General features: G+C 40.1%; 4 protein-coding genes across 14 annotated transcripts in view; 2 read left to right on the forward strand and 2 right to left on the reverse strand.

Annotated features, from left to right (window-relative positions):
* Positions 1–595: 595 nt before the first annotated feature.
* Positions 596–29,596, forward strand: LOC131251162 (uncharacterized). Its single transcript, XM_058251700.1, has 6 exons — positions 596–750; positions 948–998; positions 14,026–14,077; positions 14,210–14,268; positions 26,775–26,820; positions 29,211–29,596. The coding sequence occupies exons 1-6, from the start codon at positions 685–687 to the stop codon at positions 29,333–29,335; spliced, it is 399 nt and encodes a 132-aa protein (XP_058107683.1). The 5' UTR covers positions 596–684; the 3' UTR covers positions 29,336–29,596.
* Positions 29,597–52,604: 23,008 nt separating this feature from the next.
* LOC131251163 (glucosidase 2 subunit beta-like) lies at positions 52,605–95,241 on the forward strand. 4 transcript variants are annotated; one of them, XR_009173633.1, is made up of 18 exons: positions 52,605–52,864; positions 52,950–53,063; positions 53,850–53,945; positions 58,335–58,574; positions 66,375–66,550; positions 66,685–66,750; positions 72,700–72,802; positions 73,186–73,274; positions 74,295–74,631; positions 89,976–90,080; positions 90,172–90,273; positions 90,843–90,900; positions 91,270–91,338; positions 93,433–93,520; positions 93,604–93,665; positions 94,176–94,227; positions 94,329–94,707; positions 94,865–95,241. XR_009173633.1 is itself a non-coding variant. In XM_058251701.1 (17 exons), the coding sequence occupies exons 1-17, from the start codon at positions 52,750–52,752 to the stop codon at positions 94,389–94,391; spliced, it is 1,935 nt and encodes a 644-aa protein (XP_058107684.1). In that variant the 5' UTR covers positions 52,605–52,749; the 3' UTR covers positions 94,392–94,840. The 4 variants fall into 4 exon arrangements, 3 of the variants coding, with proteins under 3 accessions (XP_058107684.1, XP_058107685.1, XP_058107686.1); XM_058251701.1 differs by lacking the exon at positions 94,865–95,241 and having other exon boundaries at positions 94,329–94,840; XM_058251702.1 differs by lacking the exon at positions 94,865–95,241 and having other exon boundaries at positions 72,700–72,792; positions 73,179–73,274; positions 94,329–94,840.
* Positions 95,242–100,896: 5,655 nt separating this feature from the next.
* LOC131251164 (E3 ubiquitin-protein ligase SIRP1-like) lies at positions 100,897–103,211 on the reverse strand. Of its 4 annotated transcripts, none has more exons than XM_058251706.1 (2): positions 103,045–103,211; positions 100,897–102,148 (listed from the first exon to the last, which is right to left on the reverse strand). In XM_058251706.1, exon 2 carries the CDS (start codon positions 102,134–102,136, stop codon positions 101,108–101,110), a length of 1,029 nt encoding a protein of 342 aa, XP_058107689.1. In that variant the 5' UTR covers positions 102,137–102,148; positions 103,045–103,211; the 3' UTR covers positions 100,897–101,107. The 4 variants fall into 4 exon arrangements, with proteins under 4 accessions (XP_058107689.1, XP_058107690.1, XP_058107688.1 ...); XM_058251707.1 differs by having other exon boundaries at positions 102,939–103,194; XM_058251705.1 differs by lacking the exon at positions 103,045–103,211 and adding an exon at positions 102,934–102,958.
* A 27,146-nt stretch (positions 103,212–130,357) lies between these two features.
* Positions 130,358–144,179, reverse strand: part of LOC131251166 (probable complex I intermediate-associated protein 30) — a 23,071-nt gene continuing 9,249 nt past the window's right edge. For 2 of the 5 annotated variants that reach the window (XM_058251709.1, XM_058251708.1), the window contains 2 exons: positions 138,555–138,739; positions 130,358–130,799 (listed from right to left, as the gene is read on the reverse strand). In XM_058251709.1, the coding sequence (XP_058107692.1) occupies positions 130,667–130,799; positions 138,555–138,739 (318 nt within the window). In that variant the 3' untranslated portion in view covers positions 130,358–130,666. Of the gene's footprint in view, positions 130,800–134,658; positions 134,681–135,550; positions 135,881–138,554; positions 138,740–144,179 lie in introns of those variants that run through there. The other 3 variants (XM_058251710.1, XM_058251712.1, XM_058251713.1) reach the window with 3 other exon arrangements.

A 144,179-nucleotide genomic window follows, 5' to 3' on the forward strand; every position in this document is an offset into this window, starting at 1 on the left:
GTGCTGGGTCCACTGGAGCTTTGGATTTAACGGAATCTTTGGATCTTGACATAAAATGCTCTCTCTAAATGGACGGACAGCGTGGATACAAAGCATACATCATGGTGGGCCCACGGAACTTGGTGACGTCACTTCAAGTCAAGTCCCGCCACTCAACGTGTCAGTAGCTAATCCGCGCCCGTGTCAGAATACGCGGCCGCCTACTGTCAACACAATTCCTTCTGGAAAGAGGGGTGAAAATGAGAGAAAACTTTGATACTCTGGCAGTGTGATGCATGATACGCAGGTGCTTAGAAATTGTACATTAAACGGTCCAAATCATGACACATCGTGTATATATATTAAAAATTTGAAAAAATAAATGTATCTTTTTATCTGACTACCGATTGGTTGAAATTCATTGGACAGTTAAAAATGAAAAAAAATCCAACGGTCCTATTTCCACAAATAAGTATCCACGAATCAGAAGTTAGGATTATTCAACCAATCTGATATTGAGAATTTGACTTGGCTACATTACGATGCACAATCTAATCGGTTTATTTGAGTTAATATATGCTACGTGTACTATTTCTGGGGGGCTGCTTATCAAGCGTCGTAAAAGCCAGAGTATCATATAACTCTACCTGCTGAGAAGCCTGACAGAGAAGAAGAAGAGAGGGATTTTGAGGTTTTTGGGAAGCAATGGAGGATTCGAATCCTCCTTGTTTGAGATGCCCTCACTGCGCTGGCCCTCTTTCCAAGGATTTGGTACCTTTCTCTCCAAACCCAAATCCCCTCTTTTCCATTCTCTTTGAAAACGACCGCATTTTTCTCTCTCCTTTTCTCATTCTGTAATCCATTTTTCTCTGTTTTCTGCCCTTTTTTCAATACATTTCTTCAAAAGATTGCTTAAGAACTTTTATTATTCTGTTTTTCGAGTTTCTAATGCTCTCTTTGAATTTCAGGAAACAAGCAGTTGGACTGTCGCTCCCTTCATAAGAGACAGCTTCTCCATGGTAAGTTTCTTCTCCTTTTGGAGTTTTTGGAATGTTTTTAGTGAATTTGAATTGGGTTTTGTTAATTAGACCATTTTATGTTGTTGATGTTGCATCGTTGAATTGAGTTTTCTTTAATAATTGATTTTGAATTGGGTTTTTGAGATTTGTGAAGTAAATCGCAATAAAGCTGCTATTTTTATTCGGGCTTTTGAGATTAGACTCTCTTTGTTGTTATTGAGTTAATTTCCTTCTCTCTCCCCCCTGTTTTGCTTCGACTTGAATTGGCTATCCGATATTCGGGAAAATAAATGAACTGATGCTACTGTTTTTGTTTGCGGTTTCATGATTATGCTCTCTTAGGGGTTGTTTGGATGCCTGTAAATGGTGTAAATGATTTACAGGTGCCTGTCCTGTTTGGCTTTAAGCTGTAAATGATTTGCAGGTGAATGATTGTCTATGTTTGGATAGCCGGTAAATTGTTTATATCCTGTAATTGGGTATTCACACCCGACATAGCTTAGAGAAGTAAATCCTTAAGGGGTCGTTTGGATGTCTGTAACATTCCTAAAATGTAACAAAGTTACAGGTGAGTTTGTTGCAGTTGGTGTTTGGGGGAGGAAAGTCACAGGTAACTTTCTCTCAACCTGTGACTTTCTTACAGGCGAAAGAGACAAAAATCATATAAGCACTTGAGTTGTTTTTCAAGTTACCTGTATATTCAATATAGGCAACGGTTGGAATTTTTGAAATCAAAATTTCTGGGAAGAATTGCAGCTTGCATTGAAGAGGCCTACCTACATTCGGGCGGAGTGAAGGCTGAGCGGCCATTGTAAGGTATAAGTAGCCATTGAAGGCTACCAGGCTGCCATTGGAGAGAGTCGCTGCTGTATTGAAGCCAGTTGGTGGCCCTTTTGCTTATAAACAGCTTCACCCCCTCCAACATCTCCATCTCCCTCTCTCACCGAGCTCCAACAAGGTTGCCCTAAGAAAAACCCCTTGTTTTTTTTTTGGGTATGTTTTTCCTCCTTTTTGTGTGTGTCGGGGTTGACGGACGTTGTTTGGCTAGGAGGCATGGGTAATGGTTGGTGGTCTGTGGGGCCCACCATCTTGTATATGTTTTATCCATGCCGTCCATCCATTCTTTCGGATCATTTTAGGGCTTGATTCCAGAAATGAGGCATATTTAAATCTCAGGTGGATCACACCACAGGAAAACTGTAATGATAGAAAGTTCACCATTAAAAACCACGTAGGGCCCACTGTAATGTTTGTCTGACATCCAACCTATTGATTAGGTCATAGACCTGTATGAAGGGAAAAAACAAATATCAATTTGATCCAAAACATTGGTGGCCCACTAGAAGTTTTTAGTGGTGGGTGTTCAATCAACACTATTTCCAGTGATTGTCCACTTGAGATTTGGATGTACCTCAATTTTGTGCTCATGCCTTAAAATAATATGGAATAATGGATGGATGGCGTGGATGAAATACATACATCATGGTGGGGCCCACATAACACATGCAGCCAAACCACATTAGTAAGCTAAAAGTGACTGCTACTGATGGCGCTAGTGGGCCCCACCATGATTTATGTGTTATATCTATGTTGTCTATCCATTTCTGATTATTATTTTAGGGGAACATTCAGCTCTCATGCGGACCACACCACATCACATCCACATTACAAGCATTTCGAAAATGTGGATCCACTTTTATGGCCCACTTGTTGATTAGTTTAGCCTAAGAATTGGCCAAACTATTCATTTATATGGGCTCAATAAAATGATATACTTTTATCCAAGCTTTTTTATGCGTCAATCCGATTTTTCAATAATTCCTTATTTTAAGCTCTAGTTGGTGTGAATATACAATTTATTACCTGTAAGTAAGTTATACGTTATCCAAATACAAAAACTAAATTACCTATAAGTAAGTTACAACTTAACTTCAAACGGGATTACCTGTAACTTTCTTTAACCTGTAAGTAAGTTACCTATACCTTACAACTTAGAAAGCTTATAGGCATCCAAACAAGCCCTAAGAAATATTCAAATGACATATAAGAGTGGATTTTAAGATGGATCATTGGGTTGAGCCCATCTCAATAAACCTTAGCGTCGATCCTCACATTAAACCAAACATTAGGTGAGTCATAGAAGTTATGAGGACAAACAATGGAATATAAACAATCAACCATAAACACATTAGGAAAAACACAATTAATCATGTCTTCATTAATAACAACATTTAGAATAAATCTTTCACCAAATGGTCCTCTTCAGCCATTCATGCTTAAGCTCAGGGTCAATTCCTAAAAAAAGCTAGGCTAAATTTGGTCACCTTGCAACATAGTTGGCCGCCTTCCACATCATATACATATTATCTTTTTGTCTATTTACTGCACAATTATTGAAGGGTTGTGCTCTCCACTAGATGATTGTGAAGTGGGTGGGATGCCATTTCAGGCAATAGAAAACAATAAAGCTAACCCACCCAAACAAATTTTCAAGTGAGTAAAAACAAGTTCTCTCCCAAAGAGAACCATTTTGACCATATGGTTTGACCCTAAAGCATTAGTGTGGCATGAGGCTCATGGTTCCATAATCCAGACCGTTGCACTATTATTTACAACACACCATAACCAGTGGGACCATGTGCAATCCAATTTATTATGTATCAGTCGTAGACGATCAATTTTCAAGCAAGAACGGTCTTGCCATCCATTTTGTAAGCTCCATACTAGAATGACTCAAATCATCAATCCAAGGTGACAGTGGGACCATGTGCAATCTAATTTATTATGTATCTACTACCCTTCCATTTAGGGGTCCACCATGGCCATAAGTGGGCCACTTGTATTAAAGCATAGCTAAAAACAACAGGTCGGCCCCAATATTATCCCATCATCACTCTTAACCACTTAAATCATCTTCAATCTCATCATCCATCAACCATTAAAAAAAGAAAAAAGATAAGGGTAGAAAAAATAAAATTAAACACAAAATTCTTTTAAAGATGTGGGCCGCAAAGATAAATTTGGGTCAAATTAGGATGTGGGCCCGACAAATATAAAATCTAGTCCAGTTAGCTTGTAGGCCCCCCAAAAGGGTCAAATCAGGATGTGGGCCCACCAAGATGTATGGATTTTATCATAGGAAAAAATGGAAAAATTCAGATTTATTTTTTTGGGGTTGTGGGCCCCACCATGATGTATGTGTTTTATCCACGCTGTCCATCCATTTTTGCCAGATCATTTTAGGGCATGAACCCAAAATTAGGCAAATCCAAATCTTTGGCGGTGGATCACACCACAGGAAATAGTGGCGTATGAACGCGCACCATTAAAAACTTCTTGGTGGCCATGAAAGCATTGGATTAAGATGGTATTTGTGTTTTCCCTTCATCCAAGCCTATGTAATCTATTCAATAGGTTGGATGGCAAAAAGCATTATATTGGGCCCTAGGAAGTTTTAAATGGTGGGTGTTCAATCACCACTGTTTCTTGTGGCGTGGTCCACCTAAGATTTGGATCTCCCTCAATCTTTGGGCGCATGCCCTAAATTGACTTGGCAAAAGGGATGGATAAGACACATACATCATGGTGGGGCTTATGGAGCTTTTTCAGCACCGACTGCTTTCGTCCTGGGTACAAGGTTAGTATCGAAGCTGCCTGCACCTACTCCGTTGTGTAGGGGCTGGCCTGGCGAAGAAAAAAAAAGGAACAATACTTGTGCAGTAGGAAGCTCGCTAGTGGAGAGAGATTGCTAGAAGGATGGTACGAACTTCACTGGAAAGATGGTATGAACCTTGCTGGAAAGGGGGCTGGTACGGAGGATAGCTATCGTTGGAGGGAGGGAGGGAGCTCTCCTTTCATAGCCAATCTTCTTAAAAGGCTGTTGGGAAATCCCAGCCTACAAATGAGGAGCCTGCAAATGAAATCCCAACTTTTTGCTGGGAAATGAGAAGGGGGTAAATGCTGTAAATCATTTACAGCTGGTATGATTTACAGGCAAAAAAGATCATCCAAACAGTGTAAATGATTTGATTTCCCTGTAAATCATTTACAACTAGGGTCATTTACAGGAATCCAAATGATCCCTCATTTGTCCGTTGTTTTCTTTAAACCTTTTTATTTTTTTGAATTGGGTGTTGAAGATTAGTTTTGGTGTTCCTGAACTCATGTTTTGTAGGCTGGAAAACAAACTAAACTCTTACCAACTGAAACACATTGATCATATGTGTTATTGTGATAGGATCCAAGAATAAAGTACAGCATAAATATAAATATAAAATTCCAGCTGGATAGGGATCAACAGGGTGGGGATTAAATTAGATTGGGTGATATTTGTATTTGTGCTTTCTCTGGGATATCCAAATCTTGGATAGTTTCTATCTTTGGGATATCCAAAATCTTGGATAGATCATAGGTTTGTCTATATATTTAGTTGTTATCAAATAATAAAGAAGAGATTTGACTCCCATAAACCATCAAGGGTCTTGTGCACTGGAGGTAGATCCTCCTCAAAGAGGATCAAGCACTCGTCCCTACTCCTAGAGCAAGGACCATACCAAACCAATAATATGGAGATAACATGAAAAACAAGTATCACCATATTTTTGGCCATCCAACATGACTACATGGGAGAGGTGTTGGCACATGTGGCAATATGACCCTATTTAGGTTTCCATTCGGTCTAAATTCTAGAACTATTTTTTTCTAATTGCCTGTTTGGTTACCCAAAAAGTTCCATCCTTTTATTTATTTATTTATTTGAGCAGGCAACAATGTTCACTGAAATAGCTAAAGGGAAAGAAATTCCCAGTACAAAGAGCCGGTCGGCTAGAACCTTCTAATGTAAGAGCTTCAGCTTCCAAGCCCTAGTTTCATTAAAGATAAAACGAAGCCCCCTAGGTTCAGCTTTGGACTTTGTCACTTTGCCCAATGAGAATGTTTGTTCAATGATCTTCTACATGATCGACATCAAAGGATGCACAGATCCGATGTGAAGGGCTTCTCTCAGATATGTGGCAGCCACCTAGATGGATGAGCAAGGGTTATTCGGGCTAGAACACAGTAGGAGCATATGCTTTGCAACGCCCCCTAAACTTCCTCAAACAACTGCAACAGCCTGCACTCCTGCTGACATCCAATCAAAGTTCATCTTCCATGCTTATTCTGGGTTTTTGGAAGGTAATCAGCAGAAAGCGGTTCGATTCTATGCTAATATCTGATGCTGACCAGTCGGTGAACTGGTTGAACAGAAAGCCCAATTGATAACTGCTCCTTTGATTTTATCATGGAGCATTCATATTCATACTTGATCACCCCTAAAGATCCAGTTGTTTCTCTCTTTCCATCTCCCAACACATAGCAGAAGGGAGAAGATTCCACAAAACTCTTCTCTTTATTGAAAGATCCACCACCCCAGCTTGTGAATTAATCACCAATCGACGTCCTCTTTACCAATTGATGCTAGAAGAAGCAAAAAACTGATTCCAAAAAGTGGTGGCTATCGAGCAGTCAAGAAAAAAAATGTGATTTCTACTCTACTCTTCAGATTTGCACATAATACATCTGTTTGGTGTTGCCAACTTCCCATACCTCTACACTTTAGTTGATCCACAATTAGGACTTTGTTTAGGATTACATGTTAAAAGAAAGTCACAACCAAACCCCACGAGGATTCAACAAACAAAGCAAAGCCCGATGTGGGCAAGTTGCCGAAAAATGACTTTTTTTTGTGAAATCCAGATGGCTTCCACTCAGTGTTTTAAATATTGACGATATCGGCTGATATATCCCACGATATATCTTGTATCCCACCAGTGCCATACGAAACGTACAAGTAGTGCGATATATCCCACATGTTCGATTTGGTGAGCAATTTTGAATTTCAATCATTTTATTTTCTGTAAATCATGTTAAATTAGTGTCAAATTGTTACAAATCCATGATTTTTCATATTTTGCATGAAAAATCATGGATTGGGAACTTTGATTTCGAGATTTGGAGGAGACGGGCTGAGTTGCGGAAAATTAAAAAAAATTCAAAAATTCCCAATTTCTCCTAAATCGTTAGCAATCTGTGTCCAAACATCAAATCAAACATGTATGCAACCTAATCTAGTGATTCTTCTTTTGCCTTTGAATGCATCACTTGTGTTTCCACACGTCTTCTTACATTTATAAATTATATGAATAGACATTGAATATACTTGCATCAATTCAGTTAAACAACGCATAGATTAGGACCCCATACAAAGAAAGCCTATTATATGTACTTGTTTTTTGTAATGTTTTGATTTATAAGTGTGTATTGATGTCTTTTTTTAACAATCACCGAAGTTTCATTGAAAAATTCAACCAATTTCCTAATGTTACCCCATGTTTTCAACAACAACGATACATTACATGATACAACCGATATATCCCATGCGATAACCGATTCATATCCATATCCCAAGAATGCGATATGTAACGCGATACCGATATTTCGAACGCTGCTCCCACTTCCAAATTCTCACATCCTCTTCATTTGGATTGAGATGCACCTCTAAGTGGGAAGCAACTGCTTGAAGTCTTCAATCTCCACATCCTTTAGGTTCCTCTAAGGATGTCATTCCACACCAATTTGCCCCCATGATTGGTGCAACCCAGTCTCGACATCCGAATCACAAAGAAATGAAAACATATACTCTCACAAGGAATATTAGAGTAGAGAGGGAGAAATAGCTTTATTGATATTCAAATTTCTTCTCTTCCAATACTTAAGAAAACTCACAACTCAAAGAAATGCACAATGCCTACCTCCTACACCATCCCTCTTTTATAGACTCTAAAGACAATCCTTATGAATCTTAAATGAAATCCCCCAACTATTAGATTGATTTCAAATCAATCAATAATTTATTTAAGCTAACAAAAACCCACCAACAAAGATTTGGCCTGAAATAGCAAAAGCAAGTCTATTAAATACTCCCAATATCTTCAATCATATCTTCCACGTCAGCTCCCTTATCTTCCACAAATGGAAAATGTGATCTCTAACATTTATGCCCCAAATTTTGTAATAAACAACCCAAAATCAACACATTTTTGGCCCTTTATCATTTTTCAGGGGTTGGAAAGAACCTAACTATGGCAAGTTGAACGTTTCATACAATTATTAGAAGTCCAGATCCAGTCTTTTCAATTCATCGCCCATGATCCTTATGCATTCAAAATAGCACTTCTTCTTCCATTTCACTAAGTATTGTTGGTATGGTCCCTTCGAGTGTCAGTAGTTTTCATGTGCAACACTTGTTTAATGTTGTCTTTCTTTTTCTTCGGAAGTTGTTTATCCATATCGACAATAACTTCATCCTGCACGTCAAACACCTCGCCATTGTATTTGAACAAATCCACCATATTGAAAGTCAGTGAGATATTTAAGTCATCTAGCAACTTGATCGCATAGCCATTGTCACCCAACTTCCTCTTGATTCCACATGGATTAATCTTCTTAGACTTGTGCTTGTTGTAAGCTCTCCTCGGAAACCTTTCTTTGTGCAAATAAACATAACCAAGTCTCTGTCTTTATATATATATATATATATATATATATATATATATATATATATATATATATATATATATATATATATATATATATATCTCCTCTTAATGTTCAGTCGCTACTTTTCATTACTTGATGCTCTCTTCAATCATCATCGTCATATGAGCTTGCTAGTGTTGGATGCGTTTGGCAAAAGCATCTACATCTTCTCTCACTTGATCTTGCACCAATAATGGTACTAAGCTAAGTACATAATGTGGACTTCTCTCATTTACGATTTCAAATGGTGGTATAATTTACTAAGCTATTGTAAGCAAACTTGGCTTGGAGTAGAGCCAAATCTCAATGAGATACTTTGTATGGCTCACGTTGACTACTTTGGTTTGGTTGTTTGTTTGAGGATGATATGCACTAGAGAATTGAAGTTTAGTTTCCTACGACCTCCATAAAGTCGTGGGCCTCAAATTCATGGGTTTCGCCTTACACGAGCCATCCGCCTCACATGAGCCCCAAATCCATGGGTTCCGCAGGCCACCCACCTCAAGTGTGCCCCTGCATCCCACAGGCCACCCCACTCGAGCTAGTTGTGAATATGTCCCTGCATTAATCGCCCCAAGTGAGGAGTCTCGAACACGAGACCTCCCGCTCTGATACCAATTTGATGCAGGACAATTCACCACTTGTTCTAAAAGCTTGAACTGATAGAGCATACCGAATCAATTCTTTTATCTCATAGCCCAGGCCCCAAATCCATGGGTTAGGTCCTTAGCCGAACCCTCCTCGTTTGCCCTAAATCCATGGGTTCTGTAGGCCGCCCACCCTGAGTGTGCCCTTGCATCCCACAAGCCACCCCACTCGAGCCCGGTGTGAAAATGTCCCCACATTATAAAGTCTGCTAGAAGTGCCCCACAAACTTTGAATCGCAGTTTGAAGTTTCTATGTTCATTACCCTGTGAAGTTGCATAATCTTTGCAAAGAATATGTTTGCGATATGCTTAGCGTCCCTTGTCTTTTTGGATGGAATGAAGTGGGCTATCTTCAAAAAACGGTCCACTACAATGAAAATTGAATATGTTTCCCATTGAGTCTTATAAATTCATAGAATAAAGTCCATAAAAATGTCCACCCATGGTGCAACTGGAGCGGGAGGTGGTATATAGGCCAGTGTTTTACACATGACCTTAGGAAACTTGGCACTGGTGACATCATTCCATGAATTGTTCAATGTCACAGTGCATTCGAGGCCAATAGTATTTTTCTTCCACCATGGCCAATGTTTTATTTTTTCCAGAGTGCCTGCCCAGTACTCCATGCAGCTTAGATAAGATCTTCTTTTGTAACAATCTTTCGGAAATGCATAATTGAGAATTCTTGAATAAATATCCATCATGCAAAATAAATTCACACTTTAGATATCTATCATCCACACATTTGTTGAGCACCTTGCTAAAAAATGGAATCTTTATATTGTTTTTTTTAATGCCTCAAATCCCATGACTTCCATGGCGAGTGTTCCTAATAGAACCACCCTCCTATTTAAAGCGCCTACAACTCTTTTCCGACTTCTAGTTTTGTGACGCAAAAAGAAAGTATGTTCTTATAGAAAAAGCTATTCACTTCGCATTACGAGCTCTTAGCTTCTTCTGGGAGTTAACCTATCTCAACGCCTCATGGCTCGAGTATATAATACCTCCAATGTCGTAGCAACTGGACCACTGCATAGAACTTGAGATCATACGTGGGTAGTTTTTTCATGAATCATTAAGCTTCTTGCCAAAAAAAGCAACCGGCTTTCCTTCCCAACTCATCACTAAGCTAATGGCAACATTTGAAGCATCCCTTTCCACTTCAATGATTTTATTGAAGTCCAAAAGTGTAAGAACCTCTATCATCAATGACTTCATTGAAGTTTGGAAGTACAAGGACTACAAACAAGAATACCATCAAAATAAATAACTAAGAACTTTCATGACTGAGTGTAATGCCTTTGTCATCAACCTCATGAAAGTACTTGGCTCATTTGAAGGGCCGAATGGCATCACAAGCCACTCTTACAACCCATCTCAAGTCTTAAACGTGGTCTTCTACTCGTCTCTGAGCCGGATACAAACATGATGATATCCACTCCTAAGTTCGATCTTTAAAAAGATCTTTACTTTGTACAACATGTCCAACATACCGTCCAATCATAGAATGGGAGACTAGTGCTTGATAGTAATCCGGTTGATCACTTGTTTGCCCATACACGTTCTCCAAGAGCTATCTTTTTAGGGATTATAATGCAAGAATAATACATGGTGACATGCTTTCTCGAAGTAAACCCTATTGTAGTAACCTGTCAGTGGAGCTCGGCATGTTCGACTAGACTCATTAGGCAGTATGCAAGATTCTGTAGGCTTGAACTCGACACTAAATTAATGTGGTGTTGAATGCTTCTCATATGAGGAATTCCAAGTGGGAGTTCTTTAGGCATCAAGTCTTCATGTTCATGAAGGAGCTCCACTGAGTGATTTTTGACTCCCGCCTTTATTAGATTTGGGTATTGGAAGATGTTTCATTGGGTGTAATGTGATATCAACACCATCCTTGATGAAGGAATATGTGTCAGCCTGAGTCAAATGCACCATATCTTGGCCCCACAACTATGGTCTCCCTAGCAAAGTGTGATATGCATCTCTATGAAAACCATGTCAAACCACACATTGTACTTAGATTCAATGGAGAAGGAAACTAAGCACCTAGAGTTAACAAAAACTTATCCTCCTTTCTTGAACCAACGAATCTGGTATGAACATGGATACTTGTGTTTTTTGAGTTTTAATTTATCCACCATTTCTTGTGGAACAATGTTCTCATTGCTCCATTTACCATCGTGCATATCTTCCCACCAGAAGTGCAAGTGGGGTGGAAGATATTGTGTCTCAACCATCGCTCCTCATCAAGGTGTTCTAAAACGATAATGGTGGCCATAACGGCCACCATCGTTACTGTTATGATACGGGCTGTAATGGCCCTCATATCGGCCATTACTGCCCTTTTTTATTTTTTGAAAAAACTGTTACAGGACTGTTATGGGGCCACTTTCAACATTCAGCCTTCAACATTAAGTGAAGGGAGGGCAGCTGAAAAAAGACGCATATTTTCAGTGAAAATTAATTTAGGCACTTAATAATCTCGTTTTGCCAAACGATCTGAATTGTATAACTGCTGAAAGTTAGTGATAAGTGCTGAAAATGGGTTTTATCAGACAGCACCTTAGTCCCAAACAGAACAACAAAGACTATGACTTCCTAGAGAATCCTTAAAATGAAAACAACTTCCAATTAAGATTTGAACCTTCTAGAAAACAGTTTGACTGACTTGCTGGTGTAGTAGAGTTATGGGCCCAATTTATGGGTCTTTTGGACAATCATGGGCCTTCTAGGGCGATAAGTCTTAAAGCTTATGAGCCTGTCTTCGTCAATGGGGTCCACATCATTCTCATTTATTTTCTTTTTCCTGCTGTAAACGTTGGTATTGAATTGCATTTTTGGTGGGATATAAATTCTATCCGGCATTTGGAATCGATGGGAAGGATTGGATTAATCCAGGTATTTGACCTTTCAGTTCCAACAGGAGATACAACATGATTTCTGGTGGATTTCGAGATCCACTACACCTGTGAGCCCCATGTTGGTGCATGTGTTTTATCCACCCCATCCATCCGTATGCGCCGTTTAAACGTGACACGAGTTGCATATGAATATGGGTGACCAGCATTAGTTGTGCAATATGGTCCATTGATTACATTTCCAGCGTCCACCAAATGCTGGTTTCATGTAAAACAGTGTTTTTCCCAAAGGAAGAATTGATCCCAAACGTGGGATTGGATGGTCAAAATACCATGGTATTTCCAGACATGTAATCATTGTGTAATAATGGTGTTAATTCCATCTAATGCAATGCAATGCATCTTTCCAAATAGGGGCTGATCCCTATCATATCCCTAAGCAATTTTCTAAAGATTTGCAATCCCGACATAACTATATCAGAAAGAACAAAATATCCAACCTTTGAGGGTCGTTTTTACTTGATATGATTAGGGAAATCTGAATGTCAAGGCTCTTAGAAGGCTACAAATAGAATCTCTTTGTGAGGTACAATGCCAACAAAAAGGAGAAACCTTCTCTTAGCCTCGTTCATCAACAAAACCATTTACACATCAGCGATGGAGTGCCCCCTGAGTAATTCTTCGAAATCTGGAAATTCACATTGACTCGCCACAAAAGCTGATAAATGAATTGGAATTCCCTAGCAAAGATAAAGAGATACAGCTAGAGAGAAATTGTACTCACAACAAAGCATAGCAAAAACCCTCTCACCTATCCTTATAACAATGAAAAAAAAAAACTTGGGAATCAACCATCACCTCTCTCCTCTTTGCATCCAAGTTGACCTTAGAGAAACCCCTCTCACTTTTCCTTTCCGACTTACAAACTGTCTTAAGAGGAAACCATTCCACTTCTCTTTCACCTTGAAACATGAGAAGAAACTCCATAATAGAAAGCCTTTCAATCTCATCTCCACCTTGCTAGCACATGGAAAACTCCCAAAACGCTCCTTTGCATTCCAAAGGGAGAAGCCCTCTCAGGCCTTTTATATTTTGCACCAACTTGGAGATAATGATACCTTAGGTCAAAAGTCCTTTTTGCCCTGAGAAAATTCCCCTCACCTAATGCCAAGGTGATGGGTCACCACACCCAACGGAATAGGCTTTATTATGTTGTCTTTGCATCTTGATTTGGAATATGATTTCAAGATCTAAAAATGTAGTTGTTGTTCATATTTATTACTTCATCCTAGACTGTGTTTTCACTAATCAACGCTCTTATGCTGTCATTGCCTCAAATTTATTTATTTATTTATTTCTTCTTCTTTGGCATCACTTCAATTGGGTTTTGAAGATTTGAAAGGGGGAAATCCAAATTTACTATTCTTACTCCCTTACATTTTTTCTTTTTCTTTTTTGAGTTGGTCTTTTGTTTTTAGACTAAATTTATATTTTTCTTGCTTTTTTCTTTTCTTTTCTTTTTTAGATATGTAAGGTGGGGTTGAACCTGAGATCTCAATGTTGAAACAAACCCTAGTCTTCCATTGAGTTATGGGCTCAAACCCACAGATAGTCTTGTTGTATAGACGGCTCCACCGTGGAGTGGCCTATATATAGCTTGATTTTGAACTAGCATCTTGCTATCAAAAAAGAAATAAACTCTAAGTTGCTCCTTTATTTCCTTTGGTTAATTTTGAGTTGGGAGAAAAATCTAAGTTGCTCCTTTCTTTCCTTCAGTTAACTTTGAGTTGGGTTTTCATTGAACTTTTTTTCTTCTGTCACAGCAACCAAATCTAGTTGTTTTTGCTTGATATGACTTGGGATTTTGAGATCTTTTTCTTAGTCTAAAATATTTGTTTTGCTTTTATTTTTCTTCTTTCTCTCTTTGCTGTCAATTAGATTGGTTCTGCTGTTGGTGGGACGGCGAGTGCATTCTATGGATTTAACCTTGGTATGTTAATGGTTATTTAAATTCAGTTCATATTTTCCTTATGAAGATTGTAGAACTGAAGATTCATGCAGTTTTTAATTTGCTATGCTGTGTATGTATGTTTTGTTTTTTTGTTTTTTTTGTTTTTTGCAGCAATGCCTATTGTGCAAGGCCGGATAAAGGGGCCCATGTGGTTGCACTTCCTCATTGGTGTGAGTGTTTTAATTCTTTTTTATTTTGCCATGCTCGATTATTCTAATAGACATAAAATAATTCTTGTGTGTAAATTACTGGTTCTTAATAAAACATGAAGCTCTTTTGAACTTCGAAAGTTCTTTTGCATCTAATACATTTCTGACAAACTCTATTGCATGTGATTTGATCCCACGACACACAAAATGCATGTGTATCCATGTCTTGCACTCCATATCCATGAAAAAAGAAGAAGCATGATTTAGAAAATCATTCGATACTGAGTCAATTCATCTGAGTTTGCACAGTTTGCAGAAAATCATCTGATTAGTCGGAACAAGTCATACTGGTTTCAGTCACTAGGTGAGCCGCCTTCTGAAACTGAGTTTTGATTCCTTATGCCGAGCACATGCTCCACCCAGGTTACATTGTTCATATTCAAATTAGTTGCAGCTTACAGGCAATGTTTTAAATAGCTTTCACTACATAGCATGTAGCTTACGATACATAGCATAGCTTAGCCTTCATGCTAAGTAGTGATGCAGGACATGAAAATTAACTATGATATGCAAGATCTCAGGCTTTAGATCAAACTAATTCAGAACACATTCACATAAATTTTCCACATCCCACACAAAAGTTCAAACATTCAAGCAAGGAGAATCTGTGCGGATCTAGGCATACACATGTTAAGGCTGGATCAATAAAAATTATGAGTCAAACGATACTCAAAGGAAAGTAAAACTCATCCACACATGTACAACAATCAGTCCCTAATCCAAGGGATTCACCAATTCCAATTCAGAGAACCCTAGGGTAAGAAAGGGGGGCAAATAAACTGAAAGTAATGCAATCTAGGGTTAAGGTTAGGGAAAATATGTATGAAAGGAGTAAAATAGGCAGAAATCTGAACCTGGAGATAGTTCCCGCACGCAGACAGTGGGCTTGGCCGTTCACACGTGCGCAGGAATCTGGACGCACGTGCGAGGGGGCGTCGAACGCGGAAAGCGACTCCTTGGCTTTGGTCAACCAGGGGAGGGCTTCAAAACCCCCAAATTTTGGGTCGATCGGACGCGCGGTCTGTGCGTGGAAGTTTCAGCCCTCCTGTAGGGCCAGAATCTGAAATTCTGCTGTAAATAGGAAAACTGTTGCAATAAAGGACAGATTTGAGGTGTGGAGGGTGGTAGGAAATGAGAAATAGAGATGGTAGAGGATGGGGGCGAATCGAGATAGACGTGGTTTCGCACCACGGTAGTTAGCCCTTGGATAAAGGGAGGGCTTTACACCCAATTGGATTTCCACAACTAGAGAACTCAGAGGAGTAGAAAAATGCAAAATTTTTATTAATCTTCCATCAGAAAAAAAAACCTACAAGGGGTGCCTATTTATAGGAAAACCCTATACCCCAAAACTCGCGCCATATGCGCAACCTATTACTTGGCGATGAAGTAAACAAAAATAAAAACTAATCAAAGAAATCTAAACCGTCCATGATACTCTAAATAACATTAATAAGCAAAACCTAAAATATGAGATTAATCAGACTGGTGGGTCACGATCATGAGATCTCATGATGGGCTTTACTTGACTCTCAGGCCCAATCCAACGAACCAAAACTCCGTCTTCTAACTAGGAGGCCCTCCTTGGACGTCGTCATCGATCTAAATCGACGATGGGGCTCTCCTTCTCCTGACGTACGTGCGAAGAGGAGGGGTGGCGTGCGTGTGCGCGTGCACGTGATGTCCCCATCAACTAGCCCAAATCGCATAGGTCACCCACCCCGAGTGTGCCCATGCATCCCATAGGCGATCCCACTTGAGCCTAGTGTGAAAATGCCCCTGCATTAATCACCCCCGGTGAGGAGTCTTGAACACGAGACCTCCCGCTCTGATACCAATTTGATGCAAAACAATTAACCACTTGCTCTAAAAGCTCGAACTATTAGAACATGGCAAATTAATCCCTTTATCTCATAGCCCAGGCCCCACATCTCATGGGTTATGACCTCGGCCGAACCCCCCTCGTGGGCCCCAAATCACATGGGTACCGCCTCACACGAGCTACCCGCCCTGAGTGTGTCCCCGCATCCCACGGGCTACCCCACTCGAGCCCGGTGTGAAATGCGCATTAATCACCCCTGGTAAGGAGTCTCGAACACGAGACCTCCCTGTGGGCCCCAAATCGCATGGGTCACCCACCCCGAGTGTACCCCTGCATCCCACAGGCGACCTCACTCGAGCCCAGTGTGAAAATGCCCCTGCATTAAGTAGTTTATGAAAATAGCTTCAGTCACGTGTAACCTCTGCTACAAGCTAATTTGCATATGCTACTTGTTAAGTCACCTACGTTACATGCTACTAGGGCTATGGCATGTGTGTTGCACATGGAGAGAGAAAGTAGGTGGCTAGGGAATAATGCAAGAAGAAAGTAGGTGTTGGAGACCTTTTTGCAATGACGAAAATAACCTCGATTGATGACACACATTTTTTATGCCCACATACGCTGACCTATATTGGAAATCCCTCCTACGTCTTAAGTCAAGGACTCCTAAAAAAACTAATTGCAGGGGCAAAATCATCCAAAACTGTTGCTGTTATATATAGACATGTAACTTACACAACAAGTTATTTTTCACCAAACATTAAAATTAGTTTATGTTTTCAATGATTTGTTACATTGGTTTTATTTTCAATAAGAACTAGTTAATGTTTTCAATGATTTTAGTAAAGTAATATGTGTAATAATATTAGATCTTGCTAAGTTTTCCCTGCTATTATAGGATGTGTTTGGTTGATATTTGGTGCAACCAAGTGCAAATCCTAATTAAAAATCTTCATGCTACATGCTATGTAGTATGCTTCACGCTTCAAAGGGGTGAATGTTACGCACACTAGATTCTGTTTGCTATTAAAAACATCGGTTGCAGGATTCTTCTAACTAGGTGTTGCTCCCGCTTTGAATTGTGCTTCGGACTCTCGCTCCCACTCCTGCTTCCTACCCATTTATACTTGTTTACATTTTCAAACAAATGCTTCCCAACTCCTGCACCTAAATCTGTTGCCGCTTCCCTTCCTGCTTCGTGCAACTATATATCAAATTAATGTGATATAGCATGAATTGTTACTAGTTAGACGCCTTTGCTGGCCTTTGCTGGTTGGGATTTTTTTTTTTTTTTTCTAGAAACGAAATTCTCGTTATAAAAGTGGATGGTGGTAACATTTGAAATTTTGTACATGAAAACAAGTAGAAGTAAAAGGAGCCATCTTCATGTTTCAAAACCAGTAATATGTATCACTGTTTACAAAGGAATATAGTTTTCTCTAATAAACTTGTGTTTCATTAATTTGAAAGAGTTGGATATTGAGAAAGCCTATGATCATGTTAACTGGGATTTTCTAAATTATATGCTTCACAAGATGGGATGTGGACATAGTTGGAGGAAGTGGATCGCAGCTTGCGTGCAATCTGCGTCTTTTCTCTATCTTGGTGAACGGGTCGCCTAAAGGTTTCTTTAAAGCTTCCAGAGGCTTGAGGCAAGGGGATCCTATTTCCCCTTGTTTGTGGTTATTGTTGAGGCTTTTAGCATATGATGCTCCGAAGGGGTGAGAAGAATGGGCTTTTCAGTGGATTTTAGGCTACACATTGAGCGAGGCTAGTATTAGTCACTTACAATTAGCGGATGATTCGCTGCTTTTTAGTGATTTGAAGGCGGAATCAATGGATAATCTTTGGAAGATTATAGTTTGTTCCGAAGCAGCATCGGAATTGATTCGCCGGGAGTGCACGTTGGGGATGAAGACCTTACCCGATTTGCTAACATTTTCAGATGTAAGGCTAGTTCCTTTCCATTGACATATCTTGGGTTGCCTCTTTGCATTGGGAAGTCCATGAAGTACATTTGGGATAGGGTTATTGAAAGGATCGAGAGGAAATTAGCATCTTGGAAGTGTCGGAATCTCTTGTTGGGAGGGCGTCTCACAAGTATGGCGCTCAGGATAGTGGTTGGTTTGTGAGGAGCTCTTCTTTGTACAGAACTTCTAATGCTTGGAAAGCTATTACAACCAGTCATAATTTGTTAAACAGGGGCATTTCATTTCAGCTTGGCAATGGGACCCGGATACACTTTTGGATACATGTTTGGTTTGGCAATACTGTGCTTCAAGAGTTGTTTCTGAGGATTGCTTGTCTAGCTTTTGATCGTTTTGTCCATCTTGCGAATTGTTTCTCTATTTGCTCTACTCTTATCATTTCCGAGAAGCCTTATCATTTGGGCTCATGCCCTCCTTTCCATCATTGGTTTTACGGAGCCCCTATTTGTGTGGTGGCCGTTGGTTGGTTGGTGGGGTAGAAGAGAATTTTCATGACTGACAATTTACAGAGGAGATCGCTTATTCTTCCCAATATCTGTCTCATGTGCGTAGCTAATGAGGAGTCGATTGATCATCTTTTCATTCATTACCCGTTTGCTAGTAGAGTGTGAACACATTTCCCTTGTTTCACACCGATTTGGACTTAAATAGCCTGATTTGCGCAACTCTGCGAAATAGATCCAGTCAGACCGAACATAACCTTTGATTAGACCGAATCGAACTGACTGGATTTTCAATTGAACCGAGAAACGACCAAAACATTATAGTGAGCAACCTAAGAATTCTCCATTTTTCGATCGAACCTAAAATGGCTTTGGTGGAACCGAACCTGAACTTCTCTGTACAGCAGATTTGCAAAATCCAAGGCATCCTGCATAACAAATCCCCATTGTGTGGTCCACCTGAAATTTGGATTTTCATTTGAACCATGCCCTAAAATGAGTTGGCAAAAAGGATGGACAACATGGATACAACAAATGTGTCAAGGTGGGCCTCACATTCAAGGCATCACTTATTATGGTCCATGAGATTTAGGTTGGCTCGATTTTTGGGACCATGCCTTAATTGAGTTGGCAAAACAGATTAATGGCATGGATATAAAAATACATTGAGGTGGGCCCCACATTTAGGGCCTCATCCACTAGTGGTCCACCTAATATCTAGATTTGCCTCATTTTTGGACCATGCCATAAAATGAGTAGGTAAAATGGATGGACAACATGGATAATACAATACATACATCGAGGTGGGCCCCATGTACATGGCCTTAAAATATTGTGCATGAGGTGTATATTAACTCGAAATTAATTAATTACATTATGGGACCGTTGTTACTATATTAACTCAAAATTAATTAATTACATTATGAGACCATTGTTACCAAGTCACAGTCTAAAAATTAAATTGTTTGAACGATTTTCACCTTTAATTTGCAGACACTTGTTTTTTGAAATATGACCATTTGATATTTTTTCATTCACAGTCCAGTAAATGTCCACCAATTCATTTGTGAGATAAGTGGCAATAGATTGCATGAATTTAAGGCTAATTTGGGACATCGAATGGTTTGCTAAATCAGCCCTAAATCGACTATTCACCTGAATCTATTTCCATTTTTTTCCTTAAGATCCATTGGGAGAAATGATATCAAATTGTTAGGTATGTGAATTACATAATAGGACACAAAAGTCCATAGTCTCTGTATGTTGAAATAAAATGTGCACGAATATTTAGACTTGCAAATATGAGATGTTTTGGTATTACATTCATTCAAATAAATTCATATCGATATTATATAGTTAAATAATTAAATATAAAAGATTTTGCAATTAATTCCAAGTTGTCAGGTTCATAAATTCATCAGACAGCGTGATAAAACATTCTCACCAAAGACTGGACCGTTACAATACCATAAACATGTTCAAAATTATTAATGAATGCATATTTTGAATATTCACAGTTTTTTTTTTAAAAAAATAGATTTTTCTGAATTTATTTAGCAATTTTTTTTATGTCTAATACAGTGTGTATCAGTCATTACACCCCTTGTATCAGCTGTCACACCAATTCAGTGTATCCGTAACGGTGGGCACCGTTATAGCTACGGGACACCTTGGTCATGCTGAAGACAGTGGAGAAGTTGCTTTAAAAATAAAAAATAAAAATTAACACACGTACACACACCCCACACACTCACGCTAGTGGAATTTCACCACCTATGGGTACTCGAACCCTTGACTGGGAGTTGAAACTCCTGAGAGTCTACCACCTGAGCAAGAGTAAGGACCCAGAAGAGACAGTGGAGAAGTTGCTTTGGGCTTGGCATGGAGGCAAAGTGGGCAAATACGGTAGAGTTACATGGAGATTGTTAATCATGGCAGTGTTTTGGGTCATTTGGGGGGCCAAGAATGGTTGTCACTTTAGAAATGAGCAGGCGGGTGAGACAGAGGCCATATATAGAGTCAGGGTCTTGTCTCAAGATGGGCAGTGTATGAAAACTGAAAAGGTAGCTTCGGCTGGCCAGAGCTTTGGGCCTTGTTAACTTCCTGTTTTGGGTTGTATTCTTTTCTAGCATTTTTGGGAGTTTGTTAATAAAACTTTTGTTACCTCTCAAAAGAAAAACGTAAAAAAGAAAAGAAAAAAGAAAGCGCATAACCAACATTGTTGTTAAGCGTGATCACATATGCGCATATGTGATCACACTTAACACCGTGGATTAAATCACATATGCCATCATATGTGATCACACTTAACACTGTGGATTAAATTGCATATGCCATCATGGCATATGCGATCCTGACAAGTATGCCATGGCATACTGTGGATTAAATCACATATGCCATCATGGCATATGCGATACTGACAGGTAAGCCATGTCATACTTTTATATGCGACCAATATGCAATTGCATACTACATATGCAATCACATATTTCCCAATGGTCAGAAATATGACTATTAGGAGCAATTTATTTTTTATTTTTTCAATTCGGGGCACTTTCACTTGTAAATAGGGCACTCATACCCTCTCCATTTTCACTATTCTTTACTCCAAAGCTCTAAATCTCTCATTCTCTCTCTTACACCTCTTTCTGTCTTACTTTAATCTCTCTACAGCTATTTCAAGTATGTTTATATATATATATATATATATATATATATATTGCAAGTTGTGCTTTTTTTTTTTTTGTCAATTTTATTTATAAATTAAGTTGTAACTTGTTTCTAGTTATACATTTATCAATAAATTTCTATGTTCGATGTTTTTAATAATTAACTCTCAATTAATGTATAGCTCGTTGATTGTTTTGTTAAAATTTATGTAAATATAATATAAGTTATTAAATATATAACTTAATGATACATTCAAACTACAATGAAACAAGTAAAATAACCCAATCCAATCATGTGTATTAATTAGGCAAGTTTTTCCATTCTTTTTTTTCAATTTTTTCCCCTTTTTCAATTTTTTTTTTCTAAGAAATATGCAAACAGCTTATGCTGATTGCATGCGATCGCATATGCAATTTGACAACATTGATACCCAGCAATGTAACCGGAAAAGATGTCCAATGTTAGAAGAAATCGGATCCAGCAATTTCACATAGTAGCCGGTTCCAATGGGTGATAAATTCCATTTAGTAAATGGCATCACCCCTGATACTGGCAAGATTGAGGATGTCATGATCAATCCAGACTGAGCAACTGGATAATTGATGATCCGCCTCACGGATTGGCCAGTGGTAGAGAGAATTTGGCAGCGAACAGATTGTAACCATTCAACTTTAGACTCTTTTTCTGGATCATTTCTTCCTACTTTTCTTGGCTGTACACAAAAGGGTGATGGATCAAATAGTTATGAACCTCCAACTAGTGGGATTTTTGGGTCATGGCTCATCGCATAGATGGTCCACTGATGGGTGGTCATGGTCCATCATCAAATTGCACCAATCAATGGTTTGTGGGGTTGATACCATTTACTAAATGGTGTTAGACACTATTTGGATCCTAAATATTCCCCACAATATACCACCCGAGCTCTTAAGACTGTCTTATAGAGGTGAACCTCAACAAGCTACAGAATGCCTTCCCCCCCAGCAACCCAAAATAAACAAAGAAACGAAAAAAAAAACTAGCACGATCCTTTTTTTTTTTTTTGGAAAGATATGTCATAATTGAATTTGCAAGTTGCAACCTTTCTAATGTACACACTTTCTACCTTCTTCTTCAAGAATATTGAAGAGGATTTAGAGTGCATTTCCTCTCTCATGCAAATATTTTTCACTACAGATTTCCCGTCTCCCCTTCAACATCAATTCCAACATAGCTAGAAGTCACAATTAAGCTTTTTCAAATCACCTAAAAGCCTTCATGAAAGCTGGCTCCAACAATAAAACTGATATTTTGTGTTATTTTAGAATGTGTCGGATGCATCCGGCATCCCGGATCAAAAGCAGAGTGGATGTTTTGGTGGGACATACATTTATTACTCTTTGCATTTGTGGTTGAGTGTATATTGGGAGCTGCAGCGAATGGGATGCACTTTTTTTTTTCTGCTTTTCCCACCTCAGGTCAATGCCTAAAATATTCAGGATATGGATTAGGGGCAGAAAAGCAAGAAAAACCTGATCCCTTGTGATGTGGCTCACGAAATCTGCACCACCCACATCACAAAGCAGAATGGATAACCATACATTCTACAGAAATGTCCATTCTTGTGATTTGTGTTACATCCAAACATACTTGCAGGTCTTGAAAATACTTTTCTGAGTCCATAGTATTTCTAGGTAAATCAGAACTGGAAAACACCTTGGCAACAGCTATCTCATCTGCAATTCTTGGAAATCACTGATAAGAAAAGGAAATATTTCCATAAGATCTACGTTCCAGAAACAACAAAATCCTCTCTGATATAGTACAAACCAATATCTTGACAATGGTCTTGAAAATACTTTTCTGAGTCCATAGTATTTCTAGGTAAATCAGAACTGGAAAACACCTTGGCAACAGCTATCTCATCTGCAATTCTTGGAAATCACTGATAAGAAAAGGAAATATTTCCATAAGATCTATGTTCCAGAAACAACAAAATCCTCTCTGATATAGTACAAACCAATATCTTGACAATGGTTGTGCTTCAATCAGGGACCCTTATGTGAGGGTGTGAAACACGTGTTTTTGTTCCTGGCCATTCATCAGGTGGGTTACACTGTGAACATGCCATAGGCCAAAATAGTGTTGGTCCACTGATCAGGTAGGTCAAACTTGTATGCAGAAATGGCCTGCCAGAAAAAAAGTAGTCCAAGTTCAAATCCAATCTACATGTGGCTCACTTGATGAGTGTGCTCCCCAATTTTTGTTATATGCATGTTCGCTCAGTACCGGATAAATGGCCTGGATCTATGGCGTTTGTGTCCACCCAGATTTCCAGCACATGTTTCGCCCCTTCACATGAGTTGCTCATTGAATCACAATCCTCTCAACAATACTCTTTTGCAACTATGCACGAAAGATGGATTTGTAAGATACCGTAACGATCCTTTGTACTTAAATATTTGTGAGAATGTTGGTAACTCTAAATTTAGAAGTATCACTTGCACGTGTGCGCGCATGTGCTCGTGTGTGTAAATGATGTTCAGTTGGTTTTCATTTGGATAATGAATATTGATAGAGGATCTTTGGTGTTAAGTAGTTAACAAGGCATTTTCAGGAAGAGATCCCATGGTGTATGTTGTTTGCAGATGACATAGTTTTGATTGACAAGACGAGGGAGAGCGTAAACGCAAGGCTAGATTTATGGAGGGATGCTTTAGAATCCAAAAGATTATTTATTTATTTATTTTTTTTGTCTTTTTAGAATTACTGGGAAAATTCTATTGAAAAAAACAAGCAGGAAAACAGAAAGGTGCTGAGATAGCACCCCAATTCAATACCCAGAAAATAAAAAATACAATCCCTAAGCATAGAAACACAAGAGGTCCATTCAATAACAAGCAGCCTAGCACTTTGCAAAAACCCCTCTACCGCCTTGCTTTAATCCCTAAAGCATCTCGTGTTTCTTTCTTCCCAAACAGCCCTCCACACAGGTAGCAGGGCCATTCTCCTCATTGCCTTCTTATGTTTCCACCCCATGCCAAGCCAACAAAAGGTCTCCCACCGAAGCCAGGAAAGACCAAGCTACTTGAAAGCGTGAAAGGATATAAACCCAAATCCTCCCCACAAAAGGGGCAATGCACGAATAGGTTGTCAGACGTCTCCTCTTTCTCCTTGCACATGACATGATACAAATATTGAGGAGAACCGTTGCTCATTTTTGGAGATTATTAATAGTTAGAACTTCTTACCACAAACCACCAAAAGGTGGGCTATCTTCGGAGGAATGTCATAATGCCACCCAAACTTGGCTTGACCCATCCCTTGTAGGCTATGATGATCGCGAGAAAGATATAGAAGGACCGAACCAAAAAGAGCCTCAATTTATCTACCCTCCACACCATCTTATCCAGATTGGACCTAGCCGGGTGACATAGATAGATGCAGTCAAGGAGCGACACGTATTCTTCAACCTCTTTGTCACGAAGGAATCTTCTGCACAGGGGCTCTCACACCTCCTCTTCCCCATTATAGGAGAAGCAGTTGGCCACCCACATGGATGTTGTGGGGCCAATCTATATTTGTTCTTGGAAAGGCCGACTTCAAAGGAGCATCACTGACCCAAAAGTCCTCCCAAAACTGAATCTTCTCCTCATTCCCTTAAGGAGAAGCTCACTTCCTTCTCAACTATCAGTTTCGAGGTAATAACCCCCTTCCACAATGCCGATGCTTGCTAGTTTGAAGACTCCCTCGTCCACCATCCATCTGAACACCTTTACTTGTTTCTAATAACTTCCTTCCAAAGAGCACCATCCTCCTCCCCAAGTCTCCATAGCCATTTCCCAAGTAATGCAACATCCATGGACTTAAGGTCTCAATTGCCTACTCCCTCCTCATAAGACTTGCACACTTCCTTCCACCCCACCAAGTGAATGTTTTTCTTCTCCTCTGCTCCTTGTCACAAGAAATCCCTCCTGACTAAAACAAAGTATATGGAGTCACTTTTAGTAACAATAGGAATGAAAACAAGGAATTAGTAAAGATTGTTGACCAAGAAGTTTCTAGAAATGACCACTTTCAATACCTTGGGTCTATAATTCACGATAGTGGAGAGATTGAGAAGAATGTTGCCCATAGAATTCAAGTTGGGTGGAAGAAATGGAGACGTACTTCTAGAGTTAAATATGATCATCGTGTACCACTCAAATTGAAAGGGAAATTTTATGGGATCGTTGTAAGACCAGTCATCCTTTATGGGACAAAATGTTGGGCAGTTGAGGAACAACGTGTTCATAGGATGGTCTATAATTCACGATAGTGGAGAGATTGAGAAGAATGTTGCCCATAGAATTCAAGTTGGGTGGAAGAAATGGAGACGTACTTCTAGAGTTAAATATGTTCATCGTGTAACACTCAAATTGAAAGGGAAATTTTATGGGATCGTTGTAAGACCAGTCATCCTTTATGGGACAAAATGTTGGGCAGTTGAGAAACAACATGTTCATAGGATGAGTTTAGCTGAAATGAGGATGTTGAGATGGATGAGTGGCAAGGTGAGGAAGGATAGAATTAGAAATGAAACAATGGAACTTAAGCAAGATATTCAGTAATGGTAACAATGATCACAACAGCTATCATCATTACCTTTTCTGGAAAGGCCATAACAGCCAATTTAAAATAATAAAAATAATAATAATAAAATCCCTGAAACAAATAGAAAAAAGAAATTGTAACAGCCCTGTAACGGGCTGTTATGGGCTATTTTTCCTTAATGGTCATTGCGACCCAGTAACGCGTAATAGGACCCACCATTACTGTTACACAACGGCCATTACATAACTGTTTTTGGATTCCTTAAAACGTAGGTGCAGCACCAATAGGTAATGAAATGAGGGAAAGTAGACTTAGGTGGTTTGGTCATGTGCAACAGAGACAAAGAACAATGTCGGTTAGGAGTGAGTTGGTACAAGTTGAAGACTCTTAAGAGGGCAAGGGGAAGGCCCAAAGGGATGATGATGGAGGTGGTAAGAATGAACTTGATGACCTATGGTCTAACTGAAGGTTTGGCCCTTGATAGAATGGAATAACAGAAAAGGATTCATGTAGCTGACCTCAATTAATTGGGATAAGGCTTAGATGATGATGATGATGACGACGACGAAGACGCCATGACAGAAGATCCTTGTTTTTAGTCAAGTATCTGTCTTTGATCATATTGCTTTACCATCTATGACTGCTTTAGGATGTGTGGAAGTACCATCGAATTGAACTGCAAATCTTTGTTTGATAAAGTAGGAATAACCAAATTGTATTTTTCCTTGGTGTTCATATCGAGAGTGCAGGCTACAAATTGCAATTACATTTTCAAGTAGCACTTGAAAAAAAATGTAAGTGCAATTTGAGGGCCACCTCCTCATTATCAATAGTATTAAACATCATTACTTCCTCTTGAATCCTGATGAAACTGAACTTCTCACAATTCAAATCACTTGTTCATCCAAACAGGCATTACACAAACCAAAATTCCAAACTAATTCTCTGTTCTCTCTCCAATTATGGATGCAGGCTCCACCTGTTATAGTCTTCTCTTCGGCTTGTGCTGGATTGGCAGGTGAGATATTTTTCTTTCCACATGTTTCCTTGATGGTTTTCGCTAATTAGACAGCATTAGGTTCCACCTTCTGGGTTCGCGATCCCACCAAAATCCGTATTGAGCCTAAATCCTGATTTTATTTTTATTTTTTATTTTTTATTTTTTATTTTTTTGTGGCAATGAAAATTGATTAAGGGTGCATGTGGTTGCACCAATTATCATGAGATTAATCATGAAATATCATGATATTTGGTGCAACCAAACACACCCTAAAAGAGAAGGAAAACAAAAGCAAAGAAACGAACCGAACTCCACAAAGGAGGAGCCAACAGAAAAGGAATCCAGGTCCAAACAAAAACCCACAGCAACGCCCAACCCAACCCTCACCAAAGCAATTTAATGCCCATCAAAGAAATTCAAACCAATGTAAAGATCAACCTCCTTGTTTCCCACTCTGGATAAGAGCAAAGGAGATGGAGCGATGATTGCATCAGCCCCTGACCTCCTCAATAAGATCTGCAATCCTCCATGAAAATCGACTGCCCTTGGCCCCCGCAATCACAATTTTTTAATCACCTTCTTCCACAGCAGGACAAAGGTCGAATCGATGACAATCTTGATCAACAACCGTTGGAGTTCTATTTTACAACCCCTTGGGGATGAGGCAGCCATGGAGAGACTGCTTGCCAATTGTTGAAAACCCAATCCGTTGAGAATCCCCTGAATTTGGAATCTAAAAGGGCCCAGCTCCCGACCAATTTGCATATCTTCTTGGCAAAACTTCACACCAGGATGATTTTTTCCTGAAAAAAAATAAAAATTCTATCATTTCTTTCCAGCCATGTGGACCATGAGGCTGCAAAGATCACCTTCTTCCAAAGGACTGCCTAAAGAGCCCCATGCATTTGACAGCCAACGAACTCCATCACGAGAACAGATATCTAACCAATCCCAAATTTTGAAATAAGTTGAGACCGATACATCTGGAAAATGAACAATGAATCAACGGAGATGCACTCCAGTGGTACCGGTACCACCATAAGCTTATTGTGGTACCTGGCAGATTCGGGGCCCAAGTGATGTATTCAGACCATTCAACCTGTCTATCAGATACATTGTCTCAGAATAACCTCCGGGACCCAAATCTCAGACCGATCAAAAACTAAGGTGGGCTATAGCAGAGGGAATGTATTGAGAGGAAACGCCCACCGTAGATTAATATGGGGGCCCCACCATGTTGTGTGTGTGTGTGTATCATCAAAGCTGTTCAGACCCTTCATCCAGTCTAGATGAAGGTTCAGGCCAAAATTTAGGCTTTTTGCAATTCAGGTAGGCCCCTATGAAATTCAAGGTTGGGTGTTTACTACTAGCTCGTTCCTACCTTAGTTTTGGATTGGGCTAAATTTTGGGACCTAGGGGTTTTCTAAGGTGGCACACCAGATGGAATATATTACTTGGGCCCCAAATCTGCCCGGTACCACTGGAGCATGCCCGATCAACAGATGGAGGATGTTCCCCTTGTTTGCACAGGAAAGAGTGTCTGGTAGGTATTTCCCATGGTTCCAATCAACCGTCAATAACTTCTCACGGCTTGCAGACCACACGAATGCACAGATGTACATGGAGACTGGAGCAGCCCAAATCTTCTTAAAAATGGACAAGCTTCTAACATCCAGCTCCTGCACAAGAGATTTGACTGTGAAAATCTCATTAGATTTCCAGTGTCCCCACTCTCTTGTTCACCCCTACCATTGGGACATACACCTTATCCAATATCTCAAGAAGCTACACCAAGAGAGGAATCTCTACATCCTTCGGGTTTCTTCTAAACAAGGGGCACCAGATATGTGTGGTTTAATGTCTTGGATTGCCAGGGCAACAATGAATGGCCCCGTCCAATCATCGAGTTCGACATGGTTATACAAAAGAATTCGCAGTTTAAAGATACTTCTGACTGGTTCCCATTCAATGTACATGTTTAGTTTAAAGGCACTCTTGGATTCAGGGTCATGGTTCGATGATCAAAACCATTTATATGGTGGGACTTGCCATGGATGGGGGAATATCCCCATTAAAATTCTTAGATTAGACCGTTTTGAACCGTTGATCATTTCACTCTTTTCCATATTGGACCGACCCTGGCCCTAGGGCCCTTTTGGGTCAATTAGGGCCAGGGCTTAGGGAACTAGGGTGGCCCAGCCATTGCCACCCCTACGCACTAGTCCTGACTGAGCAGGGTGTGAATCAGACAATTCGGCAGTCCATGACAAGGGCCCAACAGATCAATGGAATGGATCAACGAACCATGGGTCCCACTTGAACAAACTGTGTGTCATTGCAAGGGATCATGTAATAATCTATTAAAGACTTTCCCATCTCAATTTATACAATATTCTTGGTGTCTGCAGGAGGTGCTGTACCAGCTCTAGCGCAACTGGCCTCCTCAGCATATCATGCAGCCATCTCTTCTTCATCACTGCCACCTGCTCAGGATGATAAGATGCACAAATCAAGAAGTTCTTCTCCTCTGTGATTTACCAATGGTTGGTACCGGGGCATTAGAAAATCCAACTTATATCAGGCCTTGCTATGGAGGTGGGGAGCACCATAGATGGCTTTCTATCCTGCCAAGTGCTGTTTCAGCACCGTCCTGGGCACTCTCAGGGCTTCATAAAGGCCACCACATGTTCATATTAAAATGTTGTAGTTTCTTTCTTTACTCAGTCATGCCTAGTTGTGAACAATATGATTTTATTACTTTGCCTAATAAAAATCGGTCCTAACTGTTCTTTTCTCTTACTTGGCCTAACAAAATTGTACATGCCAACCCACTTCTCAGCATGGTTTGAAAACACAGGCAAGGTTTTAAAACACATCATGGTGGGGGCCATGGAGCACTGTCCAATAGCCACCTTGCTACTAGCAAGGTTAGTAGGCAATCCACCCATCAAAGCAGCTCCTAAGGGTTTGAGTTTGGATTGTTCAACATTGGGCCTTAAGGGAATCCGATTCATTTAAGTGAGGTCTTAGTTGGGTTTGGTTTAATTTCTAGTTTTCTATTTGTTATAGACTTCCTGTTAAGTAGTTGGTAGTTGATTGCCTTAATTGTCTTTAATTAGGGCCTTAAAAGGGTCGGTTTTTAGATCAGGTATGGGATAGAATCATGTTTTGTGCCGTCCATATCTTATCTATTTAAAAGTTGGGCCTAGGCAAGCAGGATTGGGTTTTGAGAGGTTTTAGACCATAGTTCAAAAACTATATTCAGTATCTGGTCTGAGTTGGGTTGGGTCAGGTCGGGCCAACTCAAAGACTTGAATGTGTCTTTAAGTTTTTAAGTCGGCTTGACAAGTCTTGTCGAGTCCCACCCCGAGTCAAGCTTGCCGGTCTCATCAAGTTGAGTTGACTCAGCTGAGTTTTAAAACTATGTTCTAGACCTGACCCAGTAGATAATTGAAGGTCTTTCTGGACCCAAATTTCGTACAGGGGGTCTAGTTTCTTAGATGGACTTGTTTTTTACAAGTGGGAAACTATTTGCACCCGTGGAACACATGACATTGTGTGGAAATCTTCTCTAGAAACTAGCACAGAGAGTATAGAATCCCAAAACACAGGCACCTACATGTTTGCTCAGATAGGATATAGAGTCCTTACAACAAATATAAGGCAGCTATTAGATGGGCTACTAGTTGGCTCAAAAGTCCGGTCAGTCACAGGTGTGTGAATGGATTGGGTGCACCAGTGGGTACCCAAGCTCGGCCCGACATGGCCGGGTATGGGTGTAGCTAAATGAGTGAGGGTGTGGGTTTGTTTGTTTGTTTTTTTTTGGATGTCTTAAATCTGTAAACATGGTCTGTCAATGCCATCAGCAGACCACTCGATGCCATCGGAAAAATCCGAAAAATTCATGTTTTGTTACTGGAATGTTTTGGTGTTTTACACAATGCCATTGAAGGTGTTCGATGCCATTGACAAATCGTCGATGCCATCGAAGTCCCATTGAAGGTACCATCGAGCGTGCGCGCAGAACTGCGTAAGTGCGGGATTTCTTTTCTATTCTGATTGCGATACTATGAGATACTATATATATCGGGTGTAATTAGGATTTGGGAAGGAGGAAAGGTGTTCTAGGCTTTCTAATTCGTTCCTAAGGGTCTTAAGGGCATAGCTTGGGCTTTTATGGTAGATTCGAGGCTTGTTCGAATTAGTAACCCTTCATCTCTTGCATTTATGTTTTCATAGTGCATTACTTGTTGCTTTGTACCATGGTTTTTTCCCATAAGGATTTTTCCACATAAAATTTGGATTGTTTGTGTTTGGAGAGGACCCGATGCATGATCAATAATGTTGAGTTAGACAAGTAATTATGGATTGATGCCGTTAACACGGCTTGTTACTTGGTGAATCGGTCCGCTTCTACGGCTATTGAATATAAAATTTCAGAGGAAGAGTAGAGTGATCAGCAGGTAGACTACTCGGGACTACGTGTATTTGGTCGCGATGTTTACTCTCATGTTCCGTTAGTTAAGAGAGATAAGCTAGATCAAATGGCTAAGAAATACATCTTTATCGGTTATGGTGGTGGTGTAAAGAGGTACAGGTGGTATGACCGAGTCATACGAAAAATCATCCTTAGTCATGACATCAAATTAGATGAAGGATCCTTGTTCCGTAAGGATGAACACAATGAAATAAAAAAGTTGATTGTAGACGTTGAGGTAGACAGAGATAAGACAGGCTGATAAAGAGATACAGGCAGAGGTACAGGAGCAGGTGGGGCAGCCACTCGTGAGAAGGAATTCATCACGGGATAGCAGGCTGCTGACGAGATACACCGATGACTCAAATGTCGCATTTGCAATTATTACGGATGAGGGGGATCCATCTACATCTCAGGAGACTCTTAATGAGCCAGATGCCGAAAAGTGAAAAACAGCGATAGATGATGAGATGAACTCCATGTACAAAAATGAGATGTGGGAGATGGTGGAGTTTCCTGTCGGCCGTAAAGCAATCGGGTGAAAGTGGATCTTTAAGAAGAAATAAGATAGGTACAAGACAATGTTGGTAACGAAGGGATATGTTTAAAGAAAATGTGTCGACTTCACTGAGATATCCACGTCAGTTGTAAAACAAGTATTTATCAGATTCATATTGGCATTGGTTGCCCAATAAAATCTCGAGTTGGAGTAGATGGATGTGAAGACTACCTTCCTGCATGAGGAATTGGAAGAGCAGATTTACATGAAGCATAAAAAAGATTACAAAATACAAGGGGCATAAAACAAGCTTTGCATATTGAAGAGGTCGTTGTACGACCTGAAACAGTCACCTAGGCGGTGGTATAAATTTTTTGATTCTTTCATGGTAAGTCAAAAGTTTACTATGAGTAAATATGATCATTTTGTCTATCATTATCTTGGTATTGTATGTTGATGACATGCTTATCATCAATCATAACATGTCTGAGATCGACATATCGAAGATTCAACTATCAAGGACATTCGAGATGAAAGATCCGGGGGCTGCAAAGAGGGTTTTCAACATTGATATATATATAAAGACAGGAATGGGAGCAGGCTATAGTTATCTCAGGATGTATAACTTAAGAATGTATTGATTAAGTATGGGATAGACAAGGCAAAGTCGATCAGCATTCCCCACGCAACTCACTTCAAGCTATCTTCAGAGCATTGTCTAAAAACAGATGAAGAAAAGCAGGACATGTCTCGTGTGCCTTATTTGAGCGTAGTTGGCAACTTGATGTATGTCATGTTTGTACTAAACCAGATATTTCACATGTAGTGGGTGTTGTTACCAGATACATGTTTTACGCCGGCATGCAAAACTGGGAGGCAGTGAAATGACTACTTTGATATATTTGAAGTACGCAGGACTACGTCTTATCATTTGAGAAATCAAGGGACAAGCTAGTAGACTATGGATTCTGATTACACAGGCAGTGTATTAAAAATTCACACATGGTGTAATGGGATTACCACGGCTGCGTGTGCAAAAGCTATGTGGGGCTACGAAATCAAGGGTATGTCATATAGGAGGGTGATTAGGACCAAATAAAATTTATCTTTTAAACCATGATTGCCTACTCAAGCTAATATACAAATTAAGCTAAGTAAGGAAATTAATTCTAAGGTTTCCAAACCAATAGAGGGTCCAATCACATAGACTAAAAATGATATGCCAATGAATTAACTAGTCTATAAACGTGATAGTGTACATGTGTATGTGGGATGTGCTAACTATCAATTCCTAGCATTCATCTAATCATACATGCATATAATTGAACATTTACCATATAAGCATAATTAAATAAATGCTCAAAGACATTTCCAAACACAAGCATGTATAGTGGTTCGGTTTTCCTACTCCACTCTTGGCAAACGCACTCAACCCATGAGTGTATCAGATTTCACTATCGGAGGCTTTAAATCAGGTTAACCTCTAACCTTTATAATCCTATATTAGGAAGAGCTCTCGCAAGAGACTTTATGTGGTTTTCCATAGGCTCACCATAAACATCAGTCCTACACAAGAACTTACTAATGCACACTCCCGTCGAAGGCTCCCGCAAGAGACTTTAGTTTGTTTTCCTTAAGCTAACCAACAACATTGGTCCTAGTTCAATGACTTACGTTTACTCCCGCCGAAGGCTCCCACGGGGACTAACACATACTAGGGCTGAAAGTTGGGCGGGTTCAACCCAACCGACCCGTGATCGACCTGACATTAGGTTGGGCTTGGGCAGGATGTATCAGGTTTGGTCTCGGGCTTGGGCCATACGAACATCAACTCGATAAAACTTAGGTTGGGCTAGGATTGAGGTCTCAAGTTGAGTCGGGCAACTCGAACCGATCAATATATAAGTTCCTTATAAATTAATTATAATTGAGTGCAGATCGTCTGCGTTGAAGGCACAAGAAATTCAAATGTCGTTAGGTTTCATTGGTCCACGTCATTTCTGATGACTCAAGCTAACAAGATACACTAGATTTCTCTCTCCTAAATAGATTGCTTGATACATAATACGACTTTTAAAGGAGTAGTCCTATATTTTTGCTTGTTTGTTTAGAAAAAATGAACTTTACAATAAATAACTACATATATAATTATTAAAATTATACGTACAAAAAATAAGACGTGTATTGAAAATATAATAGACTAATGTAATAATAAAAATATTAACATATATCTATCCGACTGAGCCCGCTTAAGTTGGGCTTAGGTTGAGAATTCCCAACTAGGTTGGGTTAGGGTTGAGGTATAGGAACCTTGGGTTGGGCTAAGGTTGAGCACTAACTCGACCTAACCTACCCAACTTTCAGCCCTAACACATGCACCCATGTCTGGTGGCCTACACAAGGACTTGATTTAAGCCATACACAAGAGTCATTGTCATACACAAGAACCTAGGTTACAGCCCTACGTAATAGCCAAGATCCTGCACAAGAATATGGATTTAGGCCACGCACAAGAGCCAAGGTCCTACACAAGAACCTGGATTTAGGCCCAAAAGAGCTAAAGTCTAATACAAGAACCTGAATTTAGGCCCTACACAAGATCCAATGTCCTACACAAGAACTTAGTTGAGTTTGGGTCACAAACTCTTACCATCAATCCTACACAAGGAAAGAGAGTATACAAACCCTTAGACTTAACAACTTGTCGGATTAAGCCCCTTTTGTAACGTTGTCTTAGGTTGCTTGATCGATGCTCTCATGTGATTCAATCAGCTCCCATTTGCTACCTCGGTCATGATGCCGATGCTTTGTCAAGGCTTCAACTCCAAGATTAAACACATTGCATGTAGTGCTCATTTGAGGTGACCAAGATGATGAGAGGTTAGTTAAATCTCCTACAACTAATGTGAAATTGTAATTCCTAAGGGATTCACCTAGATGAGCCTTCTAGAGGATTTAGACAATGGTATGCCTATAGAGGTTGAGTCTAATCTCTAAAAAATAGAGTTCAAGTATATCTTTAAGGTAGAGGTTGGAATTCTCGTTAGAGTGTTAATCTCAATGAAGATGACTAAGAACTCATCGGTTTATACGTTTAGGATGAGAGATATGATTATGGAATCACCTAAGCTTCTATTGCACAAAAAATCTATCCTAACGCCCAAGAACCAAATGCCCTTTATAAAAAGTTCAAGTTCTAATGGTCAAAAAACGGATAGATGATGACTCCATCGTTGCCATCGATGTGACCTTCGATGTCATCGAATGGTACCTTGATGCTATCGAGAAAATCAGATAATATGATTTGTTCTTACTGGACATATCTGAGTTACTTGTTTGATGACATCGAGTGGTGTTTGATGTCAACGAATGAAACATCAATGCCATTAAGAAAATCAAATAAAATGATCAATTCTTATTGGACATATCTGACTTCCTGTTCGATGCCATCGATGGGATCTTGGATGACGTATGCTCAATAGGATCGAGCATCACTTGAAATCTGTTGTTTGGGGCGTATGTTTTCACAGCAGCTTCGCACATCTTTTAACCTTACTTATCATGTTTCAATTAGGTTCCTAAAGCTGATGAATAATCAACAAGGTTTACCTATTAAGCTAATATCAGGTTCAAGGGTTATTTTAGGTCAATAGTTAGGGTCACCAAGGCACCTCATTAACTTGTTCTTTGCTCCTTGATGCTCTTATACTCTTGTATCTTTAGTCTTCAGCTTTCAAAGGCCCAACCAACTACATAACACAAGGACTCACGTGATTAACAAACGAGATGTACAAATCAATGTTTTAACAATGTGGACAATAGAAGGTCGACTTCTGGTTACTCGCTTATGCTGGCGGGTGGAGTGATCAGTTAGATGTTGAAGCTTTAGTTTGTGGTGGATCTTTCCACAACCGAAGCTGAATATATGGCAATGACAAAAGCATTCAAGGAAGGTGTTTAGTTGAGAAGGATGATAAATCAGTTGGGGCTTCAACAAGATATTGTACAAGTCAATTGTGACAGCGAGAGCGCGATTAATTTTGTTAAAAATTTTGTTTATTACTCACGTACTAAACATATTGATGTGCATCACAATTTTATCTGATAGATGCTTGAGGAAGGAGTCGTGACTCTAGAGAAAATTCATACGAGCGTGAATCTGACTAACATGCTTACAAAGGTAGTTCCCATAGAGAAGTTCAAGTTCTGTGCAACTTCTCTACGCTTGGCGAATGCGTAGATGGAAGACGGAACGTGCACAAGAAGCGATGGTGGAACTATGATGCAATGTGGAATTAGAGATGAAGATATGAAGCTATGAAGAATGAAGATTGCAAACATGGTGGATATTGTTGCTAATATCTTAAATCCATAACAATAGGGTCTGTCGTTGCCATCCACAGACCACTCGATGCCATCGACAAACGTTCAATTCCATTGAAAAAATTTGAAAAATCCATATTTTGTTGATGAACATTTTGGTGTTTTATTGGATGCAAGCGACAGATCATCAATGCCATCGAAGTCCCATCAAAGGTGCCATCGAGTGCGCGCACAAAATTGCGTAAGTGCAAGATTTGTTTCTTATTATGATTATGATATTATAAGATACTGTATGTATCAAGTGTAATCGGGATTTGGGAATGATGAGAGGTGTTGTAGGCTTTTTAATTTGTTCCCAAGGGTTTTAAGAGCATAGCTTGGGCTTGTAAGGTAGATTCGAGGCTTGTTTGAATCGGTAACTCTCTCTCTCTTATATTTCTGTTTTCATAGTGTATTACTCGTCGCTTTGTGCCATAGTTTTTTTCTCATAAAGGCTTTTCCACATAAAATTTAGATTGTTTGTGTTTGGACTTGGTTGTGCGATTGGTAATACTTTGCTTGATTCAACTTTGCGCACTTCCGCGATTCCCCGACATTTTTAGCCTGATAAATAAATGGGCCAAGTGTGAGTATACCTCAACCATACTCAACCCCAACTGAACCTGGTTATATATAAATGGATAAATAATGTAGAATGGCCTGTGAAGTGTAAAATGGCCCATGGGTGTAGCTAAATGAGTGTGGGTGTGGATTTGGGTATTTTTTTAGCCTCATAATAAATGGGTTGAGCGTGGGTAAACCTTGACCATACTGGAACCCCAACTAAACCCAACTAAACCCGATTATATATAAATGACTAAATAATAAATAATGTAGAATGGCCCGTGAGGTGTAAAATGGCCCGTGGGTGTAGTAGCTAAATGAGTGTGGGTGTAGGTTTGAGTATTTTTTTAGCTTGATAAATAAATGGGCCGAGTGGGGATATATCTTGACCATACTCGGACCCCAAATAAACCCGATAATATATAAATGAATAAATAATAAATAATGTAGAATGGCCAGTGGGTGCAGCTAAATGAGTGTGGGTGTGGGTTTGGGTATTTTTTTAGCCTGATAAATAAATGGGCTGGGTGTGGATATATCTAGACCATACTCAAACCCCAACTAAACTTGATTATATATAAATGAATAAATAATAAATAATGTAGAATAGCGCGCAAAATGGCCCGTGGGCATAGCTAAATGAGTGTGGTGTAGGTTTGGGGGTTTTTTTAAGCCTGATAAATAAATGGGTCAAGGGTATGTATACCTCGACCATACTCGAACCCTAATTGAATCTCATTATATATAAATGAATAAATAATAAATAATGTAGAATGGCCCGTGAGGTGTAAAATGGCACATAGCACAACTAAACCACAACTCTCTATTTTGACATAGACATGACCCACATGAGTTGTAAAATGGCCCATGGCACAAGTGCAAAGAATTTATATACCCAATCTACAATCTGTGTAGATTTTTCTCTTTTCAGTACTAATCTTCATCTAGAATTTATATATCAAACTAAGAGTCGATTTTATAAATCAAATTAAGAGCCATAATAAAAAGGAAAGTTATTTCATACACAGGTTCTAAGAATTGCACACATGGCACAATATATCAAATTAAACTGAGTGAACGGTGGAAATCGCTGCCGCTAGTAAGAGTCCCACCTGCATATTGGTCGAACAATCCTAACCTCTGATTTGGAGACACTTATTTGTTGAAATAGAACCAACTGATGCTTTTCACTTGTAACAATTCAAAATAGGTATGCCAATCTTCTTCTTCTTATTATTAGTATTTTGTTATGCACTCACACCCTTCACACACTCACGTAATCGCACCACAATGGATGCTTGAGCCCATGTCCTTGTCTTGAAACTCTTGTGAGTCTACCACTTAGGTATGACAACATTAAAAGACAATCAAACAAGTTAAACTTCTTACTCATTTTGTCCCACAATTTAAATGTTTTATATTTTAATTACTTGTACCTGAAATTCTACATCTTTTTAGTCACTAATATGGGTTAGGGCTGGGCCAAGTTCTTTTTAAGCATGGCCCACATCTTTCAACTTAAGTTCAAATCTGGCATGGCCATCACGGCCCAATAATTCTCAACCCAAGCTCAGCCTAGAATTTTTATACAGAGCTGGCCGGCCCTGCGCAAAAGAAATTTTGAAAAAAAGAAAAAAAGATTCACATCCTTTTCTTTTTATTTTTTTTTCAAAGAGGACCACCTTAATGTGTATATGAGATCTATTATGATGCTTAGATGTATAGTTTCAGGTTTGGTGAAGGGGCAAAAAATAGGCTTAGTTGTGATTCAGGTGGACCACACCAAAAAAACAGTTGGGAGAGATGTTCACACCAATATTTAGGCATGGGACCCAAAAATCCAGTTTATATGTGATTCATATGAGGCACACCAAGGGAAACAATTAGGAAGGTGAGCCTTGCCTTGTATACTGTTTCGAATCTTTTGGCCCACTTAAAGTAAGAATGAGGTTGCATTTTGGGCTGTACACATAACATGAAGTGACGCACTTGATGGACGAGGTAGATTTTACATCAACACCACCATGGAGCCCATCGAAGCCATTTATAAAATAAGAAATAACTCATTCTCCTTGTTATGTGTGAGATGGATAACTTTCCTTGAATGCTACGGCCACATTGATGTGCAATTGAGATATACTTTGACCATTAGATGTGTAATACTATGTTAGACCCTAAAAATCAGGCTGACTTGTGATTCAAGTAGACCATCCTAAGAAAAATAATTGAAAAAGACAAACACCCATGATATTTATGCAGAGCCCGCTGTATTTATCGTGAAGAACCTACTTCAACTATTAGATACCATACTCAAACTTAGGTGTGAGGCACAAACATCAGCCTCATCCACTATTCCAATGAGCCATATGAAAGAAAACGTTTTGGACGGTGAAAATGATCTTGTATACTGTTTCCAATCATGTGGCCCACTTGAAACTTGGGTTTTTCTGATTTTTGGTTACTAAATCTAACATGGCTGACTGTGAATTTCACGTAAACACTATAGTGGGACCCACCCGAGCTACCACCACGTAGTTTGGCTAGTGATGCCGCACAATGCTATGTAGACCCCACCATGATGTATGTGTTTTATCCACGCCATCCATACATTTTGAAAGATAATTTTAGAGCTTGATTCCAATAAATAGGTAGATATAAATCTTAGGTGGACCACACTATGGGAAAACAATAGTGATTGAATGTCTACCATTAAAAACCTCCTACGGCCCACTGTAATGGCTATTTGACATATAACCTGTTGATTAGGTTATAAAGACTTGGATGAAGAGAAAAAATATATATATGAGATTGATCCAAAACTTTTATGACCCCCGAGAAGTTTTTAATGGTGGGTGTTTGACTTGAGATTTGTATCAACCTCATTTTTGGGCTCGTACAATAAAAATGATATAGAAGAATGGGGGGACATCATGGATGAAATACATACATCATGATGTTGGGCTCAAAGAGGGCCCTCTTGTCTACCCCCCAAAAAAAAAAAAAAAAAACTAATTGTCAGTGCTCTGTGAGCCCAACAATGATGTATGTGTTTCATCCATACCATTCATATATTTTTATAGATAATTTTATGGTATGAGACAAAAAATGAGGTATATCTCAATCTCAAGTGGACCACATTACAGGAAACAGTGTTGAATGAATGTTGACCATTCAAAACTTTTTGGGGGCCATAAAAGTTTTGGATCTAGCTGATATTTGTTTTTTTTCCATTCATGTGGATCTGTATGCCCTAATCAACGGATTGGATGTCAAATAAACAGTATAGTGGGCCTTAGAAGGATTTTAATGGTAGATATCCAATCACTATTGTTTTCCTGTGGTGTGGTCCACCTGATATTTATATCCCTCTCATTTTTGGGATCAAGCCCTAAAATGATCAGTAAAACACTGGATGAAACATCCCAAAAATGATTTGTAAAAATGGATGAAACATATACATAATTGTGTGGCCCACGGAGCACCGACCACCAGCCACCGGGCGGTGGCATGGGGAGTAGTAAATCCGATCTCCTTTCCACCGACCACTTCCGTCCTTTCCATTGAATTGCTTAACGCCTCGAGAGTCTAACCAATCCATGGAATGGGGATGGGCGACGCGGAAGCGGATTGCGTACGCCGGTCAGACAATAAGCCATCCGACGAGAGCTCTTGTGTAGTCCACTTTGATGTATCCGTTTATCAACACCGTCCATTCATTTTTTTAAGATCATTTTTAACTTAATCCATAAAATGAAGCAGATACAATGCTTAAGTAGAGCACACCATGTATTACTCTTGCATTTAATACTTTGTGCATTAATGCAACCAAGCTCATTATTTCGTGTGGTACACTCGAGCGTTGGATCTGTTTCATTTTTTTAGTCATACTTAAAATGATACGAGAAAATGGATAAACAGGGAGGATACATAGATACATCAAGGTGGATCAACAGGAGCTCTGGTTGGACGGGTTATGGTCCGACATGCGTTCGGACGCAATCAATTCCGGTTAAGCCGGACGAAATCGGAATGCGTACTGAGTTACTCAGTACGGTCATATCCTACTGAGTAAACTCATTTGGGCCCACCTTGAATGTATGTGGTCAATCCACACCGTCCATACGTTTTTCCATCTAATTTAAGGGGTTGAGCCCAAAATTTAAGCATATCCAAAAATCATTTGGATCATAACATAGGAAACAGTGGGGATAATGATTTACACTGTCGAAACCTCACTAGGCCCTACAATGATGTTACTCGTCATCCAACCTGTTAATAAGATTATACAGATGTGGATGAAGGGAAAACACAAATATAAGCTTAATCCAAAACTAATGTGGCCCCTAAGAAGTTTTCAATGGTAGACATTCAATTCACACTATTTCTTGTGGTGTGGTCCATTTGAAAATTGGATATGCTTCAATTTTGAGCTCAAGCCCTAAAATTATCCGGTAAAATGTATGGATAGAGGAGATAAAATACAAAAATTATGGTGGAACTCACTGAGTTTACTCAGTAAGCCAAGCGTAGTGAGTTAGTACGCAATCCACCGACGGAGATTTCCTCCCGAAGCCTTTTTCGCACAAGAGGAAGTTCCGGGGCACGTGATGTTTGTGATTAATCCAACCTGTTGATCCAATTTTTTAGATCAGTTTTAGATACAGGTCCAAAAAAGAGCCGATCCAATACTCAAGTGGATCGAAAACATGATGATTGAACTACTTACACAACTGAAACATTTGGAGGGACAGACGTTTTGAGTCGGTAATATTTGTATTCTCAATTAGTAATGACGTTATGAGCAGCATGGATGGAATTTAAACATTACTTTCAACGGTAGGAATTTCCCTGCCCACCTTTCCCTTTAGTTCAGCCGACTTGAGTCTTTGATCCAACCCAATTTTGTATCAAGTCTTAAAATGATCTAACAAAATATATGAACAGTTTGGATCATTTTAGTGAATTAAAGCAAAAGTTGGGTGGGGTAAATAGGAAAAAGAGTTTCATATTGTTGGAATCTTCCCAGGATCTACCTTAATGTTTATATTAGGGGTAGAGGTGGGCATCGAGCCGAGTCGAGTCGAGGTGGGCCAAGCTTGGCTTGGCTTGTCCATGATGTACTCGAGTTCGAGCTCGAGCTCGAGCTTGGCCTCGAGCTCAACATTGAAGCTTGGCTTGTTTCCCAAAGCTGTCGAGTCGAGTTCGAGTCGAGCTAGTGGTTCGAGTCGAGTCGAGTTTACCTCGAGCTCGAGCTCGAGCTTATTGGGTGAGAGAGTAATGGATTCTATTCTTGATCCTCGTCCATTGATGAAAAATTCAAAAATCTTAAGAGAATTAAAGCAAAACCCAATGAAAAAACCAAACAAAGCTTCGAATTGGATGAGGAAACCTGTAAGAACCGATCTGTTCATAATCTTCTTCCACTAGCAGAAATCCAAGTACTAGAAAAGAAATAAAGCAGAACACAGATCAGAAATCCAAGTAAAGAGCTCTAGCCAATTAGATCATTGGATTTTCTTGAAGCTCTAACAAATCTGAGAAGAACCCATCTCGAATTTCTTGGGTTTCTCACCTAAGAAGTAGATCTCAAGAGATTGAAATCATACTATTGTGGAGCTGAAATGAAAACTGGTGGTGGTGGTCGGGGCGGGCATGCGGCTGACAGTGGGTAGAGAAAGAGAAGAAAGGGAAGGGGAAGGGGGTGCGTGCGGTCAGGTAGAGACTCTAAGGTTTATTTTTTATTTTTTTATTTTTAAGTTTAAACTTAAAACTTATATTAATATAATATATATATGTGTGTGTGTGTGTCTGTGTATAATATAATATTTAATATATATATTAATCGAGCCGAGTCGAGCTCGAGTTCGAGCTTCGAGTTGAGTCGAGTTCGAGTCGAGTCGAGTTGAAATGCCCCCTGGTCGAACTTGGCTTGAACTCAACTCGAGCTTCAAATAATTAGCTTGGCTCGGCTCGAATCGGTCATTCAAGCCGAGTCAATCCGAGCTGACTCGAGCGAGCTTTTCGAGCTAGCTTGACTCGTGAACGGCCCTAATTAGGGGTGTATACGAACCGAGCTAGCTCGGTTAGCATGCTGGACTTGACTTGAAAAAGCTCAATTCGACTCAGTTTAAAGCTGAGTTCGAGCTGATTTTTTAAGCTTGAAAACAAATTCGAGCCGAGTCGAGCTAATTTTTTGAGCTCGAAAATGAGTTCAAGCCGAGTTCAAGCTGCCCCTAGTCTACTTGACTCGGATCAAAGCCAACTTGAATCAAACTCGGATCTAATCAGTTCGGTGAGTCAGTTACTTTGCTATTGATGTTGCTCACCAAGTGTTTGATGAAATGACACAACGAAGTGTAGCTGGTGGCAAGGAAGGTATGTACATGAAACAAATACTTTTTTTTTTCTTAATTTTTATGTTGCTTAGAAGGTGTTTGATAAAATACATGTAAAACCATTGCTTCTGTTTTACAATAAGTGGGATTTTGAAAGCACAGTCTAAGTGTTTGTGGAAATGCTGCAATGGCGAACTCGGCTCGATCTCGGTTCGAACTCGGCTCAAACTCGCCCGAGTTGATGATTGAACTGATCTGAGCTGGCCAGTCAGGCTCGAGGACCGAACCAAGCCGAGTTTGAGCTGACGTCACCTAGTGGCCGAGGTGAGGCCAACTCGACTTAGTTCGACTCGATGTACACCCCTAGTTTATATGCCATCCAAACCGTTTATGAGATCATTTCCACTGGGATGAAATGCAAATAATAAAAACTTAAGTCTAATATGAAACTTTGTGGCTATACGATTGTTTCAGACGGTTGTCATTGAATCCCCACTGTTTCCTTTCATTTGGATCATTTGAGTGTTGGATCCACCTAATTCTGGTCGCATGACCTAAAATGAGCTCTCAAAATGATTGGATGGTGTAGATTTATTACAAAAGTCACGGTTGCCCTACCTAGCATCCCCGCCCAGGAAATTTATGGGAAAGGCTTTAAGTAAGAAATCCTCCCTAATGGAGATCGGTCCATGTAGGAGCTTTGTAGGTCCAGGTGATGTTTAGGTTCTATCCAGGCCGTTCATCCATTTTTTAAAGATCATTTTAGGATATGATCCAAAAAATGAGGAAGATCCAAAGGCTTAAGTGGACCACACAGTGGGAATTTAAATGTCCACCACTAAAAACTTCATGGGGCTACATAAGTGTTGGATGAAGGTGAAAATTTTATTTTCCCTGGTCCATGTGACCTTATTAAGATGGCAAATAAACATCACGGTGGAAACTATGAAGGTTTCAACAGTCAGTGATAACTTATGGTGTGGGGTGTGTGTGCGTGTGTATTAAAAAAAAAAAACCTTATGGTCTGGTCCACGTAGCCTTACATCTTTCTCAATTTGGAGTTTGTAGCTTAAAATGATACGGAATAACGGAAGAGCGTGGATAAAACCCACACATCACAGTGAGCCCGACAGAGCTCCTGCCTGGGCCAATTTGCGTCCGCTGGTCAAAACGCAATCCGCTTCCATAGGGTGAGGCCATGATGGTGGGGCCCACCTCGATGTACGTGATACATATCCATACCGTCCATCTGTTTTTCCAGCTCATTTCAGTACACGCTCCCAAAATGAGGTAGATCCAAATCTCAAGTGAATCCCAACGAGCCAACCCAACCTATAGAAACCGCTAGTGGCATGCAGCCCCATTTTTCCTTTCAAAGGTTCTGTTTTCTGCATGACTCTGCTTGCCTTCCAAAGCCTATCGGTGGACCTTCCTGTGAAAGGAAGCTAAGTAGGGCCCATTGTGATGTTGGTAGGAAATTCACCCCATCCATCCATTTTGCCAAATGATGTTAGGACATGGATAAAATCTGAGGCAGATCCAAAACTAAAGTTGTTTATTTAATAGTCCCTAGTCATGGCTCAATAAGTAGAGGTGGGCATTGAGTTGAGTCGGACCAGATTGGGTCGAACTCGGCTACATCTGAAATTTTCAATGCATTGATCCGTACTTGATCCAATCCGGGACCGAGTCCGGGTCCTCCGACTCGATCTGATCCATTGCACTGCTGGCCTGACATAAACCGAGTCCGACTCGTTAAGGAAACCGAGTCGGATCGAGTTGGGTACGGTTCGGATCAATCTTCTATTTTAATTTTTTTTGAAAAATTATATATATATATATGTGTGTGTGTGTGCTTTTCACCGTTAAAAAATTCGTAGGGCCCACCATAACGTTTATTTTCCATCCAATTTGTTAATAAGGTCACAACTACATGGACGAAGAGGAAAAACAAATTTCATATTGATCCGAAACTTCTGTGACCCCTAAAAGAGTTTCAATGGTAGACATTCAACCCCCACTGCTTTTTGCTGTGTGGTCCACTTGATCTTTAAATCTGTCTTTTTTTCGGCTCAAGCCTTTAGACGAGCCCGCCAAATGGATGGATGGTTTGGATATAACACATACCTTATGATGGGACCCACAGAACTCGTGCATGGATACACCTGCCTTTATAACACATACCCACTGGCATCAATACACCTACTTTTTGTCAGAGCTTGGTGCTCGATGCACCTTGAGCCATGAGCTCTGACTGAGAGGACGGATTGGCTACTCCCCTTGCCACCACCAATGGCTGGTGGTCGGTGCTCTGTGGACCCTACCATGATGTATTTATTTCATCCATGCCGTCCATCTATTTTTCTAGATCATTTTATGGTATTAAACAAAAAATGAGGTATATCTCAATCTCAAGTGGACAACATTACAGGAAACATTGTTGAATGAACATTGTGCGGATCGGTCCGGATTGGCCACTGATCTGAACTCGACCGATGTACGGTCAGATCTAAGTGGGCCTACTCAATCCGACCCGATCCTGGCCTTCGGTTCGGATCGGATTGGATCGGGTTGGATTCTGCCCAGCTCTACTCAATAGTAGGCCCAATGAGTTTTAACAATAAGGTCATGGGTTCGAGTATCCATTGTGGTGTGAGCATGTGTAAAAACAAGAAGAAGAAGAAGAAGAAGCGGTTCATGCGATGCGATATGAAATAGAAGTTTTGCATCAAATTAATACTTTTGTGTTTTCATTTCATCCTAATAGGAATTGTTGATTAATGTCTTAAATCTGTAAATAGACATGTCTGTTGATGATAATTTGATGCCATCTAGCATACTTCGATGCCCCCAACATAAATGACTTTTCGAATGGTATGTACGGCATATAAATATCACCTTGGAGCGAGGGAAGGCGAGGGAAGTTTCAAGGGTAGGGCATTTCCTTGCCCACTTTTTCCTATTGTCTAGCTCACTTGAGTTTTTGATCTACCTCATTTTTTGGCCCATATCCTACATCATCGTCAGCCCCACTTAGCTTCCTGTCCTGGGAAGTTTTCTGCGGAAGGTTTTTGCAGGCAATCCACAATCCCTTGTGGAGGAGATTAGGACTATTTGTAGGCCTAAAAAATGATGAACTTTGCTACTCATTGTCCATCCAAACTGGAGCAGAACATTTTAACGGTTTAGATTACAATACCCACTTTGTCTAAAATGAAATCCCATGTACTCTATCAATGATGCATGTGGCCTACCATGTAATTTTATCTATGGTTAATAACCCAACTTACCTATTTTTCCATCAAATGGTCACTTATATAGGACATCTAAGGGTGCAAATGGGTTAGGAAAGGATCCCAAACCTGACTCATTGCCCTCTTCTTATTTTTTTGTTTGTTTGTTTGTTTACGGTAAATTAAAGATGGAGAGTTGTGGGGGCTCATGTGGTATGTGTCTAACATTCAATTAAGCCAACATATACGCACCAACATTATTATTATGCGAACCAAAAATATGATGAACCCAATCATAAGGCAGGTCAATCCATAAAAAAATAACATACATCATTTAAAATATACTAATTCTAGTGTAGCTCATCTGATCATTTGATCAGCTTAGTGTTTTCTTCGCATTATCACCATGGCGGTTAGTTGGACCGTTTGGATGCTATACACATACCATGTGGGTTTTATAAATCTTGACTTTCATTGCTTTTGAAAGAAAATATTTATACGTGGGTATTTTTGTTTCATCCTTCAAAAAGTACCTCCATATAATTTCTAAGAGGGTGTTTGGATCATAAGTTACTTTGGATATGCTCATAAATATGTTGGGTAAACAACATACTTATTGGCCAAAAAATAGAAAAGCATGTTTGGTTTCCAATATCATGTGGTCCCCCTCACATCTACCGTCCATCACGTGGGGACAACCTTTGATGTGGATTGTTCATTGTGTGAGCCCCACCTTTGATGTGAGCCATCCATCGTGCAGGGCCCACCTTGGATGTGGACCATTCATCATTAGGGGCTGACCTTTAATGTGCACCAATCATTATGTAAGGCCCACCTTTGGTGTTGGTCATCCATCAAGTGGGGCCCACATCATTGTTATTATCCATCATATGTGGCCCACCTTCAATATCTACCGTCTATCACGGGAGCCCACCTTTGATGTGGACCGTCCATCATGTAGGCCCCACCTCTGATGTGGGTCATCCATCATGCGGGGCCCACCTTGGATATGGCCCACTCATCATTAGGGCAGACCTTTGATGTGGACTGTCCATCATGTGGGGCCTACCATGATTAACTGCCCATCATGCGGAGCTCGCCTTTTGTAGACTATCGATCATGTGGGTCCCACCTCAATGTGACTTTTCCATCTCGACGGGCTCATCTTGGAAGTGGGTTATTCATCATTAGTGGCTGACCTTTGTGGGCCACCTCAAAGGGAACTGGACTTGGTGAGGGTAGGAAAACATAGAGTTCAGTAAGGCCTTGCTATGTCAAGATTTGATTGGGCTATGCTCTACCATAAAAGATAGAGCCACATAAAGCATTATTTATTCGAGTATGCTAAAAATCAATCAATGTCACGGCTTGGTGTGTTGTTCCATCAAATCCTGCCACGTCATATTAGATAATACCTAATCCACATACTTGTTTTTCAAGCCAATTGTTCTTCGGGTGTGGATTGGGTATTACCCCTACCATGAACTAGCTAGAGATGGACAATCCTGGTAGGTGCTCTATGGGGCTTATTGTTTACACCCATTCTTGACACACCCTTGTGGACCAATAAGATCCCACTACGTGTCAGCACCATGCGCCTAATAGTTGTAAAATCATACTCGCGCCAGAGGATATCTTTTGTCCCTTATCTTTTGACGACACGTCACTTGCCAAAAGCGAAGTGGCACTGGATCGTACGCATGCCTCAAGAGGAGATGAAGCGATGAATGACATGTAGCCCTAATTCTTGTAGCACTTGACCAAGGTTACATGATCGACAGGTCTATAAAAGACCCACCGAGGCAATGATCTTATCACATATTCGGATATGTTTGGTAAGGCTATCTCTTACAATCATTTTAAAATGGGAAATCCTCCCAAAGATGTTCGGAGCTCTCATAAAAATTACAAATATTCGAACATTGCACAAACATCCAAGCGGATGGGAACTAATGGATTGGGTCCCGATTTGGATCCAATGAGGTTGGTCCCATTAGGTCTACAGTACCTCATGGTCATGATATGGAAAAATCTGGAAAAAGCTTGGATTGTGACCCAACGGATGAGACAAAGCTCTAAAGATCTACGGATCTCTTCGGCCACGCTAGCAAGCGATATAAAAAAAGTTTCTGATATGCACAATCTCTTGGGCATGAAGGAATGATCAAAGAACAACTGAGTCATAACTGTGAAGGATCCTAAACTGTAAAAGAAACCTAACAAGGGCTTTGCCGCTTCCAAAGCTATAAAATGAGAATGTAATGAATAACTCCTGTCCCATGCCAAACACAGTCTACCTTCACAATCTCTATCTGTTATCTTAACTTAGTCTTAGCTCCTCTACTTATGTCCATTCATGTTGTGGAATGTTTTGTAAGTGCGTCAGTTTGTCAACGACGCACATTAGGGAGTCTTGAGTCGGTTGAGCCCCCCATTGGAGGATTGAAGACTAGAAGACTCAAAATATAAAGGCTTGAAGACACAGGTAAAATTGAATCCTAGCCTTAGACCCCTTTAGTTGAAAAACAACCTACTTATATGAATTGTTTCATATAGAAAAAGCCTTTAGTCATCAGGTTTGTATCGACTAGATCATATGTAAAGTACTTGAAAAGAAAGAAAACTAAAATGCACAAGTTCAATTGATCTTCGATCTAATCGTGTAACCTTCGATTGGTCTCAATCGATCAAATGTGTACAAAAACGTCCAACAACATTTTGTCTCAAAATAGAAGTTTGATCAATCGATCGATACTACCCATTATAGATCCGTTGGAGAATTTTCTCTGTAAATATAACATCCGAATTTTTATGTAAATGATGGATTTTGGTGAATTAGAAGCCCTGATATATTCCACTCTTTCCCATTACTCATAGGCTCTATACCAAATAGATTTATTTCAAGTCTAGTGAACATTACAAGCTCAATTTTAAGAAAAATATGCAATTTTGCATTCTTTAGAAATTAGACACTAAACTCATATGTAAATCCTTTGTTTATTAAGCTCTAGAATGCCCATGAAAGTGAATCCCCAGTTGGAACCAATTATCCCATAGTGGGTCCTTACTCTTGCTCGGGTGGTAGACTCTCAGGAGTTTCAACTCCTGGTAAGGGTTCGAGTGCCTATAAGTGGTGAAATTCCACTAGCGTGAGTGTGCGGGGTGTGTGTGTGTGTGTAAAAATAAAAATAAAAAATCCCATAGTTATAGGATATTCAACCTCTCTCCTATTACCTTGGCATCTCAACAAGAAGATCGTTGTCCCGATTCAAGGAAGCAGAAGAATATCGACTTTAAAGATTGAAGGCACAAAAGAAGTAGATTCAAGAATGAAAAAACATCTTTACAAAGGTGTAACAATAGGGCTCAATCCAACCAAGTAAGGGTTATTATTTAGAGTATGTTGTGTACTCTTTTTCTGTATGGAATTGAGTATAAAACTTGTGACTAAATTCGAATTCACCGGACACGAGTGTGTATGTGTTAGTCTCTATAAGAGCCTCTGACTGGAGTGTATGAAGTTCCTTGGATGAGGACCATTGGGGGTTATTGGAAAACCGATAAAAACTTATTTAAGTCTTCGAGGGAGCCAACGACACGGGTGGAAGTGTGGTCCACCAACATGGGTGTGTACGTGCTCCACCAACACGGGTGCGTACGTACATATTCTTGTATAGGATCAAAGGTTTACGGTGAACCTATTAAAAATCATTGTAAAGGTTAGTGATAAACCTACTGAAAACCATTGAGATAATGAAATCCGGTACACTCGAGTTTGATTGCATAAATTGGGAGTGGAGTATGTACTTAACCGAATCTCTATACATCATTATATTTGCAATTGTTTATATGGATGCATTTCTATTCTTGCTTTAATTGATTTTGTTTAATTCATATGAATGCATGATTAGAGTGTATGTTATGCACTTGATTTGTAGCACACAATCGATATTTCATCACATCTCGCCCATATAAACTATTGCACTTATTTATATATCTCTCAGAGTCTATGTGTTGTGATTCAATTAGATTAATTGATAAATAATTTTAAGTGGTCCTATTCACCCCCCTCGAGGACTTAGCTATAATTTTAAGCTCAACATGCTTCCATGTGTCGTGGCATCATATTAAATAATCCATGCAATTTCATGTTTGAGGTTAGATTAGGGTAGATCCCTGCTATCCAACACCATCGTTACAGTATGCTAGGTGTGGGATAAATATCTTCAACCTTCGTTATTAAATCCTGATAAACTAAGTCCCTACTTGGAAGATAAAAAATTTCAGTCACATCGTACTAACCATTCGCCTAGATCATTTATCCATACGGATAATTCAGATATTTATCTAGTTTATTTGATTCCCTTATTAATTGCATTGAGCATTTTTTTAAAAAAAAAAAATCAATGGAGATCGTCATTGTTTTACCTCTTTTATTTTAATATGTTTATCTTCGTTTTGTTGAGAAATACATTGACTGTGATTACCGGTGGATAAACAAATTCTTAAGGTACAAGGTAAAAAGAATCCATCAAGAAGGGCCAACCCCTATCCTTTTGCAAATCACCTAATTATTGTTACAACCAGTGGTTGAGAGGGTGTTTAAGTCCTATAATTCGGTCTTAAATGATTCCTCTCAATGCGGGGGCCATCGTTTAATCAAGCATTAAGTCAAGTATGACTTTCACACGTCATGTTTGATTAAATTGCACAAATACCAACCTTAATATATTTGCAAGTCCATACATTTTGACAATCAATCCTCCATGTTAGGGCTTTGTGTGCCATTCAATCAAATTATATGACATTATGTCAAGTAATACCAAATTCACATCTCTATTTTTCAAGCGGGCTTGTTCTTTGGTCACAGGTTGGGTGCTACTCCCATCATGACCTACCTAGAGATCGATAGTCTTAGTAGGTTCTCTATAAGACCTACATTGTTGCAGGTGTTTTATCCATCCTATTCATCCGTTTTGATAGATAATTATAAGGCATGAACCCAACAAAGTAGATGGAAGACTTGAGTGGAACACGCCACAGGTAGTGGTAGTAACAATCACACCCACATTTGAAACCCTTTTAGGCCCACTATGATATTTATTTGCCAACCAACCTCTCTTAAGGTCACATATGCTTGGATGAAGTAAAAAATATAAATATTAGCTTGATCCAAGACTTATGTGGCCCGGGAGATTTTCATTGGTATGCATTTAATCCCCAATATTTCCTATGGTGTGGGTCCACTTGAGCTTTATATCTGTATTCTTTTTGGGCACATGTCAAAAAAATGATCCATCAAAATAGATAAACAGTGTGGATAAAACACATACATCAAGGTGGGCTGACACAGAGCTCCTATTAGGACTGTCCATCTCTAGCTAGGTCCTAGTAGGGTAGTTCTTCCCAAGACGGAGTTCACTTCTTGTATGATCAGATGTCCTACGCGAATGATACGTTCGGACTACGAGCGGGAAGCAGAATGGCTGGTGCACCATACACCAACTATATAGCTGGTGGTGTAGATGCGTGTTGTTCGAAGATGAGGCATGAGTTATTTTATTTATTTATTTTCCATGCACCCCCACGCACGCACGCCATAGTGGGATTTCACCGCACATGGGTACTCGAACCCTTGACCACCCAGGTAAGAGTAATGACCTCACCCAAGTAAGAGCAATGACCAAACCGAGGCTCCAGCTCCGAGTTGTAAGAACAGATTAAAGGAGATCAAAGTTACATGGCCCTATAATGATTTATATCCACACCGTTCATTCATTTTTCAAGATAATTTTAGAGCATTAGACAAAACATTAATCATATACAAAGCTCAAATGGACCACACCAAAAATAGCATTACTGATAATGATTTTCACCGATAAAAAATTCGTAGGACTCACCATAATGTTTATTTTCCATCCAATCTGTTAATAAGGTCACAAAATAGATAGATGAAGTGGAAAAACAAATTTTGTATTGATTCGAAACTTCTGTGACCCAAAAGGGTTTCAATGGTAGACATTCAATCCCCCACTGCTTTTTACAGTGTGGTGCATTTGATACTTAGATCTGTCTTATTTTCCATCAAGAGCCTTAAGACGATCTGGCCAAATGGATGGACGGTTTGGATATAACACATACCTTATGATTGGACCCACAGAACTTGATGACGTCAATACACCAGCTATATAGCTGGTGTTTGGTACATCAGCCAATCCGCTTCCAAGGCTGCACGCTAAGTTTTCGTACAGTCGGCTGTAGATGGTCAGACCCTTTGATTTATTTGATTGGAGGACTCTTTTAAGTTAACAATCTTCCGCCTCCCATCTCACGTGCCATTCGGAGTTTACACTGGAAGTGTCACGTGACACCATCATGCAGTCTTTCTCTCTGTCCCTCCAACTCTTCTAATCGATTTTCCATTCCAACTCTTCCATTCGCATTTCTCGATTATCTGTCGTTAGATCTCACCAGAGGATGAAATCCCACCGTCGATTCTCCCTCCTACTCGCATCCTTTTGCTTGATTTCAATCGCAACTACAGCTTCTGCTGCTCTCTCCAAAGACTCCTTATTGGGAGTAGCTCCTGAAGGTATTCTCAATCCGTCTTTCCTTTTTCTTTTGAAAGAGAGAAGAAAATCCGTGTAATCTTTGATTTTTTCTGTTGATTGAATCAGATGAGAAATACTACCAGTCCGATGTAATTAGATGCAAAGACGGGTCGAAGAAATTCAAGAAAGATCAGCTCAATGACGAGTTCTGCGATTGCCCTGACGGGACTGACGAACCTGGTTCGACGCTTTCGCATACTTCTGTTTGAATTTCTACCATTTTCTTTGGTATTTGAACCTTTTTTTTTTGGTTTGTTTGGTAACACCCTTTTTTCCAAACTGGGAATTGAAATAGCACATGCTGTCTACTATAATTGAAGCTTTTGTACTATTCTTCTTTGCGAAAATGGAAATGGGTGTATGTAAATAAGCATAGGGAAGGTGTAAATAGTGGCTTCCTTTTTTCAAAAGGGTTTTGAATTTATGCTATTTTTCTCAAGAGCATTGGTGTTTACACCTGTCCTTTTTGTTTGGGTCACATCCATTATTCAATTTGGGAATTGAAATAGTACACCCATTTTCCATTTTGGGAAGTGGAGTAAAGTATTTTCACTTTTTAGTCCAAAAATGGAAATGGGTGTGGTGTTCGTAAATCAAAAGGGTGGGTGTAAATAGTTGATCCCTTTCTTCAAAGGGTTATTTGTGGAAGAGAAAGGAAAAAAGGAATAAAAAAAGAATACCAAGTTTAGTTCTATGATTGCCTATGTATGCCATTTTTGTTTTTGGGTGAATTTAGAGATTGTATTGCATTTTTCTTTTCTTTTCTTGTGATTGGGATTTTTTAATTTTTCTATTGTTAAAATAGTTCTTAGTGGGATGGGGTTTGATTGAACTATTAGGTGTGAATTTAGAGAGAAATCTAATGCATTTTTTCATTAGGACTTGATGAACAAAAACCCTAAACAGAACCCATATATATATATATATTTTTAAATTCCAGCAAATGGGTTGTTTATGTTTGTGCAGGAACATCGGCATGCCCAGAGGGAAAATTCTATTGTCGCAATGCAGGTCACTCTCCCATTACTCTGTTCTCCTCGAGAGTGAATGATGGTTTCTGTGGTAAGAATCCTTGACAGCTTGCTTTTTGCTTTTATAATGTTTTGTACATTCCATGATTTTCCAAGTAGAGTTAATTGATGAATTATGGGTTCTTTTTCAATAAAATAAAAGGCAATTATGGGTACACGGATTGGTTCTCAATGATGTTGCTCTTGCCATTATTGGAAGATTTATGTATTTTCTTTTATAGGCCATGTTGTTTTAATGGGAGTGAGAAAAGGGTGTTGTGAGCTGTTTACTTTGGTTGTTGACGTCTCTTACATATTGAAACTAGGCATGGAGTTTTCCTCATCTCTTCTTGTCAGAGCTGAGTCATACAAAAGGATGTGTCTTATGACAAAAGTTCTTCAATATTAGAACAACTTGTATCATCATCCCTATCATCATAGCCTTAATTTGACTATTTGGGGTTGGCTTTAGGAATATAGTTTCGCCAGTCATGTCTATCAATGACTTTATCTACGACTGGCAAGTGAGCAAGAATTCTTATTCAAGTCCTCGGGGCTCATTTGGATGCACTCTCTGGAAGGGCATTTCAGGCCTAACTGCTGTTTTGATCCAACCACCAATGGACCCTGTGCATTTGGATGCACTTGGTAGACCTCCATCTCATCTCCCACTTGAAAAAATAGGTGCTAAAATGCTGGATTTGTTTTTGCCGATTCAACAAAAAAAGCATGGTTGTTAGGTTGAGACCTACTTTTTTGGAAACCCCCCTTTTAAGTGAGTGTGTTCAACCAGGTTGGCGCAGCTGGCTGATGGGACGATCTGCCCAAGTGTAGGCACCTCTAAGCTAAGCACGAGAACCACACAAAATAGAAAGAAATTATCTAGAAATTTTCTTTCAATTGAAAGGTGCCTTGATACTGTTTGTACCCTCTTCGGCCAAGTTTTGTTTTCAGCCAATCAGAGTTGATTACGTGTGATCTGTACGGAATGCGTGCAAAGGTTGCAGGATCTTCTGTAGATATGTACGGTTGCATCTCGAGAAATGGAGCCACAACGTATCAATTGGATTAAAGTGGCCGAGATGTATGTGACCGGGTTCAGATGACCAGGTAATGGATGACTAATGGTCGAATTCTCACGACTGTCGAATAGGTGGTTGAAGAATGATTCAAAGAAGCAGAACGTGGGAAGTGTCTTGAAACTAGTAATGGAGAAACGGTTACAATAATCTTCAGAACGTGGGAAGAATCCAAAATAGCTGGATTAAGGCTTATAAATAGAAGAAGATTGTAGAAGATAACTCGTCTCATACCAAACCAATCAAACCAAATCGACATTCCTTTGTGTAATCATTTACCTTTTCCGTCCGGCAAATTACTTTCTAGCGTAACAATTTATCTTCAGCACTCGTTGTTTACATTCTATAGTGTAATTCGTAGTGATAATCCAGTAGCTGATAATTGTAGTTGTAATTGGAGTTTAAGCTCATGCGCTGAATGTCATTCGATCATTGGAGAAGCATCCTTCAGAAGCCAATAGCGGTCGACTGTAAGGCATTTTCTCTCATTTCACTTTATTTGAACTGAAAAGTCCTTTTGTACGGAAGGCAAAAGAGTGACCCATCGTCAGAGGACGAACCCCACCCTTTGACTATCGCCTGATTTGTTTACACATTGAGCGAGTGGCTGAATAGGCGACTGATCTTCTCAGACTCAGTCATACCTTGTGTCTGCCTACTTTGGCGCTTGGGTTCATAGTTGTTCGGTTTGAATTTGAGCCGCAATCCTAATTCTGGTATGCCCGCACTCCACCCGTGTTGGGAAAAAACGAGCGAACAATTTTTCTGGCACGTTTGGTGGGACCCTGTTTGATTAAATATTGGATTGATTTGTGCCAAAAATGAGAAGAATGACACGTGCTTTTGGTACCGAACCTGCAACACTGACTGCACTACCTCCTAGCGATGATGTGCAAGTCCAGGTGCCCCCATAGACATCTAATTTGAACATAAACCCGACTGGAAGTCAGGTTGGACTGTCTATGTCTCAAGCCGTGCTCCCGGACGAGGTATCTATGGTGCTTCGGGATGTCCAAATGAGCTTCCAAATGGTGCAAGAATACGGAAGGGCTTAGGCTAACTAATTCCGTATTCAAGCCAAAGGTACCAATCGTTTCATGGCCAGTCAAACTGAGGCCATGCAACGGTTGCTGGCCGTAATAACAGAACGGACGCAACCGTTACTCCAACATAACTGAAACGTACTTTGTTTTCATAAGCAAGGAAGCTTTATTTAAGAAGGGCAGAAGAGATGCAAGCACCCATTGAGGCCATGGATAAGAGATGCGCGTGAAGAGATTTAGCTGTGAAGCCTGTGATACTCCTTTGACAACAGTTCAGCCACCTTATTTGTCACTCTAGATACATGAGAAAAAGAAACCAATAAGTCTAATCACAATACCTCTAATTTCGTTCACAATAAAAGAAACTCCATGGCTCCAACCTCAAAATGAACACCCAAAGAGATTTTTTTTTTTTTTTAAAATAATCAGAAAAGGAATCTTGGGAAGAGCTTTAGGACCCCTTATTTTCCATTTTGTTTGAATAATTGAATCCTGGCAACCCAAAAAAAAGACCAGTTTATTCTCACATTTATTTACTTTTAATGATGACTGGTTTGCCCAAAAAAAAAAAAAAAAAACAAGCTGCAAAGCTGACTAAGGGAAGAGGTTGCTACCTCACATTGCTTGGAATGCAGAGAACTGAAAAACAGTAAGAACAAGCCAAGGCACTTGATGCCAGAAACCCAAACAAAAATCACCGGAATACAATAGACTCCAATCCCTCTGCAATGATAAAATAGAGGTCCCAGTGAAGACAGGCAGTGCAAAGGTCAAGGATGCAATGGACCAAATGAGGGAATCAAGGGAAGGCACTTTGCCATCAAAGATTCTAGAATTCATCTCTCCAAATACGCCACAGAATGGTAAAAGTGAACAGCGTCCATACATTATATATATATATATATATATATATATATATATATTTGAGGAATGATAATTTATTAAAAAGACAAAAGGCAAAAACAACAACAGAGCAAAGAAAGAACAAAAATACAAAGGCTGCAGTCATCCAAAACCCAAAAATCAGGAGACCCACTTCCCGTTGAGAAAGTAAACTTTTCTGACAATACTATCAGGAGGCAGATTACAGTTTATAAAACATCTCCGGTTACTTTCCATCCATATTGACGACAAAACCGCAAGCAGCGCCAACCTCCAATTTCTCTTGCAGTGAACAGCTTCCAGATATGGTTCTCAAGTGCAGAAAAAAGGATCAGCTGACCAACCTGCAATGACATAAAAAAACAGATCTCCAACAGCCCACCGAACTCTAAACAGCTGCCAAAAATAATCCCAAACTGCCTGCGCTGACTGGCAATGCAGAAACAGATGATCCACTGACTCAGCTTTTCTGCACATAAAGCACACATTCAGAAGTGCCATATTCCTCTTATTTAAATTGTCAACAGTTATGATTTCACTGTAGTGATCAACAAAAAGGCGGAACTCTAGTAGGGATGGGGGCTTTCCACACACAGGCATATGGGTGGCTATAATTACCAATGCTGCACATCCCGTAATGCACCACCAACTCCTGAGTCTCTCAGGTTAGGTGTGGAGCTTCATCTGCATTTAGTTTCCAAGCTCAAATCAGAGGCTTTGCTCACTTGTCACCATGCTTAGACTTTTGATCTTCCTATCGTATCGACTACTGAATATCAATCTCTTTCCAGTTCCACCTCCAAAATGCCAAGGAATTTCTTGGGGGATAAAGCTCAGCTCCTCCAAATCTAAAGAGTATGAAAAGTGCTATGAACAGGGTCAACTCCTTGCAACTCCCTTTTATAATAACAGCCACATTCCTTTGGAGGATCACCAACTTCCTCCCAGAAATTATTAATCTAGTGGAAGGATTTCGTGAAGTTAAACCAGTACTTGCTCTGAGGGTTGCAAATTGGTTGCCTGGTAGTTTGTTGACAGGGGCGATGAGCAGCCTATTTCGGTATATTGAACTTGACCCCAGCTTGGGTTCTGGGAGCACTTGTCCACATTTCCCATTTGATTGCATCAATGTCCGATTTATCAAGAAAAAAAAAAAAATCACCCATGCCATTATATGCTTTAGAATGGCAATTATTCTTCCTCATTTTTCCTCTGCATGTTCTATTGCTGATATGAATGAAACCCACATCAAGAGTGAACCTGTTTTATGCCCTGTAGCTGGGCTTGGCATGGCCATATGCATTATTATGACTATTGACGGATTTTTTCCTCTGATTTCAAGATCTTGTTGTGTCTTGGAAGATGTAAAATTTTTCATCTTCTCTGAATGAATGCATACCTCAGTTTCTTTATTTCTGCTTTGGCTAAAATGAGCAGATTGTTGTGATGGGAGTGATGAATATGATGGTAAGGTGAAATGTCTAAATACATGCTGGGAGGCTGGTCAAGTGGCCAGAGATAGATTAAAGAAAAAGATCACGACATATCAGGAAGGAGTCATTATACGGAGGAAGGAAGTAGAGCAAGCAAAACAGGCTCTTGCTAAGGATGAAGCAGAGTTGTCAAAGTTGAAAAATGAGGAGAAGATACTCAAAGGGCTGGTTCAAACGCTAAAAGGTGCTGCCTTGTCAATACTCATGCAAATTTTGTAGATTACTTTTTTTATAAAAAAATAAATAAATTTGGGATTACAACCTTTCTTCTTAACTGTTCACATTATTACTATCATCTACTACATTATCTATTAAATTATCATCACAACTCCTTGGTGTCGTTGAGTAGTCTTTTGATGAGCTAATGATGAAAACAGTAGTCAACGGACAATCGCTACCGAATCATTGTAATCATCATGGCCTTGTCCTAGCTTTTTGGTGACGAGTATATTCCCCACCTTTAAAAATAAAAATAAAATCCCAACTGAGTTTTCAAGGAAAAATTCTTTTAACACTACTGAAATCACATCAAAATGAACAAGAACATGTAAACAACATTAGCAAGTCGACAATGCCATCAATCAATTTGCACTCACAAAGATTGCAATATCATGATTGATAGAGAATAAAAAAATACTCGTGGAGAAAAATGATTGATGGGGATGAATACACAAATGTGGATTTAAGAAAATGACACAATATTTGTGAGTTAAATGGTTCCTTTTTGCATATGAATCTGCATGGATTGTGGGATTTACACTTATATGCATGAGTGTTGTTGTATGCATTCCAGACAACTATACTATTTTGTAACTAAAAGTAGAAAAAGATGGGTACGTTTCCCAGCCAGAGTGGTCATATGCAGTGGCTCCCTGAAAACAAAGGCATATATGTGTGTGGGTGGGTGCGTGCGTGTGTCTAAGCGTGTACATGTACATACATACATGCAAACATTTATAGGGTTTTGCTAACATCCCCACCTTCATGCAGATGTTAGCAACGTCCTGAAACCTTTTAAATGGCTCGAAAATTGATCTATCGTCGATTTGAACCATTCATTCATTCATATAACTAGGAGCAGTCCATAGTGCATGAATCGTGCCGATTGGATGATCCTAACCCTTTGAATGGGGCCAGCTTGCTACAACTATCCATTGATTACAAGCCACAAATCACATGGTTAGAATCATCAAATCGAAGTGTTACTTTAGAATCATAAGAAATACAAGGTGGGATCTATCTACTAGGTGTTTCAAGATGATGATTGGACCTGTTTGGTTTCCCCAGTCAATCTTGATTGGCCATTTTCATGCTATTGATCAGAAGCTTAGGAACACCCGATTGGCATGGTTTTTGAACCATGGCTTCCTCTTAGATGTATGAATGAATGAATGGTTCAGAGCGACAATAAGTCACCTCGTATGCCATTTAAAAGGTTTGGGAACGTTGCTAATGTCTGCATGAAGGTATATATATATATATATATATATATATATATATATAGCCAATGCTCGGGCCAGGTCCAATTGCATTTCCTCTGTCGTTGTTATGGGTTGAGTTGTGGACAAAGACTATTAATTTGGGTATTGCACCATTTGCAGATAACCTTGATTTTAATCTCCCTCTCCCGCGGAGGCAGAGGCCTTGGAAGGTCCTCTCAATTTGGAAAAAAATTAAGGGGGCCATGTGGGACTTTGGTAGGGGCAAAGTCTAGGACCCAGATGGTTTTCCGATTGCTTTCTTTCAAGTTGTTTGGGAGTTGGTTAAGTCTGATCTCCTTGATTTCATTTCTAAATTCTTCGACTCGGGTCGTATTGCCTTTGAACTTGGATGCTCCTTGGCTCTTTTCCCCAAGCTGGAAGGTGCGAATGACCTTGAGAATTTTAAACCAATTAGTCTGATTGGGAGCCTAATGGAGGACAACTAACCACTTGCTCTAAAAGCTCGAATTGATAGGGTTTGCGAATTAATCCCTTTATCTCATAGCCTAGGCCCCACATCTCATGGGTTAGGACCTCGGCCAAACCTTCCTTGTGGGCCCCATTTTACATGGGTTCCGCTTCACATGAGCCACCCGCCTCACACGGGTGGGCCCCGCCTTACACGAGCCACCCGCCTCACATAGGCCCCCTGCCTCGAGTGTGCCCCTGCATCCCACAGGCCATCTCACTCGAGCTCGTTGTGAAAATACCCTTACATTAATCACCCCCGGTGAGGAGTCTCGAACACGAGACCTCTTGCTTTGATACCAATTTGATGCAGGATAACTAACCACTTGCTCTAAAAGCTCGAACTGATAGAGCATGATGAATTAATCCCTTTATCTCATAGCCCAGGCCTTACATCTCATGGGTTAGGACCTCGGCCAAACCCCCCTTATGGGCCCCACTTCACATGGGTTCTGCTTCACACGAGCCACCCGCCTCACATGAGCCACTTGCCTCACACGGGCCACCCACCCCGAGTCTGCCTCTGCATCCCACAGGCCACCCTACTCGAGTCCGGTGTGAAAATGCCCTTGCATTAGAGCCCCTATAAAATTTTAGTAAAGATTCTTAGTTAAAGGCTCAGGTTGGTGTTATATAAGGTTATCTTGCCATTCCAGAGTGTGTTTATAGCTAGTAGATAGATCCTTGACAGTGCTGTAATTGTGCATGAATGCTTAGATTCTTTCCTTAGAGGAGGAACGGGTGGTATAGTTTGTAAATTGGATTTGGAAAAGGCCTATGATCACGTTAATTGGACATTCCTTGACTATATGTTGGACTGGTTGGAGTTCGGTTTTAAGTGGAGAGGCTGGGTTATGTCATGTTTTTTTTTTCAGCCAAGTTCTCTATGTTGATTAATGGATCCCCCTTTGGATTTTTCAAATTCTCTAGGGGCCTTCAGCAAAGAGATTCCCTCTCCTTCTCTGTTTATTGTGGTGGTTGAAGCTTTTAGCAGGACGTTATCCAGAGGTCAAATGGTTAGTCTTTTTGAAGGTTTTAATGTCGCTAATTTTTTGCAGGAGATTAACCATGTTTAGTTGACAGATGATACGCTTCTATTCTGTTTGGCATTTGAGGCCATGCTATCCAATTTGCATATCACTATTCTTGGTTTTAGGTGATATCTGGTATGAAAATTAATGTCGATAAAAGTGAAATTCTGGGCTTTGATATTTCTCGAGAGGAGGTAGACCTCCTTCCTAACTTCTTTGGTTGTTGATCTGGGTCTTTACTTTCTTCCCATTTGGGCCTCCCCTTGTGTTTGGGAAAGCCTGCCTTGCACCTTTCAGATAGGCTTGTTGAGAGATAGGAGAGAAAGCTCTCCTTAGAAAAGTCAATTGGTATCCATGGGTGGCTCATCAAAGCTTCTTTGTCCAATCTCCCAATTTATTCTCTTTTCCAATGTCCAAAGTCGGTGTTGGCTAGGATTAACAGATTTAGGGGGGGATTTTCTTTGGCAGGATGGGTCACTGATGCAGGACCGATGCATGAACTAACTAACATATGAGATCAAATAACCGAATTAAGATATTTAACAAAAAAAACACAAACGCCGCTATATTCATCACAAATATCATGAAAATCAAAAGAAAATCATGCATAATCCTGACCTAAACTACCAACATTGTAACACAAGATCATTAAATAAAAAAAGAAATTAGGATCTAATGGATGTAGGGACATCCAATTAGCATAGGGTATAGTATATTTCAAAATAGGAAACCTAATACAACCTAGGGTGAAAATTAGGGTTTGGGTAATTTGGGAAAGTAGGAAAATTATGAAATTTAGGTTTAGGTTAGGGTTTTTGGAATGGAAGAAATGAGTTTTGATAATGATGGTATGAAGCCAAAAGGGGCAGGTGGGATTCACACGTATGGCCGTACGGTCACATGTGTAGTGTGGGAGGATGGGTTTAGGTCGTTTATGATATAGATTGTGGATGGGTATGAGAAAGTTGGATTTGAGAGAATATGAAGATCTGGGATGTGAGAATTAAGAGCCTGAAGAAAATACCTGGATGGGGGAGAAAAGAGAAGATGGTGTGGGGATAAATGGAGACTTCGCACCTCCATTGATGAAGATTAGCCTCACACCGATCTTCCTTCCAAATCGTATGGAAGTATCTTCAAATCACATGAAGATGGGAGAAGAAAGCAAGAGCTTTCTCTCTCTCTCTCTCTCTCTCTCTCTCTCTCTTTTAATCACAAAATCCAATGGGAGAGAGGTTACACGCCCCCCTCTTTTTATAGATCCAAGAAGGTTCAAAAATTACAAAAATCCCCATCTTGTGAATTTTAATGAAAATAGCTCTAGTCTAAATAAAATCAACTAAAACACTCATAATGTGTCAAAATATAAAATAATCAAAAACTAAATCCTAAAATATGATAAAGTATAAAACTGATGTGGACAATCAATGATCAATGGCCCAATCATGTGATCCATGCGATCCAATGGCCCGATTGTCGCCTCCCTCCGATCCAATGGTCTGGACCACTCCATAAAGCAGCTCATGTGCATCTTCCCAGTGTGGGGTCTTCTAGATGCTCGCACATGCACACGGGGTCTTTAGCACGATCACGGGTACTCGCCTAACCACAGGGAAATCAGTGCGGCCCGCCTCCTCTGATATGTATGCAAGGGTGTACATGATGTGATGTCCTCATCAGTCATCCTTTATGAAGTTTCACCCGCTTAATTGGGATGAAGTTTGTCATCTTACTGAGGAAGGTGGAGCCAGGATCAAGCCCCTTGATGTGGTAAATTCTGCCCTTTTGGGTAAATGGGTGTCGTGTTTTGGAGTTGAAAGAAAAGGGCCTTTGGAGGAGAATTAGCGTTGCCGAATATGGCTCATCTCCCAATGGTTGGTGCACCAATGATTCGTTTTTGTACAGGGCCTCTTTCCTCCGGAAATCGATGGCTCAGGTCGCCCTGGCTCTTGCTGATGGTCTAGGTTTCGCCATCGAGAAAGGATCTAGGGTTAGGTTTTGGGACGACGTTTGGTATGGTGATTTCCCCTTCGTGAGTCTTATCCTGCCCTTGCCTGACTTTGTCTGATAATGGACATCTCGGTCGCCAACTGTTTTTTAGATCAGGAATCCAGTGGGGCGTGGATCCCTCCTTGTCGATGTAATTTGAACGAGTCTGAATTTCTTGATCTAGCGAGTATGTCATCTCGTCTGCAAGGGTTTTCTCCTACTTCGAGTGTTGCGAACTCGTTGGTTTGGAGATTCAACAAGTCGGCTTTGTTTTCGGTGCAGTTGTTGTATGTTTAGCTGTCGCATTTCGTGTCTTCATGCTGTCGGTGCCACACCTCCTTCCTTTGGTCTTATGGGGCACCTCTAAAAGTGGCGGCGTTTGCTTGGCTAGCATGCAAAAACAAGATCCTTATGATTGATAACCTATGTAAAAGATCCTTGGTGCTGCCCATTGTGTGCCCTCTCTTTTTGAATGCTGAGAAATTTAATACGACCTCTTTATCCATTGTTCGGTCTTTTGGTTGTTTGGTTTGGCATCGTTAGATTTGTGAATATGTGCTGGGTCATGCCGAGTTCTCTAGAAAGCCTCTTCCATTCTTGGCATTCTAGGGGTGGTGCCGTGGTTCCCTCGGGACGACTAGATGGAGGCTAGCTCTACTCGCCCTTCTGTGGTTTGTTGGCTCGAGTGCAACAACCATTGCTTCCAATCTCAAGGGTTCTGAATTAGGGGTTTATAGGCGGGTTAGTTCGTTTGTAAAGGAGTGGGCTTCCTAGTCTCCTCAGTTGGGTTGGTCGGGTTGCGCCCCTTGTATCTTCTTTTAGTCGTAGGTTTTTTTCCTTGTTTTGTATAGTTTTAGTTTTTTCTTTTCTTTTCCTTTTCCTTTTCTTCTGTTTTTTCCCCCCTAATAAATTGCATCATCTTTCAATACACGTAGACACGCGTGTGTGCATGAAAACTCTCAAGTCCAACCAGCTTAGAAATTAGCTATTAATTGATGCTAAATAATGCTAATAAATGAGGGAGAGAAGGAAAAGGGGTTGCTTGCTTGGGTTGGCCCCACCATAGTGTTTATGTGAAATCCACCTCGACCATCGGGGGAGTCACCTATGTTAGGCCAGGGCCAAAAACTCAGCCCCATCTGTGATTCAAGTGGACCACATGATTAGAAACAGTATACAGGGCAATGCTTGCCCTCCAAGTTGTTTCCCTTGGTGTGGCCCACCTGAATCACAGGTCTACTTGATTTTTTTTGGTTATGGGCCTAACATGAGATTACACATCTAATTGTCATATTGACATGGAAGGTTAGAAGTTATATACAGGTTAGACCATAAACTATAGTCCAGTGCGTTGGACTTTTTTTTTTTTTTTTGAAAGGCGAGAAACACACACACACACACACACACACTACCACCCCACACACGCATGGGTTCTCGAACCCTTGGCCTTAGAGATGACACACAGTGCGTTGGACTTGAGACCACTTTAAGAAAAACGTTTTACCTGTACGCCAACCATTCATTTTTTTATGGGGCCTACGGTGACATGTATGTGAGATCCACTCCAACCATCAGATGTGTGATCCCATATTAGGCTTAGAGCAAAAAAAAAAAAAAAAATTAGAAAAAAAAAAATCAGGCCGACCTCTGATGTAGGTGGGCTACACCAAGGGAAATATTTGGGAGTGGAGTCTACCCTAGATTTTTATAGGGCCCACCGTGATGATTATATGCAATCCACTATAACCATTAGATGACACACTAAAACTTAGGCTTTGGGCTTAAAAATCAGGCCCATTCGTGATTTAGGTGGGCCACACCAAGGGAAACATTTTGGAGGGCGAGTGTTGCCCTGCATACTGTTTCTAATCATTGGTCCACCTGAATCATGGATGGGGCTGAGTTTTTGGCCCTGGGCCAAACGTGGGGAGACTCAAGTGATGGTTGGGGTGGTGGATTTCACATAAAGACTACGGCAGGCCCACCCGAGTGGGCAACTCCTTTTCCTTCTCTCCCTTGTATTTATTAGCATTAATTAATCATTAATAAATAGCCAATTTCTAAGCTGGTTAGATGTGTGCACACACACCCACACCCACACACCCACCTACTCTCAACCGATTGGACTTGAGTGGACTCTATATTATAGAGCAGGTCACAAGTCCAACCAGTTGGACCACAAGTTACGGCCCACCCAATGGATAACTTCCTACCTGTTAAGTGCATGTGACATCCAACCCATCCAATAGCTTGGCCCCACCATGAGAATCACCTTATGCAAAATCAGCCCCTATCCACTCATCAAATGGGCTACGGCATAGAAAACATTGTCTAGCCATTGATAAATAGAAAAATACAAGTGTAGTCTACTCGATGAGAGGATATGAATGATTTTTTCTCTAGGTGATCCTTGTGGTTTGGGCAAGCTATTGGATTGGTTGGATGTCGCATGCACTTGACAGGTGGGAAGTTATCAGCTGGGTGGACCGTAACTTGATCACTGAATACCAATGTGGGTGCTGGTACTGAAGATTCTCCCACTCTAATAGAGTCCACTACCTGGTATTGATCAAATCTGTTTATCTCATCTTTGTGGTTTTTTTTTCTTTTCTTTTTCTTTTTCTATGGTAGAGTTTATGCCTCATCATCATCATCACCAAAGTCTTATCCCAGTCAATTGGGGTTGACTACATGAATTTTGTTCTGTTTGGATTCATGATGGAAATAATGACATCAGTTTGACGCCGGCTGCTACCCGATGCAACTGTCCTTTATCTGGGCTTGGGACCAACAATGAGAGACCAAAGCTTCCATAGGTGCAGTGTAAATGACTATTACATAGGTTGACCACAATCAAGCGCTATCTGTTAGTCTAGTACATAGGTCGATTACAATCAACGAGTTTGGTAGAGTTTATGCATCAACAAAATTTATTTTTTCAATCATGTCTATTTAAGAATGATGGGCTCCAGCTCAGTGTCTTGTTACCAAGTATTTGGTTGACCTCCCATGTAGAGCGCAAGGAACAAGTAGAAAAGGCAGAGGAGCAAGAACGCCTAGAGAAAGAACAGGAAGAGAAAAAGCAAAGAGAAGCTGAAAAGAATAGCATTGAGCAAGAAAAGAAGCCCACAGAAACTCCGCATGACGAGACAAAGGACACTGTGGGTGAACTTACAGAGACATTGGACCAGGTTAGTCTCATGTCCCCATTCATTAGTCTAGATGCATGCTACTAAGTACTAACTCGTATGAACTTATCAAGTAGTGTTATCTTATGCCATTGGAACTTTGTTTCATGTGCTGCTTGGACCATGACAATAAAAAGGCTGAAGAGACTCCACGTGATGACATGCAGGATAATGTGGGCAAACTGCCGGAGACATTAGATCAGGTTAGTCCCCTGATCTAATCATGATTCAACCATCTTTATATCATTCAAGCTCTTCAATCAAGATCATGGTCTTTTGTGTTTCTATGGGGCCACTGTTCCTCATTGCTAGTTATTTAGTCAAATTACTGATTCCTTTTAAGCTTAATTTTGTCTTATTTGGTGCTTTTATTATCACTAGCCTTATCAGAAAATTAAGGATGCCAAACTAGTGTGTAAAAATCTTGCTTTATTCCTCTGCATATGAATGTCTGTCTTTTGATTTTTTTACTTGATGTTAGTGGTCCAAATCTTTTTCATGTTATATGGATGCCACTGGACTATCAGTCATGGGAATAAGAACTTGAAAAATTGATTATGTATTTGAGACTAGATCTGGAGATGTATTATAGGGTCCTGATGCATTCAAAAGGGTATAATGTTTTGATCCAACCGGGCCATAAGAGTTGTGACAATGGTCTGATGGGCCCCTCCATCTATAGGTGATGCACCAAAAAGATCCCAGGTTGGAAGAGCTGGCCTATACAATATTATTCTTTTCTTATGGTCAATGATGTATTTTGTCATAGCTGTCCATTTGTTGGCCACCGATTGAAGGGTTAGAATCTTCAATCTGGGAGATGGGGGCATCCCCCATCCACAGTGGGGTCCATTGAATCTATAGGCTGGATCACGGGACAAAACTCCACATGCAGAAGTTTTTAGATCACCCAGTCCACGTCTGGGGGAAATTTTAAGTTATGGGACATGTGTTGACCTATGTGGAAGACTCTTCGATAATTCTCTCCCTCGAAGTGATGTTGACAATGCTTACTCTAGTGTGTTATGCTCAGCACTCCGAGCATCCTCCTCCGTGCTAGAGAGTTCAGATGCAGAGAGCATAGATCTATCTACCATGGAAAAGGTACCTCAGTGCATCAGTCCAGTGCAAGATTAATGATATTAAAAAATGGTTGCATGACGACTATTACATAACAGTAAAGGTGGGATCTATTACAAAATACATGCTGTAACACCCATTCTGAAAAGCAATGACCCGTAACGGGCATGTAACGGCCATAATGGCTGTTACGGGCCCATGATGGGCTGATACAGGGGGATTTCTGTTTGATACAAGCCCATAACGTTCCAATACGGGGTTGATACATTACGGTTTCTTCCTCAAATTTTTTTACGGGGTTGTAACAGCCACAAGGCTGGTTGTTATAACCATGTCTATTGTTATTGAATACCTTGGTAGTAATTCAGTGTTCGAAGTATTGGTATCACTACAAGTTTCGCTCGCTGGGGATACGGAAACAATATCGATATCGCTGATAATTGGAAATCCGAGGAAACATGGGAAAAATGGTGGAAATTTTTAGTGAAACTTTAGGAGATACTACAATACACATATTAGGAATAAAACATTGCAAAAAGAATGCATACACAATAAGTTTCCATTTAATGGGGGCTTGAGCCTTCTCAATAGCGCCTTGCCTAGTCTCCCTAATCCCTCTTAGGGATTTCTCCCTCTTCTAGGTACGTCCCCCATGTCTCCATCTTCGTGCAAGGGCTCCGTTGATGGTCTAAGCATCGACGATTCCAACCATGCTCTTGTGGAAGTTTGGGACAAGTTCTTCGAAGCAGAGGAAGCCTTCCAAGCAGCAAAAGAGGTAGTCTGTGTGGATTTTTTTGATGATGCTCTTGATGTCACGCCACTGCAAGCTGCTAGACAAATTCCTAAGGGTAACGTTGATTACCCAGCTTGCGCGGAGGACTTTGGTTCTCCTAGAGGTCTCAAGCAAATGTCGGAAGGCGAGATTAGCTGGTTCAGAGACATTGTCGATAGAGTGGGGATGTCAGTAGGGTTGACTTTTGGGGTAGAGGAGGATGATGTCCACGAATTCATGAACTTTGTTAGAGAAAGATGTCACAGGAAATTCTGCGGAGCAATGTAGCAGAAGGCTAAGTAGAAGATGCCTAAGGGATGGAGAGAATTGATGAGCCTGGAAAGTTCTGTCAATTATGATGCAGGTAGTTGCAGCTCAGGAAGGAAGGGGAGGGGATTTTGCATCAGTTTTTAATGAAGATTCTTTGTTGGAATATTAGGGGGCTGGGAAGCCGGGATAAGAAAGCTCAGGTGAAAGAAGTTTGCAAGAAATACAAAGTTGAGATCGTTGCCATTTTGGAAACCAGACTAGAGGCTTTTGATGATGAAATCCTATTGTCAATTTGGGGAATTAATAATAAAGGCTGGTTGCTTTGAACGTTGAGGGCTTGTCAAGGGGCATAGTGACAGCTTGGAACAAGGAAAGATGGTGCTTGGAGGCTTCACATGTGGGATCTTTCACGGTGTCGATAGTTCTTGGGGATACGGTGTCCTGATTCAAATGGTTATTCACATTTGTATATGACCCTTGCATCCCATCCAGTGTTTTAAATATCGACGATATCTGCCGATATATCCCACAATATTTCTTGTATCCCACCTGTGCGATACGAAACGCACAAGTAGTGGGATATATCCCACATGCTCGATCTTGTGAGCATTTTTTATTTTCAGTCTTTTTTTTTTTTTGTAAATCATGTTAAATCAGTGTTAAATTGTTACAAATCCATGATTTTTCATGTTTTGCATGAAAAATCATGGATTGGGAGCTTCGATTTTGAGATTTGGAGAAGAAGGACCAAGTAGCGGAAAATTGAAAAAAACTAAAATTTTCCCAATTTCTTGCAAATTGGTTGCAATCTTTGTGTCCAAACATAAAATCAAACGTGTATGTAACTTGATTTAGTGATCCTTCTTTTGCTTTTGAATGTATTGCTTGTGTTTCCACACGTCTTCTTACATTTATAAATTATATGAATAAACTTTGAATATACTTGCATCAATTCAGTTGGACAACGCATAGATTAGGACCCCATACAAGGAAAACCTATTTTGTGCACTTGTTTTTTGTAATGTTTTGATTTGTAAGTGTGTATTGATGTCTTTTTTAACAATCACTAAAATTTCTTTGAAAATGATCAATTTCCAATGTTTCGCCATGTTTCCAACATCAGCGATACATTACGCTATACAACCAATATATCCCACGCGATAACCGATACGTATCCATATCCCAAGGGTGTGATACGTAACGCAATACCGATATTTCGAACACTGATCCCATCTAGGAGACACCTGTTGTGGGCTGAATTGAATCTGATTAGATCTCTTTATGGCATGCCATGGTGCTTTTGGGAGGGGGGGCTGTTGTGTGTTTGAGGAGTGGGTTAGATAGGAATAAATGGTAGACATTTTGATGGGGGGTGCCAAGTTCATGTGGACTAATGGAAGGGAATCGCTGCTTCTAGCTCGTCTCGACGGATTTTTTCTCTCAGTAGATTGGGTGGAGAAATTCCCTCGGGTATGATCAAGAGGTTTACCAAGAACATGCTTAGATCATTGCCCTATTTTACTAAAAGTAGAGACAGAAAGCTGGGGCCCCAAACCTTTCCGATTTTAATGTTAAGGGCTTCGAGGAGTGGGTTAGACAGAAAGAAATGGTAGACATTCTGATGGGGGGTGCCAGGGAATTGCCGCTTCTAGCTCGTCCCGACAGATTTTTGCTCTCAGCAGATTGGGTGGAGAAATTCCCTCAGGTATGATCAAGAGGCTTACCAAGAACATGCTTAGATCATCGCCTTATTTTACTAAAAGTAGAGACAGAAAGCTGGGGCCCCAAACCTTTCCGTTTTTGAGTTGGCATGGCTAGAGGTGGACAGCTTCAAGGAAATGATCAAGGATTGGTGATTGTCCTTGGGTACAACCAGTGTTCGAAGTATCAGTATTTCTACAAGTTTCATTGGTCAGGGATATGGAAACAATATCGATATTGCCAATAATATGGTTGATAACCGGAAATGCAGGGAAACATGGGAAAAACGATGGAATTTTCAGCGAAACTTTAGGACATGTTAAAACGTATATATTTGCATATTTAGAAATAAAAAAATTGTAGAAAGAATGCATATATGATAAGTTTCCATTTAATGGGGCCTTAAAAGCATCCAACCTATTTAACCATCCAACATTCCATCCAAACATCCATCGATATTGCAAAATATCAACAACACATGATATTTCACTAAGAAACCATCAACAATTGTAAATGAAACAAAAGATTATGGTGTCAATATCGCGCGTGTTGCGATATCGATAATATCGAGATATTATCAATATTATCAATGACAAATTGAACACTACATACAAGCATTTGCCCATGATATTTTTTTTAAAAAAATTATTTTTAATAAACAAAATTTTGCTGATATCAATACGTTGGCGATATTATTGAAATATCGTCGATACATTTATGATACAAGCATTACCTAGAATTTACATAGTCAAAAATATTGGCGATACATTAGCGACATTGATGCATTGGCAATACGTGTGACGCCTAGAATTTACATAGTTGAAAATATTGGTGATTACATTAGTGATATTGATATGTTGGCGATATTTAGCGATACATTGCTAATACTTGAAATTTCTTATACTACAAGCGTTAGCGGTATCACTACCAGTGTTATCGGTATCATTGAGCCGGAGATAAAGATAATATCGGAGATATTTTGATAATATTGGAGATAATTCAAACACTTGTTTGAGGGAGTTCCATCTATATATTCTTATTCATTTTAGTCTTATGTGTAATTTCGAGGCACAAAATCTCTGTTTGTCTTGCTCTTTCAATAAATTGTGTCACCTTTTTATGCGGTGGGTATGTGTCAAATCCACGTCATGATTGACACTGATCAAGGACTGAATCTGTCAAGCAACTACAACGTAAAAGAACAGAATCCTCCAAGATGGCGATCCACGAGTGACTCAAGGGACAATCAGATCCAATCTAAAGAACAAGAGAAGGGAATCCACCCTTTCTTCCTCCTTTTCTTAAAGAGAGAAAAATTATTTCTTTAATTCACCAAAACTGAAAATTACAAAGGCGGAAAGACCCTCAGCTTAACTTTATTAATTCATCACAGACTAATAGAATATAAAAATACCAAAATACCCCTAACCTTAAGCAAGTAACTAAAGCAACAAACCGGGTTTTGGGCCCGTGCATCCCACAATCAAGTGCACATGTTTTCCACCCCGATTGAATGCATAGACCAGACCCTCATGCAAAGAGTCAGAATTTAGTGCCTCCAAGGCCCTGATTATCAGCTTTTCTATGGTCATGGATAAAATGGACTTTGGTCCCATTTTGCACTGCATCACCTTTCTATATACCTATCTACTATGTCGTCATCATCATCATCATCATCATCATCATCATCATCTACGTGTTATCCCAACCAATTGGGGTCAGCTATGTGAATCCTGTTCTGCCATCCCTCTCTATCAAGGTCCAAATCCTCAGCTCTCTCTCTCTCTCTCTCTCTCTCTCTCTCTCTCTCTCTCTCTCAGTGTGTGCGTGCGTGTGTGTCTGTCCGTCCGTCCGTCTATCTATCCCTGTATGCGCACGCGCGTTTGTGTGTGGTCCTCCTTTTTTTCTTTGTTACGAAGATATTTGTCTCTTCATACTTTCTCGTCTTGTCTAAATGCTTGTCATTTGAGTTCACTAGTTCTCCTCCCATTTTCCTATCCTTTTTTCTTTGACAAGTATCCTTTTTGCAAAATAATAAAAAGGTCAAGAAGATTGGCTGGTTCTTAAAAGAAGTTTATGTTTAGTATGTATCTGATCACAAAACTTTTGCCAATCTTCCAGTTAAAACCCAATCTCAATTTGCTGGGAGAATGGCTAGGATGATGATGATGATGATGAATTGATGATGTCTGAAAAGATGAAGGCAAATGCTAGGATGATGATGATGACTGAAAAGATAAAGAAAGGCCATGGGCCTTATTGCAAGTAGTTTTTTTTTTTTTTTTTTCTTTTTTTCTTTCTAATTGTTGATTTTCTACCTTGATAATAGCATGCGGCAGAAGACAATGGTGATGCTGTCGATGAAGCTCAGATGAGTGATAATGCTGAAAGTGAAGCATCTCCCATCCATGCAGCAAAAGAGGTTCTGGAAAGTTCTTCTGCCTGTGGTCCTCATTCTGCTAACACATTTTATTGATCACAACAGTGGTTTAATGTTCTTTTCCTTTTACAATTGCGAAGGTGCACCTGGATGCTCCAATGAACTGAACTTCAATCCATTCAATTGGAAACCCCAGAGTGGCATGTCACTATTTTGTATTGCTGATGATAACCCAACCCATACTGCCATTACACGCCAATCATGTTGGACTTGGAATGGCAGTAATTACAGTTTGGGGGCTACTACCTCATTATGAATGAAGTGTGGTTTTCTCCATTTGGGTTATTTCACTCTTTATTGAATTGACTGATTAAACTTCAATCCAAGTGGAGCCTAATTGTTCGGATATTTTTGTACTCTTTCTATAGCAGGCAGTAGAAAAAGACAACACTCTTGTCAAAGATGAAACTGGTCATGATGCTGGAACTGGAAGTGGGGCATCTTCCAATCATGCAGCAGACAAGGCAATGGGTTTTTTTTTTTTCCATTCTACTCTTGATTCAGTTTATCAACATTGTTATAAGAGGATGGTGGATTTGTTACTAGGAATGCATTTGCTCTCATTGTTCGAGCATCTAATTTCACACATATTTACCAAGAAAAGAGTTTGTGGCATTGAGTAGCATGCTGGTGTTTGGTTTATTCCAAATTCGAGTAGATGATTGTGTGAGAAATCATACTATCCCTTTGGCTGAGGCGCATTGATATAAACGATGTTTGATAGGAACCCAAGGGATGCACCTCCATCTATGTAGCAGGGATAGTCAATATTTTAACTTCTAAAAAATTACTGTCAGAATAGACCTGCTAGAAACAATGTTAGGCACATCCAAAACTGCAAGTCCATTAAAAACCAGAGCTACATATTACAAATAAAAGCCTGATTTTCATGTTCTTTCCATTTCTTGTGTTCTTTTATAAATTTTGGATGGAGGAAGGAGATGATCCTTTTAAAAGAAAAAAAAGAAGAAGAATAAGAGAGGAAGGAGATGATCCTCAACCAAAGAATGTGCATAGTGTCCTTGAGCTTTTAGTTTGTACAGACAGGTTCCATGGTTAATGATCCATACTGTGTAGTTGATGAAACCCACCACAGATTGGTGCTGCCCAAAAATCTATCCATCCAGTTCAGGTCCTTTCACCTTTTTCTTTTCCAGATTGATGTGGACCAATGTTTTATTATTCTTAACCATCCATTTGCAGGCCAGCCATCGAAGGGCTAGGGTTGTTCTGATGGGGAGACAATTGGGACATGGTCCATCAACTTGGGTGATGGGGCCCATCATATCAACATTTTGGATCATTGAACCAAGGCCCTACTTGGGAAAGAAAGGACCAAGGCTATTGTATTTATCCACGGCCTGAGGAACATATGATTCCTTAATACAGTTGCATGGTAGCACTGGAGTAATGTAGTTTGAACATGTTCTTCAACGGAAAGCTAACTTTCTAAATGCAAGTGAATTTCTTATGTGCATTTGCAGGAGGAAGATAAACCTGAAAATACTGAAGGGTTATCTAGAGAAGAGCTTGGCCGTCTTGTAGCTTCTCGCTGGACAGGAGAAAATGCTGGTCAGAAAACTAATGAATTTGGTGATGCAAAAGAGGAAGAACATGAAGGCAGTTCGCAGATCCCAGATGATACACAGGATGAAGACTATGATCGCTACACTTCAGAGGACGAAGATGACCGAAAGAATGCTTATGATGAAACGGAAGACAACGACGTGGATGATGAGGATGAAGAAGGAGAGCACGAAGATCCTCACCCCTCATATGACACTGACGTGGAAGACAGAAGTCACAGAACTGACTTTTCAGGTATGTGAACTTGTTTCTCTTTGAAGCTCTTGTTGGTGCATCTGTACACAAGTAATGTCCTGATGCACCTCTTCTGTGCAAGTGGGCCCTATGTTTCATTGATCCAGACCATTGATCTAAAAGGCCCCAGCGTAGTTGTATGACTCTTCTATCAAGGTGGTTATCCTGCTTTAGCTTCATTCTTTAGACTCATGCTCTTGCTCTCACTCCCAAGGCCTACACTGGTTAACATTGTGAAGCAGATGCTTCCTTGCTCTGGCATGTGGATCCGCTCCCGCTTCCCCTTATGCTTTGTGCATCCAAGGGCCCTCAAAACTATCCCAGATCATGTGATCCTAACCTTTAATCGGTGGAGTCCGATAACTAGATAAGAGAAATACAACAACGGTCCGAAAAAAGGTGAAGTATTAGATGGCTAGGATCTTCATATCTGGAAGATCTTTTGGGCTTGTCTTGTAGACATTTTTCTTTAAAACAAATAACTGAAGGTTTCATGAAAAAGAATTGCAAAAAGCTAATAGAAGAACGAACAAGATGTTAATGACTGTGGATGTGGGCTGTACCACTATATGACCCACCTGGATGAACGAAATAAGGGGCCATACTGTGGTATGACCCACTTAATCTTGAGTTTAGTTCCTGTTTCTCTTTATTTAGTCAATTAGGCACACTTGATATTAAAATGTCATATTGCAAGTGAGGGGTAGTTCTGGGATTTTTATTTTTGAACTTAATATAAAAGAGCCACGTAGCCTAAGAACATCGATTGAACACAGCATGACCCAAGAGTCACCCAAGAGGCGGAGGATACCAGTGGATGTGGGCTGTTTCTCTCTCTCTCTCTCTCTGAACTTAATATAAAAGAGAAAGCGGGGGCACACAACCCTTATTCTATTCTCTCTCCATTCTCCTTTTCTCTCCTCTATTCCTTTTCACTTTTATATAATTCTACATGGTGTCAAAGCACATTCTACTCTGTTTTGCACCATTTTCTTCTCTTCTATCTTTTCTATTTCATGAATTCTTCTTTTTCTTATCTCTCTTGTGCGGAAAGTTCTCTAAGAAACCTAGGGTTTCTTCTTCTTCTTCTTCTCTTGTTGTTGTGTTGGGCCTTTGTAATGGTCTGCGTGTAAGAGGGTGGATGCTGATCATTGCTCCTCTCATGTTTGGTTGCAACGGATAGGTTGACTGTTTTGTCAAGCATGGTGTGTACCTCATATGAAGCGTGCAATTGAACATTCTTATATCTGGAAGAGTCAGCCCTTATTCGTGTAAGCACTGTGAGAATAATTTCTTCTTCCATTGGAGATGACGGGTGATCAAAGATCTGGGTTCCTGAATCCATTTGATTTTGTAGGAATTCAAATAACCTTTATGAAACTAAGGGGGTGTTTGGCGCAGGGTATTAGATGGGATTAGGTGGGATAGAATTGCATTTGGTCCCGTGCAATTCCATCCAGCATTTGGAGAGGATGGGAAAGGTTGGGATTAGGTGGGATGGAATTGCATTTAGTCCCATGGAATTGCATTTGGACCCATGCAGGATTTCCATGGATTTTGAAATCCACTACACATGTGGGCCCCACATTGATGCATGCGTTTATCCATGACGTCCATCCATATACACCATTTACACGTGACATTCTGGTTATATATGTGTACAAGTGAACGACATCCATTGTGAATTTGGTCCATTGATTACAATTCCATGGTCCACCAAACATGATTTTGCTTAATCCGGTGTTTTCCCATATCAAAAATTTTATCCCAAACATGGGATTAGATGACTACAATGCCATGGTATTTCCAGACATGAAATCATTGTGCAATAATGATATTAATCCCATCTAATACAATTCAATACCATTCAATTCCATGGACCAAACACGCCCTAAATGGAGGAGACTATCTCCAGTGGTCTAAATTGATTCAAGTGCTGCCAATGATGATGCTCCGTCCACTATATCTTTATCTAAGCTTGTTGATCCAATCACTCCACCTACATCTCCTAATATATCTGATATCCCTATTGCTCTATGAAGCATTTGCCGACCACCCTAGCTCCAAATTGTTTCTTTTCAGTGTTTGTCGTCCACTTTCTGTAGATTTACCCTATCTTTATTATTTCATTTTGTTCCCAAGTCATAACAAGAAGCCATGTCACATAAGGAGTGGAAGAAGGCTATGGAAGAAGAAATGATTGCACTTTTATTAGAATAACACTTGGAGGCTTACTATTCTTTCCATCGGTAAACATACTATTGTCATCGGTGTGTGTATACCATTAAATTTCAGCCATATGGCTTCCTTGAATGATTGAATGTTGCATAGTTGGGATAGACTCTCAGCATCGACTATACTGAAACATTCTCTCTAGTTGCAAAGCTTAATTCCATTCACGTCATTCTGTCTATTGTTGTTAATCATGGATGGCCCCTCTTTTAGTTTGATGTTAAAAATGCCCTTCTTCACAGTGATCTCACATAGGAGGTCTATATGAAGCAACCACTTGGATTTGTGGCTTAGGGAGAGTCAGACAAGGTTTGCAAACTAAGGAAGGCGATTTAAGGATTGAAGTAGTTTCTGCGTGAATGGTTTGATAAATTCAGTAAGGTTGTGTTGGCCTACGGTTTCGTTTAAAAGTCATGCTGATCATTGTCTTCATACTGAGAGGCGCATAAGGTCTGATTGTATTAATTGTATATGTAAATTACATTGTGGTTACAAGAAGTGATAGTAGAAGAATTGAGGATCTTAGAAAGTATCTTCAATGTTACTTCCTAATGAAAGATTTGGGTATCTTTGATATTTCCTTGGGTTAGAAGTTGTGAGATCAAAGAAAGGAAATATGTTTTGGATTTGCTCAAAAAAATATTCCTGCTTAGTACTAAGCCATATGATATACAAATGGATCAAAATCATAAGCTGTTAGTAATAAAAAAGATGTGGTCAAAGACCTAAAAGGTATAGAACAGTGGTCGGAAAACTTATCTACCTAACAATCACTAGCCCAAACATATCTGATGTTGTGACTTGTGAGTGTGGTAAGTTAGTTTACGAGTTTTCCTAGGGTGCCTCACATGGATGTGGTTGTTCAGATTTTGTAATATCTTAAGAGGAGCAACATGCCAGGAATTTTTATATAGAAGAAATAATAATCATCTTCAAGTTATGGGATATTTTGATGCAGATTGAGTAGGCTCCTTGACTGGTAGGCAGTCTAATATGTTTGTGGGAAGAAATTTGGTTACATGGAAGAGTAAAAAAGCAGAGTGTTGTTGCCCGATCATGCGTTTATGAATAATATAGGGCGATGGCTCATACCACTTTGCAAGCTCATGTGGATTAAGAAACTATTGCAAGATATGGGTTTTGCAGTGAGCCTACGAATGTAGTTATTTTGTGATAATCAAGCAGCCTCGCATATCGCAAACAATCTAGTTTATCACGAGAGAACCAAGCATATTAATTCTACTGTCACTTCATATGTGAGAAGGTTTTTAGTAGGTTGTATGTTTGGTCTCAAGATCAACTTGCTAATGTGTTCACCAAAGCTTATGACTGCAATTATTTTGCACGTATTTATTCCAAGCTAAGCATTGACGATATCTATACTCCAACTCGAGGGAGAGTATTAATGACTATGGATGTGGGCTGTACAATTGTACGACCTACCTAAATGAATGAAATAAGGTGTCGTATAGTGGTACGGCCTACCTAGTCTTGAGTTTTAGTCCTTGATTCTCTTTATTTAGTTAATTAGGTACATTTAATAATAAAATGTCATATTGTAATGGGTAGTTTCGAAATTTGTTGCTTTTTTAATATAAAAGAGAGTAGGCGCATGTAACCCTAATTCTATTCTCCTTCTCCATCTCTTTTCTTTCCTTTTTTCTATTTCTTTTCACTTCTACATAATTTTACACAGAAAAACACTAAGATAGGAACCCATGCCAATTACTTAATCAAATAGAGAAACACAGAGGGAAACTGCTCGGCTGCTCCCAACTGTTACATCTCTCCTTCCAAAGAATAGGCCCTGGATTGCTGCTGAAATTTGATGCCAAAATAGCCCATAGCCTTTGATTTTGTCGATGAGAGCAGCAGTGGAAATTTGCCTGTCCTTGAATAGTCTGTCGTTCCTTTCTTTCCAAACCTCCCAACAGATGGCATATGAAGTCAAGTTCCATAAAGCCTTTCAATTACCGCTGATTGGGGATCTTCTTCAATTAAAAACTCCTCCAGGGATGCACTTCTAGCCCAAGACGTCCCAAACTCCGTGAGGAAGAAATGTCATATCTTTGACACAAATGGACAATGAAGAAGCAAACGAGCCTTATTCTCTATGTTGCTTTTGCACATAATGCACCTATTGGGTTGGCCATACTCCAACTAATAGGCTTATCCACTGTCAAGATTTTATGATGGATCAGTAACCACATGAAAGCAACCACTCTCGGTGGAGTTGGAGACTTCCTCCAACTCTAAAGGATCTTCCTGCCTAACTAAGAGGCAACTTTATCATCTATTCGCAGGGGTAGATATTTGACCGTGAATTTACTTGACTACTCCCACCCCCAAATTCTTTCATCTGTGACGAGAGGCAATAACCTGCTAGTCTAAAGGATAGTAACAAAGATTGCAAGTTTCTCATTCTTCCTCTTTCAAGTTTCTTCATAGTAGGATGTTCCATGATAAGCTGTCCCTTCTAATTTCTGCAAATCCTTGATCAAAATATCTCTCCTTCACCAATCTATATAGCGAAGGGAAACTGGATGCTAGAGGACGGCTACCTAACTAGACATCTCCCCCTAGTAGGATAGATTCTCTGTTATTCACTGTGAATCTAAATCCTTCCATGAATTTCTACCCTCATGGCTTGGATTTCCACGAATGTCGTCCCTCACAACTTGGATTAATCTCCCATTTCAACGATGTCTTTCCAAATTCTGGACGCAGGCATCCTATTTTGGTATGACTAGATCCCAACCTTATTTGTTGCCTTGTACTTCTCAACAATTACCTCATGCCATGGCACCTCTCTTTCCTTTCTGAAGTGCCACCACCATTTACTAAGCAATCTTCCATTCCTTTCCTGGACCTTGCTAATACGTAGGCCCCTGCTTCCTTCACTTTTTGGACTATCTCCCATTTCACTAAGTGGAAATTCTTCTTGGCTGTGGTAGACCCCCCATAAGAATTGTCTTTTGAATTTTTTCAATTCTATCTACCACAAATGCTGGGAACTTCTTATGGAGCTCTTAGATTTGTCACCCATCAGAGCTTCTTCGAACCTTAGTAACCTGTCGGTAGAGCTGTACACGAGTCGAGTATCGCCCTACTTGTACTCGGCTGTTAACGCTCAAGTCCTGCTTGTACTCGGCTCTACTCGGCCAACGAGCATGGACTCCCTGCTCGTACTCTACTCGCCCGAGTACGAGTAGAAAACGAGTCGAGTCGAGTCCGAATTTGAGCCTAATTCGAGCATGGTTTTCGAGCAACGAGTTCGAGCTTTGAGCCGAGTTCGAGTTATAAATTAAGATTCATTTGAATTTCAATTGGAATTCGAAGTTAAATGAAACAATAAAATATATAAAATGCACATAATTTATGATTTAAAAACTTCGATAATTACATTAACATATTTACATTACATTTTCAAAATGACAATTTATAACCAATAACCTCCATAAGAGGAGTGCCTTCCTGTATTGTCATCTGATCCATCGGAACTGCTATCTATTTTTTCATATACAAATTGGTTCACTTCCTCTGAGTTAGAAGGCGAAGAGATATTTCCTTCATGTTCTTTTACACTTTGAACTAGATTTTTCAAATTTGCTTTACGTGAAGAATTGTATGTAGTACCCAATGCCTTATAAAATTCACCAAGACGGGTCAGGAATTTGAATTTGTTACTCTTTTTCTTCTTCTTGTTTGTCGCACTCGAGTAACTCGACCCTGCTTCAACATCGTGTTGTCTTTGACTCGAATATCGCTGAAGTCTAGAAACATCTTCCATACTGCGTTTTAAGGCGAGTTGGAATTGTTCTTCCTCCAAAGCTTTTATTCTGGCTTCCTCTGCATCTTTTGTAGATGTCATTCGTGTACTAGATCCAGAAGCAGAAGGTTTGGATGGAGTGAAAGGTTTTCTATTCGAATCTAACAGGACTTGAAAAAGAATTTGGATATCCTTAGGGGCATTGGGGCATGGTTTTGCATCACCACCTCGACATGACAAGTGTAAGCGAAAGCGATTAGTCTTGTTCACAAACTTTGCGCCACACAAACCATACTTAATCTTTGTTTTTCCAAACCTTGGTGGTGATTCAACCAGGGAAGCGTAGTCCCAGATGTTTGTCGATGGGTCTGATGATGACATATCTACACTCAATTTTTAATATAAAAAAATCAGAATATTGATAAATAATTTGAACTTGATATAGGAACAAAAGAAAGCAATATAAATGTATCAAAATTAAAAAAAAAAAGCAAATGAACAGGCATATTTAAATAAATATCAAAGATTCAAAGTCTTCCAAACCACATTCCAAAAGGACCAACACTTTCATGTTTGCAGTTGTAGTGAAATAATATTACAGATCATTCAACTTTCAACCAAAAAGAATTGAAAAATCGAAAATAGTTACTGATCTGCAGGTAGAGACTCGTCACGAATCTCAATCTCCTCTTCTTCATCATCATCATTCATATCTCCTCCCCATATCGGGCGCAACCAATCTTGCGTACAAATCAACGCTTCAACTGTATTTGGCGAAAGTGAGCTTCGATACTTGCTCGCAACCCTGCTCCCTGTGCTGAATGTGGATTCTGATGCCACTGTTGAAATTGGTATTGATAATATCTCGTGCCATCACAGATAATGTAGGGTATTTTGATTCACTAACCCTCATCTTCCACCATTCCAACACATCAAATTCAGATCGCATTACGATTGGCTCCTTGAGGTACATTTCTAGCTCTAATTTCTTAGTATCAACTCTCATTCGTGCTTGTGCCAAGTATGATATATATTCATTTACCACATCCGGATTACCAGGTACAAAAATATCCGCATCTCTACTTTCTTCAACACCCGCTGCAGGTAAAGTATTAACATACGATTTGTACAAATCTCCAAGGGCTTGACGAACCTTAGACGTTTCTGCTGCCGCTCTTTCAGTAGGATAAAGCTTCATGAAAATAAAGCTAACCAACCCCATATTACAACGAGGATTAAGAACAACTGTCAAGGACATCAACAGATGACATTCGTCCCAGTATTTATCAAACTTCGTCTTCATACCAACTGTCATTTGGCGTATGAAGTCTGGACCCGCACTGGCATTTTTCTGTAGAGCATCCTTAATCTTCCAAAGAGACGGAAGAAACAGATTCGCGGTTGGATACTGATTCCCAGAAAAAATCTTCGTGCACTCGTAGAAAACTTTGAGAAATGTGTGAACTTGTTGTGCTTTGGCCCAATCATCTGTGCTCGCCAACTAAGAATACGTTCTGTCATGCGCCGCGTATTCAGGAAATGCAAGCTATAATTCCATTGCCGTATCTAACATTTCATAGGTCGAGTTCCGACGTGTACATACATCCAACTTCAACGCTTTTTTAGATGGGACATTGAAACATTGGATGATGTCATTCCATACACTCAGTCTCGATGGCGACCCCCTTATATATTTCACACTTTCTCTTATGTTCTCTATAGTGTTGTCAATTTCTTTCAGCCTTTCTTGTACAATCAAATTTACAATATGGGCACAACATCTGACCTGGAATATTTTTCCTTCAAAAAATAAATTTCCTGTAGCCCTGAACTGGTTACGTAAGCATGGAACGACACTGTCATTTCCTGAAGCATTGTCTAAAGTTATTGCTGAAATTTTCTTCTCAATGCCCCAACCTTTTAGACAACTGTAGATACAATCTGAAATACGTAAACCAGTATGTGGAGGAGGAAGGCTGCGGAAGTTCAAAATTCTCTTGCATAGTTTCCAATCCTTTTCGACATAGTGAGCGGTTAATGAAATGTATCCTTTTCTTTGATTGGACGTCGTCCATAAATTAGACGTCAAAGCTATTCTGGACACTGAAGCCAAAACTTCTTTCAGTTTCATCTTCTCCTTTGCGTACATCTTCATGCACACTCTCTGTACTGTGACGCGGGAGACATTCTCGGCCCGAGGGTTAAAGAATCGACAGGAAGCCCTAAACCCTTTACTTTCTATCATTCTGAAAGGTTTTTCTTCCAGAATCAATAATCTAGCATACCACTCATTCAGCTTCACTTTGTGAAACTTATGAGTGGACACTACGCCTTAGGAGTCGGCACCTTCTGACTTCGTAAATGACAGCAACTGTTGGCCGGGAGGAGGGAGTCTTGATCTCTTAGGACACGTCTTCAAATGTCTAATTAGATGTGTCGTAGATCCTCCTGCAATCTTGCTGAATAACCCTTTGCAGTGATTACACTTTATCTTCTGTACACCGTTAACTGTCACATCTTCGAAATCATCCCACACTGCTAATCTCTTCTTCTTCCCTTTGCATGCAGTTGACGTGTCTGTGTCTCCCTCTACGATTAGAGGAGATGTGGCGGATGCACCCATTTCAGGGGTATTTGGGCTTTCGTCTTGACTAGTTAGCTATAAAATAAAGTTCTCGATATCTTATACGGCTATACCTAGAGGGCTAGACGCCTAGACCGCTAGATGGGCATACTTAACTATCTAAATCAGTCACCCATTCAAGGTTGGATAGATTGTAATGCCTTCATTTTCCAATTTAAATGCTACGCCGAAATTCCGGCAGCATCTCCTCTTATCTCTCCAGAATATATTAATCTTATATTTAATTCTCATGTCAATCATTAACACAAAGTGTGGACATGTAACGACAGAAATAAATACATGAAATATATCCAGAGAAAAAGGAGAGACAAAACCAGAATAGGCATATGCATTTAAATTGGAATAGATGAAGACATTACAATCTATCTAACCCTGAACTGTCCAAAAAAGGACAATTTGAGAATTTCTATGCATCCAAGAACACACTGAATCTATGTCTGGCAACATAGAAATCCTCAAATGGGCAACTGATTATCTTATACTACAACTAGAAGAATAAAAATAATAATAAAACCTAACAATCAAACAATAAATGAATTGAAAGTGCAATCTGAAAGATGAATGCTAAGTGTAGCAACTTGATATATAGTACATGCTGTACAATATGATATAATGTACTGTGTATGATATAAAATATGATTGCATGCATGCCACACAATCTGATTCATCTGTTTGTTAGGGCCCGTCACGGATTGCATATGATTCCAAAGAATCACTTTTGTTTGGCAATCATAACTATCCATTCATGGCTTGGAAAAGGGATGGCTACAGAAAATAAGGCTAAATCAAGAATGGATTGGATCATCTAATCAGTGAAATTTTTGTGTGGTGACCGGTGATCCCTGAAATGTGTTTCAAGTATAATAGACAGTTCAGATCGATCAGTGGCCTGTCCAAGTGAACAAATGCAACTAGGAGCACTATAACTTACAGTGCACTGAAAAAGCATTGAAGCATTTCTCTTTAAAATAAAGGATAAAACTAGCTGATTAGCTCCCAAGCATGTCATGCCTGTCTAGCATTTGGGCCATGCCAAACAAAGGTGGGCCTATCATGGGGATCACCTTTTATAAAAATCAGGCTAGTCCACACTTAAGGTGGGCCACATGTACACCGAATCAGACCACCTGGGTGTCCAATTTAAACCGTCCGTTCTCTCAATAGTGTAAAACTGCAACTCCCTCCATTTAAAAAAAATTACATTCTCATACATTCAACTGATTGAAAGCCTTTATTAATCAAACCACCTTACTCTTTCTTCCCACTTCCAACCATCAGACTCATACATGATCATCATCTTTCCTTAAGTTAGAAAATGACTATTAGATGAAGCCCATGATTTAAACCTCAGGAAAAAAAAAAGGTACAGTTTGCATGCTATTATTTGCATCATATTGCATAAATCAACATCATATTATTTGCATGCTATTGCATAAATCAAGGTACAGTTTTCTACCTTAAACAGGCCAGGGACGAGCTGCAGCAGGGATAGGGGCACCGGGCAGGGCTGTAGGGCAGGGACGGGTTGCGGATAGGGTATGGAAGTGACGAGCTGCGGACAGGGCAATGTGAGTGCCTGAGAGAGAGAGAGGGAAGAAGAAGGGTAAGGGAGAAGGCGACCGGGCAGGGTACGGATTCCCGGACGGTCGCTGTGGCCGTGCAGGTTAGGGTTTTTGGGTTTTTTTTTTTTAATGGGAACGTCGGAACGACCGAACAAGAGAGAGACTACCACCGGACAGGGGCACCGGGCAGGCAGGGACAAGCGTCAGGGACTAGCTCCGCCCAACAGGTGAGTGAGGGAGAGGGAGAGAGAGGGAAGAAGAGGGATTGGCCGGACGGCGGACAACACTGGGCAGGGTCACAGCCTCACAGTCACAGGGGAACGAGAGGAGAGAGAGGGAGAGTATTTTCGAACGGGCGCTGGGAGGGAAGGAATTTGGGTTTTTCGAACGGGCGGGCTGCGCTGTGAAAACGACGGGCGAAAAGGGGGGTGTAGGGTTTTTTGTTTTTTGAGATGGATATATATACACCCGAGTACGAGTCGAGTACCGAGTCGAGTACGAGTCAAGTACCGCCCAACTCGTACTCTACTCGAAAGCACAATGAGTATACAAAAGGTGCTCATGCTCCGCTCAAACTCACGATGAGTCGAGTCGAGTCTAGTTATTCCGAGTCGAGTCGAGCGAGTACCTGAGTATAATCTGCTCGTGTACAGCTCTACCTGTCGGATCCCTCTGCTCGGTGTCCTCTCCCTGTCATCTATGCAAGCCTGTGTGGAGGGTTTAGTGGAGGCCATTCAAAAGAAGAGGTGGGTGAAGGATGTTATGCACCATACGTGGAAGCTTGTAGGAGTGGTTTTTGGTAACCAAGATGAAGATTACATCGTGATGTTTAAGCTGGTGGCCGAAAGAGGCATTAGGATCCTGGGTGTTGGTCCCTCTGTTTGTTCTCTAAGGTCAATTAAGGGGTGCAGGGCCTTGGATTAGATCCTGATGTTTAGTTGGATGTTATTCCTCATAGCTAGAGGAAGGGTAGAGGGATTAGGTTGTTTCCCTAATGAAGATCATTCCCTGGAACGTCAGGGCTTGGGTTGCCCCCTTGAGTAATCTCAAGTTAAAGAAATTTGAAAGAGATCAAAAGTTGGCCTCATTGCTATCTAGGAGACTAAGCTTCCTCGTGTTGATGAGAATATGGTTCAGTCTATTTGGAGTTGTCATGATGCGAATTAGGTGTCCCTGGATACCATTGGTTCTGCAAGGGGTGTCTTGGTTTTGTGGGATGCCTTGCGCTAGTGCAAAGGGGACAATTGGGTGGGTCTATTCTCAGTCAATGCAGTCCTCTAGGAAATCTCCGCAGGTTTTAAGTGGTCTTTTTTTAGAGTTTATGGCCATGACTGACCATCGCTCTAGGGTGGTTTTTGGGATGAATTGTCTTTAGTTTGGGGACTTTAACATCATTCATTTTTTTGTTCGAAAAGTGCTTGGGGGGTCGGGTTTCCTCCAGCATATGTTCCTGAGGGGGTTGGGAAACACAATCTCGTGGATCTTTCCATGGGGGGTGATTAAATACACTTGGTCAAATGGTCGTTCCCCTCCAACCATGTGCTTGTTGGATAGATTCTTGGTCTCTCCGGGTTGGGTTCAACATTTCCCTTTTGCTCATTAGTCTGGTCTCCCCAAGCCAGTCTTGAATCACTTCCCTGCCCTATTGGAAGTTGATGAGCTAAATTAGGATCCTAAACCGTTTAGATTCTAGCCAGCTTGGGTCAAAATGGAGGGTTTCCATGCCATGGTTTATAATTGGTGATCTTCTTTTGTGGTGAATGGTAGGCATGGTTTTAAAATTTTTAAAACGTTGCAAATGCTGAAAATTAAACTCAGGGAGTGGCATTGGGAGATCTTCGGGCTCAGAGAGGAGATGGCTTCCTTGCTAAGCGAAATCTAAATGCTAGATATCAAAGGGGAATGAGGCCCTCTTTCAGAAGCCGAATTGTCTCAGATAGACAAATTATCTTCTGACTATTTCAACCATCTTCAGGAAGAGGAAATAAAATGGAGATAGTGGTCCCATGCAGTCTAGTTAAAAGATGGAGTTAAAAATACTAGAGTTTTCCACGGAATAGCTAGTGCCAGGGCACTAATGCAGGAACATTTTCACATCGGGCTCGAGTGGGGTCACTTGTGGGATGCAGGGGCATACTCGGCGTGGGTGAGGCCCATGGGGGAGGTCTCGTTTTTGAGACTCCTCGCCGGGGGTGATTAATGCACATTTCACACCAGGTTCGAGTGGGGTAGCCTGTGGGATGCAGGGACACAATCAGGGTGGGCGGCCCGTGTGAGGTACCTATGTGATTTGGGGCCCACGAGGGGGGTTCGGCCGAGGTCCTAACCCATGAGATGTGGGGCTTGGGCTATGAGATAAAATGATTAATTTGCCATACTCTAACAGTTCGAGCTTTTAGATCAAGTGGTTAATTGTCCTGCATCAAATTGGTATCAAAGTAGGAGGTCTCGTGTTCGAGACTCCTCACCGGGGGTGATTAATGTGCATTTCACGCCGAGTTCAAGTGGGGTAGCCTGTGGGATGCGGGGACACTCGGGGTGGGCAGCCCGTGTGAGGCAGTACCCATGTGATTTAGGGCTCACGAGGGGGGTTCGGCCGAAATCCTAACCCATGAGATGTGGGGCCTGTGCTATGAGATAAAGGGATTAATTCGTCATACTCTAACAATTCGAGCTTTTAGAGCAAGTGGTTAATTGTCTTGCATTAGGCGCGCTCTAATTCTATTTCCTCTCTAATGGTAGATGGGTGAGGGTCTCTAATAAAGATAGTATTACTGCTTTGATGGTGGATTTCTATTCTTGTCTTCTTTCGGATGATGGAATCAAGAGGCCAAAAGTAAAAGATCTTCTATTTGATAGCATTTCCTAGGAAGAAGCGGATTCACTTGAGAGCCCCTTTCTTCTTGATGAAATCAAAGCCACAGTTTCTAATATAGAAAGGGACAAATCGCCAGGGCCTAATGGGTTTCCTTTGGCCTTTTTCCAGTATTTTTGGGATCTGGTCAAATTGGATCTCCTTGGTTTTATCGAGGACTTATTCCAGACTGATTATATGCCTTTAGAGTTAGGCTGCTCTTTCATTGTTCAACCCCCCCCCCAAAAAAAAAAAAAAAAGAGGGAGCGGATAACCTGAAAGATTTTCGCCCTATTAGCTTGATAGGGAGCTCATATAAGATCTTAGCTGAACTGCTTAGCCTTAGATTAAGAAAGGTCTTCCTGAGGGTTATCTCCCCATTCTGAAGTGCCTTTATTTTTGGGAGATAGATTCTAGATGGTGTGCTGATTAACCAGGAATGTACTGATTCCTACCATAGGGTTGGGAGGTCGGGAGTGCTATGTCAGTTCGATTTTGAGAAGGCCTGCGATCATGAGGATTGGGCTTCTTGGACTACATGTTGCTTTGCATGGGCTTTCGTCCCAAGTGGAGAATTTGGATCCAGAATTGTATCTCTTAGGCCAGATTTTTAGTTTTAATTAATGGTTCTCCCTTCGGATTTTTCAAGTCCTCTTGGGGGCTTTGTCAAGGTGATCCATTGCCACTACTCGTATTTGTTTTGGTCTCAGATGCCTTGAGCAGAATGCTCTCTAGAGGTCGGAGGTAGGTTTGTTTTAGGGCTTTATGGTGGGAAACTTTCTTCTCCGCATTAATCATTTACAGTTTGTTGATGACACCTTACTGTTTTGTGAGGCCAAAGAAGAGATGGTAGATTTCCTGGGCATGTCTATTTGTTGGTTTGAAGTTGTGTTTGGCCTGAAGGTAAATAATTCTAAATAATTTATGTGTCACGTACTCACGTGACGTTTGCTCTAGGCTTGCTGTTTCCTTTGGTTGTAAGGTAGGCACTTTTCCCTTTTCTTATATTGTATTTCCTTTGTGTGTGAGGAAACCTGCTTTGCATCTTTGGGATAGCGTCATTGAGTCATTGGGAGGATAGAAAGGAAGCTATCCCCCAGGAAGAGTGAACTCCTCTCTCTGGGAGGCAGTATCACTCACATCAAAAATTCCCGCTCAAACATGCCCTTGTATTTCATGTCCCTTTTTATATGTCCTAGGTCTGTTATCCTTCTTATCGATAAACTGAGACGGGGCTTTCTTTGGCAAGGGGGTTCCCAATGCAGGGAGTTTCCCTTAGCTGGAATGAGGTCTTCTCCCCTTATGTTGAAGGGGGTGTGGGGATTAATCGTTTGGATCTGGTTAATGTTGTTAGGGAAGTGGGCTTGGTGTTTTGGTGTTGAAAACTCAAGTCTATGGAGATCTATTTTAGCTGCCAAATATGGGGTTTCTCTTTATTGTTCCTGCTACGTCTGGAATCCTGAATAGAGATAATTAATAGACAAGAAGGTTGGCTAGGATCGATTAAATAAGCATTATTCTTCCGCCAAAAGGTAGATATCCTCACTTCCATGCTACCAATCTCTTTTCAATCCTTTCAATAACCAGATCCCAAATGCTCAAAGAAGATCCTTTCACCCCTAGAAGGAGGCCAAGATATGTTTTTGGGAAGCCACTAGTACTGCAACCTAACTGATTCACAAGCTTAGGCGATGATCACTAATAGCACCCCCAGACGTCAAACTCTTACTCAAATTGATTTTAAGACGCATAACTGCCTTGAAGCATCTAAGGATGACGTTCGCTTTGCCTATGTCCGTGGAGGATGCTTTGTAAAAACTATTGTATTGTCTGCAAATTGAAGTTGTGTGCTCGACAAGTTTCTTACCTAGAAGCCTTCTGTCATACCCGACTTTTGCCTTTCTCAAATAACCTGCTCATTCCCTCTGCTACCAGCAAGAATGGAAAGGGGGAGAGGTTGTCTCCCTGTCAAATACCATTAGAGCTCTTAAATTAGCCACAAGGAACAAAGGTCTAAATTTCCAGACCATTGGTCCTGTCAACATTGGGGCCATTGTAACAAGGGTCTGGAATCTGGATTTCCAGATCAGGGGCCCCATTTGTACGGATTGATCAGGAACCCATTCACATCCTGATGTGTCATGACCTGATAATTCATAAATCTTCCAATTCTATGATCATGTTATGATTTCTTTTCAGTTTCTAACTATCCTGAGATGTTCCTTAATATATTTGATGGTATTGCTATAGAGACTGATGACTCGTACTCATTTGTATGTTCAGAAAATTTGACCCCGAGTAGCCCATCTTGGTTGGATAAGATACAACAAACTGTCCGAAACATTTTACAGGCAGTTAACTTGTTTAAGACTCCTGTTGATAAATCAGGTATGGCCTTACAGGATCTAACATTTAGGGTTCTCTATGAGACCATAAAAAAGAACTCTTAAATACACTATCTTGTGTCTTGATTTTACAGAAGCTGCTCAAATTCGGAAGGAATACGAAGATTCTAGCCAGAAGTTGTCCAAAATACAATCAAGAATATCAAGCCTAACTGAAAAGCTGAAAAATGATTATGGTAAGTCCATCTAAGCAAGATAGTGGTGTGATTATTTGTGTATGTGTTGCTTGTGTGTGTGTGTGTGTGTGTGCGCGCGCGCGCACGCATTTGCTCATGCAGTCTGTGAGGGTTTATTCTGTTTGTGTTAATCGATGTGCATGTGTGGCACTGGTATCAAACACATGAGCAATCATATTCGTCTAATGAACTCACTTGTGTCCCACATGGATCTGTCCTATGGAATGCTGTGGTCATGGGTTAAACCTTGACCTTACCCACAATAGCTGAGGATACTTGTGATGTGTGTGGGCATGCACATGCATCTGTATTCCGATATGATCGTGTATATTTGCTAATGAGTTCATGAGTGTGCATGCCCATCAGGTGACTATAGATTGCATTGTGGGTGTCTTCTAGCTTGCTCCTGTTTTCATGTATAAACAATTGGGAAGACAGCTGGCATCTGTGTACATTTACACTACATTATTTTTCTCCGCATGCGTTTACAAAAAAACATATGTTGATTCTCTGATGCATGTATCAATGGACTTCCAATCACTTGCTGAACAGTTATATTTTCATGCTAGGGTTGGAGAAGGAATTCTATTCATTCTACGATCGTTGCTTTGAGAACAAGCAGAACAAGTAACACAAATTCCTCTACTCATTTTTTGAGTGCTTTGCTATAGTGCTGTCATGGACCTTGCCAGCTCTATTGGGCTTCCAGCTGTGATTTGTTCTCATATTTAGGCCAATAGGTCGAGCCCAGGCATGAACCTAAACCAGTTTTGGCAACATTTTGTATCGAGCCCAGTGTCCACCCGAACCCTGGCCTTTTTATGGATTTTATGGGGTGGACCCTTGGCCTGGAATTGGTGTAAAATGTCAGGCCTGAAAAACAGAGACGACCCAGTCCAATCCCGGCTCTTTGACAGCTCTAATTATTGTCCAAAACTGTGGTAATTCTAACATTTACCTCACTCTTTTGCCTTTTAATATTTTTCTTGGTTGCAGATATGTCTACAAGGTGTGTCCATTTAAACAAGCATCCCAGGTGGAAGGCCACAGTACTACCAAATTGGGGTTAGTTCTCATTGCTCACATTTGTATCATGCCATTGTTGACAAAATTATGAGAATTGGAAAGCTACTTCTTATTTCAAGATATTCAAGTTTTATGACACCAATAATCATACTTTGATGACCACTTATGCAAGTAGGACTGAAATCCTACTTGAAGGCACGTGTGAGATCCAGGTTGTTCATCAGACAGCTCCAGTTATGCATGTTCTCTGGCCCAAAATCAGGGCAGTCCACTCATCAGACCTCCACATTTGTTGAATGTCGATCATTGGTCCTATTTTCTATGCTAGTGACCCACCTGATTTGTGGGCCAATCTGTCTTTTTGGCCAAGGTACATGCTCGGTGGGTGTTCTTGATGAACATTCTTAAATCTGAAACATGTAACATGATCACGCATGTGCTTTCAAGTGGACAATATTTATGCTTCTTGTGCAAGTTCCGGCGCGATTGAAGGGCTTTCCATTGTTCCAGTATCTCGCCGCTCATTTGGTCTCTGTTCAAATGGCAGAAATTCAATGGGAAAGATCCCATGGCATTTGTATTTGCAGTTGTCACTTGCTACATTAGGCTGTTTCATTGCTTTCTATTGACTACTCGAGGGTACTACCCATCAGGATTTTTGAGTCGTGTACTGAAGGGTATATTATTGAAATGAAGAAAATGACTGATATATCTCATGTATAACAAGGGCACTGCTGCATGTTGACACTTGCTTGGAACTCCTAGACACATCTCATGTAGAAGTTTTTATTTTTTATTTTTTATTTGCTTTTCATTTGTTTTTATCTTTTACTTTCAGGATATTTTTAGATATAATTATTTTTTGGTTGATTATTATTGTAATAGAGGATAAAATGTTATACACTTTTAGGTCTTTTACATACAAATAACCACAATGTACTATTAAAATATAATGTTTTATTATTTTAAATTTGTACAGACATGATAGCGAATATCAGTCTTTTGGAAGGGTCCCACCCCATGTCCACCTCCGACACATGGATTCATGTTCAAGTTGGATAGTGTATCGCCATGTTTATGGAGATGACCAAACTTTCCAGTTGAGCTTTGAGAAAAGCAGATTCCAATATTACTAGTCTATGACTCTTATGTCCTTCCAAGTTTTGCACATGATAGGCAGAGTACCAAGCCACTCCTATGGGCAGCTGTTTTTTAGCTGCAATTTTCCCCTTCCTCTATTGTGGTCTTTGCATTGTAGAACCTGTCTTCTGACCTGGCTATCCAATTTAGTGGTGGGTATTTGAGTGAGATCCTAAGTTAGGCGATTAAATATTTTCCTTTTGTCTGCCAAAATGATTGGTATTTTAGGTTGACTGCTAGTTCTTTAAAATTATGTTGGAAAAAGGGGAAGATTGGTTTGACCGGTTAGGTTGTTCAAAAGATCTATAGTTCACATTTCGTAGCCTCCTACTGGCTGCTGAAATGGTAGGCCTACAATGAGCATGAGGAGTCACTTTTCAGGAGAGGTCCCATGCGTTCCCAGCATCACCGGACAAAAGTTGCCGAGATTTTGAAAATCTCACAGTATTTTTACAATAAATAAATTAAATGATATTATTGCGATAATATCATTAGATTTTAAAAGTCTTGGATTTTTTTCGTGATTTAATCGTGAAATTCTTGCAATATTAATGCAAATTTATTTAAAATGTCAAATTATGCACCATAAACATACAATGTAATTAAAACTATTTGTTACTTAATAATAAATATTTTTTAATTATTTTATTTTCATCGAGATTTTCCAGATAATATCCTAAGAAAAACCAAAAATTTTGAAAATCTCCTGAGAAATTCTCCTGCTGAGAACAATATTTGCCACTATGGTCAAGGCAATGACTTTCGTTCTTGTGGACTACTAATCCTTTTCCCCAGAAAACACAAGTTTTCTGTGTCCAGGCTGAAGTAAATTCGTTCTTTGCTGCAAATGTGTTTTAATCAAGTTCAAGGGTACTATTGCATTTCAATCTAACATGTAACGAATTCATATTTTATGCTCTACGAGGTGAAGTATCTTCTAAATTGAACATATAGAAACTCTTTTCTAATTCCTCCATTTTCTGAAACTGTCAGGCGCTGGGAGAAATTTGACGATTCTTACAGAGTCATGCAATTTTCCAATGGTGATAAATGCTGGAATGGGCCTGACAGAAGTATAAATGTACTGTATCTTTTGTAAATCATCTAGCTGTGGCCTTGCCTTCTAGAAATATTATGATTCTCATTGAGCATGCTTCCGTACAGGTGAGGCTTAGGTGTGGATTGAATAATGAACTTACTGACGTTGACGAACCGAGCCGTTGCGAGTAAGAATCTCTCCTCCGCAACAAGTTCATTTCACTTACAAAAAATTGCTAGATGCATTTACAACTGTTCATTGATGTTGCTATTAGGGAAATTGATGTTTTATCATTTCTTGTTCACAAGTATTGATTATGAGGTCTTATATGATGCTCAAATCAAAGAAACAATCCTTTTGTTCACCTGAAACTGATATGCACGAGGCCCACGTTTTGGTGATATAGACTGTTGATCTGGTGGGATCTTCATGAGATGGTCCATGCTTCATTATCTCCCCTATCAGAGATCCTAGCAATCTAGTGGAGATAGACAAGTACAATAATTGTCCACATTTTAAAGGGGGCTCAATTGGATGGTTAGTGTCATCCACATGGTGCTCCATATTAACAACTTGGACCACCAAAAGGTGGGCTCTACATGTACATTCTGTTGGGTGAAGAATGCTCAGTCAAAGATTGTGTATTTCCTCGTTAATTATCTATTTGTGTATTCTATCACTTGTGTTGAAATGGCAGATATGTTGCATTGCTGTCGACTCCCGCTGTATGCCTGGAAGAAAAGCTGAAGGTAGTTCCTTTTCTTCTTCTTCTTCTTCTTCTTCTTCTTCTTCTACTCTCCTAGTTCTGATTCTAACCTTTGAAGAGAACGAAAACTGGCAAATGCAACAGGAACTACAGCATAAACTCGATTTGATGAACACAAACCAGCCTCAAAGCCACGATGAGCTTTGAACTGTTCAGATAGATTAGCAAGAGATCTAAACTTAGTGGGATGCACATCCCAACAGTTTAGCCGTAGTTCTTCAGAGGACAGTTAGTGCTTGTTGAAGATATATAGAGATATTTAAAACAGCCAGTGCACCGGCCATTTGAAGACCGTGAGATATGAAGTGAGCTCCCCTTATCAAGTTTTTGAGCCCCACTTCTGCTACGTCATCATACAGTTGTGTTTTTCTACTCCAGAGGGACGGATCAAAGCTCGAGACTGGTTACCATAACCCAAGGTCACACATAACTGATCTTTGGTTTCAGTCCATTGAATGATCAGGTGATCCCATTCTACCTATTTATTCCTCTCTTTTTTTTCTCCATTGAACTGAAGTTAGATTAAATGTTTCAGTGGATTTATCCCCATTGACTATTAATTAAGCATCCCTTTCAATACCATTTAGTATTTTATATATTCCTGTTTTTATTTTGTGCAGTTTTATCTGCTTGGTGCCATTACCAGGGAAATTATTTTGGATGAATCATATGATATCTTCCTATTCTCAGCTTGTGCAAGTGGGGCCTATGTTTAGGTGATTCAAACCGTTGATCTGATAGGACTCCGGAGTGGACCATTCACGAAAAAACACTAAAACCAAATGTGACAATCCTAAACCCTCAGCAAACACTGTTAAGAAAAGGCAGACAGCAACTGTCAACATTAAACTGAAAAATGGCCAAAGATAGGATGGCTAGGATCTTCCCATCAGGGATATTTGTGGCATGGTAGAACAGGTGTGGAGGTTACTAAGGGACTTAGCCATCTCCAGCTCTACTTGTACATATGAGAGCCTTGTACATACTAGAAGAGTATAGAGAAATCTAGAGTCATGGTGTTTTGGAGACAAACCTAGAGATAGTTAGAACATGGTAGAGCTATGTAGGGATCTCTGGAAGGTTCTGGAGTTCTCTAGTAAGTTTCGTAGCTAGGATTGTGTGGAAGAGTCCATGTTTCTATAAGGTTCTTGGCTATTTGATAAATGCCACATTACATAGCTAGGATTCTGTTGACCATTTATTCCTTCGGTACCCTTTATCCTCGTCTATCTGGTTCGGCATCTTCGCCCTTGCAGATCTTTCATGGGTGATGCCTTCCTCCATCGCTGGCCTTTTCTGCTCTAGGCATATGCTTCTGAGGAAAGCTTGGTAGGAAGAAGTGGAGATTAGCTCTTCTTGCTGCTCTATGAGCTATTTGGGGAGAAAAGAACAACTGTTGCTTTAGTAACAAAAGTCTTTCCTCTGCAGGGCTGTTAGATCCGGTTAAGATGTACTTAAGCGATTGGGTGTACTAAAGGCTTTTTTCTAGGGGTTTTCCATCCTGTGGGCTGTTGTCCTTGTTGTAGTTTTGTTGTTTGTTTTTGTTTTTTTTTCTTTTCTTTTTCAAGTTGTAGGTTTTTCTCTTGTCTTTTCCCATATGGTTTGGTTTGCTTTTGCCTTTGCCTAATAAATCGCTTCATCTTTCAAAAAAATAAAATAATTGAAGCCACATTGATGTGAGAGTCTAGAGTTTATATATATATATATATATATATATATATATATATATATATAAAGGGAAGTACACTCATTTGGAACTCAAAGTGGACTCAAAGCCAAGAGTTGTTATCTTCTCTTATATGCAATACAAGCTTTCCCATTGTCTCTCTTTTCTTCTCTCGAGTATTTGTGTATTCTCACCAAGTTCTTGGGGTGTTGTACTTGGTAGTGCAAGTGGCGGTAATGCGGAGGCATTTTCACACTTGGCTCGAGTGAGGTAACCTATGGGATGTAGGGGCACACTTAGGGTGGGCTGCCCGCAGAACCCATGGATTTGGGGCCCACGAGGAGGGTTTGGCCGATGACCTAACCTATGGATTTGGGGCTTGGGCTATGAGATAAATAGATTAATTCGCCATGCTCTATTAGTTTGAGCTTTTAGATCAAGTGGTTACTTGTCCTGCATCAGGTAGTTAGACCAACTTGAGTAGTGTTGGGGTTGTTGTGTGAGTTCCACATGTGTGCATGCTATAGTTAGCAAGTCTGTAACAGCAAGCTTCATCCAATCGTAGGGGGGCCATAGGATCATTGCTCTAGATTAACTGAACTAGGGCTGGCAATGGGTCTGGCCTCAGCCATACAATTAATATTTTGAATAGGCCTGGCCTGACCACTTCAAATTCCAGGCCTGAGTCAACCCCAAGCCAGCGAGGCCTACGAACCTGAATCATGGTGCGCATTTGTACAAACTGAAAACACAAGGATTTTATGCATTCCATCGGGACCATGTAATTCTTTCCAGTTGAAAGGTGGATGAGGTAGTGGAAAACTCACTGAGTCATTTCAACTCGAGTCAGGTCTCTTGTTGAGCTGAAGGTGTTATTAACACTCGAGTCAGGCCTCTCATTGAGCTGAGGGTGTTATAACACTCAAAAGTCAGGCCTCTCGTTGAGCCCAAGGTGTTATAGCGGCAAATTTGAAACGTAAATCCCGAAAAATAAAAATCTAATGTTGGCTAATCACATTGCTTGGTTGGACTCCAAAAGAAAGGTAAATTTTTTTTAAAAAAAAAAATTTATGGTTCTCCATACATAACTTGGTGATATCTCAGCAACGGATTGATCTAGACTTTGATCATCAATTTCCTGCTGAAATCACAAGTGTCCATCATGACCACTCCTCACAAAATGGGTATTTGGTTTGTAATGTGTAATGTGTGCTGCATGGTACTATATATATATATATATATATAGAGAGAGAGAGAGAGAGAGAGAGAGAGAGAGAGAGAGAGAGAGAGAGAGATGGTACTACAAGGTCGACCTCATGGGAACTTCCCATGAGGTGGAGCTGTGGACCCCACCATGATGTGCGCTGGACATCAACACCGTGCATTTGATGGGTCCCCTAAGGTTATGGGATATCCCAAAAATCAGTCGTATACGGAACTCAGGTGGGCCATACCATCTAAAACAATGTTAAGACATGCCTAAAATATATAAAAGCACTTGGTGGGGCCCATCTGAATTTTGGATGCATCTGAAATTTGGTCTGGCCCCTCATCCAAGTGGGACACTCATCCAAGTGGGACACATAATGGATGGGATGGATTTTTGAACCACATTTTGGTGGGCCCAATAAACAATCATTTAATGGATGGGTAACCCCTCTCAACTGTGGAATGTGGTGTGGCCCACCTAAGTCATGGATTTGACCTGATTTTTAAGCCTGTGGCCTACCATAGAATGATGCATCTGACTGATGGGGTAGATGTTCAACACACATCACAGTGGGCCCCATCGACCTCATGGGAAGTTCTCATTTCCCACACACACACACTGTTCCTGAACTACTACTCTCAGCTTTTCAGCTTTTCGATGGGAGACATGAAACTGGTGGCTTTTTGAGTTTCCAAAATGGAAAATGGCCAACCAAATGATGTGTTCCCCTCATGCTCTCTCCCCTTTTTTATCGGATGATGATATACCTTGAATATTTTTCTACCTTAAAATGTGAAAGTCGCTAAATTACCAAAATATCCATACCCTTTACGAAAATGACTAACATGACCCTTCATTTTGCAATTAGAAAATACCCATTAATTTCAGGGGTCATAGGACCCTCCAAAGATATGAACGTCTGTTGTACAAGAGGGGACTATATTGAGCCATCTGGACCATTGAGCTGTTGTGTCCTCTAACTAATTGGATGGGCTCTGTCTCTACAATAGCTTTGATGGGTTGATCCTATCTTTTCATTTTGTAGCCTGCAAATGGGAATTAAGGAGAGGAATACAAAGAGCAATTGTCTTCATTCAACTGAAGAAAGACTGAGGTTTGGTAGGGATCTGGAACTCTGAGAGTTTTTATTGGGACCCCACCTGATGAATGGCTCAGATTTCGCACGAGCATATCAAGTTGGAACCATGTGGGCATGTTTTGCTGAGGTGATCTCTTGCATCTCTCATTTTGGGAGTATCTATTCTTTTATTAGAGCTTTCACAATCTCCTCTATTAAATATTGAAAGAGCTTATTAAAATGATTTAAGAGGCTTAATCGTAGAAGCTGCTAACATGCGCTCATCCATTGTTAGACCGACTCTGAATTTTGAACGGTGGACAATTGACTATTTTCCATTTTAACCGTTCAGTAGATGTCTCCCAATCGACAAGCTAGGATTACAAGTTCATTGTTATATTTTTTGTTTTAACACCGTCTATAGTGGGGGCCCACGATTTCAACAGTTTGATCTGAGGTGCACGTGTGTTAATATATAATTGATGTGTGCATGAGTATGGATAATCACATTCTGCCAGAGTATCAAATCCTTTTATGGTTAGAAAACTGAATCAAGCTTTCAAACGTGGAGATATCCACCCCAAGCTTTCCAGTATATTAATGTTTCAGACCTTACAGAATCCCAAGATAAATCAAAATGGAGACGTCCTAGATTTATTTTGAATGGTTATTTTCAAAGTACTTCCTCCAAACAATGTAGAAAACCTCACCATTTCTAATACATTGATTCTTCATTAAAATCAAACCACATTATTCCTTACTGAGGAGCTCTCAACTCCATTCTCTATACAAATGAACAAAATCCAGATCACTGATCAGCCAATCCTTACCGATGAAGAGTTATATCATAAAAATGACAATGATTGGATTATCCTAGCTGACAATCAGAAGAGGAATCTTGATAATCAGAAATGTTCAGCTAGAAGAAAGTCTCACCGACGATCAAAATTCAATGAGAAAACATCCTTCAATCAATTTCTAATATCACCAGAGCATTGATTTATTATTATTATTATTATTATTATTATTATTATTATTATTATTATTTTTTATTTTTTATTTTTTTGACATATGGACATATCCACATGGGGGTGAACCAATGATGCTCCAATCTTAGTGGTGCGTTTGGATGCAATATCCAAGTGAATCAAGATTAGTAGCCTAAGAAAGTGGAAACCAGGGGTTTTGTTCTGCAACCCAGCCATTTTAGTGCCCCTAAAAGAAGAGGTTTAAGAAATTTCTGCCATTCTCATCCCTCTTGAGGGATTGCCCTGTTTGAGCAAGCATTTGCTAAGAAAATGTTCAAAAGCTTATGCAAATCCATCCAAGGACGCAGAGGAATTTACTGTGAGTTCCAAAGATCTGTTTTTTTAAGTAGAAACTCATGTATAGGAAGCTCCTGACTCGGAAGAAGACGGGGCATATAGCCACACCTCTTCTTCTACATGGAAAGAATGCAACAAAGAGGAGGAAGCAATTGACATTGATGAAAACTTCCATCTTATCTCTCCTTAATGACCAAAGCCTTCCTAAAATGGATTGAGAATGGTAAAGACAATTTCCATTGGGACTTTCTCAAGAAACCCATTTTGCCTTATGTCTGACTGTATCTTATCCCTCAGTCAGGAAATCTATGAAGGAATTTTGCAATGCTTGTGGTCCTATAAAAAAAACCTGGCACTCACACAAACATTTGAGATTTCTTTCAAATAGAAGCTAATAGGATCTTAAGACATGCCTCTTTCCCAAGGTAGTTAAATGGTCTCCCCTAAAGCCAGGTTTGCACTAGCTAAACTTTGATGGAAGCGGATTGCGTCCTGCCCTGTCTGGATGGTAATCGGTCCAAGCAGGGCTCTGTGGGCCCAACCCTGTTGTATGGGTTTTATACATGCTGTTCATCCATATTTTCCAGGTCATTTTGGGCATAAACCCAAAAAATGAGGCAGATCCAAGGCTCAAGTGGACAACACCACTGGAAGCAGCGGTGATAATGACGCCCACCATCGAAACCTTCCTGGGATGTTTATTTGTCATCCAACCTGTTCATAAGGTCACATAGACCTGGATGGAGGAAAACATAAATGTTAGGTTGATCCAAAACTTCTGGGGCCCCCAAGAAGTTTTTAATGGTGGGCGTTCAATCCCCACTGTAGTCTACTTGATCTTTGGATCTGCCTCATTTTTGGGCTCATACGCTAAAATGATCTGGAAAAATAGTGTGGATAAAACCCATAACAGTGGGCCCCACAGAGCCCCCGCATGGACGGAATCCATCCAGGTGGGGGCAAGACGCAATCTGCTTCAAACTTTGCTGGCTTGGCTATTGAAAATCTTCCTTCGGGAGAATCAGCAGGTTTTATGGCGACCATTTGCGGCACTCACCTAAACTTGGCAGAATTTCATGATCTATAGGTAGACTCAGACTCTGTACATTAGTTATTTGGAGATTGAAGGAGACTCTCTAGTGGTAATCAACACTATTAGAAGCATCTGACAGCCGGCTTGGAAATTTGCCAACATCCTAAGCAGCTGTAGGGAGTTGAAAAAAAATTCTAAGGGTTTGGGTTCAAATTGCAATGAATTACTTTCAAGTTGGAATTGAAAGGAATGACTACAATTTAGGTTGTTTTCTCATTTCAAATACTAGAAACGAGAACCTTGGTATCCAATTCATTTGGGCATCCAAACACAGCCTAGATGTATAAAACACTCAGCATTACATCCTTCCCTTTTAACTTGAATTCCATCCTTTCTGCTGATTCTTCCAAATTCAAAATAGAGAAGCATCTTAGAATAAAAAAGAAAAGAGAACCAAACCTTCGAGGATGCAAATTGATTAAAGGAAAAGACTATATACAGAAGCGATAAAAACAAGGAAGATGAAGAAGAAAGATACTTGACAAATTACTTCAATTCTCATCAGCATGAGAAGCACTTCCAGATGCGGAAGAAGAAGAATTCCTGCCACTCTGCGAACCCGATAATGAAAATAGCCCATTAAAAGGCCATGGGACCGGGACCCAAAACCGCCTCCCATTCCCGCTCCCGCCTTCACTACTACCACCACTCCTCTCTTCGCTGCTAGCATTGGCATTGCTCTCCACCCTATTGCTACTATTCCCAGATCCATTTCCATCCTTTGATCCATCCGTAGGCATCTGAAACCTACAGACAGGGCATGAACTATGCAGCTCCAGCCATGGCAGAATACACCCGCTATGGAACTTATGCTTACATGGCATCTCCTTAGCTTCTGAACCAAGCTCAAAATCATCCAAACAGACAGAACATCGGAGATTCTCGCCGACTTTTACATTGGGCATTGACTCAACTGCCTCTTTTCGAGCTGGGGGTGTACCATATCGGGTTGAATCGTTCTCAGCTAGATGTTGTAGCAACAAATCCAAACTGGGCCCAATGAAGTAATCGCCCAATGACCCGTCAGATGGGTGATGATTCTGGTTTTGGGTCTGGTTCAAATCGAATGATCCTTGAAGGATTACGGCCTGATTGAAAGGATTGATCAGAATTACACGTTCTCGGTCTCTTTCGCTATCCGAATTCTCCGTTTCAGACCCTATTCCGGCCCGAAGTCCTTGAAGGAGTTGTAGGATTGCAGCAGAGCTTCTTCTCCTTCTTCGAACAATTGATTCAGACTCGCGTTCCAGTTCAAATTCTCCTTGCCCTTCTTCCTCCTCTTCTCTTCGGAATCTCCTGTGACGGGTAGGTTCACCACCCATTATTCCAAGTAAGATGGGGGCCCACAGAGAGAGGGCCCTATCAGATCCCAGATCATCGTTATCGTGCTCTCTATTGCCGTCCATTTCTTCCAAAAAACCACTCTCGCAGAATGGACATTTGATCTCAACTTCCATGATCGGATTCACCATTTGCGAGCACATGTGGCACCAGTACCTAGCAACCAGAGCTTCTCCCATCTCTCTTTCTCTCTGCAGTCCAAAAAAAAAAAAAACCCACTTCAGAAAACAGGAATTCAAGACCAAGATCCTGCAAATTTCACACCCCAACAGGCCGAAATCTTCCAGCCAAGAAGATTATCTCTTTTATCTTTCTTTCAAAGAAAGATACCCGCAAAACCGATTTGAAGTACAAGGTTCTGCAATTTCAGAACCCAATACACCAAGAGGAAGATCTGCTTCTAGTAATTCACAATGATTCAAAAGCAATTTCCTGCAATTTCACAACCTATGCGATTGAAATCCCCCAAAGTAAGATTCCTTTCTTTCATGCAGAGAAAATCAGATTCAAATGGACACCATCCACAGAAGAAAGTTCAAATTTTTAAATTTTTGATGGTACCATTAGCAATATCATGAAATTTTACAATCCAGCAGATAGAAATCTCCCCAAAAGGAGATTACTCTCATTCATACACAGAAATTCAAGCTCAAACAGAGAGCCCCCACAAAACAAAAACCAGATCTTTCAAAATAATAATAATAATAATAAATAAATAAATTGAAAAACCACACCCAAAAACACAAACCACCCCAAAAGAAGCAATCTTTTCCAACAAAAACCAAAACACAGATAGAATAGAAATCAAAAACAAAAACCCAATATTTCTTTTCTCTAAACAAGATAGAGATTGAAGAAAAGCAGATAAACCTGAACAGAGAATGACATGCTAAAGAAAAAGCAGTTAGAAATTTAAATATACATATTACAAGTCAAATAAGAAGAATCCAGAATGAGGTAGAAATGTTTTTTATACCATACATATATCAAACAGGAGGAGGATTTGACACGGAATTTCCACAAAAGAAGCAAAAACAAGACACCGGTTTTGCTGGATTTTGAAGAAATGAAAGAAAGAAATGCTAACCTTGAAATGTAGATAGGAGCGGCTTTGATTGAGTCTCTGGTCTTTAGGAGGGAAGAAAAGGAAATTGCAGAGAAGAAGAACAACCACCAAAAAACGCGTCTTCTCCTCTTCTTTTCTCCCCTCCTCTCTCCACCCTCTCTCTCTCTGTCGATTCTTTTTTTACTGTTCTTTAATTTTTATTTGTTGGATTTGCTTTTTTTTTGGTGGTGGGGTTTCGTTCTCTCTTAAAAAATGGATGGCCCACCAGCCTGCAGGTCTTCCAATGCTAGTATTATGTTTTGTTCCGTTAATTACAGATAGTAATGAGAAATGTTGTAGTAGTCTCAGAGCACCAAAGTTATGATGCTCCTTGTTGCATCACGATATTGGACAGTTTTATTGGTCAATCTGGACCGTCCATTGCATTCAACCAACATTTCATGGGCTACCATGTGAAAATCACACTGATGGGCAGCTCTAACCATCTGATCAATAGCTATAAAATCAACGGTTAGATGTTTATATAAACATGGTGCAATTGGCAGTCATGGATTTGCATGCAAGGGATCACTTTTATCAGGCAATCCTAACCATCCTCTCCATGAGGATAAGGGTAAATTTGAGGATGGAAGGGATCATCTTATATATTTGATTTTTACATTCTAGCCTATAAAAAATGTGATAGAGTAAATGGACGGTTTAAATGGACGGTTTAGATAGCCAGTAAGAGAGCAAATGGGTTGGGTCGACCCAATGTTAATTGAACACAACTAATGGGTTTGGGTCCAAAAATTTCAACACATTTGGGTAGTCCTCTATTCAAAAGTTCAAACTGAATTACTAAACTTATTGGATTTGGGTCCTCTCAAGATAAACCCAAGTTAGATTGAACCCAACCTCACAACTAATGGGTTTGGGTCCAAAAATTTCAACACATTTGGGTAGTCCTCTATTCAAAAGTTCAAACTGAATTACTAAACTTATTAGATTTGGGTCCCCTTAAGATAAACCCAAGTTAGACCTAATTTTTAAATGGATCCAACTTTTAGATGGGGGTCCACTAGCATCATACTAAAATAGATCGAACATAGGATCTTCGTTTTCTTACAATGTAATTATTCATCTGGTACTTGTGACAATTCCGACGGCGAGTCATGGCTCCAATGTCGGTAGAGAATAAACTAAAAATCACAATAATTGAACTACTCTAACAATTATACATGATGATTGTGAATTGCTTTGATTATTTTATTTGTTGCCATCAAAATTGATAGTTACTACTAATTCATTAATTGGATGGTATGGAATATTATTTGTGTAAAAACTTAATTGTAATTTATATACTTAGTTTGAACTTAAACTCAACCCATGTGATAAATGAAAATTATGACTTCAAACCTAACTTAGATGTGACCCGGCTCATAATGAGTTGGGTGGTCCAAAATTCTGATCTAATCTTTAAATCAGTAAGATCTTAGCTATTGTTTTTTGATCACGTACGAAAAAACATTAACAAAAATAAATCAAGATAGATAAGAAACATCACACTTAATATGATGATCATCAAAGAATACAAATGAGTGCCAAATTAATTTCTTGTTGGGAAGAGATGCGGATAAAGACTAGGCCTATTAAAATTGAAGGAAATGGATCAATTAAGTATATTTGACTCATGCACATGTACAAGGTTAACTAATTTTCTAACTAATGTTATGCCATTATACGGGTTACAGCATAATATGAGTATTTAATATATATATATATATAAACACTAAAAATTAAAATATGAAAAAAATGGCATCAATTTAAATTATTTTTAAAAAAATGAAAGAAGTAACTTTATAAAGAGATGGCTGAGAATGCCAAAAATTTTGTTTTTTAATGTACAACACAGGTCCCCTCATCCCTACCGAACCCATTTGCACCTTTGCTGTAGGATTGGATTGTGGAAATTTCATTCTACTTGATCTATTTTATTTGTGCATGGTAGCTAAGAAATGTGTGATGAACCTAATGGACGGTCTAGATTAATAGATTGGACTATCCAAATAACAAATTTTACTCGTCTGTGTTGGAGCCTACCTCGGATCGGTTATGATTCTAAAAAAGTCATTTTTCTTGCAGCCCATCCAATCTATGACGAAATGATTATATAAATATAAAGAACAACTTGGGAATGTATTGGATCATCTAATCAGGTCGATTTTTGGATGGTAGCCCATGGAATACGTGATGGACCTAATGGACCGTCCAGATCAATCGAATGGACTGTCCTAGCAATAATTTGACCACTCTTTTTATCAGGCAAATATGACCATCTCATCCATGGCTTGTAAAATGAAATATAAACATATAAACGAATTGTGTAGTGGATCATTAATCAGTGTGATTTTGCACGTAGCCCATGAAATGTGTGATGGACCCAATGAACGGTCTTGATTGACCGATTAGCCAATTGATTAAACTGTCCAAGTAAGAATTTAAAAATTCACTTTTACACAACTTGGATCATATGATCAATATGAATATTGCATGGACGGTCCAGATAGAACGATTGAAATGCTTAAGTGTCTTGATGCACCTTGGAGCACTCAATAGATCATTTCTATTACTCTATTAAGTTGAAAATGATTTTTATCCATTAAAAAAGAAAAATTCCATGTTTCTCACCCATCTACTTGTTATTCCCGCTGCAACCTTGTCGCGATAAACAGAGGAATTATACATCGCGGCTCAGCAACAAATGTACAGTTTTTTGACACGTAGGACTTGTAGGGCCCATGATCCCATAATCCAAACCATTAATCTGATGGGTGCCACCATGGATGAATGATTTAACATTGAAAGATCCTCGGTGGATGGCTCATGTATTAAAATGTAGCAGATTATTGTAATGGACATTGAGTTAGACTTTTATGTTAGCCATGCACATTTTTTAAACGGTTGTCACGCATCCTCCTCACATGTGGCAATGTATCCAGACCCTCCAAATTGAGGCATGTATCTAAAACCATTTGATCAAGCAATCCTAACCATCTAATTAATGGGTTTTCAAATCGATTGGTGGGAGTAAGATAGTGAGTGGGACAAATTTCTAATGAAAAATAAATGTCATATGAACGGACTGGATCGCCTTAGAGCTATGATATGCGTAGGTTTGAAAAGTCGTTACCATTTTTGAAATGGGTCTATTTTACAGTGACACGTGGTATAAAAAGAGAAAAACACACGGGACGCCGATTCAGTGGATACGGTGGAGCGGCTGCTGTCGGAGATGGGGGCCACCAAAAAGCTTTCTTGCAAATATGCTTTGCTTATCCATCTATGATGGAGAACTCGGCCCAGTTAAATGCTGCCATATATAGCTGCGGTTCCCCAAATAAATGAGAGCGGATTTAGGTGAGACCCCGCCTTAGGAAACGGATTGGCTACTCCCACGACACCAGCCCCGTGGTCGGTGGTCGGTGTTCTGATGTATGTGTTTCATCCATTTTTACATATTATTTTATGGCTTGATCTCAAAATTGAGAGGTATATAAATCTCAGGTGGACCACACCGCATGAAAACAATAGTGATTGGATATCCACCATTAAAATCCTTCTAAGGACCAATGTATTGTTTATTTGACATCCAATTTGTTGATTAGGTTATACAAACATAGATGAAGGGAAAAAAACAAAAAACAGCTTGATCCAAAACTTTTATGGCCCCAAAATGTTTTTTAAATGGTCGACACTCATTCAACACTATTTCCTGTAATGTGGTTTACTTAAGATTATGATATACCTCATTTTTGGTCTCATACCGTAAAATGATCTGTAAAAATAGATAGACGGCATAGATGAAATATACATCATGGTGGGGCCCACAAAGCACTGACCACCAGCCATTGGTCGGTGTAAGGGGGAGTAGCTAATCCGTTTCCCGCCTTACCATGGGTTATCGTTGGGCTTACCTTGATGTCTATTGTTATTGCTTGAATTTAGATGGAGAGGTGTAAAGGATATCATTGTGCCAATTGTAGCAGTGGACCTTCCGATGTCTAAGTTATGTAGCTAAATTAAAAGTAGAAGTGGGACTTGAGTTAAAGTTTTTTGGTACTCATATGTTGGTTTCAAAATTTAGGTATTTTGGTGGGATGTGTTAGATTTGCTAGAGAGTGCTTATTTAATTGAGAATCTACTTCCGAAAGTATTGTTGAACCTGCCTTGATTGACGAGATCTTTGAATAGATTGTGTCATATCTTTCGTTTCTTGGTTCAAAGTGAAATTCTCTCCAAGTTTTTCCTTATGCAACTAAGCTCATGCTTGACGAAGAGCACATTTATCTATTGGTGCCTTATCATCCTAATATTTTTATCAGCCAGCTCTAAGGCATTCCTTCTATGATTGATTGCGTTTTTTATATGGTAGGCCAACTCAATTTTTCAAACCACACACACACACACACACACATACACATATATAATTCACGTTGTCCATCTATTTTTTTAAGATCATTTTAAGACATTATTCCAAAAATGAAGTAGATCCAATTATCAAGTGGACCATACCATAAGAAACAATGGTGACTGACCATTAATGAGCCACACAAGTTTTAGATCAAGCTGATATTTGCCTTTTCCCTTCATCTAGGCTTATTTGAACCTATCAATAGATTGGATGTTAAATATTAAGGACTGTCCTAAGAAGTTTTCAATAGTATGATGGTCAATCACCACTTTTTCTTATGGTATGGTCCACTCTATAATTGGATCTGCTACATTTTTTGGATAACACCTTAAAATTATTTGAAAAAATGGATGAATAGTGTGGATACATAATACATACATCAAGGTGGGCCCCACAGTAACCCCACGGTGAGGGCCACACCATCTTGGGTGAGGTTGGGGTCTCACCAAATCTGCTCTCCAAATAAATTGAACCTGTGTCCCCCATTTGAGGAAGTGTTAACTGGGTAACATGTTAGTCAATGTTTTTCTAACCGTGGGACCCATCAAGATATATGTGTTGTATGTCCACATTGTTCATCTATTTTTAAAGCTCATTTCATGGCATACTCTAAAAACTGATTCAGATCCAAATCTCAAATAGGCCATACACTAGGGATTGAATGCCTACCATTGAAGACTTCTTGGAGGCCAAGTCGTAATTTATATTTTCCATTCACTTAGGCCAGTGTGGACTTATGAACTAATTGGATGACAAATCAACATTACAATGAGTCCTATAAAGTTTTTAACAGCTGACGATGTGCTCCACTTAAGATTTGGATTTACTTTATTTTTGAGAAACACTTAAAAATGAGTTGAAAAAAAGGACAACATGAATTACAATATATACATCAAGATGGTCCTACATTAACACAAACACCCACTAAAGTGTTGTTGAGTAACACCTAATCAACGCTCCCAATACCTTGGCTTGTGGTTGGAACTCCTGTAAGACCCACAAAACAGAAATGCTGAGAACAAATCCACTCTATCGATCAGCTTCTTAAGATCAAAATAGAATAGGAATCCAAAACTCATGTAGATCCAAAACTTAAGTGGAACACAGTACCACTCAAAACAAAAATGTGAGAATGGAAACATCCACCGTTAAAAACCTTCCTAAAGCCGATCATGATATTTATGAGCTATCCAAAATGTTTATATGATTATTACAATTCAAATAAATTGTAGGTACAAATATCATCCTACTACAAAACTTCTATAGCTCTTGTAAGTTTCAAATGAAGGATGCTCAATCCTTGCTATTTCTTGTGTTGTGCCTAACTGTAGTTTTGAATTTCTCACTGGCTCACGATAAGATCCACTTAGCTTTACGTGGTAGGAAGTTTCTGTTGGAGGTTTTCTTAGGCAATGCACGTCCAATAAAGTTACAATATTATTTAAATAATTCATTTGATGGTGATGCTTGGTAGAAGATGGAAGAATACTCCTGGATACAAATTCTACAGTTAGATTTAATTAAGCCACATGATGAGTGACTCAACCAAAACTTTCAAACATGCTTTACTGATGGGATTAGAATTACCAACCGACACTGCCAATAGCAAGAGTGTTCTATGAGCCTACTATGATTTAAGTGTTTTATGTGGATGTATTTTGCCATTTCATTTCAGGCATAAGGTAAAAAATCAGGTATATCAAAATCTCAAGCGGATTGTAACACACGAAATAGTAGTGATTGAACAACTCATTAATTTCTGGTGGACCACAAAAGTTTTGGATCAATATGATATTAATGTTTTCCTTTATCATCTAAGACTTTGCCAAATAACATTACAATAGAAAAGAAGTTTTTACTGGTGGGTGTTCCATCATAGTTGTTTTCCTACGGTGTGGTACACCCGAGATTTGGATCTCACTGTTTTTTTTTTTTTTTTTTAGATCACATGCTAAAATGAGCCGGTAAAATGGATGGATGGCATGAATAAAACACATACATTATCGTGTGGTTTATTTGAGATTTAGATCTGCTTCATTTTGGGTCCATGTCCTAAAATGAGTTGTAAAAACTGATGGATGGCGTGGATATATAACACATACGTCAAGGTGGGCCACGAGTTGGAAACACCCGCTTCCGATACGGATACGGTCAGCAGGAAATGGATGGGCTACTCCCCCTGTCACCATCCCGGTGGCTGATGGTCGGTGCTCTGTGGGCCCCACCATGATGTATGTGTTTCATCCATTTTTACAAAACATTTTAAGTTTAATCCCTAAAATGAGAAGGATATAAATCTCAGGTGTACCACACCACAAGAAAACAATAGTGCTCAGCTATCCACCATTAAAATCCTCCTAAGGCCCAATGTACTGTTTATTTGACACCCAATCCGTTAATTAGGTCATACAGACCCATTTGAAGGGAAAAAAACAAAGATCATCTTGATCCAAAACTTTTATGGCTACCAAAAAAATTTTAATGGTTGAAGTTCATTCAACACTCTTTCCTGTAATGTGGTCCACTTGAGATTTAAATATACCTAATTTTTGGTCTTATAGTATAAAATGATCTAAAAAAACATATGGACGGCAGGGACAAAACGCATACGTCATTGCGGGGCCCACGGAGCACCTACCACCAGCCATTGGCCGGTGGCAGGGGGAGTATCCAATCCGTTTCCCGGTCAGCGTGCAATCCGCGTCCGAAAAAAGCAGAGCGAAAAAAGCAGAGCGCACGGAACCGGACGGAGAAATTCCTGCACTGGGATGCTACGTGGGCCCACCTTGATGTTTGTGAGAAATCCACCCTATTCATCCATTTTTCAAGCTCATTTGAGGTATGCGACCAAAAATGAAGTTGATCCAAAGCTCAAGTGATCCACATTAGAGGAAACAGTGGAGATTCATAAGAACCATTGAAACATTTGTACGGCTACAAAAGTTCTGTATAAGGGTAAATAACTTTTTATTTCACTTCATCGAAATGGAAATGACCTTATAAACAATTTGTACGACGTATATTAAGGTGGAGCATTAAAAGTTCTAACGGTAGAAAACTCTTTCAGCAATTTTCTCCATCACCTGTGCTACGTGAGTTTTGGAACAGCCCCATTTGTTTTTTTTTCAAATACAGGTACTCTCGTGATAGATGAACATAGATGAATTTCCCACAAATATTATGGTGGCCCCACTTGCATTCTAGCACTGTAACTTACTCCTCATCCGTGAATTTGCATACGTAGTTTAATGATTAGGATGTTAGGTGGGTCACCATTCACCTATTCATTTTGTGAGATCATTTTACAACATGATACCAAAAATAAGATCATTTTGTGAGATCATTTTACAACATGATACCAAAAATAAGATGATACCAAAACTTTAATGTGCCAAACGAAAGAAAAGAATAAAAATTTAGTGACCACCATTGTAATATTTAAATCAGGCTAAGTTTTTATGTGATGACAGTATAAAGTGTTAATATACATTTCAACATCAAGGCTAAGCATATAAAAGTTTCAATGCTAAGAAACTCTTTTCCCAATTTCCCCTCTCCTATGTTCCACTCTAATTTAAATCCACCTCATTTTTTGGTAGAATATCTTAAAATGATGATAAATTTCCTACTGTATGTATTTTATACATATGGTTTATCCATTTTTCCATGTCATTTTAAGTTAATAGCCCAAAAATTACAAGTTATTGATACACACGGTTGAAAACTTTTAGGACTACATTGACTTTTATTTACCATCCAACTTGTAAATAAAATTATATAGATCTCTACTAAAGAAAAAAACAAATATAAGCTTGATCGAAAACTTCCATAGCTTCATATGTTTTTCAACTATAATAATTAATCTCCATTTTATTATCTACTTGAATTTTAGATCTATCTTAATTTTAAGATTTTAATCTAAAATAACATAGAAAAATGGATGGACGGTGTGGATAAAACTCATACATCAGTCGCCCCTCGTAGACCCATCGTGTCCCGAGCTCTGTACGGGCGGGAAGTTACCTAATTCGCGACCCATTCGGCCCGTACTGCTGACGCGTGCAAGCGCGTCCATTGAACAGCAGAACGTGGACCGGATTCGATCGTCGCGTAAAACACGTGAGAACTGTGGGGTACATCGTGATGCACGTGTAAAATCCGTTCCGTCCATCAGCTGAGAACCATTACTTTCACAGTACCTAAGAAATTCAAACTGTTTAATAAGATCGTATATGGGCCATATCAATGTGAAATCACTAAATTCAAACGGTGTGTCCGACATGAGTTTTGAATTATGGTAATTTTTGTCTTTTCTATTAATCCTAGTCAGTTACACCTGATTAACGGGTTTGATTTCATATAAACACCATGATGACATACATGCTAGAGATCTATGGTTGGTATCTCATCTCCATTTTAGCAAGTGGTGTGGCCCATCTCATTTTTTATTTTACCATATTTTTCGTTTCCAAGCCTAATATCAAAGATTCGACCTGATGGACGGTATTGATTTTACATATACAACATGGTGGGCCACAAGGCGTTTTACGTTCATCTATGCCGTCCATCTATTTTTGATATAGAGGAACGAAAATCGATACTCATGACTAATGTAGTGTATACGTGGAAATTATTTAGCTCAATCTATACCGTCTAAATACTCAGAGAAAGTCTAAATCACAAACGGATCTAAAATATTATTTATTTAATAGTGTTTTGAATTAGATAATGAGCATTTGTTTTCAAATTCCTCTAGATTCGTTTCATTTATATTGCCAATTATAAGGCCATCAACAGATTATTGAAAATATTAAAATGCGTTTAGAATATATGAACGGTTTAGATTAATATATTTATACACCCATTTTACATTGGATAAGTGAAAGTGTATGGATTTTAATTTTTTCCTTTAGGTCATGTTTCTCTTTTTCGGGAAATTTCCGACTGTACGGCCCATTTATACGAAGAGCACCTCATTTTACCTGCCAAGAATAAGCCCCCGCTGTACGGACGCTTCCCAAAGGTCGAAAATGCCCCTGCTTATTCCTTCAAGCGGATCGGCCGGTGCCCGAAGACGAGCGCTGACGCTCCTCGAACTCCGAGTAATACGAACGGTTCAAAAGAGATCAACGTTGCATGGGCCCCACAGTTATGTATTTATTATATCCTCAACGTTCATCCATATTTCGAGATCATTTCGGGGCATTATCCCAAAAAAAAAAGAAAAAAATCATATCCAAAAATCAATTGGACCACACCACAAAGAGCAGCAGAAAATTGATTTTCAACGTTGAAACTTTTGTAAGGCCCACTATAACATTTATTTTCCACCCAATCTATCCATAAGGTTACAAATACCTGGATGAAGAGGAAAACCAATTTCATGATGATCCAAAACTTCCTTGACCCCTAAAAGGATTTCAACTGTAGACATTCAAAGCAGAATGGTAAAGTCATTTGCTATAGCCAAACCTATGGCTATAGATTATAACCCTAACCATAGATACCATAATCCGTAGCGATAAAAGTATATTCGGGGTGGGCTGGCCGAACCAGCGGCCCCCGCGCTAGTTGTTGACCTGTCCGGTGAGGCCACGCCCATCTTGCAGCCCCTATGGCTACGGATTATAACCGTAGCCATAAACGGACTGCTGTCACAACAGTCTATGCATTTTATTTTTTTTACATGGAGAACTTTATTCTACCTATAATTTTCTCTAACACATATTTATATAAATATGTATATATAAGCATATAAAAAAAATTCCCTCTCTTTTTTCATTTATTTCTTTATTCATTTAACAAGAATATCTTCTAGACTAAAATTAGTTACTCGATGTACCCTATATGACTTTGGGGGAGGAGAAGCTTCTTTAACCAACCAACCTAGTTATTTTCCAAGATTCTATTAGGTCGATAGTCGAAAATCCATTTCATTAACTTAGTGGTCAATTTTATTCATTTCATTTACTTTGTGATCAATTCCATGCATTTCACGGTCAATCCCGACGATTCCGTTGGGATTCACGGTCATTTCCATGCATTTCACGGTCAATTCCCTTCACGTCACGGTCATTTCCATGCATTTCACAGTCATTCCCGGTGATTTCGTTTTGATTCACGGTCATTTCCATGCATTTCTCGGTCAATTCCCTTCACTTCACGGTCATTTTTATGCATTTCACGGTCAATTTGCTTCACTTCACAGTCATTTCCATGTATTTCTCGATCATTCCCGGCGATTCCGTTTTGATTCACGGTCATTTCCATGCATTTCACGATAAATTTCCTTCACTTCATGGTCATTTCCACGCATTTCACGGTCAATTCTCTTCACTTCACCGCCATTTCCATGCATTTCACGATCATTCGCGGCGATTCCGTGTTGATTCACGGTCATTTCCATTCATTTCACGGTCAATTCCCTTCACTTCGCGGTCATTTCCATGCATTTCACGGTCAATTCGCTTCACTTCACGGTCATTTCCATTCATTTCATGGTCATTCCTGGCAATTCCGTGTTGAATCACGGTCATTTCCACGCATTTCACGGTCAATTCCCTTCACTTCTCGGTCATTTCCATGCATTTCACGGTCAATTCTCTTCACTTCACGGTCATTTCCATGCATTTCGCGGTCATTCCCGGTGATTCCGTGTTGATTCACGGTCATTTCCATACATTTCACGGTCAATTCCATTCACTTCACGGTCATTTCCACGCATTTCATGGTCAATTCGCTTCACTTCACGGTCATTTCCAAGCATTTCATGGTCATTCATGGCGATTTTGTGTTGATTCACGGTCATTTCCACGCATTTCACGGTCAATTCCCTTCACTTCACGGTCATTTCCACTCATTTCATGGTCAAATTTCCCTTCACTTCACAGTCATTTCCATGCATTTCACGGTCACTCTCGGCGATTCCGTGTTGATTCATGGTCATTTCCAATGCATTTCACGGTCAATTCGCTTCACTTCACAGTCATTTCCATGCATTTCACGGTCATTCTCGGCGATTCCATGTTGATTCACGGTCATTTCCATGCATTTCACGGTCAATTCCCTTCACTTCACGGTCAATTCCACGCATTTCACGGTCAATTCACTTCACTTCACGGTCATTTCCATGCATTTCACGGTCATTTCCGGCGATTCCGTGTTGATTCATGGTGATTTCCACACATATCACGGTCAATTCCCTTTACTTCACGGTCATTTCCATGCATTTCACGGTCAATTCACTTCACTTCACTTCACGGTCATTTCCATGCATTTCGCAGTCATTCCTGGTGATTCTGTTTTGATTCACGGTCATTTCCATGCATTTCATGGTCAATTCGCTTCACTTCACGGTCATTTCCACGCATTTCACGGTCAATTCGCTCCACTTCACGATCATTTCTATGCATTTCACGGTCATTCAAGGCAATTCCGTGTTGATTCACGGTGATTTCCATGCATTGCACGGTTAATTCCTGTAAGACCCATATCCTAATCCGTACTGTTCCGTCGAATTCCGGCAACTTGCAACCGATAATCGACGTTTGCGCGCGACCCTAAGCCGTATCCTATAAATTTGAGTCAGCTTAATCCGAGACTTGTACCATTGCGACCGCACCGTCACCGCGGTTCTAACGCCACGACTCGCGCACCGATCCGATACCGTCGCCGGGAGATGTGGTCTCATGTTCAACTCGAGGAAAATGCCGTGTGTTGCAAAACCGAAGAGGAATCTCTACAACATGTCACTTCAATCAATCAATCAATTCTATCAATGGTCAAGTACATGTCAAGTATACATCATCTCAAACCCATCCCCAAGCAACCCCATAAGTCAAAAGTTTTTACACACCCCATACCCTTCTTACACAATCTACCCCAAAAGTCAACAAAAATCTTACACAAGTCATCCCTCTCTCACATCCATTACTCACATCTCTCATCTTTCTCATCCCTCTTACATCTCTCATCACTCTCATTCCAAGCAACACCAAGAGCAAAAGAGTGGACGTTCAAGCCTTTCCAAGTGTGAGAAAAGAGTGACCTTGTGTGGCCCACCTTTCCCATTCCAAAAATCTTCATCCTAGCCATTCAACTCTCATCACCCTCCATCAAAGTGAAGCACAAGGTGACTGGCGTTCCAACGGACCAAGAAGATCGAACGGTGGGTGCTTCTATAGGCTAGATTTTCATATTTTATGATGGGCTAAGTGAGGCCTACCGATTGATGGTATGGATCTCACTTTGGACCCCAGGTGTGGCTGATGGCCCACCTTGATTCTCATGATCATTTTATGATGGGGCCATTCTCCATGGACCTCATCATGATATTTAATTTTCTTGCATAAGAAGGGGTCATCTAGACCTTCCATTTTAGTGGAGAAGGGATCTCCACCGTTGATTTTAAATTTGGTGCGCCCACATGTATTTGGAACCCACTTGATGTATGATTGAATGCAAGGGAGGGCTCTTAGTGGCAGAACCCTCCATCACATGTGTCCCTCGATCTCTCTCCCTCTCTCCCTCTCTCTTTTTTTTTCTTTCTATTATATGCGATGATATAGCCATGTGGCCCGCTTGAATGGACCCCACTTTAATGTATGCATTTCCCATGCCCTCCAACCCCTTCTTTGGTGACCCACATCCATAGGTGGGGCCCACCTCAATGTATGTATTATGTCCAGACTGTCCAATGTCCAGGGACGTTGGACGTTGAACGGAAATCACAAATATGAGCTTGGTGTAAGACGTTTGGGGTGGCCACTTATATAGGCCTCACCTTGATGTATGTATTCAATCCAAGCCGTCCATCCTTTCCCTCAGGCCATTTTAAGCGTTAAGCCGAAAAATGAAGCTGATCCGAATTTCTGGTGGGCTATAACATAGCAAACGGTGGTTTTCACCGTTAAAATCCACCTGACTTTCTATACCCCAAAATATATTGAATATTGGGCTTGTTTGGCTTGTCTTGAGCTATGGAAAGCAATGGCGGGGTTGGATTCTTCCTATGCGGGCCCCACACTCGAAAAACCTCAGAAAATAGGTTTTCAAAAAAAAAAAATATATATATATATATATATGGCAGTAGACGCTGCTGCTGCCAGAGGCGCAGGCAGCGCCTGCAGCGTGGAGGGCGGGCGGCTGTGTAGGTAGGGACCCACGGCTCCATCTATGGGCCCCACCATGATGTATATTTGTCATCCAACCCGTTCATTGGGTGGGCCCCTTCCTGAAGTGGGCCCCCTCTAAAGTTCAGCCACATTCAAGACTCAGGTGGCCCACATCATAGGAAACAGTGGTGATTGTACGTCTGCCATTGAAACTCCTTAGATGTCTAGGAGTTTTGGATCATTACGAAATTTATTTTTCCTCAGCATCCAGGTCTGCATGACCTTATGGACAAATTGGATTGTAGATAAACATTATGGTGGGCCCCAAGTGGGACCCACTGACGTATACAGGTATACCCACACCGTCACCCATTTGGTGGGAACCCATGGTGTATGTGTTCTAGCCACACCGTCCATACTAGGACGGTGGGACCCACCATGATGCATGTGCTGCATCCAAACTGTCCAACCATTTTGAAGGCTCATTTTGTGGCATGAGCTAAAGAATGAGTCAATCCATAGTTCAGTGGACCCCACCCTTGATGCACGTGTTGCATCCAAACCGTCTAACCACTTGGCGAGCTTATCTTAACGGCTTGAGACTAAAAATAAGACAGATCTATAGTTCAAGTGGACCCCACCTTGGTATATATAAGGCCCAAGTGATTAGGCCCACCTTGTCATATTTATGGCCCATTGTTGAGGCTCACCTTGATGTGTATAAGGCCGTTGTTGAGGCCCACTTTGATATATATATATAAGGCCCATGTTACGAGGCCCATTGTGATGTATTTAAAGGCCCATGGGATATGGCCCATTGCAATGTACATAAGGCCCATTGATGCGGTCCACTTGATTTATAAAAGGCCCATATGATGCGGCCCATTTGATGTATCTAAGGCCATGGGTTGAGGCCCAACGGGATGTCCTTCGGGTCCATTGCAATGTGTGATTCCTCCATAGTTTGTGGTGGGCCATGCCTTGAAAGCAATGTTGGTTTGACGTCCACATTGCAAGTGCAATGTTGGTTAAATGTCCGCATTGTGACTCTCCTTAGGGCCTATTGATAGGCCCATAGTTGTTGATAATTCATCATTTTATAACATGATTAGTATAACTCCATGATTCATGCCCATACGCATCATATGTATGCTTGATATGAAGAATATTTGATCATAACATAAGCCGTTTGGCTAAAACATTTATGGGACTCCTTATGAGACGGAGTGCCCCACATAATCGCATGGTTCGTGCAAGATTGCTGCATGATTGTACAGTGTGACTCATGCATCTCGTATATGTGTGACTTGATCACTTCACGCCCTAATGACATCAGGGTCGTGGCCTCCACAGGCATATCATGGATAACCGTATTAGATACCAAAAATGCTTGGTTCTAGCACTGTGGGCACTTAGGATGTCCTTGGGTGAAAGTCTCAAAACATTTTTGGTACCAGGAGTTGCTCCAACGTCTAAACCGAGTGATACACGAGCGCCCGAGTGCCAAATACCAGTAGGCGGCGTCTCCCACTGTGTCGTGGTTAGTTGGAAGGGGGTGTGACCTTATCTACCCGAGTGAGGGGGCTATAAGCTCGGCTGAGTTTGACTAGCTCGCAAATGAGTCCGCTATCAACGAGCCGGGTAGGTATTGACAGGCTACTGGTCAGGCGGATAGTGAGATCTATTCCACTTACTTGGTTGTGCAGCCAGGGAGGAGGCAGTCAGTGTGAAGTGTTTTAGAACCCGATGATATCCAGAGAGGAACTGTACTGATATGTGTACTTGATAAGGATTGGCATGCTTGCTTTGCATCTCGCATATGACATTTGGTTACATATGCCTCGCATCGCATGATCTTGGTATAACCAATAGCATTCATGCCTTGCATCACATAGCTTTGGTACAGCTGATAGCATTCAAGGACTTACCGCGTATTTTCGCATTACTCTGATATTGTACACTTGGCGCTTGCCTTGCGCACACACTTACACCACCTTCTAGGCTTTTGTAAGCTTATGTACGACTGTTGCGTGCAGGTGTCATTGGACAGCAGCAGCGTTGAGGCAGGAGCGCGCATCTGATCATTTAGGAATTTTTTTAATCACACTGTATTTCTCTTTCCGCATTGTACTTAGAGTTTTTAATATAGTGGATGTGTGGTGATGTTGTTTTGTGACTTCGTTATGCTTATGGTTATGCTCCATTACAAAAAAAAATCATACTAAAAATCCTCCTCAGGATCGGAATGTGGCATGTGAGTGCCAGGATCCGAGAATGGGGTACTACGAAGGCTGTCGGCGCCGAATTCGGCGATCGAAAATTTTGTGAGCCCATTTTTCGAGTTTGGGGCGTGACAATTCCCTTCACTTCACGGTCATTTCCATGCATTTCGCGGTCAACTCGCTTCACTTCAATGTCATTTCCATACATTTCATGGTCATTCCTGGCAATTCCGTTTTGATTCACGGTGATTTCCACTCATTTCACGGTCAATTCCCTTCACTTCACGGTCATTTCCACGCATTTCACGGTCAATTCGCTTCACTTCACGGTCATTTCCATGCATTTCACGGTCATTCCCGGCGATTCCGTGTTGATTCACGGTGATTTCCACGCATTTCACAGTCAATTCCCTTCACTTCACGGTCATTTCCATGCATTTCACAGTCAATTCGCTTCACTTCACGGTCATTTCCATGCATTTCACGGTCATTTCCGGCGATTCCGTGTTGATTCACAGTCATTTCCATACATTTCATGATCAATTCCCTTCACTTCACGGTCATTTCCATGCATTTCACGGTCAATTTGCTTCACTGACTGTGAAATGCGTGGAAATGACCGTGAAGTGAAGGGAATTGACTGTGAAATGCATGGAAATGATTGTGAATCAATACGAAATCGCTGGGAATGACCGTGAAATGCATGGAAATGACTGTGAAGTGAAGCGAATTGACCGTGAAATGCGTGGAAATGACCGTGAAGTGAAGGGAATTGACTGTGAAATGCATGGAAATGACCATGAATCAAAATGGAATCGCCGGGAATGACCATGAAATGCCTGGAAATGACTGTGAAGTGTAGGGAAATGACCGTGAAATGCATAAAAATGACCGTGAAATGCATGGAAATGAACGTGAATCAACACTAAATTGCCGAAAATGACCGTGAAATGCATGGAAATGACCGTGAAATGCATGGAAATGACCGTGAAGTGAAGGGAATTGACCATGAAATGCGTGGAAATCACCGTGAATCAACACAGAATCACCGGGAATGACCGTGAAATGCATGGAAATGACTGTGAAGTGAAGCGAATTGATCGTGAGATGCGTGGAAATGACCGTGAAGTGAAGGGAATTAACCGTGAAATGCATGGAAATGACCATGAATCAAAACGGAATCGCCGGGAATGACCCTGAAATGCATGGAAATGACCGTTAAGTGTAGGGAAATGACCGTGAAATGCATAAAAATGACCGTAAAGTGAAGGGAAATGACCGTGAAATACATGGAAATGATCGTGAATCAAAACGAAATCGTCAAGATTGACCGTGAAATGCATGGAATTGATTATGAAGTAAATGAAATGAATGAAATTGACCGCTAAGTGAATGAAATGGATTTTCGACCATCGACCTGATGGAATCTTGGGAAATAACCAGGTTGGTTGGTTAAAGTAGCTTCTCCTACCCCAAAATCATATAGGGTACATCAAGTAACTAATTTTAGTTTAGAAGATATTCTTGTTAAATGAACAAAGAAATAAATGAAAAAAGAGAGAAAAAAATTTTATATGCTTATATATAAATATTTATATATATATGTGTTAGAGAAAATTTTAAGTAGAATAAAGTTTTCTATGTAAAAAAAATAAAATAAAAATAAAAAAATAAAAATGTATAGACTGTTGTGACGGTAGTCCGTTTATGGCTACGGTTATAATCCGTAGCCATATGGGCCGCCAGATGGGCATGGCCTCGCCAGATGGGCATGGCCCCACTAGACAGGCCAGCAACTGGGGCAGGGGCTCCTAGTTCGGCGAGCCCACGCCGAATAGACTTCTATCACTACAGATTAGGGTATCTATAGCTACGGTTATAATCCACAGCGATAGGCCTGGCCGTAGCAAATGACTTTACCATTCTGCTTTGAACGTCTACCTTGAAACCCTTTTAGAGGTCACGGAAGTTTTGGATCATTACAAAGTTTGTTTTTCCTCTTCATCTAGGTTTTTGTGACCTTATGAATAGATTGGATGGAAAATAAATGTTACGGTGGGCCCTACAAAAGTTTCAACAGTGAAAATCAATTTTCTGTTACTCTTTGTGGTGTGGTCCAGTTGATCTTTGGATATGATTTTTTTTTTTTTTTGATAATGCTCTGAAATGATCTCGAAATATGGATGAACGTTGTGGATATAATAAATACATAACTGTGGGGCCCATGTAACGTTGATCTCTTTTGAACCATTCGTACAACTCGGGGTTAGAGGAGCATCAGCGCTCGTCTTCGAGCACCGGCCGATCCGCTTGAAGGAAAAAGCATGGCCATTTTTGACCTTTGGGAAAGCGTCCGTACAGCTGAGGCTTATTCTTGGAAGGTAAAACGAGGTGGGCTTCGTCTCGGAATTGCGCTATAAATGGGTCGTACGGTCGGAAATTTCTCTTTGTCTATTACATTTTTACAGGAAGCAGTTGCGTCCTGCCCCCGCAGGACGGAATCGGTCCAGGCAGAGGCTTTGTGGGAACACAGTGATGTACGGATTTTATCGACGCCGTTAATATATTTTTCTAATATTAATTTAAGCTATGTTTCTAAATATTAGATATATCTAACGATAAAGTGGACCACACCAAAGGAAGCAGCGGTGATAATGACGATCACCATTGAAACCTTACTAGGACCCACATTTATGTTTATTGTCTATCCAACCTTCTCATAAGATCATATAGACCTGGATGAAGTAAAAATAAAATTTTCAAATTGATCCAAAACTTCTGTTACACCCAAGAAGTTTTTAATGGTGAGAGTTCAATTCCCACAATGTGGTCCAAATGAAATTTTATTTCCAATTTATTTTTCTATTTTATGCTAAAATGATATTTAAAAATGAATGAACGGTGTGGATAAAATCCAAACATTACAATGGGCCCCACGTATCACCTTGCTGGACTGATTCTGTCCAGTGGGGGCAGGACGCAGTCCGCTTCCTTCTTTACCCACGTAGGCTTGGGGATTGCGCGTAATCTCGGGTTTTTATTTTTTAAACGTGCACAGATAGGAACGGATGAAGTGCGGCCTCGGCCTTACCCAACACGGTGCAGCCCTGACCGTGGGCCCTACATTGATGTATATTTTGTATATTCATACCGTTCACCCATTTTTATAGATCATTTTAGGGAATTATCAAAAAAATGAGGTAGATAAAAATCTCAGGTGGACCACACCATGGGAAACAGTGGTCATTGAACGCTTACCATTGAAAACTTCTCAGGACCTACCGAAATTGCCACCGTAACGTTTATTTTTCATCCAACCTGTTGATAAGCTCACAAAGACCTGAATGAAGGGTAAAAAATATGATATTGATCCAAAACCTTTCTGGCCCACGTGAAGTTTTTAATGGTCAATCATCACTGTTTCCTGTGATATGGTCCACCTGAGAATTGTATCTTCTTCAATATTGATATCTTACCCTAAAATGAGCTTTCCAAAAGGATGGACGGCGTGGATATAAAAATATACATCAAGGTGGGCCCCACAATCAGGGCCGTACCTAATCCACTCCTCCGCAGAGAAGGTGCCCCCGAGATCGTTGACCCAATGGGAATAGACTACCAAAATCTCCGAGATTCGAGGATTCAGCAGAGGGAAGAGAGTATCAAACGTGTTCTGTGGGCCCCGCCTCGGTAGAGCAGTTGTGATGATGGACCTTCTGTGGGGCCTATCGGATAAACAATCAGAAACACCGAACCATGGGCCTCAAGTGTACAAGAACAGTATTTTGCATATCCTCGGTCGAGGATAGATGGGATGGAGTATCCGTCGTTCTCACCTGCGTATCAACTCTACCGTCCGTTAAGGGTTCGAGTATCCATTGGTGGAGAAATCACGCTATGGGGTTAGTGCGCAGGCATCAAGGTGTTTTATATAACGGTAATGGTAGCTGTAACGGCAACCACTGTTACTTTTACTATACGGATCATAACAGTCATTACGGTTTCTTTTTTTATTTTAAAAAATCTTAGAAAGTTTATATTTATCTCATAATGTTGATTAAAAGGTATGATAACAAACAATTATGTGACTGTTATAGTATTTGTAAGGGACATAACATGCTGGCAATTATAGGTCATTTTTTCCATAATAATTGTATGGCCGTTACGGCCCTGTAACGTGTAACGGTTTTTCTTTTTTCTTTTTCTAAAATAAAGCTAGGCTTATAACTATCCATTAATCTACTTTGGTGGATCAATCCAGATCTAAGAAAGTGGTACTCAATAAATACAAGTATAAAAAAAGGAGTAAAAGTTCAATTTGTAAATTCTACATTCATTGGAGGTTGGAACAGGAGTTTTCATGGTAGACTCTTAAAAAATAATAATAATAAATAAATAAATTTATGTGGTGAATTTATTTGTTGAAGATAATTTATATAGAGATAAAAGTTTACAAATTACTACCTAATTAATTATGTATTTACATCTAAATACTTCTTTTCAAAAAAGTCTTCAATAAACTATCAAACGAGTCTTCTGTAAGCTATCCCATCAATTCAAGTTTTATCCTGACAAATATCTTCCATTAGATTTCTTTAAGGAAAGTTGAGGATTTTCTATCCGGGAGTGCCAGGTGGGTCTCATTGTTATATTTTTATGAAATTCACCAACCACCATGTGTGTCGCCTAACCTAGGGCCCAAAAATCAGTCTCATTCATAGTTAGGTGAAACACATTATTAGAAATAATGTATAAGACAATACTTATCGTCTACACTATTTCCCTTGGTGTAGCCCACCTAAAACTCAAATAGGTCTGATTTTTAGGCTCTAGGACTAAATTTTGGTTTGATATTTAATGGTTGGAGTGGATTTTATATAATAATCATGGTGGGGCTTGTAAAAATCAAGGGTAGACTTTGCTCTCCCAATGATTTTCTTTGGTATGGCCCACCTAAAATCACATGTTAATCCCCTTTTTTTTTAAATCCCAGCCGAAAGTCGGATTATACATCTAATGGTTGTAGTGGATTTCACAAATGTATTACCCTTAAAAAAATCAATGGCCAGATAGCATCTCTCAACTCCGAACCTTTTATATGTGTGCAACATCCAACCCATTCAATATGTTGCAATCACCTTGGTGACTTTTTTCATGCAAAAAATCAATCAGATCTACTTATTTATTGGACCTCACTTTTATTTTACTATTTATCAATGGTTAAAACTGTTTTTGCTTATTGTTTTTGTTAGGTTGTCCTTATTGTGGAGTGAACCAATTGAAAGGAGTGATGTTGATTCGTCCATAGGTTTGAAGATATCCACTGGGTGACCATAACTTGTGGTCCAACCAATTGAATTTGATACATTCTCCTAAAAAAAGAAAAACTTTACTGAATGCCCACTCTTGATATTTATGGGACACACTTAAATGTATATGATAAAGCCACCCTAACAAGTAGATGTGCAATCTCATGTTAATTTCAGAGATAAAAAATCAGGCTGACATGTGATTCAGGTCAGCCACACCAATGAAACTGTTAGAAGAGACATTTCCACCCTTGATTTGTACAAGACTCATAGTGACAATTACATGAAATACATTCTAACCATTACATTCCAAACCAAAATTTAGTCCTACGAACTAAAAAATCAGACATATACGATAATTTACGTACACAACACCAAGGGAAATAGTGTGGAGGGTGAGTGTTGCCCTTTACACTATTTTGAAACGTGTGGTCCACCTTAATAATGGATGGGGCTGATTTTTAGGACCCGAGCCTAATTTAGAATGATACATGTGGTGGTTGGAGTGGATTTCATATAAACATTAAAGTGGGGGCCACTTAGCCGCAACCCCAGATATTCTATTGAAAACTTTTCTTAAAAAGGCACCAATATGTAAATACCCATTTAGTGAGGCAGTAATTTGTAAAATTTCTATTTTATTTTGAACTTGGACCTGACCTAGGCCCAACCTGCATTTTAATGGGTTGGGACTGAGCTAAAATTCTGACCCAATTAAAAATGGGTTAGGCCAGTAATGCCTCCATCAAACCCAACCTAACCTGACCCATTTCCACTTCTATGTAAAGATGACACCACCATTTGGGTCCCTTTCACCACACAGATTATGATAGATTGAGGGACCCATATAGACCGGTGGAGTATGCCACATGTAAACCTGACCTGACGTGTAAGGCGTGCCAAGGCCTATCTACATCAGAGGTGGGACCCACCTGGCGTAGGATGGCGAGACACTCTCAATGAAGGCAATTATATTGTAAGGAGAGAGCATGGTAGGGAAAAGCTGTAAAGGGGGCGGTTTCGATGGAATATCTGTTACATATATCACCATACCCAATCATGAAGCAGTTGATGATCCGGTACAACCGGTTGTACCATAATATTGTAGAACTATCTCTCCAAGCATCACACGTGCAACGGTTATATATCAATCTAGACCGTCCATCAAATTTATTTATTTATATATAGTAACATGAATGGAAAAATTTTAAAACATAGTTATATAAAAATGTGAATGGTTGATATAACAGTCGGGTAAAGTGAATAAATGGATGAATAGGATTATCCAATGAGTCTTCCTTTTTTTGAGACATGGCCATCCAAGACATGCCCAATTAAATAGACGGTCCCGATTGATACATATCCCTGCCATGTATCCTGTGGAGAGACCTATTCCAGTTCTACATGCTCTATCGTACCATTTCTCTAATGAAATATGATGTAAGGAAACTAAAATGGAGTGAGTGGAATAAGTTAAGAGATGCTTTAAAAACAAATTTTTTTTAAAAAAAAATAAAAAATTCAACTTGTGTCACAACCTACTACATGGTGGGTCCCACGTAACATGCAGTGTGGGCAATCCCAAAAGAGGAGTTTTCGTATGGGCCCACACATGTGCTGACACACAGCAAATCACACGTCCCAGTGGGAATATCAGAGCTTTCATCCTCCACCTTGATTAAATCTTCTACATCAAGAGATATGTTGTTTCACTCCGATGGGCCATCATGTACATTTTCTTTGGGACATTGTGGCCCACTTCAAAAGAAAGATTATATCTCTCTGCACATATCTTGTTGGGATTTTGGCCTGCGGAATCACACAGATCTAAATCTAGGATAGCAATTCAATAGCACCAAGCACATACAAGAGAACACACAGATTTAACGTGAAAAACCCTTTATGAGAAAAAACAACGGCACAAAGCAACAGAATTCCACTATGAAAGCATCAATTACAAAGAGAGATAACTTATCCGATTCGAACAACCTCGAATCTCCCCTTTGCTACACCCTTTAATAACTATAGAACCCTTTAGAATACTTTCAGGAAACCTTAGAATACATTAGAATAGCCCTAGGGGCCCCTATTTATAATTTAGGAAACTTCACTTTTGTACCCTTGCGAAATTGCATCAGATTTCCACAGTATGCAAAAGATCCGGACTCGAATCTGCGTAACCTCGACTGGTCGAGCCGAGTCCTCGACCGGTTTAACAATCCCCTCGACTGGTCGAGCAGCCCGAACACCTAAAATCATGAGACGCTGGACTTTGAGTCGAGCAATCCTCGACTAGTCTAACGACCTGCTCAACCGGTCGAGCAACCCAAAGATTTAAGACATCTTCTTTGACAACATATCTGCCATATATGTCTGATAATCAGGGCTCTACTAAGGAATCATATGTTCTCGACAAAAAGAAAAGTCAAAAAAATTATCAGAATGAGGAAACAATGGGGCCCACAGAAAATTAGTGGGATCTGAAGAAGATAGAAGCCATTAAAACTCTCATACCATCATAGACTTTGTGAGAGAGAGGAATGAGTTTTCATGCTGTAGACTCTATAAGAGTTTAAAATTAGAATTGGTTTTATTCCTTTATAGTTGTAACAACTCCTATTTAACTTATCTTAATCTTTACAGCATGATTCTTTGAGGGCCGGTTTGGGAACTTGTATTTGGCATGCATTGGATTTCATATCATAAAATAACGACTTGCTTAGGTTAATGTTTGAACTGTTTGGATCTTTAAATTAACATAATTTTAGTGATCCAACCAACATTTTGATTATTTTAGGTATCACCACTATGCCACTTATATAATGAATTGGTAGCTTAACAATACATTTGTTATATATGCAAATATTGTGTTTAATTAAAAAGGAGCTAAAAAAGTCATTCGAATTGGAGTCCGATGAAAAGAAAAGGTTTCAAAACATAACAAAACTATGTATTTCAAATACTTCTGAATCTATATGTGGCTTGGATTCCACATATGCATCCCAGATGGGACCCACACAGCTGGAATAGATGGGCATAGAAAATAGATCTTAATAAACTAGCAACGGTGGGTGTGTATATTAATCCCTTCAAAACTATGAAGTTTGCCTGAATGTATCCCCATTGCTCAAAAAGATAGGTTGAGATTATACCCGTTGGATGGAATCTTTTTTAAAGACCCAAATGATTTATACTGTGGTCCACACATTGGATGGGGGCGAAACCTAAAAAAATCGAAACTCTCTGATTGAAACATTTCAACTCATTAATTATTTAAATTTTGAAAAGACTGTATAAAAGAGGAGTAAAAAAATCGAAGGGTTGAAAGTTCGTTATATTAGCTTTTACTTTTTATCCGTCCGTCCCCTATCCAAGATAAGGTCCATCATATAAACGGTTTGAATCATTAAAATATGACCCTGATCTAAAGACTAAAGTCATGACGTGCCAAATAGTAATACACCTTGATCTATAATAGAAAATCTCCTAAATTGAATAATATTGTAATTTGTGTGCACATATATTATATTTTTAGAGCAAATATCATTTTCAAAGAGTTATTTAATACTTCCCTCATGTATGAGGATGCTTAGAATTTGAACACATGGCATACAATTGCTGATTCCAAACCAGATAAACTGTATAAATCATCGTTGATTAAGTTACACTCCCAAAATAAAAAAAAACCTAACCTTTGATTTCATAGACACTTGTTTGTTGAAATAAGACCATAAGGTAATTTTCATTTTTAACCCTCCAATAAATGTCCACCAATCTCTCTCTCTCTCTCTCTCTCTCTCTCTCTCTCTCTCTCTCTCTCTCTCTATATATATATATATATATGCTCACCTGCACACTTATGTACGTGCACACCTTTGCACACGTGTCCTCGGTGTCTAATCTGAACAGTCCATGTGATGCGGAATCCCATGAAACATAATGTGACAAATTTTCACCCTGATTTAAAATTCTGGTGGGCCATAGCAAAAAGAAATGCAAATCGAGGGAGGAAAATGTTTTCATTTTTCATGGCCCATCAAAGTTTTAGATCAAAGTAAAATGGCATGCCGCATCACATGGACCATTCAGATTAGATGCCCATGACATGTGTGCGAAGGTGAGCATCGCTCTCGGTGCGAAGGTGAGCATCTCTCTCTCTCTCTCTCTCTCTCTCTCTCTCTCTCTCTCTCTATATATATATATATGAAAAAAATTTAAACTAAAGTTTGAAGATTTCATGAGGTCGAGCTGTGTGGGCCCCACCGTGATGCGTTTCGAACATCTACCCCATTAGTTAGATGCACGATTCCATCGTGGGCCTAGGTCTCAAAAATCAAGTCAATCCGTACTTGTGTGGGCCACACCACATAAAGAAGTGGAGAGGGGCCGTGCACCATTAAAACATTCATAATCATTTTTTGGGCCCACTGAGATGTGGTTTGCAAATCCAGCCCTTGGATGAGGGTTCAGACCAAGTTTCAGATGCATGCAAATTTCAAGTGAGCCCCACCAAGTGCTTTTATATGTTTTAACGGTGTCTTCACATGATTTTAGATGGTATAGCCCACTTGAGTTCCGTATTAGGCTGATTTTTGGGATATCCCATATTTTAAAGGGGACCCATCAAATGCACGGTATTGATGGTCAACACACATCATGAGGTCGAGCGCATAGTCCCTTTTCCCATATATATATATATATATATATATATATATATATATATATATATATATATATATATATCCACACTCATTGGTGAATATGCTTATTTAAAATCCCATGTACGGATATACTTATTGATCCGAACCATCCATTAGAAGGGCCATCCAAGAGGTAGCAAGGTTTATGTGTATTTCAAGGTGTAAGATTTGGTCAAGGGTCACCTGACTAATTCAAAAACATCAGGAGGAAAGCACTATGGGAGATGCCACAACTTGGGGCATCCTACTATCAACCACCATGTCATTTGTGTAGGACATCAGTGTCTTGAAAAAGGTGGGCCCCATCATGAAGATTCATGATCGACTGACATAAAAAATCAAGCTAGTCTACTCATCAGGTGGACCACATTGTTGGAATCAATTGAAAACTAATAGTCTGACTCAACATTGAGTTGTGGCCAACCTATTGAGTGAATCAGTCTGATTTTTACATAATGATGACCTTCAAGTAGAGGTAGGACATTTTCGTGATCCGCAGAAAAAATATAAATAAATAAATTATAAAATATATTAAAGTATATTTTTTATTAGATAAATTGTAAGTTGGACATCATTAATATATTAATATAGTATACTATAGCTTGAGAGAAAATGTTGAAATAAGACATTTAAGCTAAGTTGAATAGGTCTGGAACTATGTTGAATGAGCGAATACACTTGAGATGCATATGTGAATGGCACTAGCTCTGTGGAATGCGGGAACTTTGAGTGGCCATCGTGATGTTTGGGTTTTATCCACACCGTCCATCCATTTTTCCGTATCATTTAAGGATATTATCCAGAAACTGAAGTAGATCCAACCCTCAAGTGGACCACACCACAGGAAGCAGCGGTGATAATGATTCTCACCGTTGAAACTTTTCTACGGCCCACTGTGATGTTTATTTTCCATCCAACCTATTCATAAAGTTACATGGACCTGGATGAAAAGATAACACAAATATCAGCTCGATCCAAAACTTCCGTGGCCCAGACTTTAATACCCATTGTGTGGTCCACCTGTGTCTTGGATTTGCCTCATTTTTAGGATTATATCCTGAAATGATACGAAATAAAATGGATGGACGGTGTGGATGAAACCCATACATCACGATCGCCACTCAAAGCTTCTGCCCGTTCGGCCCTGTGGTACCGGCACTCATGTACGCATTCTTGGGCAGACTCGTATGTTAGTAAAACACAACCTAAAAAAGTGGTAGTGACTCATTCTCTTCACATTTGGCACTGACGTGCAGTAATCCAGACCATCCAAATTGTGGGTCCCATTATGGATAGAGCATATCTCTAAAATCACACTGATAAAGTAATCCTGTCCATCCAATTAATCACTATCCAATGGATGGTTAAGAGAAAAATAGTAAGCGATCCAAATTCGAATGGATTCTCCACGTAATTTTTAGATATACTCCATCGACGGTTGGATCAGTCATCTGGATCGTCTAAATTGCCGTACAACTATGCCATGTGTGTGTACGGTTGAAAAGACTCCACTACACAACAACCGTAAGTCTATGTATGAGAGAGGATATGGTACTATCAATTCCATCTTAGTAGGAATCCATCATTCAATATTGATATACGTGGTGCACGTGTATTAGATCCAGACCCTTCATACTTTGCGTCCTGCCGTGGATGGGAGCTGTAGCCTAAAACTCAAACCGGTTGTGTAATCCTGGCCGGTGATCAGTGGGCTCTTGATGATTATAAATGGATGGTTAGGAAAAAAAATCCAACAAAAAATCCGACATTCAATGGATGAGAATCCTTCAATCAGTGGCTAGGATCATCTGAACAGAGTGATTTTTGACGTATGGATCTCATACATCTATACATTAGCATTCAGCATTCGTTTCTCTCTCATTCCATAGATGCCTACCTCTTCTATAATCGAGTGGGCCACACATCCCAGAAATGGACAGTGCTGATTGAGTTGTCCTCCACCTAATGGATTCATATGCCTATAAAATAACAAAGTTAGGACAGCCCATGTCTGCTAAACTAAAAACAAACCATGGCCCACAAGGTTTTTATTCAGGGAAATGATAAAGTGGGGCCCACCCAACCGGAATATAGAACAGCCATCTCCCATCAGTGTAAGATGGGGCAGCATACCTTATCATTCAGGACTTTGTATCTAGTTCAAAATACAAAAAACATGGGATGATCCTAACCATCCAATTGCTAGCCTTTAAAAAACCATTTCAGCTACCAACATTCAGTGCTGGAAAGTGAGGAAAAGTGACAGCCAGGATTGTGCAAGTAGGTGTCTTTTTGAAACATTGGCCATATATAATAGAGCCCACTTGAATGGATATCCTGATTGATGTATGACCCTGCTAAGTGTACTGTGGAGATATTGTTTTACTATTTTCTGGGTCCCACATCACCTTAGTGTTCAAAAAATCAATACCCATTAGCAAAGACACATCTAATAGTTTGGATTATAGATTTCCAACTAAGATAGAGCTGTCAATGGGGCTGGTTTGGGTCGTAGCATTACCCGGGCTAACTGGGTTCATGTCTTTTTGGGTCCAGGTCTAGTGCTCGAAGACCCGGACCTGGATCCGTTCAGGTTCGGGTACCCATTGGGTCTTTGGATCTATGTTTCTAGTTGGGTTTAAGAACAGACATAAACATGGTTTGGCCCACCCAATGGATGGATTAGATCACATAAAATGTGCCAGTTTGACACGTGCACAATGCATAAATGGTCTCTCTTACATGCTTGTGTATTAGGAAACCTTATTTTTTGCTAGAATAATTAATTTATGCTAAGTATATATAGTTACTTATACTATTAAAACTAACAGGACCCGGCTTTAATCGGGTCCATAACCAGGTCCAAAAGTTGAGACATGAACCCAACCTGACTTCTTAATGGGCTCAAAAGAGGGGACCTGGACCCAGCCATCCATCGACAAACCCTAAACAAAGTTCAAAAGATGGAAGAATTTCAACGATTGCATAGCATTCATTTGGCTGATACATCTCCTTGAGTAAATTCTATAGTAACGTTTAGGAGTACCCCAAATTGCCGAGTTTGGGATATATATATATAGGGAAATGCTCACCTGCACACCAGTTCGCACGGAACTAGTGCTAACTTTTTTAAGAACCCATCATACGTGATGTGGATCCAAAATCGGAACCGTTCATGTAAAGCAGCATCTCGTGAAACCTCCCGGGCCCAAGTTTTACTTTGATCTAAAACTTTGATGGGCCATGAAAAATGAAAACAGTTTCCTCCCTTGATTTGCATCTATCTTTGCTATGGCCCATCAGAATTTTAGATCACGAAATAAACCCATTGATATATATATATATATATATATATATATATATATATATATATATATATATATATAGAGAGAGAGAGAGAGAGAGAGAGAGAGAGAGTCATGCTCACCTATGGACGTGCGCTCTTTGCACACATGTCATGGGCGTCTAATCCGAATAGTCCATGTGATGCGGAATCCCATGAAACCCCAAGGCACAAATTTTCACCCTAATCTAAAATTCTGGTGGACCATAGAAAAGAGAAATGCAAATCAAGGGAGGAAACTGTTTTCACTTTTCATGGCCCACCAAAGTTTGGATCAAAGTAAAAATTGGGTCCAGGGGGTTTTATGAGGTGCTGCTTCACGTGGAACATTCGGATTTTGGAGTCACATCATGTATGATGAGTTCTCAAAAAAGTTCGCACAAATTCAGTGAAAACTAGTGCGCAGGAGGGTTATCATTTTCCCACTTTAACATTCCAAAATAACAATTTCATTCATTTCAAGTCTTGAAAAGAATGAAATGCTAATTTGGCAGAAAAGCATTCTCCCAAACCCCAGATCCAGTGCTTGAAGAGCGCTCCTGTTGAACAGATTTCACAAGGATGACCATTTTTCAAAACTAAACATTTTGTAAAGCTACAGGCCGGAACAACCAAAAACAATTGAATCCTAGTCTCTTCGCACCAATTCCATCAAAATACCAGAAAAAACCAGGCAGCACTAGCCCACTCAAAAACCAAGGAGCCTATCCTCTGCTTGAGAAAGAGCATAGGTGCAGCTTTATCTTCAAAGATTCTAGCATTCCTATCCCACCTTCTCAAGCATAGGTGCAGCTTTATCTTCAAAGATTCTAGCATTCTTATCCCACTTTCTCAAGCATAGGTGCAGCTTTATCTTCAAAGATTCCAGCATTCCTATCCCACCACCCTCCCCAAAGAATAGCAAAAGCATAACATTTTCCATATTAGATTTCCCGTGAAGAAACAGAGACAATCGGCCAGTGAAACCTCCAAACTCTACACAAGGTGAAGAAGTGGTTCCAAATTTCTCATTGCCTGACAATGGACTGAGTGATGCACAGATTATCATCAATGCTTCATGTGTTTGGCAAACACCATTTTCCTTTTCTTCAAATCATCAACAGTAATGATTTTGTTCATTGAGACTACCCAAGCGAATGCTTGAACCCATGGAGGAATAGGGACTTTCCACAAAGCACAAGGGTAAGATGGGTGACCAGCATAAAAAACACTTCCAATGAGGGACTCAGACAAAAACCCACCATTAGTCAACCACTTCCCGAACTTTGTGCCTTCATGTAGTACCTCACACTGATGAAATGGAGCATGTGAAATTAAAACAAAAACCAATGGCAACCCAAACCTGCAACCCTTCGGAAACCAATAGTCAAGAAACTCTGTTTAGGCATCCATTCACCACCAAAAGTTCACAAGGCAACCCATAACCCAATTCAAAGTGATTTCGGGCCTCAGTACGACCACCCGAACCAGAGAATTGAGCCGAAATGGCCAGTCTGCTAATGAAAATTGATTTCTGCAGACATTTTTTGACCAATCAGGAGCCATCAAAGGACACTCGGGATCACAAGAGTACGCTGTAAGTACAGAAGTGAGAGTAGCTAGGTAGTGAAAATCCAACTTCGGCTATCCTAGCAAAAGTCAGCCAATCTTTCTAGAAAGCTATGCACGGATCCCTAAGTTGGGTACATCGAGATTTAGCTAACTTCAAGTACCAAAGGAAATCCAATTTCCATTGGGTGCTCAGATTACTTTTTGTACCCAAGTCTCAATGAAATTACAAGTTTTACCATTCTCCTAACTAATCAATGGGTGCCACGTCCAACAGCCAATCAAACCGTGATATGTGGCATTTTTACCCCTTAATTTTCCATTATTTGTAAAAAATGTCATTAACCCAACTATAAATATCCCCTCACTCTCTCATTTCACACATTTATCTATAATCCACATTTCTCTATAAAAGGGTTTAGAGCTAGAGAGAGAGGACGAGGAAAGAGAGAGGTCAAGAGAGAGGGGGAGGGAGGTGTGTTCATCTTACCTATCCATTCCATCTCAACCATCCAGCCCAGTCAACACATCAATATAAGCTATCGCAACGGTTCAGTTCATGCAAAGTAGGGTTGGGATTTGAGCTCAACGATCAACTTCTTTATAGACGGGTGTCGTAGCTCTCATTTCCCCTCTCAAATCTCCCTCATGCATGAGCAGTTCTACCATCATTCATTTACTTTGTTTATTCACATTTTGCAACAATTCCTTACTCATACACCCCCTTACTCATCTACAAACAATCTTTCGAACATGTGCTTTATGTCCTACCGAATTCTCAGGTCCTAAGACATCAAAAACCTAAAATTGTTCCGCTTTTCTTTGAAGAATCATCTTCTCAGTCATGGTTGATGCGAGCAAGCTGTCTCCACGATCATACCCGTAGTTGAGCATTAATTAGTGTGTTTCCTTCTCTTTTTTATAGTCATCGCCCCCTCGATCATCACCAAGTTGAGCCATCATCATCTCCTAGGTTGTAATTAGACAGGAAGACATTTGAAACCCTAAAATCCCCAAAAATCTTAAAATCCCACAAAGCAGAGACCGCACATGAGTTTAAACGAAGAAGGGTGCCTAACCCCTTCTTTCTCCGTCACCAAGGTCCTTACTCGGAATCCCTAGTCATAGATTTTTAAAGAATAGGAGCAAGATCCTTCAAGGTTTCTTGGTTACTCTTAAAAGTTGTGTCCTAGATAAACTGTCAGGGACACATGACCATTTTGCAACCTGTCTTGTGTTTGTCCACGGCTCTTTTGGCATGTGAACCCAAAACAATGGGAATAGCATGTCCAAATTTTATGACCTTATGAGCATACTGGTGTCTTAATAAAAAGTGTTTTACACCTAGGGGTGTCAATGGGCCAGGCTCGGGCATGGAAAATTAGAATTTTGAATATGGCTGACCCAACGGCCCAGCCCGAAACTGTTCAAAATCCAGGCCGAGACCTACCCTAGGCCCAGCCCATTGACAGCCCTATTTACACCTATTTCAGTTGGGGTACAAGCTGGATTACCTAGTTGTAGTACACATGCAACATCTGCCACATGTGCTAGATGTTTGAATGTGCTACAAGTGCCACGATCCATCTTTAAACACCCTACATATCACATTCAACCTTCAAGACATGTGCAACATGTGCTAATGCGCAAACGTGTACATGCACCACGTGCCACTATACATCTTCAAATGCCTCACATCTACCACCACTAATCTTCAATCACACACATGTGCCCCATGTGCCACAAGATCATTTCCTATTCCTATGTTTTTGACAATCATCATATAGGACAACTAATAACTATTACAAGCAAGGTTTTATAAATCACAAAACTGGTATGCATCGCCCGTTATGTACCGGTTTCGGTATCTTAACAATACAGTAGATCTGACCTGTATAAAATATTAGGGGGTGACTCGTACCAAATCATTTCCTATCTTTGGGGGTTTGACAAACATCATATCGGACAACATACTAGTTATAACAAGCAAGGTTTTAAAAATCGCAAAACCAGTATGTAAGTACTAGTTTCAGAACCTAATGATGCGTAGACCCCAGCTGTATGCAATATTAGGAGGTGACTCAGCCTAAATTGCCACTAAATCATGCCGATCGGGCTGCCTCAGAGAAGTCAGGGTGGTTCTGATTGAGTCGCAACCATTCAAATCACCTAGTGGATAGTAAAGGTTAGTTTTGTGGGTCCCATAGTTGTGTATCTAAAATCCAACCCATCCATCAGATGCGCACCACCCTGTATGGCCTTAAGCCCAAAAGTCCAATTCATAACTCAGGTGGACCACAAAACAAGGAGCTACAAGGTAGAACATCCATGATAGAATAGAGAATAAATTGTGTGGGGCCCATTGTGGTGTACCTAACCATCGAAAACACAGGTAGGCCAGACCAAGGAATTACATAACAGTATTGGCCAGCGTATCAGAAAGCTTTCTGGCCGATACAATAAGGACTACATTGGCTGATTGGGTCCATATCTGCTGATACAACCTTGTTACAGTCGAAGTTTCTTTTAGGGGGAAGAAAATCTCAAAAATTATTGGTAAAATTCGAAATTTTTTGAGGATCCCAAGTATGAGTCTTTTTAGTTTTGGATATCTATTTGATGGTGAATGGGCCATTCTTTGGTAAGGAAGTTGTCTGTCAAGTAGTGTCAGCTTGACCTGCTAAACATCGACCAAATAGGCTCTAATCAAACACAGGCCCATTATATGTAAATACAACCAAAAATAAAAATGAAATGAAAAAATGGAAAAAGTGATGGTTTACCCCCTTTTGATACTTTCCAAAATGGTCCACTCTGCTTTGATTCATCAAATTTTGTGTTTTGATCCTCAAAATAGGCATAAATCTAGTTTAATGTGTGTCTAAGCTTCTTTCAGGAATGAATAAAGAAGTGGGAAAACGAGAGATAAATTGAAAATAAAAACTTCCATTATAGGCCCTTTATGGTCGCATCAGCTTGTAACGGCCACATGGCCTAACATGGGCTGATACGACCCATCTTTTTATAACGGACACTTCACCCCTTATCGCGTAATGGGAGTGACCATTTCCTTCACATAACAGCAGATATAGCCATAAATTAATTTAACTATTTTTTTAATGCCATACGCCAAACCACTCAAATTTAAAGTTTTAGCCATGTCTTTACATGTTTTTTTCTCATGGTGCCAGCTAGAGGTGGGCACCGGGTGACTTGAACTTGCTAACTCGACTCGTCCGACTCGACCCGAACCGAATGGGTGAGTTGGTCCGAACCAAGTAGGCTTTGCCCAATCCGAACTCAAACCGAGTCGAGTTCGAGTTACCTAGTAACTCGACCCGAAACTCGATCCGAAACCCGACTCTCTAACCCTACCCCGACCCAATCCCAAAATCTCTCCCTCCCTCCCTCATCCTCCTCATCTTCCAAGCTCGGCCTCTCTGTCTCCCTCCCTCATCCTCCTCATCTTCCAAGTGCAGCAACCACCCACCACCATCACCCTCCTCCTCCTCTCTCCTCTCCACTCTCTTGGTCTCTCGTTCCCTCATCTCTCAATCCGACTCGGTGCCAACTCAACCCAACTCGATAATTCTAACTGGATCGGACTCGGTCTAGATCAGTCCAGGCCATATCGGACTTGGATCGAGTCAGGCATGCTGGACTCGGTATCGATTCGGATCGAGTTTGGGTCAGGCTTGTTTCAAAACTGGATCAAGTCGAGTCAACCCTAACTTGGTCCGACTCGACTCGATGCCCAGCTCTAGTGCCAGCCCACATGAGTTGTGGATCAGCCTGATTTTTAGAGTGTCCCTTCTTCAAGGTGGGGCTCACTTGATGCATGGTTTGGATTACACACAAACAGCATTATGGGCCTAAAAGTACTCCACCATACGGTCACTATACCATATGAGCGGGTGTGCTGCAATAAATGATGCCCTTCTTCATTTTCAACAAAGGGGAGTTATTTGATACTCTACCAGAGTATGACACTTGATACATAGCACTCATATATTGTACATGTGGCATGCATGAACTCAAATTAAACCGATTAAATGTGGAACCCACAGACACTAACTCAGTCCCAAAATCAGATAGGTTGAACAAACCTCCGGTTTGTAGATGCTATGTTTGTTGAAATAGGAACATTGGATAGTTTTCATTTTAAACTGCCCAATACATGCTCACCAACACAATAGTTGAATAATCAAATAAGCATAATTTTTCTTTCAAAATGCATCTAAACTAGACCCATAATTCGGATGGTTTAATTTGAATACTTGTCTGTAACATGATGCAATTTCTATGTAATTTCTAAGTTCTTGCATATCATCCATCTCGTCTTGCCAGAGTATCAATTTTTTACTAGTGTGTATTGGCTCATATCAACTGATACAGCTGATACATATCGGTTTTGGTGGGGCGATATGTACACCAAAATTGATTTTCAATCCTGAAGAGCAAGACCGATGTGTTTAGTCTAAGATTGCCAATCTTGGACTGGCCACAATAGCCTGTCCAGGACCCAACTTTTGTTAGCAACCAAATGGCTCCTTTTAAAAAAATGCAAAGTTCAACCCTACTGAGAGCTCTTAATGCAAGAAAGTTAAGCATAACACCAAAACATATAACTAAGGTTCTGAACAGTAATCTCAAAAGGAGAATAGCACGTAATGGAAAATTGTGTGAGACCATCTGCATGCAGCACTTGTTTCCACAAGAATAGCATGTAAATATTTTCATGTAGGAAGCAAGGTCATGGAGCTTGATAAAACAGATTGTTGTAAGTAGTTCCTAGAACTGAAACTTCTTACTCAAATAAACACATTATCTCATGATAACTTACTGTGTCCTCAAGGCCTTGATCCAATCTATTTCCAGTCTGAAATCACCAGGTCCAGATTTTGCGCCAGGAAAACCGCCTTCTGCATTGACAGAGAGAGACATTCCAACTATTCGTGATGGATTCATTTCCAACTTCGCATCTATTATGTTTCCTCTCCACGTCGGCAAATATCGATCAAGGGGAATCTGATATAAGTACCAGACGTCAGTCTTCAGACTCAGAAACTTAGCATTTGAATTCATGCTGGCTTGCGCGCGCACACACACACACACTAGTAAAATGCATGTGGTAAACACTCTGAATCATGGCAATACGAAATTATCAGATACATTAATCAGAGACAATACAAATGTGTGTCACTTCATTTTTTACATCAGTATAGTTAGTCAAATGCACGTGCATTTGCACATGGGAGTTCCAGCGCGCAAGTTGACCCACTGAGTGTTAGGCTCATCACCATGCTCCTTTCTTTTCAGGGTGGCGTTACCAGCCAGTAGGAGGGGATAGATAGATCTCCTACTATTTTCTTTTATGGGCTTGTATACACATACATAGTACTTTGGACATAGTTGTACTCGTGTATTTTGGACATATGTATAGGGATAGTTAGTATGATGTATGCTTTTACACGATGTTGTATGGTTAGTAACGCAGGAGCATTTTCACACTGGACTTGAGTGGGGTCGCCTATTGGATGCAGGGGCACACTCGGGGAGGGTGACCCATGCGATTTGGGGCCCACGAGGGAGGTCTCGTGTTCGAGACTCCTTACCAGGGGTGATTAATGTGCATTTCACACCGGGCTCGAGTAGGGTAGCACGTGGGATTCGGGGACGCTCGGGGTGGGGTGGCCCATGTGATTTGGGGCCCACGGAGGGGGTTCGGCCGAGGTCCTAACCCATGAGATGTGGGGCCTTGGCTATGAGATAAAGGGATTAATTTGCCATACTCTAACAGTTCGAGCTTTTAGAGCAAGTGGTTAATTGTCCTGCATCAAATTGGTATCAAAGCGGGAGGTCTCGTGTTCAAGACTCCTCACTGAGGGTAATTAATGCAAGAGCATTTTCACACTAGGCTCGAGTGGGGTCGCCTGTTGGATGCAGGGGCACACTCAGGGTGGGTGACCCATGCGATTTGGGGCCCACGAGGGAGGGCTCGTGTTCGAGACTCCTTAACAGGGGTGATTAATGCGCATTTCACACCGGGCTCGAGTGGGGTAGCCCGTGGGATGCGGAGACACACTTGGGGTGAGCGGCCCATGTGATTTGGGGCCCACAAAGGGGGTTCGGCCGAGGTCCTAACCCATAAGATGTGGGGCCTGGGCTATGAGATAAAGGGATTAATTCGCCATACTCTAACAGTTCGAGCTTTTAGAGCAAGTGGTTAATTGTCCTGCATCAGTTAGCATATATTGTGGTTGATGGTTAACAGCAGAGAGAGAGAGAGAGAGAGAGAAGTTCGGGAATTTAGTGGAGCCCATTTGCCGAGTCTAGGGCGTGGGAAGAAGCTACTACAACCAAGTCCGGCCAGCCGAAGTGGAGAGACTGAGATGGTCTCAAAGATAATGGCAAATTCAAATAGGCAGACATCAACCTTTAATAAAGAAGAGTGAAAGGAAATGTGGATAGACTTTTCACTATCGATTTGGAAAGAAGTATGATGACAAACAGTTTAAGAACAAACATCATCATATAAAGAAAATGTGGAGTTGCTTCAGGAAACTTTTGAAAGAAAGTATCTGGACTGGTGTGGGATCCAGTCTTGCAAACAGTGACAGCAAAGGATGGATGATGGATACACATTTGAATGTTCTCTTCTTCATCCCATACCATTGTCATTAAGTTTTTACAACTTTCATATATGATATTAAAGTAAACTCTCTAACGTACCACAGAAAAACCCACAAGCATCCAAATTTCGTAAGGTGGGATGTCTTGAGTAGGACCAACTTTGTGAGATATTTGGAGGCACAATTGCAAAAGGACACCCCAAGCTTCATATAAGCATACATTTGATTCCATTGATGATGAGCATGAGCGATAAGCAATTGCTATTGAAGAAAATATGGTTGGAAGTGTTCCTTACAATCCTTTGCCATCAACTCTTACAAATTGACCATCTACTAACAATGAGGGCATGGATGATAATGAAGTTGGACCATGCCCTTTTAGACATCGCTCGCGTACGCTATCTAGTTTCAGTTGTCGTGGACGGAGGAAGACCGAAAGACAAGTACAACAGAGAAACTGTCATACAGATCTTGGAGGAGATGATTGATGAATTAGACGATTGTGCCTACCTCAAATCATTGATTTGCTCCAGCAACTAAGGTGGAGAGACCTTCATTCTTATGTCAGACCATCGGAAGAAAACCCTCTTGCGGAGAATACAGGACTACAGTTAGATATTCTTTTTATGCCATCATCTTTTCGACCTATTTTATTTTGAATGTTATAACACTCGATGGGATGGATGGGATGGATGCTACTAACACTAGATGCACGGCATAATAAGCATGGAACTTTTTTAATTTTAATTGTTTTATTTTGTTTGGATGGTTTTCATTTTGTTGGGATGGATTTTACTTTCTATAAATGGTTTAGATGTTTTAAATGTTACATATGGATGAGAATGTTTAAAATTTTAAATTTAGAATGGTTTAGATTATTTCAATATTATAGGTTATTGATGGAATAGTCTGAATGGTAAAAATGTTATTGTCTATGAATGGATTAATGAGAATTATCAAGCATCTTACATATTTTCATCTAATTGTGTGTGAATGGTTTGAACACAAGATGAACCCTCAAAATACTCATCAGATTCATCCAATGATGAACTCATGAGAGTTGATGAATTGATACTACTATAGCTGCCGAGAATTATAACTTACATCTATGTAAGCAACCTTACCAGGATAGCATACTAACAGAGGTAGAGTATGTCATGATCGTAGTTTTAGGAAACTCTCATAGGTGCTTTGACATAGGACTGCTGGTTATTTTGATCCTGTCCTAGCTCCCTTTCGGAGTTCGGGATTCTTCTAAGAGGTCCAGCGGAGGCAATTCTGCTGCCTGCAGCAATGTCGCGCAAAATCTGAACGGTGCTCCTGACATTGATTCAGGTTATGGTTCAAAAAGGCATCGTTCTGTCTGGCTTGGGCTTTAGGGTAGCTTTGCTTTAGCGCTTTCGTTCGTCACAAGGTAGTCATAGGGAAACCTCTGGCTGGATTGAGTCCTTCCTCTCCCCTGCCCAAAGCAATATCCACTTTTTCAGATGGAATCACATGTCTTCCTAAATGCCTTCTCTGCTTTCAGGTAGCGAGATCTATTCAAGACACAAGATATATGCCTATCGAGGAACAAGTTTAAATTTACTTGATGATGATTGGCCACCATGGGTTGAATCAACAGGTTGTCAATCGCTTCCAGAACTCTAAGGAAACTATATCTCGTCATTTTGGGAAATGTTTGAGGGATGTTGCCAAGTTTTCAAAGTAATTATGGAACCTGATTTTACAACTCAACACCCTCTCACCTTATGAATGAGAAGAATTGGCCCTTTTTTCAAGGAAACACTATACTTGACATTGACGTTTTTAATGTAATTGACATTTTCTATTTTAAATATATAAATTAAATACAAAGCTATTCTTGTCTATAGAACTGTGTAAAAGCAATTGATGGCACACATTTAAGTGCTTTCGTGCCAACGGGTAAACAACCAATGCCATATACAGGGAGGAAGATCAATATGACCCAGAATATGATGTGTGAATATGACTTTAACATATGTTTTACATTTGTCTTAGCTGAGTAGAAAGGATTGGCTAATGACACAAGAGTCTTTATGGAAGCTATTACAAATCCAACGTTGGGCTTCCCACACCCTCCTGAAGGTAATCATTGCCTTGATTTATATGCTATATACATATATGTTACAACTAACTTTAGGATGGCATGCCTCCTTATGATTTGTTTCAGGAAAGTATTATGCTGTGGACTTTGGGTACACAAACATGCCTGGATTTCTAGCTAAAGGAGAGTGTTACCATCTGAACAATTACATGGAACAAGTACCCTAAACAGCAAGAGAACATTTCAATCATGCTCACTCATCACTTTATAATGTGATTAACCGATGCTTTAGGGTATTGAAAGCACACTTTGCCATCCTAAAAATGAGTGCACAATTTCATTAAGTGTCACGCTCGACAAGACCCACTATTCAAAATATGGCAAAGGGAGGATACAGTGGTTCAAGAAGATGATGATGGACGTGTTGGTCTATCTACCTCAAATGTGGATGTAAGTCAATGACAACAGCGGGAGATGGAAATAGTTCGAGATAAGATATATAAACAAATGGTAGAACATTATAGATTACTTTTTTAAATCTCTCCATGCTTATGATGTTATATTAAATTCTCAAATATGATTGTAGATACTTTGTTTTATTTTTTATTTGAATTGAAGTTTTTTAATCTTCATAAAAATTAAAAATAAAAAATTGTTTATGGTGTTGGATTGCATTTTTAAGTAACGTCAGGAATACCAACTGGTCCCCATTGTACTTGTGGCGATGGCCACATGAAACCATATCCATGCGAATTTCAAGTAAAGCAAAGTTAAAAAATTACTTATGTGATGTTGGAAATGAAACATACTTTTTTACTTTTGGCTTATATAAGTAACTTGAGGCATAAGTAGCCTAAGCAAAACAACTTACGACCCGAACGGGCCCTAAATGTGGGACCCACTTCACTTGTACAACTAAAATTCAAAGAGTAAAACTCTCTTAACATTACCTAAATGGGATCTCTAGAATTAGATAAAAGAGAACAGAGGAAAAGATGAGATCAAAGAAAATCATGAAAACCATGTGCAAAGTCATTGGAAAATCAGGAAAGCTCACCCAGTTCATGTACTATTTTCACCTCAACTGCATTTGCAACAATTTTGACTCATGGGGCATAAAAACAAGATCAACTAAAGCAAGTCCCGAGTCAACCTGTCAAGTCGACTAACCTTGATATATGTGCACATGGGCATGTGTTTGCATTCCAGCATATGAACATACAAATAGCATATGTGGATTAGATGTTGGCGCGACAGTATTAGACACAGACTTGAGGTGTCAGACATGGCAATCCTAAAAAATTTGAGCAACTGAAACATCATGTATTTATACAAAATATTGAAAGCTGAACTGGCATCTGGGTAAGGGGCATGCCTGATGCATTCAAGGAATCCAACCAGTCCATAACATGCATCACTTCAAAAAAATCCCAAAAGCCCAAATATCAGTAAGATCCAAAACTCACATGGGCCACAGAACAGGGCACATATTGCGAGGGAATGTCCACCCGGGGGGTGGGGGGCACCATGTCTTGCATATATAATCAAGGCCATTCAGACCCTTCATCCAGTCTGGCAAAACTTCAAGCTGTTTTACGACTTAGGCAGGCCACTGTGAAATTTAAGGGTGGGTGGTCCCTTCCAGCTCATCCCTTTGATGTGGGCTACCTTAGTTTTGGATCCAAGGGGTTTTCTGAGGTGACAAATCTGATATACGGGTTGGATTCCTTGAACACATCACTGGGCCCTACATCTCCCTGGTAGCGCC

The sequence above is a fragment of the Magnolia sinica genome, chromosome 7 (genome assembly GCF_029962835.1).
Source record: "Magnolia sinica isolate HGM2019 chromosome 7, MsV1, whole genome shotgun sequence".
NCBI lineage: Eukaryota > Viridiplantae > Streptophyta > Magnoliopsida > Magnoliales > Magnoliaceae > Magnolia > Magnolia sinica.

Excerpts from the sequence above, each read along its gene's own strand:
- LOC131251162 (XM_058251700.1), top strand. The coding sequence starts at position 685 with ATGGAGGATTCGAATCCTCCTTGTTTGAGATGCCCTCACTGCGCTGGC. Across the intron at positions 999-14,025 it reads TAAGAGACAGCTTCTCCATG|ATTGGTTCTGCTGTTGGTGG; the intron begins GTAAGTTTCTTC and ends GCTGTCAATTAG. Across the intron at positions 26,821-29,210 it reads GGCTTGTGCTGGATTGGCAG|GAGGTGCTGTACCAGCTCTA; the intron begins GTGAGATATTTT and ends TGGTGTCTGCAG.
- LOC131251163 (XM_058251701.1), top strand. The coding sequence starts at position 52,750 with ATGAAATCCCACCGTCGATTCTCCCTCCTACTCGCATCCTTTTGCTTG. Across the intron at positions 90,274-90,842 it reads AAAGCTGAAAAATGATTATG|GGTTGGAGAAGGAATTCTAT; the intron begins GTAAGTCCATCT and ends TTTTCATGCTAG. Across the intron at positions 94,228-94,328 it reads GCCTGGAAGAAAAGCTGAAG|GAACTACAGCATAAACTCGA; the intron begins GTAGTTCCTTTT and ends CAAATGCAACAG.